Source organism: Borostomias antarcticus (genome assembly GCF_949987555.1).
Source record: "Borostomias antarcticus genome assembly, chromosome: 18".
In the NCBI taxonomy this organism is placed as follows: domain Eukaryota; kingdom Metazoa; phylum Chordata; class Actinopteri; order Stomiiformes; family Stomiidae; genus Borostomias; species Borostomias antarcticus.
This window is the reverse complement of record NC_140251.1, coordinates 12,233,858-12,353,857: the sequence shown is the minus strand read 5'-3', so window position 1 is coordinate 12,353,857 and position 120,000 is coordinate 12,233,858. Positions and strand designations below refer to the sequence as shown.

Here is a 120,000-nt window from a genome sequence, read left to right as displayed (position 1 = left end):
CAACCAATAGCAATGGTTTCTTCTGTGTGTTTCTTGGCTCATATAAAAGACTAACACATTTACCGGCCATTGGAGTATGGATGCAGCAAGATGTCATTATCTGTATCTGTCAAGGTTATTATAGTTAACGAAAACTAACTAAAAAACGAAAACTATGTGTGAAAAAAAAATTTTTACACATAGTTTTTTAGTCTTTTTCATTTCATACATAAGCATAGTATTTTGGGTGGATATGAAATCTATCCTCCATTATTTCTTTAGCTGTGCCCCTGCGCAGAAGTAATCTGACGTTCGCCAGATGGTGAAACAGCACAGAGTGAAACAACATGAGCTCACGAGATCAGGATGGTCTCACCAGGCTAGCGCAAACTAAACTAAAACTAAGCATTTAAAAAAATAATAATAATAAACTAAACAAAAATCTGCTTTAAAAACTAATTAAAACTAAACTGAAATTGAACACAAAAAGTTAAAACGATATAAAAATAAAAACTAATGAAAAAAGCAAAACTATTATAACCCTGGTATCTGTTCAACCAACAAAATTATCTGTCTGTATTCGGATAGAAACTGGAAATGGCCGTGGTTTATACAGGACGTTGTGTAACATTTTCTAACCTAATATTCATTGGCAATGCAATTTTTGAGCCTTCAAATATTGGCATATAATTAGTTCGGAAATATATTCGTTCTGAAAAAAGGACTGCCATTAGGGTGTCATAATTTTAGCCACAAAGTTAAACTTTTCTTATGTAACATATGGCTTTAGCCATGTTTTTTTGCAATGGACATAAAGTCTGCCAGTGAAACGCGCTTTCAAATCCATACCTATCAAAACGGAATGACCAGTTAGCTGAATTAAGAAACTTGCTGCCTGACCTGTCAATTTTATCTGACAACGGGTGAGAGAAAACTTTTCCTTACTGCCTCGCTGTAGCCATGGCCATCTTATCAGACTAGCGCAGCGTCTCCTGTGATTCACTCACCAACATAACATTATGCTAATGTGGATGATACACGTGTGTGTGTGTGTGTGTGTGTGTGTGTGTGTGTGTGTGTGTGTGTGTGTGTGTGTGTGTGTGTGTGTGAGAGAGAGAGAGAGAGAGAGAAACAGGCAGAGATTTTATGTCTGACTGATTAAATGAGGTTGTTACCAGTGTCACAGCATGGCACATCTGTATCCACCAGCACGCACAGTCAAATCGCGGGTTCTATTCTCACACAACTACCTGTCATCGTCGTCATCATCATCATCATCATCAACAACAACAACAACAACATCATCATCATCACTAACATCATCATCAACACAGACAACAATAAGGCACCTTTATTAGTATTAATAGTGTGACTTCACATCCTGGGCTCATCCTACTTCAGACAGATACAACATGTACAATATCAGTCAGAATGTGTGAGTCGAATGTGACCATGTCACTCGCTCAATCCCAACCCTGCTGTCCTATAAGAGGAGGATATGGGTGAGGGGATGGGAGGAGCATGGAGCAGTAGACCAACCAGGTCCCTCAGCACATCAACCTGAACAGCACGGACCTGTCCTCATAGTGATGCTACATTGAAAGCTGGGAGAGCTGAGTGACACTGTGATCAGGCAAGATGGAGAACACACACACACACACACACACACACACACACACACATAGACACTCACCCTGCCCAGGATGACGTTGATCTCCACGGTCAGCAGCAGGCCGTAGAGGAGGGCCAGCAGACCGGTGATACCATAGCGCAGCTGCCGGAGGCCGATGCCGTGCTCCATGTACTTGGCGAACTTGACTGTCTTCATCAGGAAGGCCAGCACCCAGTAGATGAGCAGGACTGGGGGTCAGCAGGGGGTCAGCAGGGGGTCAGCAGGGGGTCAGGGAGAGATAGAGGGGGAACAGCATGTAGAAAGAAATAACTGGAACACCATTTTCAGCCTGACTGGGCCTGTATTCGAACGGTCCAACCCTTTGTTGTAGTGAATTGGGATCTGTGCACTTGTAATGCACCAGTCTAAAATGAGAATACAATTTCTATGAGTGGGGAGCTGTTGTTGTCATTACTGCATTTCATATAGGGTACCAGAACAATATCCATGTTACATCACAGGTACTTGTTCTGCCAGTGCTGGGTTTCTTACTACCTATCCTGTTCACGACAGCAGTGGAATATTCCTCGGCCTTCGAGGGAACCGGAAGAGCGAATGCACCAGGGATGCTGTCGGAAACCAGAAAGATTCCTAGTGACGGGGTGTCTACTGCCTGGGAGCTTTCTGACATTTGGTGTCTTTTTCCAGTTCCCCTGCGAAGGGTCCAGATGTTCATGAACAAAGTGCTCTGCACACACACATTCATTTCTCCACTTCCTCCGCCCCCTGCTGCATCGCCTCTTCTCTCTTCACCTCTCTTTCTCCCTCCCTCCCTCCCTCGCCTCCCTCCTCCTCCTCCTCCTCCACCTCATCCTCCTCCCCACTGTTCCCCCTGATTTCCCACAGCTTCTTCAGTGACGCTTGTCCAAGGGCAATTCACATAGAAACAATAGAGAGAGAACCAGCCAATAGAGAGAGAACAGCGCTCATGCCGGGATCTATAACATTGTGTTGCCTCTGGGTATGAAATGCACTATACTGTACAAATAAAGCTTTGATTGATTGATTGATTGATTGATATAACAGTCATCATATCAAACCAGCCCCATATTAGATAAACGGTTGTGATTCTGTTTCTAGCGTTTCTCTTCTTTCAAACTTTCTGTTATTTGTCAACTGCTGAAACATTTTCCCCCTGGGGTGATCAATAAACAATTCAATTATCTTATCTAATCGTATCTTATCTAATCTTATCTTATCTTATCTTATCTTATCTTATCTTATCTTATCTTATCTTATCTGATCTCCCGTGATCAGGATGGCGATGCCAGGCTAGAGAAATGCAGGCAGGTAGTAACCATCTCCACTGTCACACACACAATATGGCAATTAAATTATCTCCTTACATACATACGATAATCATTATGTGCTTTTCTACTGTCCATTTTATCTTGGTTTTCTGCTTTAACAAGGTCAATAAGCCACCAACCAGTCTGCACTAGATCTAGAGTCCTATTCCCTTTGCATTCACTCTTCACTCTGTGTACATCCGCCTCTTCCAGGCGAGCTGCAGTGGAATAGACCTCTGACACCCAAACAACGACCTCAGGGGCCGGCCCCCAGAGACAGACCGACCGCACAACCTCTCTGACTGTGACGTGATGAAGGGAAGGAGGAAACCAATGACATGGCAGGATGTTGATGATGACGCACGAGAGGAGAACAGTCTGGAGGGAACACAGCGGGGGGGCCGGGGGGTAGGGGTCATTATGGGTAAAGTGCACTGTTATTAACTGTTATTTATCATGTATTTATTAACCGTATGATGGGGAGGAATACAAGCCGGATCTACTTTTGATCTGATATTATTATGTAGATTGTCTCCGTTTTTCAAAATCTCCCCGACTTATTTGCCTCAAACACAAACAGAATATTCTATTACAGTACATTGATGCCTGCCTCCCAAGGATTCTAAGCCATTATGAAAGTTAGTTTGATTTCATTAGCCAAACAGGATATTATTTTGTACCCTGTCAGGCTAATGTCATCAAACTTAATAAACAGATCTCATTTCAACATAATAAGGCAAAAATCCGTCTAAACTGTACCACTGTGGTTTAAAAACCTTTGAATGGTCTGTCGTACTGATCGGTCTTTGAGAGGACACAAGGACAGCGAGGCCTCTGTGAATCATACTGAATACATTCCATTCATTTTCTATACGACCCCAGCCTTGACATTCCCCGTCTTCCATCATGGTTGACTACCAAATAAACTAGCTTGTTGAATCTTACAGACTGGACAGGTCTTGAGCCCTATAGCATTACAGTAGTTTGGGCCTGGCAGTAGCCTGTGGAGGTTGTAGAGGAGGGTCAGGCCTACCTAGCAGTAGCCTGTGGACGTTGTACAGGAGGGTCAGGCCTACCTAGCAGTAGCCTGTGGAGGTTGCACAGGAGGGTCAGGCCTACCTAGCAGTAGCCTGTGGACGTTGTACAGGAGGGTCAGGCCTACCTAGCAGTAGCCTGTGGAGGTTGCACAGGAGGGTCAGGCCTACCTAGCAGTAGCCTGTGGAGGTTGTACAGGAGGGTCAGGCCTACCTAGCAGTAGCCTGTGGAGGTTATACAGGAGGGTCAGGCCTACCTAGCAGTAGCTTGGGGAAGTTGGAGGTCTCGATGTTGTGGTAGTAGATGATGGAGGTGATCCCAGCCATGAAGGCCAGGCCGGCAGGCATGTACAGGTGCAGGTGGAGAGACAGGCTGAACCTGGGTTGGAGGAGAGAGGAGGTTAACACACTGACACACACTCACACACACATACACACACACACACATGTGCACACACACATACATACACACACACACACACACACACACACACACACACACATGTGCGCACACACATACATACACACACACACATACATACACACACATGTGCGCACACACGCGAACACATGCGCACACACACACACACGCACACACACACACACCTACTGCAGCTACTGTAAACACACAACCAGCTACCCATTCCGGTATGCAGTTCTGTATAAAGTCTTGCAAACTATAGGCTAACAAGCCTGCATACTGTACAAATCAGTGAACAGCCATTTCATATGAACACACAATGCATTTAATGCTACAACAAAAAGTAGTTCCAGATCCTTTGTCACGGTGAGTAACGTTGTGAAGAGCGTTTCATTCTGGAGAGCATATGGAAAGTTTTCTCTCATTCGCATCACTAAAATACTCACTCAGCCTTCCCAGCAGCTCTCAGCACACACACAGACCCGTGATCCTGGGAGAACACAGGGCCTAGTTACACCTGGGCTGGTCTGACTCACAGCATGTAGGTTTTTGAGATAAGCCTCTCGTTGGCGCCGCTCAATTCCAATTCCCTACCTCAGAATAATAACGTGCTGCAGTCAGACCTTCCTCCAGCGCTGGCACAGCGCTAACACAAAGTGTGGAGATAGGCCTGGCTACCCGAGACTACACAGGGGCAAACCACACCAGGGGAGGTCAAACACCATAGACAGAACGAGAAGAGAGAGAGAGAGAGAGAGAGAGAGAGAGAGAGAGAGAGAGAGAGAGAGAGATAGGGGACATGAGATGAGCTCCATCATGTGTAATGACTCTGACTGGCTTGCTCTCTGCAGTTAATCTTTTACACAGTGACTTGTTCACACACACACACACACACGCACACACACACACACACACACACACACACATTTCAATTTCTTTATTGGATTTTCAATCAAAGATACAAATCAATATCAAAATCCAACAGTAGCAAGAGTCACACAACGCAGTGCAAGATCACATTCACATAATGTAGTCCCAGCAGGGAGATCAAAGCTCTTTATGGATATAGGTAGCAGCGTCTTTTCCATATAAAACGACTGCAAATGATGGCAGACACAGAACAGTGCTTTTAAGTGTTTTGCAGATTTTTTTGCCAGTCCAGCAAGTTGGAGTCCTCGCACACACATTTTGCATTTGGAAATACATTGGAGTGAATGCAGCTGACAGCCAACTATGGCTCATTCACCTCCATGTATTTCCAAACGCGAAAACAACGGCAGTGAAAAACAAGTCTGGTAATGATGAGTTTATAACCCCGATAGTGTATTTAGCCTGTTATTTTGACTATTTCAGTTCTTGAAGTGGTGTTTTTACAGTGAACTTTTAACACTGAAGTCAACGGGCACTTCCACATCCGCACCCCAGACTGACCAATATGGCTGCCAGGTGAATAAGGCGAATTGGTTGATTGCGCTTCGGTGGCACATGACTCACCCATCGGAGACGATGCCCTCGGCGACCTCGCAGACGAGGACGAAGAGCAGGACGAAGGTGAGGAGCCAGCGCAGGTTGTGACCGGGGAAGTGTAGCCAGGTGCTGTGGTGGATGTGGACCTTGGAGCTCTGGCTACCCCAGCCTTGCACAGGAAACACAACGCAAGCAACAGGAAGTTAGACTTTGCGACTCAGCGACTCAGCGAAGAGGGCAGCGCTATATAACACTTAGCACGGGTTATGTGACTCCTGTCCTAGAGACAGATCTCTGGTCTGATCTGTAGTACCGGGAAAACACCGAGAGCAGAGATGAGGCTGTCCCTGGGTCAGTTTGGGGGACAGAGGAGCTGGTTTAGAGGCCATCGGACGGGAACGGCAGCCTGCCAGCATCTGTGAGCTGAGAGGTGATTGGCTGAGCGTTTCTAGTCCAGTGGGATCTGAAGCCAGACTGGTAGGGTGACTGAGTTTGCATGACCTGGTGCACCACCTGTGTTGGACCGGATACATTACAACTGCCGTAACGGGCACCGCTTAACCCCTTTGGTAAAAATGAATGGTAAACGGACTGCACTTTTTAATAGCGCTTTTATCCAAAGCGCTTTACAATGGCCTCTCGTTCACCCATTCAGACACACATTCACACACCAATGGCGGCAGCTACTATGCAAGGTGCCTGCCTGCTCATTGGGAGCAATTTGGGGACACATTCTGTACACAGCATCTGCTTCTCTGATCAGAGCGTAACTGAAGCTGTGTGAATGTCCTGATGCCTGCAGCTGACTGAGGAGGATGTCTGTCCAGGCTGAGCCAGGCAGGACAGGGTAACGTTAGACAGGATAGAGATGATGCCTGACTCTACTAGGACTCTACTAGGACTCTACTAGGACTCTACTAGGACTCTAATAGGACTCTACTAGGACTCTAATAGGACTCTACTAGGACTCTAATAGGACTCTAATAGGACTCTACTAGGACTCTAATAGGACTCTACTAGGACTCTACTAGGACTCTAATAGGACTCTACTAGGACTCTAATAGGACTCTACTAGGACTCTACTAGGACTCTAATAGGACTCTACTAGGACTCTACTAGGACTCTACTAGGACTCTAATAGGACTCTACTAGGACTCTACTAGGACTCTAATAGGACTCTACTAGGACTCTAATAGGACTCTACTAGGACTCTAATAAGACTCTAATAGGACTCTACTAGGATGGTACAGATCACATCAACACTTGCTGGTCTGGTGTGGTGGCAAGGCCTACTGTGAGAGACAGAGAGGCCGTCTGTGCTGTCTGGCAGCTGGAGGGACAGACTAGATGGGGTAAGTACTCCCAATCATGGAGGGAGGTCAGTCATGTGACAGCAGCACTGGGAGGATAAACTAGACCAAGATGATACAGTGGGAGAGATTGAGAGAATGCAGTGGAAAGGTCTGACCGAGAGAGAGAGAGAGAGAGAGAGAGAGGGGGGGGGATAGAGAGAGATGGGTAGAGAGAGAGGGATAGAGAGAGAGGGTGTGGGGGGATAGAGAGAGAGAGGCAGGGAGAGAAAGAGGGAGAGGGAGAGAGAGAGGGAGAGGGAGTCAAAGAGAAAAAGAGAAGTGGCAGTTAGAAGATTGAGCGCCCACTACGATCAATTCTCAATTTAACCCAAATAATGTGGCCTCTTGATTGAGGGTTCAGGGGGCGAGTGGTCGAGTTGAGATTCAGTGACAGAAACACATGACCCAGGGCAGGTCTGTCCCACACTGATGACACAGGGCAGGTCTGTCCCACACTGATGACACAGTGACACACAGTGATGATGAAGCTAAAGGTTGGGCTGTGCATCCAGGCAGGGAGCAGAGCTCCCTGTAACTTCAGCCTACTCTCTACATGTATGATGATAGCTCTGTAACTTCAGCCTACTCTCTACATGTACAGTGTGATGATGGATCTGGCCTCTGCTCAGCAAATTCCAACAGGAAGGTCACCATTTGTTGTCGAAAATAAAAATGCTTCCCACACCCAGAGGATTCTGGGAATCTGTCCTAGCATTGCTCGCCATACGAACTCTAAACCTCACCATATTTCTTAATGCGATATGTGCACAATGTTATTGGTTTGTCAATGAGGGATGCAAATATGTACTATATAACATACAGTATGAAGGGTATTCTATACTAAATGTATAAGATACACATTTGCATTTCAGGAAGAGTCTCAGTAATAACTCATGAAGACAGAAACTCCTCACCACCTGGACTGAGACCCTTCTCAAACCCACCACACTCAGTCACAAATATGTGCCGAAGGCAGTTTAAATATCAAAACCTGCCAAGGACAGTTAGAGGATACATTCTCCAGACTACCCCTCATAGAGTATTGTATCACAGACCCTCAAGGTGCAGTGCCGACATCAAACACTGTACAGTGTGTGTGTGTGTGTGTGTGTGTGTGTGTGTGTGCGTGCATTTGTGTGCGTGTGTGCTCTCCTTTGGTTCTCCACTCACCGATGAAGAGGATGGGGAAGGTGATGAAGAGTAGGAAGACGTGAGGCACCACATTGAGCGCGTCCAGGAAGCAGCCGTTGTTGAGAACGCCGCCGTCCACGTTGTACGCCGACGTGTTGTTCTCGTTCCCACAGAACGCCAAAGACATGGTGGAACCGGGACTCTGCGGAGAACCGCCGGGAGGATCAGGAGGAGAGGAAGACCAGAGGAAAAGAGAGAGAGAGAGAGAGAGAGAGAGAGAGAGACTCTCAGAGCATGTTGATTGCCTCCTTGGAGGGCTCTGAAGGCCACCAGCAGGTCCCAGTAAGTGACCGTCCTCCGTCCTCTTACATCCTGCCTCCCAGCACTCGAGTCCAGAGACAAAGAAGGGAGAGAGGGAGGGAGGGAGAGAGAGAGAGAGAGAGAGGGGGGGGGGGGGGTTGTAGAGGCAGTCACAGTCCAGCGAGGGGCAGGCAGCAGCTCCGGCTCCTCTCAGCTAGTCTAACCAGCTCTCCGGGCTGCGCTGGTGAGAAACGTTGTGTCCCCCTGCCGTCTCCCACAGACATCCTCCAGCCCAGCGCTCGCTCTCTAGTGAGCAGCTATGCGCCCTGCCGCTGAAGCACCCCCGCTCTCTCTCTCTCTCTCTCACACACGCACACACACACACACACACACACACACACACTGGCGCCTCACGGACACACGCGCACCCAGACCCAGGCTAGAGCAGAGGCATTCTGCGGCGCACCTGCTATTCATATCTCTGGTAACGGGATTTCAACATCGTCCTCGCAAGACGACAGCAGGGAGGCTGAATGTGAGGGTGTCTGTACAGCCAGGCGGACAGACAGAGAGACAAGCAGGCAGGCAGCAGCGGAGAGGAAGAGGTAGGAGAGGGGATAGAGGAGACTGAATGAGAGAGAGAGAGAGAGAGAGAGAGAGAGAGAGAGAGAGAACATGTGAGTGTATGAGTGTGAATGAAAGAGAGAATGTGTGTGGAGTGAACAGTGTTAATGTTACAGATTGGTATATACGGAGCATGCTGATTATTCTGAAGACAAAACACCACAGTTCCAGGGATTATAATCCCACCAATCCATTCATGTATTTGTCCAGTTTTCACATAATCCGCTGTATTATAAAAAGCTCAAAAAAGGGTGGAGAAACACAGAGGTGGCAGACTTAAGAGATGGAACACACACACATACACACATGAATTATGAATAAGAAAAAGGCACATTGTTGGTCTCAGGACAGTATTCCATAAACCTCAATGTCAGACAGCTTCTTCATAGGGACCTTTTATTCCTTGTCAGAATGGTTCTAATGGATATATTGTTGCCCAATTGGGGTACTAGGTCTACATGTATTTTAACATTCTTTCAAATAAAAGCAATTAATCAAGCAAGCAAGGACACATCCATGCCAGTTGTATGGAGGATGGCACGGCTTCTACAGTAAATTATAGTATAGTATCATATCTGCACTGCGTTCCTCTTAGCTCAGACTGACCCTCACGAATGACAACACAGGCTCAACAACTGGGCCCCAGCCATAGATCTCAGGTTACACATAACGAGCAGTCTAGAGAATAGTTTACATGCAGAAGTGTTTAAAGTACTGTTAATGGCGTATGGATCAGTGGGGTTGGATTTGCAACATGGCAGCCGTAATCCCGGCTAATGTTATGACTTTGACACCAGACTTTTGCTGGGTCAGAGAAGCTGGACCAGAGGGCTTGACTGTACCACTAACCAATCATCAGGGGGCTATTCCTGATGGAGAGAGAGAGGGGGGGGCATCCAGGGAATTCTTGTATAACCCTTATCTACCTCGATGAAGTATAGCTACTGTGATCTGGTCAAATGAGGGGTGAGTATGGAGCTCAGCTGTGGATCATACGTCTTTTACACTGAAAAGCCTTTCGAATATGAAGTTGATCTTACAGTAACTACCAAAAGCAGTTTTTAGGCTATCGGCAGTAATTATTAACCAAACCCGTTCGGATACATTGAAACACTTAGTTTCAGGACAGCAAATCATGCCGATCACAGACTCAATCACACTCAATACGTTTGATTGCACTCATACATTCACACATCAAACGCTTACCGGTTTATATCGGGAGATCATCTTTTTATTTTTACAGATAGCGCTTCCGCTGAAATCTTCTAAACAAACTTGACAGTTGTCAGCTATCCGTCGCAAAAGCCAAAATATATTTTCTGTAAGTGTGCGAGATATTTTGTTGTCAGACATTTAAGCACACTTGCTGTATTTCATACTCAGGTGCCTCCAACAAAATAATTTGAACTCACATCTGGTCAGATCACAAGTGTTGTTCCACCTAGTTTTGAAAACTGCGAGGTGGAAACAGACACTGTAACCGTTCCCACGGGTCCGGAGCGGCGGTATCGGTTCGGCACGACAGTGGAAATAAGATGTATATGTCGCCAGAAATAGCCTAATTGATGGTCTCAGTGACCATCTTGTAACCTGTTCCTTTACGGGAGCTGGCCAAGGTGCTGAAACCGCCGTGGATCAAGAAGGCAGCGATATCATCCAGGCCAGCAACCTTTGGCATGAGCCGGCAACTAGCACACAAAATCGGTCGATCCGTTAGCCTTAACCATGGATGTATTAATGGCCTAAACACACAATGCACTGTCGTCACATATGCCACGACATTTCAAGTGAACAGAATGTCAATGGCTGGGTATTTCTATTACATAATAGGCTATGGAGCGCAATAGCCTAGCCTACTACAGGCACACAAACATGAACTAGGCCTACTTAATTACAAAATTGATTTTACATAGCCTACAATTTCACAATAATGTATTTGCATTTTGCTATTTTTTTATTAAAAGTTGTATGCATTTTGCATTAAGGATTTCATACATTTTTGAACACAAGGCTATCGGGCATTATTCCAGTAGGCCTAATAAAGGCCTAACCCTAACCCTAATAGAGGCCTACATGGCGACCCACCTGTTGGGGAACTTGAAGGCGCTGTAACCCAGGACCGGTTACAGCGAATAAAGGGCAAAGAAAAGTGGCCGATGATGAACTTGGGATCCTAATCCATGGTCAAAGAGCGGAGGCACACAATCGCCCCCTACGGGAGTTAATAATTTCACATCAGTAGGCTGTCATTTCATTTATAGGCTATAAATAGCCTATTCCAACACGATTAAGCAAGTCCATGTAAATAATAGAATAAGATGAAAATGTACTGAGGCACGAGTGTGCTTTCTGTATACAGGCTACCAATAATATGCACAATCCTTTGTGAGTGTGAACAATCCGTTTTATTGATTCTATTTATGAGAGAGAGAGAGAGAGAGAGAGAGAGAGAGAGAGAGAGAGAGAGAGAGAGAGAGAGAGAGAGAAGAAAGAGAAAATTAGATTGCACAGGGGAGCAGTATTGATCCATCCTCCTGCAGGTCCACAGGGTAAGATGTTGCCGGTTGGTCTGGATAGAGGCTCACTACAGATCATGTGTGATATCTGGATAGAGGCTCACTACAGATCATGTCTGATATCTGGATAGAGGCTCACTACAGATCATGTGTGATATCTGGATAGAGGCTCACTACAGATCATGTGTGATATCTGGATAGAGGCTCACTACAGATCATGTGTGATATCTGGATAGAGGCTCACTACAGGGCTCAGTAGAGACTGACTAGAGATCAGATTTGGGGTGTCTCACCCAGACAAAGACGCTCCAGTATACAGCACCACTGAGGTGTGCTCTGATAAGGCTGTTAATTAGGCCTGAGAATCAGGAAACGTGGATCGATTGGAGACCTGCAGTCTCTGAGGTGCTCCAGGGTGAAGGATACCAGCACAGACTCATTAAAGCTCCTCTGGTACTAATCACACGTACAGGGATCCGACAAAGAACCGCAGGGATCAGATCGTTTCTCTCGTCAGTATTCAAGGTCGACATGCTTGTTTTTAACATCAATTTAAACAGAACATTAGATTGGGTTGTTGTCCATCGTGATTAGGAATAGCTAGAAGCTACAAGGAAAGAGAAGATGAGCCGGATGGATGATGATCTCCATGGTGCTGCTGGCGTGTTTGGGAGGCTGTAGATCCAGATGACTAGAAGAACGTCCTACAGGGACAGGGAAGGAAAGTTAGCAGGACACAATCTGTCACCTGTATTACTACGTACTCTATCTCAACTGAGTCTTACACACGAAAAGACTCAATGGAGTCTTACACACTAAAAGAAGGAAAACAATCGGGGGGGGAAATGGAATTGGAATGTCTCAATTCATCATGCACCTGCATGTTTGCCTCACTACAGTTGAAAATGGCAGGTTTGCAACTCTAACACACATGCAGATGTGTTGCCAGTGCCATTGTGAGATACAGACTGGCCAGTCAGGGTTTGAAGTGGGGCCCGTGACTCCCGATGTGCTGCTACTATAGCTGTACAGTTTTACTCCAACAAAACCGAAGCGATCCCCAGTGAGTATGGACTTGTATTTAATCAGGCGATGGCATTTGGAGTTTCAACATTAGTCTGGTGAATTATTTCTAGAGCAAACAGCCAATGATTGATTCAAACCCTGAAGACACTCCAAGCCAAGCGTTTAGGGAGAGCAGCAAAGGGGAGACATCATGTAGCTATCTCCTGGTCAGAACATGTAACAGTCCCTGAGAGCAACATCAATCAGAACAACTGCTGAAGGCTGGCAGATGGCGATCATGCTACAGCTGCCCATGACCTCCCAGCTGTCCAGGACCTCCATATATGCATCCATGTTTATATATACCGCCCAGGGACAGGCACTGTGTCAGCCCTCTCTCAGCGCTATGTTAGGCCACTACTGAAATAAGCAGTGCCATTAAGTGCCATTACTGAAATAAGCAGCAAGTCTTGACATGACATGAGATAGCCTGTTGCATAACGATGGATCGTTATAAGCAAATCCGAGCACATTGACCTTTGAAAAGAGAGCTATTTCATTTTGTCATTGATTTAGCTAACAGTTAAGGACTAAGATCAGGGGAGGGACTTGCTGTTTTGTTAGAGTGTCATTTCTGATTGACAGAGAGACTGTCACATGTGCTAGAGTAGAGTCAACACACCCTCATCAGGACAAAGAGAGTCACGCCAAACATGCCCTCAGACAGGGGTGAGGTGGAGGGAGGGGTGAGGTGGGGTTACCCTGGGTGTGACAGGGGTGAGGTGGAGGGAGGGGTGAGGTGGGGTTACCCTGGGTGTGACAGGGGTGAGGTGGAGGGAGGGGTGAGGTGGGGTTACCCTGGGTGTGACAGGGGTGAGGTGGAGGGAGGGGTGAGGTGGGGTTACCCTGGGTGTGACAGGGGTGAGGTGGAGGGAGGGGTGAGGTGGGGTTACCCTGGGTGTGACAGGGGTGAGGTGGAGGGGGAGAGGGCTAGATCTGGAGCAGGTAGCCGTGTCTGTACACTGACGCACTGCCTTCAAACACCTTTCTGTTCACAGTGGGACTGACTGATGCTGATTTAGGGCTGAACAGACACACACACAGACACACACACACACACACACACACACATTCAGATGATGCACTTACATCAATTCACATACACAGAAACACCCACAAAAACTGACAAGGCAAAGATAGCAAGACACACATGCCCTTTGTGCTTCATTTATAATCAAGTCCACTAATGACATCCTAAAATCCTAATGAACATACTGTATATTTCAAGACAACAATTTGCACAAAATGCTCTAAATGTGTTTTTTAGGTCATGCAACACCTTGTTAAAGACTCAATGCAAGATGGTGTTGGTTATATACAGTATGATGTTGTGTTTAGTATGCTGATGGACAGTGTGTACTTACACCTCATCCTCATATTCTTTTGGAGGGGAGACTGCTATCACCAGGTCAATCCAGTCCTAAACATGAAAATGAGAACCATGTTTTATTGCAAACTAATAAATTGCACCATCTCATCTGATACAATTTACAGCATAATTTAAAACAGATGGAGAGGGTCTATTGATCATGTGTCCACTTAGTCTGATTTTTATGGCCACATCGGTATTGATCAAGTTGGATTGGAAAGCTATTGATATACAATATAAGTATACGGAAGGTATGGCATGGCTTAAATAACATACTTTATTGCTGTAGTCTATCATTCATCATTGGGCCTCATTCACGAACAAAGTTAAGAATTTCTTAGGAATCATTTCTTCGTAAACTCCACTTACACCGTTTCCAAGAAGATTCTGGCATTCACCCTTGTTCTCACGTGTGGGAACTAACAGAATCTACGAACACGGATGAGCAGTCTCAAGTATAGGCTACAGACTATTCGTGAAAGACATGTTCATTTAAAATTATTTCATGATTGCGTTTACTTCAAATCTACAGTTGTATAACATTATAGGATTGCAATACTATAATATTTGTATCATTTTTAATATCTTATAATAATGGTTTTCATTATTTTCCAAAGCGAGAGTGCTGTCTTTCCAATAATATCCCCAATGCACAGGGTCCAACTGTGTGCCCTTCTGTGTTCACTGAACGAGTAGGCTAATATCATCCCATGCATTTTACTGATCAGCTGACATTGCTAAATATGACAGGTGGAGTCCGGTCTTTAGATTTTCATTTGGGTATGCCACGTTGACAGCTGTGTATTTTATAGCCTACATTTTTGTAGACTGTAGGCTATTGTATATTGTATTCTATCACTTTGACATTTTGCACTGATCTGTCTCGCTATGTTTATGCACCAAGACAAATTCCTCATAGTAGGAAGCCTACTTGGCTAAATTTAAATTTGATTTTGATTGCCCACGGTGGATTCGACCTGAGTCCTCTGACTTGCCAACGCACCTGACATCTGCGCACGACCCTGTAGTTGCATGTCCTTATATGAGGCTAGCGGGGAGTTGACCTATGCTAATTCGGGCGCACAGCCATGCCTATTCAATTTGCGAAACCATGGGATTCATCATTATAAGAAGGCAGGTGCGAACTCATCCAGCAGTTTACGAACATGTCGTGAATTAGATGGGAGCTTCTTAGGAAGAAATTTAAGAACAACTTAGGAAGATATTGGTGAATGAGACCCAATATCGTCATCTTCTGTTTTGGAGCTAGAGAATAATGAATTCCTGCTAATGTACTGAACACTATACATGATCTTAAGCCTGGGTGTTTCTGCTTTAGCACTTGTGTCTGTGGCTTTGCGAGACACAACTAACATACAATAAATAGTCAACAAGGCATACGGTACTACATGAACTGGGATTATTTTGTCACAGTCATAATCATACTAGAGAGTAGTCTTAACCAAAGAATTAGAATAAGAACATGTAAGAAGTTGTTAAAGAAAACATAAATATATATATTTGAAAAAAAGAAGAAAAAAAGAATAAATAAATAAATAAATAAAGTAAAAAAAATAATATATATATATATATATATATATATATATATATATATATATATATATATATATATATATATATATATATATATATATATATCTAAAGTGATCTAAGTGAATGTAAGTCTGTGGTCGTACCCCCCCACTGTTCCAGGCCCTGGCCAGAGAGTTCTGTCCTTCTGTCAGAGAGACGTCAGCCAGGATCTTCCCATTCACCGCCATCACCTCGTCCCCTGCCACTATCCCACCTGAGGGCGTACATACAGTACACACACACACGCACACACGCACGCGCACACACACACACACACACACACACACACACACACACACACACACACACACATGCGAGCGCACAGTTAAATCCTTTCTTTTTTTGCAGTGGCTTTTAATATGATCTCATTAATTATGAATGTATGCTTTATAAACAGAGCCTTCTCTATTGTCGGGCACTGGACCGTGCTACAACCCCCCAGAGGATGTGGACTAGATCTGCTAATCGAATACCAGCCATACAGGTGGGAGATTAAATTATGTTCTGTTGTAGTCACAAATACTGATTAGATTAAATGATGTTCTGTTGTAGTCACAAATACTGTAAAACACAGCCCATTAGTTTTGTATTGCCTGACAGAAGAGGTTGGTGGGAGAGGAAGGTAATGTTTTGATTAATAGACAAAAGGCAAAAGAGCTGTGCGCACATCCAGGTGTTGGATCTCAGAGTACAGTACATACAGGTGAGTATGGAGAGAGGAAAGATCTGCACACTGATATCTCCCGGTTCACTTTATTGTTTCAAAACGTTGAGTTGTTTCAATAAAGTGAACCTGGAGATATTAGTGTGCCAATGTTTTGATTAATTCCATAACGTAAAACCAATCCAAGTAAAACAAAAGCTCTGCATTGAGCCAACAGCATTGAGCCAACAGTCAGAAGTAATGATGGTGTGTTTCTAAAGTTAATGAGGACTTATTTGACACTTCAATAGACCAACCATGTTTGTCTGCAGAGCCGCCCTCATAGATGGCAGATATGACGAGTTTCCCTAGGGGAGAATCCACCCCTCCCTCCACAGCCAGGTCCAGATTCCCCACCTGATATAGACAAAGACTCCATACTGTCATGTCAACACTTTCAATCATACTTCATACTAAAACCAGGAAACATTGTGAATGGAAAATCACCTTTTTGATTTTCAGCAGCCTGACATCTCTGCCAGCGATCTGCTCTGGGGAGAACTGGGAACCACAGACAGCAGAGGGATGAGGACGAAACACTCGCCAGGGTTTAGGATTTGAATCCTCGCCATGATGTTGGGTTTTCAGGGAAAGGCACTACTGAAAGTAGCTCCTAATATTGTAAGTTTTCAGATGAAGTATATAACAAGGTGAAGTCTGAGTATCGGTCAAAGAAGGATTCCCTCCCCTATACAGAATGGAATGGTATCTAATCCTAAAGGTCATTTATGACATGAGTCACAATAGGAACAAGGTGACATTTACAAAACGTTTTCTAGCCAGGCTTAGATACGGTTGAACGATTCTCAAATGAGCCTGTCACACAAGGATCATTACTTTATTCCTGTATCAAATATCCAATTAACCTTTGCAAAGACCGGGGCTCTGTGTAAAATGTTTGTATTTATAATATCACACAGCTATTGGTCCACCTAGTAAATCTACTGGGTATAGGGATGTGCATACAGTACCATGGAGTAGGGATCAAAGTCTTCCACGTATTTCCGAAATTCCTGGAAGACAAACAACACACAGCTCATTAAAGTAGCTCATGACATCAACTGTCTGCATTGACAAACAGAGCCAAGGACGTGTGAAGCGGATTGGATACGGAATTCCTATTGGACAGTATAAAATAGATTGTGATACCCATCATGTCTTACACAACCACCTGACAGGAAGACCTTTCTGGGGCTTCTCTATGGTGTGATGCGTCTGACTGAACTGGGCTGCTCTAATGATTGATCATTAAGCGTCTGAGTGAAGGTGGCATGTCATATGGACTTGGCAGGATATGAGGTGATGAATGTTGAATTGCTAGGTTTCCTTTGACAACCACTTCTACCTCTTTTATAGGATACACCGATACAATTCTCAGAATATAAAAAAGAAAATGATTGTATGTTATATAAACCACGATTTAAAAAAAAAAAATATTGCAACTGTAAAAACACAGTTATCGAAGAACATGGCAAGCATAATCCAAAATGACGGTTCAACAGTACACATTAGTTCTACCGTACCGGCCGGTTGATCAAACGCTACGTCTGACCTTCAAAGTATGTGTGACCTTCATGTAGCCTTCAGCTACATCTCCTCATTCTCCTCACAGAGGTCACAGGGAATAACAAGACGACTCCTATAGTACACAGCTGTGTGTCCTTCCCTCACAGTAACAGCATGTCTGAATCACTGAGACACAGACAATAGTCAGGTAATCCAACTGCATCTTCCATTCTGGAGACAATCGCCTGAGAGAGACGGAATGAGCCTTGATTGATTCATGTGTCTGAAGGAGACATTCTGAGTGAAGGCCTCTTCATCAAACTAGCCCATCCTCCCATGGCTGTTAACATCAAGCAGATGTTCTGGAAGGTCTCATCAGAAAACAACAGGCTTGCTGAATATTAATTCAGTCTGAATTACACTAAGTATGTTGCGATGGAAGCAGAGTAATGAAGAATAGCGATTTCATTATTTTAAAAACAATAAGCAAATATTGTTGCACCATCTCATGCAATAAGTCCCATTCCTGAAAGAGGTTTCTAGCCCATGTTCTTGATCATGTTCCAACTCTGCATGGCATGGTTCTGATCAGATCAACTCTGCATGGCATGGTTCTGTTCAGATCAACTCTGCATGGCATGGTTCTGATCAGATCAACTCTGCATGGCATGGTTCTGAACAGATCAACTCTGCATGGCATGGTTCTGATCAGATCAACTCTGCATGGCATGGTTCTGATCAGATCAACTCTGCATGGCATGGTTCTGATCAGATCAACTCTGCATGGCATGGTTCTGAACAGATCAACTCTGCATGGCATGGTTCTGATCAGATCAACTCTGCATGGCATGGTTCTGAACAGATCAACTCTGCATGGCATGGTTCTGATCAGATCAACTCTGCATGGCATGGTTCTGATCAGATCAACTCTGCATGGCATGGTTCTGATCAGATCAACTCTGCATGGCATGGTTCTGATCAGATCAACTCTGCATGGCATGGTTCTGAGCAGATCAACTCTTATAAAAAGAAGGCATTCAACACACACACACACACGCACGCACACAGACACACACACACACACACACACACACACACACACACACACACACACACAATCACACACACACACACACACACGCACACAATCACACACACACAATCACACACACACACACACACACACACATTCAGCTAGAGAGACTCAACACATTCACAGTTGTGTAACTGTTGCTATTCAGAACCAAGCTGGCATGCGTACTTAACACCTGTCTACAAACCAAGACATAACGCATGGAACACAGCTGGCAGTTTGTGAAACACATAAGAGCATGCAGTCACTCTTGTAAAAACACTCCCATAGTCGTCACTACTGTTACTACTGTAACAGTAACAATGTATTCTCTCAAAGGACAACCCACTCAACAAGCTGAGAGAGAGGAGTGGCAGGATTTAAACACAGGAAGAGGAAACAGTGGGTCAGGGGACAGTCCGGGGAGAAGGGGCTGATGGGTATGGGTTACTTGTCTCTTGCTGGCTTTCAAGGAGGTGTTATGATAGGGCACCATCCGTTTCAGCATCTCTGGGGGCTGCAACACAGGAGCAGGTGGCAGCCATTAGTGATAAGAACCACACAGAACACCTCTCAAGGTCTGGAGGAGCATTACGTTGGACTCATCTCACCACAACGACTAATATCAGTTCAACATGTCAGCACAATAACACTAAAACCCTCTATAGGAAGGCTATATCTAAGAGTTATGAAATAACATAGGCTACCGCACACTTGCCTTGCACAATAAAACATTTCTATATCTGCAGACCCGATGAGGCTACAAGAACGAACGGTTGCAGTAACACAGATATTTGAATGTGCAAGCCAAGACACTGCAGCAGCCTTTTCATTTAAACACTTGCATTTCTTTCCTAGGCAGGTGTGCAGTGGACTGTTCATTCAGTTATATCTCACAGTTGACAACTTTTCTCATTTCATTAGTGTGCATGTATGACAACAGAAAAAGACAGCCTAAACGACACATCTAATAGTGACAGTGTCTCTGTCTGTCTGAGCTTAAGATTAATGGTCCCTTTGGATTTAAAAGAAGTGACTTTTGGTTGTATTTACAGCCCTGTTTCCTCTGTGAATGCTATTTCTGTGGTTGGTACAAAGGTGGATGGCCTGAGGGGACTCACCCTTGACAACATACGTGGGTTTCTGTGCTTCTGTAGAGTATATAAACTAATACTGTGTGAAATCAGAGGCCAGCTAAAGTTCACCACCCCATGGTCTCAGTTATAAGATGTGAGGTGATTGTGTGTGTGTGTGTGTGCTTGTATGTGATGTGTGTGTGTGTATGTTTATGTGTAAGTTTGTGTGTGTGTGTGTGTGTGTATGTTTATGTGTAAGTTTGTGTGTGTGTGTGTGTGTGTGTATGTTTATTTGTAAGTGTGTGTGTGTGTGTGTGTGTGTGTGTGGGTGTGTGTCTTACCAGGCCCTCGGTGCGCTGTAGAGCGGGTCTGGTCTGGGTTTGGGGCAGCCTGACAGGTTTAGACATGACCGGAGCCGTCTGACGCCTCTGGTTGGGCGGGCTGGGCGCTATCTGCTGTTTGGAGCAGCCAGCGTCCCATATGACAACAAACAATGGCTACAGTGAGTAATTATGGGTTTCCACAATACACATCCCATATCAGGATTCAGGGTTACAACAGAGCTTTGAGCTTTGGCTCACTAGCATCAGAGCTCTCCTAGTTCCACAACTAAAACCACACATTTATTTTGTGGACAGATTTGCTCAGCACAGAAATACCTCTGCCAGTATAAAGAAAGAGTAATTAATAAAAGTTTGCCACCCCTACATCCTCAGATGGAAGGTTGTTAGGGAAAGACTTACCAAGCGATTGCTTGTAGTCGATAAATACCTCAGCCAGTATAAAGAAAGAGTCGATAATAAAAGTTTGCCACCCCGACACCCTCAAATGGAAAGTTTTGAGGGAAAGACTTACCAACGGACTGCTTGTAGTCGTAGTCGATATACGGCTGGCGTGTGACGTGTTTCTCATAACCTGAACCACAATGAAACCCATTCATCTACTCTGGCCCCTAGGGACTACAGAAATACCTACAGCACCGGAATATCAATACAACACACACACACACACAAACACTTTGCGGAGACATCAAACAAAACACTCGAGGGAGTTGTATCAAATTCAATGCACTGGCATACACACACACACACACACACACACTATTGCGGAGCAAAGAGACACACTTGAATAGGAGATGTCACCTCTGAGTCACATGCTCTCTCAGCTACTGAAGGACGACAGACTACCCCATGCAATTACTACACTCAGCATTAAATACCATTCAAATACCATCGCACATTAGAAATCAGTCACTGCCACAGTGGGTGAGAGAGAAAGAGAGAGAAAGAGAGAGAGAGAGAGAGAGAGAGAGAGAGAGAGAGGGGAGGAAATAACAAATACTCTCCTCTTCATAAGTGCATTTTGCTCTTCTGACACATTTATCCAGAATGTTCCCAGATGAATGAAACAACCCATGCGGCCTTCAGTCCAGACACACCATGCAGAACGAGGACAGAGAAACACTAGCTAGACCTGTTCAAGTCACTTTTAAAATGCATCCGTCCCTACTGCCTCTCCCATCCTCTCCCGGAGTGACCCACAGATTGGCTGGATAAGTAATGGGCAGTCCTTGCCCTCTTAGTGCTTGTCATCGGTCATGCTAGTCCAGATGGAAGCCATTACTCCAAGGACGGAGATAAGGAGGGGCAGTCGAGGAAGTATCTTAAAGAGTTTTCACATTAAATCAACACATCACCGGATAAAGGGGTCATGGCCAACCTTAGGGCTGGAGGGGTAGGAGAGCTCACTGGGGTTCGCTGAGTAGAAGCCCCCCCTGGGCAGGTACCCGCCCGCCTCCCACTCGCTCCTGTGCCCCGGAGGACTGCTGGGGGGGTGGGGGTGGGGGTGGGGGTGGTACCCCCCACGGGGGCCCATCCTCTCCTCGTGGTGCTGGGGGGGTGGGGGGGGCGGGGGAGGGGGAGGAGGCGGGGGAGGGAGGGGGGGCCTGGGGACAGGCTGAGGGGACGACGGGGGCCTGTTATAAGACTGGGAGGGCGGGGGGTAGTGGGAGGGAGGTGGGGGAGGAGGAGGAGGTGCGGGAGGCTGGGGCTGTCGTCCCCCGGAGGCCAACGTGGACCTGGCGGAGGGAGGCATCCTAGCGGCGGGAGGGGGAGACGGGGGGCGGCGCTGGGCGGAGGGTCTGGGCGAGGGGGGGGGGAAGTTTGGGATGGTGGGGTGGAGTTTGGGGGAGGGTGGGGGGAGAGGCAGGGGAGGTGGAGGCTGGTGGTGGGCGGGCTGGTTGGGGGCCAGCCTCTTAAGCGGACCCCTCAGGCTGTGGTCCACATCGTCCAGGTTGATGTCGTCCAGGTCGGTGGTGGCCAGCTGGAGGCCTCCAGGGAAGCGTCTCACCGCGGGCCCAGAGGCAGGAGACCGAGGTGGGGACAACTGGAGGACAACCTCAGCCTCTCAGGACATCACATCCAACAACCTTACGATCTAAAGCAGTTACCCTACACACTTATGATCTTTGTCTTTCCCAGAAGGTACTGTAGCTGCAGAGGGCAAGTTTCATTTTCCTACCGTTATCTACCAATACCACACAAACACATAGAGGGTGATATAACTACCACAATGTGATAAGATATAGTAACCTTACATGCTGATAGGCTGTCCTATAACATGACGGAGGCGCTTGTCGCGGTACCTCTGGGGAGTCAGTCTCCACGCAGGAGATCTGCTCCAGTCGAGTCTGACAGAGACGCTCCACCCAGTGCTGCACCTTTTCCGACTCCTCCAGATCCTCCCGCTCTGTCTCCGACACCTGGGTGGCGGGCGGGGCCCCACGGGGTCAGGAGTCAAAGGTCAAAGGCGCACTTACAGCCAGGCTACACTCGCCTGGGCCTGGGTCACTCGCTCGCTCACAGAATCCCACAACCAGGCTGAGTCGTAGCCCAATAGCAAGACTCTATGAGCCAAGAGGGCCTTTTAATCACCCAATATGACAGTAATCTTCAACACCTCCTGTTGCTCCACACACAAAGAGAACCTCCAGCCCAGCGGTCCTCCGTACCTCCTGGACGAGCCTGCTGATCTTCAGCTGCTTCTCTCGCTCGTACATCTCCTCCTTCTCCTTGGCCAGCTTCAGCTCAAACTCCATCTCCTTCTTGTTCTTCCTCTGCTCCTGCAGGGTGTCCGTGTTGGACGTCTTCTTCTTTTTCTTCTTCTTCTTCTCCTCTTTCTGGAACGCCATCATGCGTGTCGTGATAGAGTGCAGGGGACACACACCGCACACCATGCAAGAATCCCCCGAGCAATAAACCACACAACACACTGGTTTTCTTTAAGACTATCTACTATCTTCTTCCTTTAAAACTATCTATCTTTAAACTATCTACATCACAAGGAAAACGACACAGTTCCAACCAACCTTGTGGTGACTACAACAGAAATGCCACACAGCGGTGTTGACAGAACCAGTAAGGAGGTAGAGTCAATGATATTGGGGGCCCAGCTTGGATCCAGTTCTTTTTATGGCCCGCTCACATCACAGAATTCAGAACAGGAACTCGGGCGAGAATACCTTGTGCTTGAGTGTTGGTAGTTTTCCTTCATACCGATAAAACCATCCGAAGGCTTAGGAGAGACACACACACCGGGAGGATCACGCAGGGGCAAGGCTTACATTACTTCACACCACCATGTACTGTAGATGGACATAAGATCATGCTTAAGAGATCAGAACGCACTGCACTTCACTCGACCGAGAAAAAGGAAAGTGTAAAAGTCAAAAGGTCAGCTTGCAAGTACGTGCTACTGTCGAGTGCAGAGGCATCCAGCTCAAGAGATGAAGAAAAGATTGGGCCAGTTCAGTTTCAATTCAGGAAGTGAGATCGAACTGTCCCCAGCCCAAACCGCTGCTGGGTATCAAAGGACTGGGAGAACGTGGTTGTCAGAGGAACTCTAGGATATTGTGCGCTGTATCTGTTAATGTTCTCCTTCGAGACCCTGTAGATACTCTGTGGGGCTCAGTAACTTACTTCACTCCCCCGCTCCTCCTCCTCCTCCTCCTCCTCCTCCACCTCCTCCTCCTGAAGGGAGCTGGCCCCATTGGCTGGCAGGAGAGGGAGAAAGCGATGCACGGCACACAGCAGGGAGGGAGCGAGAAAGAGAGAGGGAGAGAGAGAAAGGGAGAGACCATAACGAGACGAGAACATGCAGAAAGGAGATGAAGATAAGAACAGGATGAAACACACTGAAAACAGAGGCTGAAAACATGAACACTGAGCCAGCGTGCTGCTATGACCTCAGATCCATGGGATCCTCCACTAGCAACGATCCCTTTGCTCTGGCAAACAGATCTGTTACAATACTAATAGGAATAGAATGAGAACGACTAGAACAAATGTCTGTTCTACTCATTCTATGGTATCAGTGGTTGTCATGCAGAGATCTATGCACACGAAGATGTAGAAGATGTCCATTTCCTGCTTCAATTCAAGTTATTGCTGTTCCCTTTGCTTACCGGAGTTCTTGGACTTGGGGGGAGGTGTGTTGATGTCGGGCGGGGCAGGAGAGGAGCTCTTGGGGCTCTTTCTGGGGCTTTTGGGGCTCTTGGGCTGGTCTCTGGTGCCCCAGTCTTCCTCCCACTCCCTGTGGTGTTTCCGTTCTGCAGCCTCGATCCTATACACACACACACACACACACACACACACACACGCACACACACACGCACACACACACGCACAGACAGGCACACACACACACACACGCACACACACACACACACACACACACACACACACACACACACGCACACACACACACACACACACACACACGCACACACAGGCACACACACAAAGCAACAAGTCGAGTCAAAGCTACTAACCAGTCATAAATATACTACAATTTGCTCTGTGTGTGTGCGTGCGTGAGTGTGTGTGTGTGTGACGGAGGGTGATTAACATGCAAAGCAAGATGAAAACACACTTGTCCATCTCCTTCCTGTAGCGTTCGTCCTCATCTGCTGTTTTCTGGGAAATCTCCATCTTCCTCCTGGTCAAAACAGAAACACACACACCTCATCACCAGAAATAAAGATACGCTCCATCATACAAACACATACTGTATATACTTTGTACAGTATCCACAGTATGTACAGAATTTGTATTCTTGCCATGCAGTTTTTCATTTTTGTACTAGGAATTTGCTTTTGGTCGTAATGCATTCTGTAACACGACAATCACAACTCTGCGTGACTTAATATGTAGGACTTAATTCCAATTTTGTGTGGATGAAGACACATTGTACAGTACTGGTAGTCCAGGTCCCTGGACTAGTACGTATAGGGTTGATTTGGAATGGATCCCTGGATGGTGCTAGTCCACTACAGGGTTGATTAAGAAGGATGTTGCAAGTTCACTATAGGGTTGATTTAGAAGGATGTTGCAAGTTCACTATAGGGTTGATTTAGAAGGATGTTGCAAGTTCACTATAGGGTTGATTTAGAAGGATGTTGCAAGTTCACTATAGGGTTGATTTAGAAGGACGGTGCTAGTCCACTTTAGGGTTGATTTAGAAGGATGTTGCAAGTCCACTATAGGGATGATTTAGAACAGGTGGAAGGATGGTCCTAGTCCACTATAGGGATGATTTAGGACAGGTGGAAGGATGGTCCTAGTCCACGATAGGGATGATTTAGAACAGGTGGAAGGATGGTCCTAGTCCACTCACTGAGTCTCCTTCTCCTTCTGCTCCTTCAGGATCTTGTTGGTCTCCAGGGCCAACCTCTTCTGGTGCATCAGCTCCTGTCTGTCCAACTCCCTACGAGACTCCACCGCAAGACGCTCCTCGTCTGTCATGAACAACTCACTGCCCTGGGAGAGAAAGAGGACACACACTCATACAAACACACACACACACACACACACAGACATATAGACACAGACACAGACACAGACACAGAGAGAGAGAGAGAGAGAGAGAGAGAGACAGACAGACAGACAGACAGACAGACAGACAGACAGACAGACAGACAGACATACACACAGACATACACACACACAGACACACAGACATATAGACACAGACACAGACACAGAGAGAGAGAGAGAGACAGACAGACAGACAGACATACACACAGACATACACACAGACAGACACACAGACAGACAGACAGGCAGACAGACAGACAGACACACAGACAGACAGACACACAGACACACAGACAGGCAGTCAGACTACAGTGTGTGAACAATCTATGGGACAAAACCAGGCCTCAAACGATAGTCCCACTGTACCTGTTCAAATGTGTCTCTGTTAAGGCCAGACAATAATATAACAATCTGTTATAAACCAACTGGCAAGCAATTTAATGAATGCCAATGAATAGGAACATCTAAATAAACAATGGAGAAAACAATAACAACCACATTGTTCACTTCTTCAATTTATTCCGCGCCTCTCCAGCTCAGGGGAATGAGAAAGGCGGTTGTTATCAGATTTTATGTGTTCATTTCCTCCTCTTCCTCACAGAGCTGTGCATGCTTCTGCTGGCCGCCACCCAGGGGGACGCGGTAGAGAAGATTAGATGTCTGGTCCCTCAGACCAGCCCCATCAGCCTGGCCTGATGACTAACAGCCCGGTTAATAACCTTCCTGAACATGGATCTCAGCTCCTCGGATTGACAGAAGTGGTCTGGGTGGCTGAGGCCTCTCAAAGAGGGTGAGACACACACTCTGACGCAGTCTGCATTGTGAATGGCTGTAATGTCTTCGACCATGTATACTCTCTACACCCTTTTGCATTTAGCATTTGAATGTTTATAACCTATTTTTGTCTTTGTATTGAATGTCCTGTCTGTCTCTAAGTTTGTGTTGTACTGCCACCGTTTGTCTAACCAGGTCTCTCTTGAGAATGAGACCCTGTGTCTCAATGAGATTTACAAGCAAAGCAAACTAGCAAACTAAGGGACCTCAATTATAGATTCACAAGCAACCAATTATAGATTCATAAGCAACCAATTATAGATTCATAAGCAACCTCAATTATTACCCCACTTCTCATGAAGGGCCCCCAGAAGAAATATTACTCAGGGCCGCAGTACAGCTTAGGGCCGGCCCTGCTTACAGAGAAACACAGAGACTGTTATGGCCTGGATGATCTGATCTCTACGTGTGATCATGACCATGCAAAAGTCATGATAAGGATGGATCCAGAACATCCTCGTCTTGGGGATCCAGGACCAGGATGATGAAGAACAGTCATAGCCATAGACAGATTATGAAATGATGGGACCCTGGTCCCAGACACGTAAAGGGGCCCCCCACCCGTTTCGTTTATCAAATTATTTAATTTGGCCAATGAGACGGCACTTAATTAACAGATGATTTGAGAAAACTCAAAATAAAAGCAGCTTTATTCAGCTCGATTTTGACTCGAGGGACCTCAACTCTGTGGGGAGGACTTACTTTTTGGATTTCTCCCTAAAAGAGTTGAAGGGCCCATATTGCATGGAGTACTCAGCCCCTCTAAAGTACTATAAACACTCACTTAAAACCTACAGGTATCATGACGGTTTCTTTCTTGTGACGTCTTTAAAGTGAATGTTTAGGCTGTTGCTTCAGTTTTTCAGCAGGATTTTTAAGGCTCTTTTATTGAATGAATGACTAAGCCTTTTGACTATGCGACAAGAAATGCAAAGGGCCCCCTGAGCTCTTGGGCCCCTGGGCCTGGGCCCGGTAGGCCCGTTCAGTAATATGTCTTTGGTCATAGGAGTAGGCTGGCTAGCGCCCAGGTGTGCGAGCTGTAGCAGTCTTGAGGTTGACAGGGTTTGACAGAGTGAGTGCACTTACAGCTCCGGTGAGAACAGTGATAGTCAGACTCCTGCTGCTCTTCAGAACCCTGACAGCCTGCAGGGGACAAGAAGACATTCCTCAGCACAACTATTCAACATGCAATATCTGTCCTCCGGGACTAGAGGTGTTCTGTCTAAGTTCTGGATGCAGTTCTGGTGGTAGATTGTGGGGCTTTGTAGGGTTTGTAAGCCTCACCTCTTTGTGTTCCAGGTTTGTGAAATCCACCCCATTCACCTCCACAATCTGGTCTCCAACCTACAAAGCAACAAGGCATACTGAAGTTACTTTTTGATTCATTTATTTTGATTCATTTATTTTGAAACATAAACACACACACACAAACTCACAAACAAACAAGCAAGCACACTCTCACACACACACAAACTCTCCCTCACACATACACACACACACACCTCGTGGCATACAAGGCAATAGCCTAGGGCGCCGAGGCACTAGGGGCACACAAATCTCCGCTAGCGCCCCCAACCCCCCCGCTCAACAAATCTTCCGACAATCGGAATTGTCCGCTAGCACCGTCGTTATTTTGCCTAGGGCGGTCAATCGCCTTCCACCGGGCCTGAGACACACACACACACACACAGCGGGAGCCTCACCTCCAGTCCTACTTCAGCAGAGAGGGAGCCAGGCTTCACGTTGCTGACGTAGATGCCAGGCTTCTGGGTGGGTCCGCTGGAGATGCTGATGCCCATGCCCTTGGTGCCCACCAGGCTCAGGAACACCTTCTTCTCTTTGATCTCCTTCCCTCCCATGGAGGCCAGGCCGGCCACACTGGTCTTCTTCTCCTGAGGGAGACAGAAAAGGAGAGGGATGGTTGAAGAGAGGTAGACAAGGAGGGAAGGAGAGAGAGACAGAGACAAGTTTTGTACACTGCGGTACGTCCTGTGCTTAAAAAACCACCTTGAGCTAAAAAAACAACCTTGAAGGATGTGAAAGCCCCCTCACCCCAGACTCAGACACAAACTGGTCTACAAACTGCCACTTCAGGGATTCCTCTGAAGAACTGGTGAACAGAAGACCAGAGAATACACGTTAGCTACAACATGACTGCTGTTAAATATTCACTAAGACAGAAGTTGTTCAATTAAATCTTCTCTCAATGAAGAGAGAAACCAAGGTGTGTCTCAACCTCTTGACGGGTATCATCCCCACATCTGTAAAAGAAAAACAGGAAAGACACGTCGATATTTGTGGTTTTTATGCCATTCTTGACCAAATCTAGTTCCTCTTCGTCGGTTTCAACATGACAGCACACAGATAAGGAGGTTAAGATTGGTGGCTGAGCTTCTTTGTGACCTACGTCTGACTTTGAGCGACACGGTCTTCTTGGTCTTGATGAGGCTGATGACCTCCTCGTGGATGCAGGAGGAGATGGAGTAACCGTTGATGCGGACGATCTCATCTCCAACCTGAAGGTAAGAAGAACGGTCAGCCCATTGGGGCACGACCGCGGGGTGGCCAACAACACAATACAGTGATGAAACAGATGGACTGCAATCACTATGTAGAACTATGTAGTTCATGATAACCAAACAAGACAAGCTGTGCTTTTAATTTCTTAGATCTATGATGATCTCATTTTTTGGATGTTGACTTTCTCATGGCATCTCACTGAGAGCATGGAACACATGCTCCATCTAGTGGATCCTAAAGGTACTACATCTACTGATGGATTGACTAAGCCCTAAACTGTCCCTAGAGGACCTCAGTGAAGAACATAGGTTCATCTCCATTAATAAAAGTTTGACATACATTACACACACTTACACATAGCTACACTACACATTGTGTTACACTCACACACATGCACACCTTATACTCACACACACACACACACACACACACACACACACATACACAGATGCATGCACACATGCACACACACACGCACACACGCATGCACATAAATTAACAAACACACTAAATATACTAATTCTTATACCACACACTCACCTGCAGGCCCACATTCCCAGCCTGTCCATCCTTGACAATCTGGGATATGAAGAGGCCAGAGCCGAACTCCAGCCCCCCTCTCACGCTCAGACCAAGCCCCTCGGGGTGAGTACGGTCCAGACGTACCTCCTTCAGCTTCCTGCATTCCAGGACAGGTTGAGGAGAGGAGAGGAGAGGAAAGGAGAGGAGAGGAGAGGAGAGGAGAGGAGAGGAGAGGAGAGGAGAGGAGAGGAGAGGAGAGGAGAGGAGAGGAGAGGAGAGGAGAGGAGAGGAGAGAGGAGAGGAGAGGAGAGGAGAGGAGAGGAGAGGAGAGGAGAGTGGTGGAGGATGAGGGGAAGGAAGGAGAGGGTGTGGATGGATGGATGGATGGATGGATGGATGGATGGATGGATGGATGGATGGATGGATGGATGGATGGATGGATGGATGGATAGGTGGATGGATGGATGGATGGATGGATGGATGGATGGATGGATGGATGGATGGATGGATGGATGATGGATGGATGGATGGATGGATGGATGGATGGATGGATGGATGGATGGATGGATGGATGGATGGATGGATGGATGGATGGATGGATGGATGGATGGATAGGTGGATGGATGGATGGATGGATGGATGGATGGATGGATGGATGGATGGATGGATGGATGGATGGATGGACGGACGGATGGATGGATTAATGGATGGATGGATGGATGGATGGATGGATGGATGGATGGATGGATGGATGGATGGATGGATGGATGTTTTGGGGAAAGTCAGACAGGAAGGTGAGGTGTGAGGGGAAAGAGGGAGGACATCAGAAAAGGATGGAGGAGAAACAAAACAGGACACAGATCAGAGCCTCTGGATCATCTCCCCACGCTGTGACCACCCTGGATAGCGCTGTCCCAGAGCTCTGGGCCCCAGCAGGGCCGGGGCGGGTCAACAGGCTCACTCACCGGGACCTCTTGGGGGTGAGCAGGTCGTACTCCACCTGGTGCTTGAGGGGGATGAGTGGCCGGATGGCGTCAAACAGGGGCAGGCGATTGGGCTCGTTGATCACCAGCTTCAGGTCCCCAACCAGCACCGGCAGCTCCATAGACCTGGGAGATGGGGGAGATGGGGGTGATAGGGGTGATGGGGGTGATGGGGGAGATGGGGGTGATGGGGGTGATGGGGGGGTGACGGGGGAGACGGGGGAGATGGGGGTGATGGGGGAGATGGGGGTGATGGGGGAGATGGGGGTGATGGGGGAGATGGGGGTGATGGGGGAGATGGGGGTGATGGGGGTGATGGGGGAGATGGGGGTGATGGGGGTGATGGGGGAGATGGGGGTGATGGGGGAGATGGGGGTGATGGGGGTGATGGGGGAGAGGGGGTGATGGGGGTGATGGGGGAGATGGGGGTGACGGGGGAGACGGGGGTGACGGGGGTGACGGGGGTGATGGGGGAGATGGGGGAGATGGGGGTGATGGGGGAGATGGGGGTGATGGGGGAGATGGGGGAGATGGGGGTGATGGGGGTGATGGGGGAGATGGGGGTGACGGGGGAGACGGGGGTGATGGGGGTGACGGGGGAGATGGGGTGATTTTTTTTACAGACTTCATCATGGGAATAAAAAACAACAACAAGGTGGCGTGGAATCTATACGGTAGCGCGCCAAGTGTATCACCCATAACACTGGTCAATCCAAGGACGTGCAACCAGCCTGGCCATAACAAAGGCGACACGTACAGCTAATAAACCCGTCCACCTGACCTGCCGCGTCAATTATTAACGAGGGCTATTTCCCTCCTGACTCCGGTATGGAAAGCAAAAGGCCTTGGGAGAATAGGCGGCCAGGCTTGGTGGAGCACGGCGGAAAACTGATCAGAGCTCTGACCAATGGGGTCGCAGAGCTCTGACTTCGCACAAAGATCACCTGGAAACCTGCACCTCCAGGCGCCATTCACCCCCCCCCTCAGCCGGCTTTAGCATCACAAGCCTGACTGAAACCAAATCTGTCTCTCATCACATCGGCCTTGAAACGGGTGTATGAACATCCTCTATACAGTATGAAACACACATCTAGGCTTACAGTACACAGTTTAGAGAATTCTAAAGTAGCCTTTTCTTGCATTTCTCCCAGTCTCACAGCAAGTAAGCACCCAAAGACATTTTTTGCACGTTGTACTGCAATCTCAATTCTAGACATTTAGCTAATGTTATTCCTCAAAATCACAAGAAAATGTTATAAACACAAAAAAACAGCAACAATGTGAATAGCATAGAAATTACAAGAAGTGAGAGTGAGGGGAAGGGAGAGTCATGACAACGCTGACCAAGACTGATAGGGTACTCACTGGTGGTACATCCGCAGAACGTCGTAAAGGTAGTCCTTCTCTGCCTCATTGTCAATCAGCTGCTCCACCTAAGCAGAACACAGAGACGTCGTTCCTCTCAAACTCTGGGATGAAACTGCAGGCAGAGCCAGCAAAGAAAACACCACTGGTGTGTGTGTGTGTGTGTGTGTGTGTGTGTGTGTGTGTGTGTGTGTGTGTGTGTGTGCGTGCGTGCGTGTGTGTGTGTGTGTGAGCGGTCATACAAACCTGATGGCGGCTTAACTGCTGCAGAAAGGTTTTGAGGAAGCGCTTTGGCCAGTCACAGATGTAGCACATACCCTTCATTCAGATAAAGCACCCCTGACTGTCTGTGCATGTGTGTGTGTGTGTGTGTGTGTGTGTGTGTGTGTGTGTGTGTGTGTGTGTGTGTGTGTGTGTGTGTGTGTGTGTTAGCGCCAATAGCAAAGATCTTCCATCTAGCCCTGTATCTCTAAAGTACCGCTGCTCTTGATAGAGGATGCTGAAGGTAGCAGGCTGGCTAGTGCTTGACAGCCTCCCACTCTCATCCTCCCAGACTCAGCAGGGGGAGGGGGGAGGGGGGAAGGGGGTGGGAGGGGTCAGGTAGGAGGTGGGAGGGGTCCGGTAGGAGGTGGGAGGGGTCAGGTAGGAGGTAGGAGGTGTAGGACATGAGGAAGAGGGAAGGTTGGTAGTGAGGTCAGCAGTATCATCTTACAGTGTCACCCTGTGTGACAAGCAGCCCCCACCATACAAACAGGCTTGGATTGTAACACACACAGGCACAAATAGCACTCATGTTCACACACACACACACACACACACTTTCAAAGTCATATAAACAAAACACAAATCTCCAAGTCATTTGCATTGTTTCATTTCATAATGTCAAATATCCAATATGACATCCAACGCCAATGAAGCTTGTGGAAGACTGAATGGTTGCTAGGTGGGCTGTGATGTGGAGTTGCCAGGTATATGATATGAACCAATACACTTTATGGTGCCATAAAGTCACTCTAGGCTGGTAAGACAGAGTAACCTACAGGCGCTGGCAGTGACTCAAAGCAGACTTTAGCACCATAAATGATAAGGTGGATAGTCGATCAAGAGACACTAAAGTCACCAAACCACTGAACTGGAAAATGAATGAACATATTCCTAAATTATTTTACAAAAACCAAACACACCATAAAAATATTTTTTTCTGAGCTACACAAACACCCCCCAGAAACAATGTGGTGTTGTTCTGTGTAGCTCTGGCCTGGATTAGCCTCTAATTGCAGTACTGTAGTAAAATGTCCCATTCTTTCCGCTCTGCTGCTCTGACACTGTCTTATTATCTAATGGGGCGCTAGCTGCCCTTTGTAAAAGGCTGCTGCATGGCTGACCTACAGATGGCTTCATGGGAGCTTCAGTCTAGGGCTGTAAACACCCAGAGAGTATCATGTTCTCTTCCTGTCTTATCTCTTTCTCACAGAATTACCTTTTACCTACAGCAACCGATTATTAGCCTAAGGTAGAGAATAGTGGACAACTGTTTTAGTCAAGTTCAGTAGTGTAGCTATAATTTGAATGTATCGACTATTGTCTGTTGATGTTAACATCAAAACCACTTGAACCACCCGAGTCATGGCCTGGGTTTTCCATCATATGCCTATATGGATATGTACAACACTATAAATAGCCTACCGCACATAAAGATCATGTGTTACCTTGGTCCAATTAAGATTAATTATGGGCTATTCATTATGGAAAAGTGTGTGGGATATCCTGCTGAATATGTCACACAACCTCAAATTAGAAGGGACAAAGTAGCCTACCCAGTAAGAATCACTTATGAAAAAAACAGTTATAACACAGGATGACTATAGACTATTTAACACAAATAAACCACAAAAAGTCCCAAACAAACTATTTGTTTACTAGACTCTTCCTTGACTTGTACAACGGCCTCCAGAGATGGAATGATATCAAATAGACATCCAGGCTTCTACCGTTCTACAATAACACGAAAGCAGATAGACACTTTATTTTGACAAACAAATAATAACAGAATAGTATTCCGAAAACGTTACCTTGTGCCTAAACTCTCGTGCTACTTTTCGTTCCATTTCGACAGGAATAATCCAGAGTGTCCCCAACCGGTGTGTGATCCTCCTGTCGTCTGTTTATGGGACCGCGGAGCACTCGGTGTATTTCCCTCACAGGACACTAGGTGGCGGTGCAGTGCATAAATATATTTTCTGCAGTTGTTTGTTCAACACTTCCGGGATCCCAGGCTGTTGTCAACTATACAAACTTAAACGTTTCAAGAAACAGTGAAGGTAACTTTTCGACTGAGTAATGAGAAATGACTTGATTTACATGTCTAATAGTAATTAGCTGCGTATTAGTTAATGGTTACGTTATTGTAATCCCTATGCACCTCTTGACTCTACAAAGCAAAGAGCGTAACTTGCTGCTGCACACACACCAACCACATTATTCCTCGGCTAATGGTAGCTAGCTAGCTACAGCGCTGCAGGTATCAACTATCAGCCTTCCTACATGTTCTTGCAAGAAATGTCTGTTTATCAACAAGGAAAGTTACTAGGGAGTTGCTTAAACAGTGTGAGTGTTGGAGTAACGTTATTCAAAAGTCCCGCTTCCCCTGCCGCCCAATCGCTGCTGTGCCAGAATAGAAAAGAAAGGAATAGAAATAGAAAGAATAGAAAGGCTCGTTCCCTGGAGAGAGCCATGCGAGGCCAGCCACCTGTTAACCACTCTGATGGGACAGAAAGGCTCGTTCCCTGGAGAGGGCCATGCGTCCTGGAGAGGGCCATGCGTCCTGGAGAGAGCCATGCGTCCTGGAGAGAGCCATGCGTCCTGGAGAGGGCCATGCGTCCTGGAGAGGGCCATGCGTCCTGGAGAGGGCCATGCGTCCTGGAGAGGGCCATGCGAGGCCAGCCACCTGTTAACCACTCTGATGGGACAGAAAGGCTCGTTCCCTGGAGAGAGCCATGCGAGGCCAGCCACCTGTTACCCACTCTGATGCGGGCAACTTGAAACCTCACTAGCTACCACGATGACATGCCCATAACTGCAATCTGCTGTTTGCTCCCGCTCCTCTATAATGAACCAACAATAGTGCACTACAGCAACATAGGCCACATCAATAGAGAGATTGTCTCAATACATTGCATTACACATGTAGTTAATCAATATGTTATCTCTGTTGCAGGGCAACACTGGGATGGAGTCCCCTCCATCAAGAGATTATGTGTCAGACAGGTAAGGTTATGCCCTCCAACCTGAATTTGATGCTGTGCTTCTACTAATCTACTCTATTTCTAAAGTGCATGGGGCCACGTGGCGAGCTCTCTATTCCTGTGCCCAAATAGTGTCAGCTCTAGAGTCTGTTTGAACTTTACAGCGTTATTGTGTGTAATTCTCCCTTGTCTAACAGGTGTCACCCCACTGATCTTTTAGATGTCTTTTTCGGACGTCCAAAGACATCCAATTAGGAGTCAGAATGAAAGTTTTTGTAGATGTTCAGATATTGAACCCGTTCTGCATGTCAACAGACGTCTTAGAGGGGTCCAAGCCAGGCGTTTGAATATTGAGGGGTCCAGCAGACGTACAAATGGGGTTCTGGACCGACGGACGTTATTAAGACATGATCTGAACGTCTCCCTGACGTTGTGTGTTTGCTGGGACTGTATTGCTCGTCAATATTGCTTCCATCCTCATTTGTCACACACTGGGTTCAATCTTGGGTCCTCTCCTCTGACAAACACCACGTGACCGCCTCTTACAAACACGGCTTTAGCGACCTACACCACTGAAAATCTAGCAAGCCATAGTATGTGTGGGTGGTGTTGATACTGAGGAGTGAGTTTAACCAGTTCAACTCCTGCTCTTGTTCTAATTTGACTCTTAAGAAATAATGCCTTAATTTCTGTCAGTCTAGCTTCCAAATGTCCTAGTTTCTAATCCAGGGTGGATTGCTTAGTCCAAGATGAAATCGCCAATTTAAGGACAAAATTAGTGACCTACATGTATGCCCTTGGAAATGGAGAGTGTTCCGCCTTTGTGCAGTTACATTAAGCGGTGTCATTCCAGCAACAGGCAAGGAACGGGAGAGGAAGGGGGGTGAAGGGGGGCACCCCCCCCTCTTGGTGGGGAATTTTTTGTTAAATCAGTTGTGCAATAATCCATTTTGGTGAGTTGCTTCTATACAATTCACTTATATGACATTTAGATAACATGAACAGTAGGCTATGTAACAGAATAGTATATTAACCATTCTACTGCTGTAGGTGCAACTAAACTTAGTTTATCAGAGCCAGTTATCCTTAGGTAAGGTCTTGATGATTAACTATATTCTTTTTCTTGCCATTGAGTCAATTTTCCTTAGGTAGGCTATGGTTTTAATGCATGTGTTCAGAATAATGTAGTATCATAAACACGTTCACAAAACATATAGGTGAATGCTGAACTGTTACAGCCTAATCACTAAGTCATTGAAAGACCTCACACCTGTGTCCCTGTATGTCTCTGCTGCCCTTCCTGCTGTCTGTAGCCTATGTCCATTTTCCTACCATATTTGAGTTGGTCACCTAGTAAAAGTGAGACAATTGACAATATTAAAACACAACATCACACAAGTAGCCTAGCCTGTTACTGGCCCCAGCTTGTTAGCTTCACAATCGTGGGTCAGTTCACTACTTTAACATAATAGAACGTGTTTGTGGTGACACAACATGATTTGTTCATGAATATGTTACATTTGAATCAACAGTATTATGGCGTCTATACAGTTTGTTTGCGACTGGTTCCCCTGTCACTCTGAGGCCCCTGCGATCGGTCGACACGGTCACAGCTCTTCTCTGTCCTGGCCCCGCAGTGGTGGAACGAACTGCCCACTGAGGTCAGGACAGCAGAGTCGCTGCCTATCTTTCGCCGCAAGCTCAAAAGTCACCTCTTTAAGAAGTATTACCAGGATCCTCCCTCTTAAGCACCTATTGTATTTTTGTGCGTGGCTGTAAGCCAGCGCACCTAGTATAGCATTTGTCCGGTTATCCCTCCCTCCCTTCCTCCCTCTGTCACTCCGGACAATTTTGGCCTGCATTTCTCTGTTGGCACCACAAGAGGCAGTAGTCCCAGCACACCAAAATCAAGAAGGACACCAAAATCAACCCGCAAATCTCCACTGCACAAGTAGTGGTGAGAGCATTGGACTCCCACCCGGAGTGGTGTGGATGACTTTATGGGACTATACCCCAAACCTCCACATGTTCATCCTTTCACTCCAATCTTTTTATCCCTTACCTTTGTCCAGAAACAGAAGTTGAACCAATTGCAGCAAAATAGCTAATGTTAGAGGAATCATCAGTGTAACTTCTTTAGCCACTGACCGCTACCATTAATGTTATGGAAGCTGCTGCTAGTTGTTGTGAGCTCATGAGCTAACTGGCTATCCCGCTCTTATTGTGCTGGATTAGCATTGGAAGCATTGGAACTGATGTGTCCAGGTGACAAGACTTATCTTAATTTATCAGACATTATTTCTTGCCATTTCAATTCACAGCTATTTCAGTGGCATAACTAGCTTCCGTCCTACCAGTCCTGAACAGAAACAAGCCAGCCACGCACCTAAGCCAGGCTGGACCTGGCCTGGTTAATTTGCTACTCTTGCACTTTGCCTTGAGTGCTAGATGATTTTAGAATCACTTTTTTAGAAAGGAGATACACTTGTGAGTTCTGGTGAGTAGCAGTACACTGACGTCCTACGTTAAATGCAATTATTGTAAGTCGCTTTGGTTAAAAGCATCTGCTAAATAACTGTAATGTTTAATCCACCTTAATGAGAATGACAAGGTTTTAACACTAGCGTCTGTGGCTTGAGGAACTGCAGACTACTGTTTCCGGGTCATCTGGGGTTCAACCACAGCGCCAGTCTGCGCAGTGGCGTGGCCTCCTAAGTGAGGAGGAGACGGGAGGATTTAAAGTTATCTTTGTGGAGCGGATAAAATCACATAAAAAGACAAAACGTATTTCCGATTTTATTTCATTTCATTTTTTATTTATTTCCATAGGGCCAGATACACATACATACAAGTTAGAACAAGAATGTTAAAAGAAGTGATGTCATATACCACAGCATTTATAGCCCAGCGCTAGTTTGCATTGAATTGAATTGATTTAAAATGACAATTCTAGAAGTCAAGGTATGGTGCTTGCCATTCCAAAACGACACCCATGGTTACGTTCAATTGCAAGGACCTTACGATCAGTCATCATCATCATCATCATGATTTCACTTCACCTGCCAGTAGACTGTGACCTGTCAAGAGTTTGATGAGTAGTCCCGTGTCTCCCTTTGTTCCCAGAGCCCCCGGCCGTACCCCGGGGCCTGAGGCTGACTCTCCCCTGCCTCCCATCACTGAGCGCCTGGCCTACCTGCGGCCCTCCAGGGAGCTGCTGGAGTTCTACAGGCAGAAGATCGCGCAGTTCGACGGGGAACATGAAGACCTGCTACAGATGCTGGAGAAGTACAGAACCACCACTGAGGACCAGGTGTGTGTGTGTGTGTCAGTGTCAGAAGTATATAACCAAGTTGCGTGTGTGTGTGTGTGTTAATCCCCCCGTCTCTCCCTTCCCTCCAAGCACAAGCTCCAGTGGGAGGTGCGTCAGCGCGAGGGGGAGATCGCGGAGCTGCAGACGGCTCTGAGCGACATGCAGGTGTACCTGTTCCAGGAGAGAGAGCAAGCACTGCGTCTCTACGCTGAGAACGACAGGCTCAAGATCAGGTGGGTCCTCCTTCCAGCCTCAGTGAACCGCCAGTGATTTCAATGGAGATGAGTCTGTCAGAAGAATATAATACCAACCTAGACGCCCTCGCCCATACAGTATACTGTAGTCATACTAGTGCTGCACATTCTGTCTTATACTTTCATCCATTTTTCATTACAATGTGTGCCTTTTTTCTTGTTCCACACTTCAGAATGTTAAAAGACAAAACAAAGAAACAGAAAGGACTAGGCCATTAACAGAAGCCCTAGCCCATTAACAGAAGCCCTAGCCCATTAACAGAAGCCCTAGCCCATTAACAGAAGCCCTATCCCATTAACAGAAGCCCTAGCCCATTAACAGAAGCCCTAGCCCATTAACAGAAGCCCTAGCCCATTAACAGAAGCCCTAGCCCATTAACAGAAGCCCTATGTGTTTCATCCATGGTCTCAATGTTACAGAGAGCTGGAGGACAGGAAGAAGATCCAGCACCTACTGGCCCTGGTGGGTCCAGACACAGGGGAGATCACCTATTTCCACCGTGACCCTCCACACAAGGTCAGGGGTCAGATTTGGGGTTTTGTAATGGTCTTGTTATTGTGATGATGATGCATGTATTTATCTTAAATCTTAAGGTTATAAAGCTCCAGGACTGATGGCTGCTTTGATGACTCACAAGTGTCAGTTTGCTGTGTTTCAGGTTACCATTGCACAGAAAAAGCTTGAGCCCAGGATTCAGGATCCTCGTAAAACAGCATCTAGAACTGGCTCCACCAAAGGTGTGAAGCAAATACTGCCATATCTTCCTTGCAAATACCCTGTATTGTCTTGCATTGACACAAGATGCTAAGACTTTCACGATTTTCCCATCCACCTAAGCCCAAAGGTGGATCTCTTAAGTTCATTTATAAAATAGGATTACCAGGGGCTCTTACCACTGAACGGAGTAGTAAAAAGTGGACTGATCTGAGTGGGGGGTGAAATATTTCCCTGACTGTGTGTCTGGACAGAGGGCATCCGGAGGTCCAGACCAGAGGAGGGGGTCAACGGAGAGGGTCCAGAGCAGTACAGGAAGGATAATCAGACATTATTACTACAGGTAGTGACACACACACACAAACACACACACACATACAAAGACGCTCGCACTCACCTACTTTCTAGATGGTCTATCAGATCTTAGCAGCCAGTCTGATGTCATGTACCTACCCATCCAGGTGGAGGCGCTGCAGGCTCAGATGGAGGAGCAGACACGGCTGGCCAAGGAGCAGGTGGAGTCTCTCCTGGAGGACCGCAGGATCCACGTAGAGGAGGGACAGGTGCAGCACCAGAGAGACCAGGACCGCATCACTGCTCTCACTGAAAAGTAGGCCTGCTACTATTACACTTCACGCACAGCACCGCTTTCAATGCTCTACTTCATCTCGCCTGTATCTTCATCTTGAATAAGGACTTCAGCCCTTCTGTCTAGTACAGCATCAGATCAATCATAATGTCTTACTCAGTATACCGACCACTTCTCTATCCCTCTGTCTCTCTCCTCAGACTGGAACGCACTCAGAACCTGCTGCACGCGAGCACCAGGGACTTCCTGCAGCTGAAGTTTGAGACGCGGGCCCACCAGAAGGGCTGGATGGTAGAGAAGGACCGCCTGCTGAGGGAGCTGGACGTGAGCCAGGAGAGGCTGAGGGAGGCCAGGGCTGGCAGGGACCACCTGGGGCCCAGCCCGGGGCCCGGCGGCATGGCCCTGCTCCTGGCCCAGCCCCTACCAGACACCCAGCAGGTCCACAGAGAGGAGCTCAGGGTAGGGCCCTTAGTTGACCATTTTCTGGTCATTCACTAATGTTATGATGCATTCATTCATCCATTCATTCTAGTAACTACATGATATTTAATGTGTTGGTATATCACAACACTGAATTCGAGATGACTTGGAAGTAGTATCTTTACACTTAACCATCCTCTTGTCCACACAACACTACTTGTACTAGTTGCGGGTCTGTTACATCAGGATTGAGAGCTGAAGGATATGGCTGAAGGGTGTTATGAAGGGTTTGTGTGCCGTGTCATGTCTTGCTTCCCCAGGCGGTGCAGGAGGAACTGAAGCAGGCCCACCGCCTGGCTGAGATGTACAGAGAGCAGTGCGTTACCCTGGAGACGGACCTGGCCCAGATCAGAGAGGAGGGGGACGTTGGCAGGGAGATCTTCCAGGTGTGTGTGTGTGTGTGTGTGTGCGTGCGTGCGTGCGTGCGTGCGTGCGTGCGTGCGAGATGTTAGGTGTTGGCAAACTTTTCTGAGCGATGCTGTTTATTGTGTGTGCAGGATCGCTCAGGCAAGATGGCGAAGCGTCTTCAGATGATGACTCAGCGATACGAGGCGCTGGAGAAGAGGAGGGCCATGGAGGTGGAGGGCTTCAAGACCGACATCAAACACCTCCGGCAGAAACTCAAAGACGTGGAGAAGCAGCTCTTCAAGGTGAGAATGGGGTTGTGGTTGCTGCAGTAAGCAGACCTGAATCAAAAAGTATTTAAAATACTGGAACCCGTCTGGAGTGCCCTTCTATTGGTTCACCTGTGTGCTCAAATGTGTTTCCCCTCACCTGGGTGTCTCAGGTGACACTGAACGTGGGCCCCAACCAGGACCTGGCTATCCTGCATGAGGTGCGTCAGACAAACGTTCGTACCAAGAAGGTCCAGGGGGAGCTGAAGAGCCTGAAGGCCAAGATCTACAGTCTGGAGAATGATCTGAGATACAGCTGAGACCCAGCCCGGGTTCGACCACTGAGCTCTCTGAAAGGATGATACTGTATGGAAGGCATTCTCTCTTTTAGGTCTAGAGCAAACGTTGGAAGGATTGTTTATTTTCACTGATCTGCGTCTTTGAAATGGTGTGCGGATCTGATTATATCACAAATCCGGATAATGTAGAATCTGTCTTTGGTGTGTGTGGGGGGTGGCTTTTTATGGTTGACGTTTTGGTTGGCGTACGGAAATGCAACATGAATAATGTACATATGATCTGTGTTTAATTGTTTATTCCAGACACATACTCATTTTCTATTACTGATTTATTTGTGTGATTCTATGGAATTAAATGTGATTACGGTAAGTTATACTTTTTGAATAAAGCTGTAAATTATCTTATCTTATTATCTTTTCTAATTGTTATTTTAAACATTTTGACAATGAGATCGTATGGCTACTTAACTTGTAGGCTACGGACTGCTGGTTAGTAACGTTACATTTCTCAAGAAATCTTCAAAAGAACGCATGCGCGATAGCCTAGCAGTACAGTGAAGTCAGCGCCAATAAGAATTTGATGATTTTCAAAATAAAGGTTCCGCAGATAATCTATTGAGGAAGTAATATATTGTTTTTGGTTTTAAAGATTTGCATACATGACGTTAGGGTTCTGTCCAAAGGTGATGCAGATCATCTTAAAGGTGCTATAACATTTTTGTACAAATCATTTAATTTGATAATACATCCACATTGCCTTTAGAAAGGTGTGGGAGAAAAGTAATGCTTTCCCCCCAAAAAAAACATTGATTGAGAATTAATCATTTTAAAAATGACGGGTCCGAAATGAATCGTGTGTTCATGTAAATTCTGACGAGCCTGATTTCTTGCTCACGTTGTTATGGTCCGGAAATCTTCAGCCTGAATCTCCCCAATCAGCGTTATTGGCTCTGAAGAATTTCAGCTACGCTGGGCGGGCTTTTATGACAGTAAGGAGTAGAAGTCTTTGAGCTGATGAGAGCTTTTCAGATCAGATTTTTTACAGATGGTTCATCCAATTTGAAAGTGTCTGCCCTTTTCCAAACTGTTTCCAGCGTCTGGCAGCGTCAGGTTATGTAAATTCGCCCCAATAGAAAAAGTACTAAATAAATAAATCGGGACCTTTATTTTGAGAGTTTCAGGGCCAATATGGGCGCGTGTTGTCGCTGGCTTCACGATAGTCCTGCCCGGCAAGCGAGTTAATATCACATGACAATAATGTCATTATTCGGCTTCTATGCTAGATAGTTAACGTTAGCTAAGTTATCAAACCTGTTGTGATCATTCTACTGCCTGCGATTGTTTTATGTTAGGCTTAGGCTACCGCTGGAGGATAACATGGCAGAGTTTTTGCAAAGATTCAATGTTTTGAAACGTGGTTGGCAACTCCTGAAATCAGGGAAACAACTTTCGTTTCCAATATCACGGAATTACAGTAATGTAAGTAACTATATGTAGATAGTTAACGTTAGCTAGCTAATGTTAACGTTGTATGTACGTATTTTATGATGTTATTTATCTGCATTTATAAGTATTTTCATTAATAAGTGAGCTACCCAGTTCTAATTGACAGTTTTCATGATGCCTTCCATACGTGCAATCGGTGTTGGCAATCAAGTGTGGTCCACTATGTCAAAGTTCGCAGTATGTTAGTACACATGAATAAGATAGCCACTTTGTGGCTTCGGCCAATGGCTGTGCCCTAAAAATATCCACGGTTGAAACGAGTAAGAACCGGTCCTGTTATGCTGGATGGTCACTGATAAAGCATGAGCATAGAGCACCTAAGTAGCCAATGAAAACACACAGGTACACTCCCCTTTGTCCTTCCTCAACTTTAGCTGTATGGCCTGTTTGTACCAGCACTGCCCTTGTCCCAGGTGTCCTCTCCAGCAACACTGCACGTCTGTAACTGTCCACTATAAGGACTACAGCAGCTACAACACTCACCCATGGAAATGACCACTGTGAGGACTAGCTTCAACACTCACCCAAAATCAAGTCAGTCTTCTGTTGCTCTGGGAAAGTAAGGCAGATCGTAATTAGGTCTGGGTTAAAAATAAAAATAAATCGATTAATGAATCCCAAAATCGATCTTTTATTTAATGAATAAATAAAGGAATGAAAAGTTCATTCATTCATTCAATGATTCATTCATTAATTTTGGGAAATCAGTATCGATACCCTGCCCTAGTATTGATGTGTTGCATAACTTGGCAGTCATGTAATTAAGGTTACAGCAATAAAAAGAAGAAGTTTTTAGTAACTAACCAAATCGATATTGAATCGTGATAATCGATTCTGAACCTTGTGAATCGGGATGCCAGCCCTAATCTTAATACAGATCCCTTTTTCAGATGTGACAAGTGCGGCCAGGTTTGCAGATGCGACCCGCTTTCATAGTGAAGGCTTGCCTAACGTTACCCCACATTTTGCTAGGTTAAGCTAGGCCATCTTATTATCAAGTAGACCTCAAAGCATCTTCCACCTGTCCCCCCCCACCCCCCCAGGGCCACAACTCCTTCGGGCTTCTGTTTGACATTGACGGGGTACTAGTGAGGGGCAGGAATCTCATCCCTGCAGCCAAACAATGCTTCAGGAACCTGGTGGATCGGAAGGGCAAGTACAAGGTCCCGGTGGTGTTTGTGACCAACGCAGGGAACTGTATGAGGCAGGACAAGGCTGAGCAGCTGTCACACCTGCTGGAAGTGGAGGTGAGCTAAGCCACAATGACAGACTGGTCATGTTCCAGGCAGATTTAAGATAATGTGGCCTAGGTCAGTGTGCCAATGTTACTGTTCTGGATTGGTGGTTGTAACGTTACCGTTGGCCTGAAAGAAATGTCACAGAGCGTCAGTATAGTATGCATATTCCCTCACAGGGTTGTTCTGTTTGCCTCCCTCCTCAGGTGTCACCTGACCAGGTGATGCTGTCTCACAGTCCGCTGCGGATGTTCAGCCAGTTCCACCACATGTGTGTGCTTGTGTCGGGACAGGGCCCGATCGTGGAGGTGGCTCACAAGTATCCCCACTAACCTAAAAAGAAAACAGTGATGATATCTTTAATCACAGCGATCAGAAACATGTCTGTATTTTACTTCCAGACTGTGTGTCTCATGTGTTTGACCTTTGACCTTAACCAAACTCCAGTCTGGGGTTCCAGAACGTTGTGACCATTGACATGCTGAGGGAGGCCTATCCTCTTCTGGATATGGTGGACCACAACAGAAGACCCAAAGACAACGTAAGTGGTCGGTGAGAGGTGAAAATATTTTTTTCCTAGTACATTTTATTGCCAACTTTTTGTACATGTAATTTGTGCAAGTAATAAAACTAAACGGAATACAATATTTCACAGGTTACATCAACGTGTAAAGGGCTTCCGCCTATAGAGGGTAAGGATTTAAACCTCTGTTTTAAATAATAACTTCCTCCACCTACTGGATTGTGCCTGGACATACAATAGAATCGGTGATTGACATTCTCTTCCATGGTTGTCACATCCTACAGCTGTAATTCTGTTTGGAGAGCCAGTCAGGTGGGAGACCAACCTCCAGTTGATCACGGATGTCCTCTTAACCAATGGGAAGCCAGGAAATGCTATGACATCAGTGAATTACCCTCACATCCCAGTGCTGGCCTGTAACATGGACCTCCTCTGGGTGGCAGAGGCCAAGAATCCCAGGTCTACACACACACACACACACACACAAACACAATCTTCTCTACTTTGTCTTTGTGTAGAACCTCACTCGGTTCTGCTTTCCCAGCCAGTCTACATGCTTCGTGAACTGAACATCATCACTTTCAATTTAGAGTAAGCTAGTCAGATCTATGTAGCCTCAGATATGCAGATCTCTTGCCATGGCAGATCTCACCTCATTTCATTGTGAGATATGAGGATAAGGAGTCTCTTGCACACCTGGATATAGTCTCAGAGAAAGGTGCGTAGGTGGAGTGTATAATGAATGAAACAGAAGCGTCCGCACACCGTATTCACTTGCTCAATGGAATCCGTTTTAATGTACACAACATTTCGATCAGTGACCTTCAGGTTTATGCTGACATCTATGTACAAAAGTAGGGTTACTAGTGACAAACCATCAAGCTCATGTTAGGTGCAATAGCCTAAACCTTGCAGATTGCAGTTAACCCCTCCTCCAGGTCATTTGAGCTCCTCCTACAAGTCATTGAGAAACAACATGATAGAAAAGACATAACAAATAGTAGGCTAATACAATCAGTATAGATATAGTTTAGATATAGTATAGATAAAGATATAGTTTAACCTCAAATAGAAAATACATCTGGAATATTTAGGTTACAAGTATCCTATCGACTAGATAACAATAGGCCAAACATGTCATTAAGCAAACATCTCATTGTACATACAAGTCAAAAAGTATACAAAATGGATTAGACAATATATAGCACAAGTCAATACTCGGCTTCATCCAAACTGCAAAGTGAAGACGGTGTGCAGCTGCTTCCGTTTCATTCATTGTGAGATATGAAACATTTCTGTTTTGGCAGGTTTGGCCACGGCATTTTTCTGTCATGCCTGGAGAGTCTGTATAAGAAGATCACAGGCTACGAGCTGAAGTACGAGTCGCTGATCGGAAAGCCCAGTGTGGTGACGTATAACTACGCCGAGCTGCTCGTCAGACAGCAGGCCGAGAGCCTGGGCTGGACTGAGCCTGTGGAGAGGCTCTACGCCATTGGGTGAGACAACATTGTCAGAACACTGTTCAACCCATAGAGAACGACTGAAGTATCTTTGGTTCGTCCCCGATGTGAAATGATCATCCACACCCTCCCCTTGGACTTGACTCAGACTCATCTTTAGTTTGAACGTTTGACATGTCTGGATCACATCTCTATACAACGTTTAGATACAGCTTGAGGATTTCTTATCATTTACAGCGCATTACATAACTGTATATCTCTCGTCATTATGTGGTCCTGTAGCCTTCTCTGATGCTCTGTCGTTGTGTTGGCCATAGGGTGATTTGATTGTGTTTTGGTGTGAGGTGACCACAAGTGTAAGCTCCTCCCTCCCCTCTCCCTCTGTCTCTGGGTCTACCACAGTGACAACCCCATGGCAGACATCTATGGAGCCAACCTCTACAACCGCTACCTCCAGGCTTCCCGCCGTGCCAGGGCCCAGATGCAGGCCCAGGAGGGCGGGGGAGGAGCAGAGCCCCAGAGGGAGACCCTGGAGGACAGCCTCAAGATGACCTCGGAGGAGCTGGGCGGGGTCTCTGGTATGTCTGAGATGGAGAGGAGCCTGCCCGAGGGCTGCATCTCTATCCTGGTGTGTACGGGGGTGTACAGCCGGGACCATGAGGAGCTGCCGCCAGACGTGGTCACACAGCAGAGGATCTTCCACGGACACAGGGACTTCCGCTTTGACCCCAGCCTGATCCAGCCTTCCTTCGTAGTGCAGGACGTGAGGGAGGCGGTGGAGCTGGTGTTTCGGCAGGAGGGCTGGCCACTGGAGTAGGGGAGCGGCCTCTCTGACCCATCCACAGTCTCTGTCCTGGCCAGTCCCCTTTCCAGTCTCACAGAACTGCTACAATGACCATGCATATTGCCAGGGACTTCTTATGAATCTGATAGGACTGGACACATAAGGCATACGACAATGTGTTTTGCTTATCAAAGAGAAAGGTTGAACAGTTACTGTACCATACCACTAACATCTATGCAGTTTTTACAGATCTATATGATTGGAATTGTATGTTTTACAGCAGTGTAATGATGGTGAAAGTACGACATCTAGGTCAACACTGGACATGCACAAGATTTTGAGGTTTTACAGTCAGCTGTCCATTATTAGGACCTCCAATAGGTGCTCTCTGGGTGGAAGTTGGGCTCTAAAAATGTAGTCCTCTAAACATCAAACACCCGAAATGCATTTGATGACAGGCCTCCCTAATTGTGTGAAAGGCTCAGGTCAACGTCCTCAACCCGTTCACTCTGGCTTACTGTACATGTATGGTTCTCTCATCACCACTCTGTGTTAGACTACAAAACAAAGAACAACTCAACAGAACTTCAATGCACTTTTAACACTGCCACTGAGATTGCTGTTGCTTTTATGTAGCTGTTGAAGTGTCTGTTTTTAAAGAAGAGCAATTTTGTTTTTAGCTGCCATTTTGTCTGCTTTATTCAGATTCTTAGTCCAATATGAGCCAGAGTGAGCTGGTGCATTAAATACACTGGTATTGTTGGTTGGGCTAGTGACTTGCTTATAGTTTTCAATACTGCATTCCCCTTGTGATTTCAGTAAAGTATTGAAAAGTCATGTCAATGACCACCTAAAGGGAAGGAATGGCTTGGTCTTCATATCTAATACAAAATATCCTATTCTCCATACTAGTGCAAAGTGCCTGTTCAAAGTGCACTTGCCAAGACATAGTTGCATCCCCCCATGTATGTATGTGCTTGAAAGAATCTTGACAGCAATGATCCCCTGTTGCATTCAAAGTGAAGTAGCTAGCTAGCTAACTTGAATGCCACTGTCCACAACATATAGCTATTGAACATGTGCCCGTGCCGTTGGGAACTGATTCCTAACTGCACAGAAGACATCGTAACTATAAACGCAGCCCTGTCTGATGTCTGAACCTAATAAGTAATAAAGAATGGCAAGCGTCACCACATTATAACACGATAAGGCACTCGTCACCTATTTACTGAAATATCAAAAATGTCCCCTATGGAAAGCGTTGTTTTCACAGTGTTGTAGCCAAGACGAAGGCATCTGCTGGTCGTGTGTCTGCCTGTGTTAACATGAGAACTGATCCTGCACATGCCTGTTAAATACTTTGTCATTCCATTCTACATACAGTATGCATGGCGGTGTAGTCTATACATACAGTATGCATGACGGTGTAGTCTATACATACAGTAGGGAACTAAATATGTTTCTACACAGTGAAACGCATAGTAGTATCATAGTGCTTGGCTATTTGGAGCAGGTATCATTCTATCAACTTTTTTTAGAAGCCACCCGGAGCTGTAGCCTACAGTATAAACCAGGTAGATAGTGATGGGTGAAAATGAACGAAATAATCTTTTTGAACGACTCTTTTTGTGTGTCCTATACGCCAGTGCCCAACCCTCCAGTCTGCCTGGCTGGCAACTCTGAACGAGATCAAAACAAACCATTCTCTCGAACTGGGAGTGAACAAGAAGCTCTTGAATCTGGCTCGAGTCCAGACAGCCTAGCAGCCGGCCTCCTCCTGAACAAGACCAAATAAACCGGTCTCTCAAGTTCAGACAGCTGCTGTCCATCCAGTCAAATCACATCTGTTCAAGATTCAAGATCTGTTTATTAGCCATGTATACTGTATGGTTCACACATACTAGGAATTTGACCAGGGTTAAGGCATACGCTGTTGTCGATGACATAGGACAGGGTGCAGGACAGGACAGTGCAAAACAAAACAAACAAAAATGCAAATAGAAAAAAAACTGCAACAAAATACAGTGTATTGTACAAATTACAATATAGTGTAAAAAAAAAAAAAAACAAGGGTAGGCACAAATGCAATATACGTACTATACAGAATGGAGTGTATGTACAGTGTGTGTGCAGATTGTGTGATAGATGAACAATGTTTTATGTATACAGTGTGCAATGGGTGTGCTGTTGAGATACAGTATGTGGAACAATCCGAGGTTGTGTGCAGGTGGTGCAGGGGGGTATAGAGTCAGGCGGGGGGGGCATCGTGGGGGAACACAAGCCTTGTTAATGAGTCTGATGGCCGTGGGAAAGAAACTTTTTTTGTGTCGTGTGGACCCGGTCCTCATGGACTGTAGTCTCCTGCCAGAGGGGAGTGGGTCAAAGGGGGGGGGGGGGGGTCGGCCATGAACTTATTGGCCCGTTTTAGGGTCCTGGAGGCGTGTAGGTCCTATAGGGATGGCAGTCTACAGCCGATCACCCTCTCAGCAGAACAGATGAGTCTACCCTTGTCTTTGTCTGTTGCAGCAGAGAACCCGATGGTGATGGAGGAGGTGAGGATGGTGATGATTGCGTTTTGGCATGAGGTGAAAACACAATGATGGAGGTGTAAAAGAGGATGATGGAGGTGTAAAAGAGAACCATCATTGCCTTTGGCAGGTTGAATTTCTACAGCTGCCTCAGGAGGTACATCCTCTGTTGTGATTCTTTGGTGAGGGAGCTGATGTTCAGCTCCCACTTGAGGTCCCGGGAGATGGTGGTGCCCAGGAAGCAGAAGGAGTCAACAGAGGTCACTGGGGGGTCATTCAGTGTGATGGGGGAAGTGGGGCTGGATTCTTTCTTAAGTCTACAATCATCTCCACTGTCTTGAGAGCTTTGAACTTCACCACCGAGGAGATTCTCAGGGTAGGGAACACATCCAGCAGAAGGCCTATAACGCTGCTAAGAGGCACAGAGATCATTGGGATGTTTCTGTTCTACATTTTGGAAACGGGTGCATGAGGAAAGGGGTTTGATCACTGGAAATGTTTGATCTGGTGACCATCTGCAATTAGGGTCACATTTAAGCCGCAGGTGAAAACATTAATTTATTCTCGTCTGTTCCCCCCTAGGCACAGTGAGCCAACGCTCACACAGACATCGAGACGGGGAACATGCAGACAGTGGTTCAGGATGACAACATCACTCTGTGTCTGTGGACCAACCTCAACAAGAACCCAAGTCTGTCGCTTTTCAACATTCAAGATTCGTTTATTTGACATGTATATGCCAGTTTACACATACTAGGAATTTGACCTGGGTAATGGCTTAAGCTGATGAAGACAACGCAGGACAGGGTGCAGGACAGGACGGTGCAAAGAATACAATATAACCAATAAAAAGAAAGGCACAATGCAAATTACACAATAACAGAATAGTGTGATTAGTGTATGTGTGCAGAGTGTGGTGTGAAAGATGATGTGTCGTGGGAGGATATGAGCCGTTTAATGAGTCTGATGGCCGTGGGAAAGTTTTTGTGGCGCGTGGAACCGGTCCCTATGGACCGCCGTCTCCTGCCAGAGGGGAGTGGCTCAAAGAGACCAGGATGGAAGGGGTCAGCCACAATCTTTCTGGCCCATTATAGGGCCCTGGAGGCGTGCAGGTCCTTTAGGGATTGCATTTTACCGACTACCCTCTCAGCGGAGCAGATGATGCGCTGCAGTCTGGCCTTGTCTTTATCTGTTGCAGAGGAGAACCTGTTTCTACTCACGTCTCCTTTTTGAAACCATTGAAGATTACTGAGCAACCACCAGAGCCCTCTCTTTCTCTCTCTCTCTCTCTGTCTCTGTCTCTCCTCCATCTCTCTCTCTGTCTCTGTCTCTCCTCCAGGTTGAAGGGGTTCCAGTCTGAGGAGGTGGGCCTGGGCTCCGAGCTGCCCAAGCGGCTGGCCGTTAGCGACATCGCCGTGAGGATTCTGCACACCCACTACGACTACCTGTCTTGCCCCGCCCAGCTCGTCCACCTGAGAGGCCACGCCCCCAGCCACAGGAGCTCTACTGTAGCCTGTCCATACCGAAGAGATTACAATTGTGTGTGTGTGTGTGTGTGTGTGTGTGTGTGTGTGTGCACGCGCATCAGTGCAGTGAGAGTGCTGTCTGTGAGGGAGGAGAGGAGGAGTGTTCAGAAGCACCACGAGCAGAAGAGAGTCGGGTGGTGACTGATGAAGCGAGCCCCTTCAGATGAGCCACTACCTGTAGTTTGCTACTGTATATTCACTATTGCTACTGTATATTCACTATTGCTACTGTATATTCACTCTCAGGTGAAACACTCACAACACGGGCATTCTGTTTGTTTTTTTTTGCAATCTATAGGAGTGTAAACTGATGTTATTAAAAAATCCCCAAAATCCCAGTGGAGCCTGTGGTTGACGTCTGTGACGGGGCCACGTGGCGGACCTGCAGTAGCACACGCCCGTGGGCGGGGTCTTCTCCTGTGACGTGGTCCACCTCCCACCCCCCAGACCCAGCAGCTGAATGGCTGGGAGATCTGAGAGGTCAGGAGAGGAGAACACTAGACACTCCATCTTGAAATGTTAGATTCTCCTTCTCTTTTAAGAGATCACAGAGGGATACATACTTTCTCTGGAATGTACTATCATAGAATATGAAGACAGGGCGTGCTATAATATATTGTGATTATAGCACAGGTAAGGTTTGTTTTTGGGGCCAGTAGGATAGTAGCGGTAGACAGCTTATTAATGATGAGCGTCTCTATCTGGGTCCTGCTGAACACTCCCCCATTAACACCTTACCTACCAGGATCACCTTTGTGTCTCACACTATTACTGTACATCCAGTGCTAACAGTGTTGGTCCTGCCCCTGTGTGCTCCTCTGACTCTCAAGCACAGTCTCAGATGAACACTAGCCATCCTAGCACCACTCAGTCATGGCACTTCTTAACCTAACCTAACCCTAACCCTAACCCTAACCACATGAATTAAGGTCTGCTATAACTCTGTCTTCTTTTAAAAGTAGGCTAAAACATATAACCTCTAAGTTTGTTTTATAATTTTATTGTCTCTGTACTGTAATTATTTTATTATCACGTTTTATGTTATCTTACATGATTTTATATTTGTAATACATTCTTATTTTAATGTTCCATCATGTGTAATGGTCCTCAAAAAAAGCATCTTCCCTTCCTCGGACTGCCCCCCCTCCTTCCCCATCTCTGCTGACTCAAGCATGCCCCCATCAAGGCAGGGCAAGTTTATTTGTAGAGCACATTTCAGCAGCAAGGCAATTCAAAGTGCTTTACATGAAACATTAAAAGCATCACCAGGTCTCTAGTTTCGACCTGGTGATTTATAGCATTTTTGGTTGTGGAGATATTTGGGTATTTGGGACACAGCACACAGCGGGGATGCCTTTATATAGTGTTTTTGATCTGGGAGAAGTGTCCTAAGGATGATTGTACCAGACAGTCACATCTGTGTTTCAAGACTTTTTGTGGAAGGAAAATGTGTATGAAATGAATGACACATATTTTTATCAAATGTATTTTTTTTTTTTTTTACTGTGTAATGTCTATTAGGGACTGAAAGTTTGTAACAATGTCAAATTTGTCAAGGCTTCTGATTGAAAATCTTAAACAGTGGAATCGTCCAAATGTACTGTTTAGATAAACAACAACAATAAAAGAGTCTAATATGAAGAAAAAAGTCAATTTCCAGACCACGTTAAGATACTCATTTCATATCATTTTGATATGAGTCTGACTACTGGCAGCCATGGCAATGATGAAACATTTTACAAACTAACTCTGATAGTCTCTTCCATCAGTGAAATCCTTCTACTACATATGTTTAGCCTCAACCCCAACACCACACATACAGTTCCCCTAGCACAGCCCTTCCCTTACGAACTCTACCGCTCTTCACCAACTGCCTTGTAAAAGGTTCCCTCCATCCCTCCTCCCTCCGTTTCGCCCTTCTGTTCTTTCAACAGTCACATGATTTCTTGTCTGATGAAACGGAGCCATGGATTGGATGAGAGTTGGTGCCAATCAAGAAGTGTGGCATGTCCTGGGAGTGTTCGTCTGTGACGGTCATGCCGTTGCGTGCCAGAAGCTCCCGGGCCATGAGGCTGAACGCCGCCTCCACGTTCTGGGCCTGTTTGGCCGAGGTCTCCAGGGCGGCCAGCGCTCCCCTCTCCTCCGCCATGGTGCACGCGTCCTCAAACAGCACCTGTCTCTGGGAGTCCAAGTCCGACTTATTTCCTTCAGGAGGAGAGAGAGTGAAAAGAGGAAACTGGTAATCATCTGTGTTGTGTTTATTACTGGCAGAACAAAGATCATTTTGAGGAATGGGCTTTTCACCTCACATGAGAGTAGTCAACAAATAGCCTAGATCCTGCTTATTGCTATTATTCCATCATCAGCAATATGTGGCTCTTATAAGGACAGTGGGACTGCTTCTCTCCAACCTACCAATGAGGATAAGCACTATGCTGGCTGCCCCATACTGCTGCACTTCCTGGATCCAGTGTGTCACCGACTCAAAGGTTGTACGGCGTGTGATGTCATAGGCCACCATGGCTCCATGGGCACTGCGGTAGTAGCTCTGGGTGATGGTACGAAATCTCTCTTGTCCTGCAGTGTCCCACACCTGCATCTGCACACACACACACACACAGGTTCACACACACTCACACATAGACATGCATGCACAAACACACAGACAGGCTCATACAGTGCATACACACATGCGCACACGAGAATACATTAGATGTTATTCAGATATCTCAGTAAGTTTACCTCTTTGAAGGAGCAGGCAAGTACAGTGTGTATTCCCCTTAAGAAAAAGCAAACATAGCCTACATATGTTCACTGACATGTGACACAGCCAGAGGGCACCTCTCCAAAAGTCCCGAGACACACACCTCTTTTTTAAGACTTTTATATGTTGAAAGAGGGCAGTTAGAGGACTTACACTTAAAGTAGAGATCACAAATTAGATTCAGTCTAATATTGTATCATTAAAGATACCATGGAAGTTGACATACTACTGTATGTCCTGGCATAATTCTCGAAAGACCACTCTTCAAATGGCAATTTTTCAACAGCCCAGCCTCCATTCAACTAATCACGTCTCCCCTATAACTTCCTTGGGTTGTTCCAAACTGCATTCTGAAAATACTTGGTGGGGCAAATGGAATTAAGAAGCTGTCAATGAGCGATGGGGAATGAGGGATGATCACATACCTTGACCTTCTTCCCATCGATGTCCATGGTGCGAACGGTAAAGTCCACCCCGATGGTGTTCTGCTGCTTCTCTGAGAAGACCCCAGACTTGAAGCTCTGCACCACGCAGGTCTTCCCCACGTCCGAGTCACCCACCAGGATGATCTTGAAGAGGTAGTCGAAGGAGTCCTCCTGCTCCGTTCCTGAGGACTGCATGGTGAGAGCCCACAGGGAGGGACCAGACTGAACCAGTGCTAGCCCCTGTGCCCTACCGCAGGGCTAGAACTGGATCTTTTTTTGTCTTAGCTGTGTCAATAACTATTGTGACTATTGACAGTGGTAGTCACTGTCTTGTCAGAAACCCGGGGACATCAAACTGTGATAGCAGAACAATTTGTCCAAAATAACGCCAGCATAGAAGTCTCACTGTTGAGTTTGTTATCCCTACACAAACATGTTTCTCTCAACAAAGAACAGGAGCATTGCATCCTGCCAGCAGGTGCTCAGTGGATGCCAGTGACTCGATAAAGAGAGAAAAGGTGTTCTTTGTTGTGTGGATAATGGTGAATGAAATAATCTTAAAATTCCCTTCTTGGTGCCAAGGGTGTATCAGGTGTGTGTTCTCCTGAGGACCAACTGCTCCTCCACAGTTGTCGCTGAGCTTCATGACGTTCATCCCTCCAGATTCCCCAGTTATGGAATAATTTCACTCCATGAGGACCCTCTAACCCATAACACATTCTGTTACAGATTTAAGTCCAGATCACAGTTTTCTTCCTGCACTAGATCACTATAAATTTTGTTTTACTTATCCAACAGTCGTTTCTTTTTCCTGATGGTACAGATACTATTCCCATTCCATAGCTACAGACTTCTACCGGAGCAAGTCTAAATATGTCCTTTAACCTGTTACACTCCCTGTGCTGTTTCAGTCAACCTTTCCCCACTTTCATTTGCTGTTGTACAAGACTCCCCCTACCAGTCTAGGTAGGTGCGATTTCCAGCTGCCAGCCCACTTGCACCACTGCATTTTGGGAGGTGTAGTTTCTTGGCTAGGTCCGGTGTCTCTGGCATGAACAAGAAGGGGGAGGGATCAATCACTGATATGCTTGCTCCCCTGGCTCTGACCAAGGAGACTTGAAGGCCAGAAACCTCAAACAAACAAACACAAAGCCTTTTTGTTCTGTACATTTGTAAGTATAGAGTAGCCTACATCTTTAAGAAACAGACTAATTTACATTACAGTCATTTTGACTAAAGAAATCATCGCACCGATTGGCAGGATGAATTCTTGCCATCTTGCTTACACCTGTTTCCTCTCAAATCTACATTGCTGTACTAGGAAGCATGGCATTGTTTCTGGACAGAGTAATGTTTCAATAAGGATGTCTTCCTTGTTGTTTCCAAGGCTTGCTGGGTACACATCCCAGGGTAAACACAAAGCACCACTCCTTGCATACTTAAGCTGCTTGTGATGAAATGTAAACAGAACACTTTTGTCTTGACAAGTGTCCTTTGGACCCAAGAGAGCTGCCATAAAGACTATAAGCATACAAACAGAGCCTTGGGCTGAGCCTCTTCCATGACTACTGGCCCGCCTCACACAGCAGCTGCCAGCCCACATTCCAGAGCAGTCAATACCACACCCGATAAGGACTAAATATACACCCGATAAAGACTAAATATAACATATGAAAGGAACAAACAATGAACAAGACACCCCTCAATAAAACATAGTTATTCTTTAAGCAATTAGTTAATGATGATTAAGTGAATTCATACAGTAATAAAAATGTTTTACCTCAGGCTTCATACATTGACCTCTCAGAGATGTTAAGTGGAGAAATTGGGTCGTTCTGTTGTCAGAGACCCTCTCCGTGTCTCCCCCTCTCTTTCTCCCCCTCTCTTTCTCTCTCTCCACCCACACACTCGTTTGTCGTCATCTCAGCCCACAGAGACACAAGGCACAGCTGGACACAGAACAATGTGTGAGTGTGAGGGGCGAACCAGGCTTGGCCTCTTGGCCTCACAGCCACCATCTTCTCCAGTGTGTGTGTGTGTTAAGCCACATGCTGGTTCCCCATAAAAGGCAATAGCTAAGGGGCTAAAGGAATGTTTTCTTTCTCAGTGACAGGCTCTAATATGCTGTTACTTACTTAGTCATACTGGTACCCAACACTGCTAGGATGATTAAGTCCATTCAAATCCTTTCTAATGGTTAGTGTTTAAACATGACAGTAAAGCTACTTTGATTACTGTACATGTCCATGAAAATGAAATTATTTAAAAATAAAACATAAACTATGATAAACAAGCACCAATAATTGTTTTAATGACATCTTGAAATGTATAGGTGATGATGAAATCTAGATTATTTACATTACAAAATCATTATATACAAATGGAAATTTCAAAGTTAAAATCGAACTACAGCACCTGCTACTACTTATGTCTAAAACAAGGTACCAGCAACACATAGACTGAATGTCTTTCGGATCAGAAAAGATCAATAAACTGGAACGCAGTTGGGTGCAGCGTTATTCTCAGTACCAGGGTCAGACAGTCCCACCCTGTCCCTCTGCAGGTGTGCTCAGCTCGGTGTGTCTCGCGGTCTGAAGGGGATGCTGGGACTGTGCTGGTATTTGGACTGACTTTGCACTTTCCTGCGGGATGTCTTCTTCCTCGGTGGCTTGTCTGGTGGTGGGACGTGGATGGGCTTCCATGGAATAGGGTTGTAGAAGCTGGGAGATGGGTAGGAGGCGCTGCCACCTAGAGGAGCAACACCACACAATCATGTGTAAATACAAACAGGGACATTCTTGTAGGTGAAATGTTAAGTTACAGTTGAATCTGTCTGAGGAATGCCCATCTTCCCATAATGACAAACACAATGATGATGATGATGATGATGATTGTTAAGCGTACCTCTGGAGTAGCCTGCTGTGCTGGGACTGGGGGGGTTCTTGTCCTGAGCACTGGCCAGCCACTCCTTAAACTTCTCTTCTGCCCTCCGTCTTCTTTCCTTTTCCTGAGCCTCTCTCCTGTCCCCCTCCTCCTGCAACAACACAGGCTGTGTTCCCAATCGCATACTTCTACTTTTTACAACCAGTACGTACTACAGCTGCCAGCGTTGTGTAGCCAGCGTTCACTGATATACAATAAACATATCATGATATTGTTTTCACCTTGACGATACGTATTGTGACGTTTCTGTATCGCAATATATTGTTACACCCCTAATAAATATACATACATACATACATACATACATACATACATACATACATACATACATACATACATACATACATACATACATACATACATACCTGCATTCGATCCCTTTTGTACACATACCTAGAAAAAATTACTATTTGTATGGTTTTGCGCGCAGCCAATCACCTCAATTGAATGACGTGTCATTGGCTACAGCCCTACAGACTGTGGTGGTGAAGACGAGCACAGTGGATGTGACAGAGCTGGCTGTTCAGCATGCCCAGATGCCACCAAAACATTATACTACGCTATACTACACGCCTGTGGCGTTTGATAAAAATGAAGGCATGCTAATGGCCGGGTTTCCCGAAACCTTCTTAGCGCTACGAAGCTCTTTGAGTCTTCTTAAGGCTCCCAAAAACAAGCAAACGGGGAGCCTTAAGAAGACTCAAAGAGCTTCTTAGCGCTAAGAAGGTTTTCGGGAAACGCGGCCAATGTCAGTTCCATTGTAGCCTGGATCTGACCTACATTCTGGTATTGAATGAAGTACCCTATTGGTATTGCGGTATCACTTTAAGGGTACTAGTATTGGTACTGGTATCATAATTTTTTAAACGATATACAGCCATATTTCTAAACACGCGTCTAAGACCTTAACCAGTGCATAAGTAAAAGTGCCAAAACGAATAAATAGAAATAGCTGAATACAAATGCTAAAAAAAAGTGTAAGAACGGTATAAAAGCTTGTGTGTGAGTACTGCGTCATTCTACCTTTTCTCTTTTCTCTCTCTCCGTTTTCTCCTGGTTCTTCCTCCGCAACCAGTCTCTGTACTTCTCCTCTGCTTTCTGTTCAACCTCCCTCTGCTTCTGCTGCTGCTGCTGTGTCTCCTCCTCCTCTCTGCTCTGCCTGTGCTGTTTCTCCTGCTTCTCCTGGGGATGAGGAACACACACTTGGCATTTGGCAATAAATATTTACAGGCAAATATACACCCCATTCATTTTAGAAGCAGAAATGGATGTGCAGCACGGGGATGCTGGGAACCATGATGAGGTGAAGTGGCTAGCCAGGCGGCAAAAAAGTTCCTTCAACTTTAAGCTAATGAAGGCGAATATGGGGCCAAGTGTATTGACCAAATGGGAGAAGGCAGATTGGCAATAGAAGTTTGTCATCCACTCTGCACACTGTGCATTCCCCTGCTCATGTCTCTATCATATGATACAACAGCCACAAGCGAGCAAGTTTGACCAATCAAGCAAAGATGTTCAGTCAAATAGTAGGGCTCTACCTGCTGTCTCTTCATCACAGTCAGATAGTAACGTTAGGGTTCTACCTGTTCTCTCCATCACAGTCAGATAGTAAGGTTAGGGTTCTACCTGTTCTCTCCATCACAGTCAGATAGTAAGGTTAGGGTTCTACCTGTTCTCTCCATCACAGTCAGATAGTAAGGTTAGGGTTCTACCTGTTCTCTCCATCACAGTCAGATAGTAAGGTTAGGGTTCTACCTGTTCTCTCCATCACAGTCAGATAGTAAGGTTAGGGTTCTACCTGTTCTCTCCATCACAGTCAGATAGTAAGGTTAGGGTTCTACCTGTTCTCTCCATCACAGTCAGATAGTAAGGTTAGGGTTCTACCTGTTGTCTCTTCATCTTCAGCCACTCCTGGATCTTCTCCTCCACAACCATCTTCTTCCTCTGCTGCTCTCTCTCATGCTCTTCCTGCTTCTCCTTCTCTAAGCGCTCCTAGATCAGTGCACAACACTGTCAGTCACACGCAGTTGTTTGTGGGAACATGATTAGCAACTATGATTAGGGTTGTCAATTAAAATTAATGTGGTAATTTAATTAATGCTAATCTCGCTAATTGTCTTGTCTTTTTTTCCCCTTTTTTTAATAGCTTTTATTAATTGATTTTGCCCAGCGGACCCCGTAGACTACAGAGAGCTGGCAGAACAGAATGAGTAGGCTATTGGCGCGTTCCAGGCAACCCGTAACTCGTGTTTTTCCTACCTCCTACACGTGAAAATGCTCTGGAATGGCAGTTAAACCCGTAACTTCCCACCCGTGAACTCGTACAGATCGATGTACTCCCAGTTGCGCTCTCTGACGTCACACAGCCCTCTAAGCAAGATGGCAGCCCCTATGGGTATGGCGACAAAGATAACTTTAGAGCAACGTAAAGTAAATTTGTACGTTGTAATCAAAATAATACAAACGATTATGTCAATAAATAAAATGTAACGTACAATTTCTTAGCATAGCGAAATTAGGCATACAATGTTTAGCTTGTGAGCTCTGACAATGTGCCAAATCTCCAGCTTTTACCATATCGGCTTGTTTACATTTATCCAGAATGCCACACATTCAGACAGTTTGCCTGGAACGCTATGAAGTTGTGAGTCGTGACTTGAAGTCGGAACTTACGAGCTCAAAATCCTATCTGGAACGCGGCATAAGTCTCCCTCAGACAAATTGACAAACTTGGTCGCAAAATGAACTGCTATGACTGCAGGTCATAGGTCATTTGCTATGGTAGAATGACGTCCTCCAATGCAGTTACAAGCCGGCATCAAGAGGCACAATAGTCTTGAAAATCCAGACGTATTGGCAAATATGTTGCTCAGATTGATTGATAGCCTACACTTAAGATATTGCCAATAATAATTTAATAAAACAATATGGACTACTAAAGCCAACTTTTGTAATGTCTATTCAATGCTTTACTCGTCTGCCACAATAATATAATGTCTTTTAATTTAAATATCTTCCTTTGGGGGCTTTTCCCAGCAAAAAATGACATATGCCATTAATTGTGATTAATTAGATCATGTAATTAATTAGAATATTTTTTATCGATTGGCAGCCCTAATTATGATTAAAGGCAATGAAAATATGACCAAAATCAAATGCATATGTAAAAGAAAAAATTAGAATAGAAAGAAAAAATTTAAATAATCTAAACAGTAAAGAACTGGTTGACATTAATAAAAGAATGCCAGGGCTTACCTCTTCCACCTTTTTCTCAGTTTTGAGCCGCTCATCTTTGGCTTTGCACACCAGCCACCTCTCCCAGGCACTGAGAGATGCTGCTGGCTCCTCCGCTTCAGTCCGCGTCCTCTCTGGTGCCTTCTGAGGCAGCTCCACTCTGAAACACACACACAAATTACAACACTAGGATTTACAATCCAACAACGTTTATTTCCAATTACCTTGACTATTTCAAATGGTATTTCCTTTTGTTGATGTGTTGCCAATGCCATTGGTGATGTTTCCATTGAAATAATCTAGCATTGTTGCCCTTTATGAAGACATGCTGTAGTTTATTGATGAGAGTTCACTAACTGTCCAGCAGATGGAGATGATCGCACCTTATATAATGTCTGTTGTCTCCGAATGAACTTCAAACCCAGAGACTAATCCTAATCTACTCAGACCTACTCAGACTATTATAAGAGCCTTGACCAGGACAGACAGCCTCTTCAATGCAGATGGGGATCCTCTATTGAACACAGTTAATAGTCCACTAGACGTCTTCATCTATGTATGAGAACAATTTTGTTTGTAATCAGTTCCTAACCATTTTAGGCAATCATATTTAGAAAACCAACACTGCCTTGGAGCCGCACAATTAGAACTCTCCTGTGCTGGTCGGAACACCAGCCATACCTGGTTAGTGAGAGGGGTCTGGCATCCTCGCTCAGCCATACCTGGCATCCTCGCTCAGCCATACCTGGTTGGTGAGGGGGGTCTGGCATCCTCGCTCAGCCATACCTGGCATCCACGCTCAGCCATACCTGGTTGGTGAGAGGGGTCTGGCATCCTCGCTCTGTGCAGCTGAAGTGTCTCTCTGGTGGCCATGGTGACCTGCTGTAGCATCCATCTCCCCCTCATCACTGTCAAAGCTGTCATGGTATATGGGCGAGAGGAGGGAGTAGGTGGAGTCGTCAGGCGAGTCATAGTCCACTCCAGGTGTGTGCAGCTCCCTGCCGTTGCTATATTTCACTGGGGTCGAGCTGAAACTCTTCGAGGCGGGGAATGTGGACATTTCACCTGAAAGAGCTGCACGAACAGTTGTGATTTAGGATTGAGTGATGAATGGGCAGCAGCTCATGACAACAACAAGCAATTGAACGGCTTCAGATTGACAGACAAAGGGAGCGCCGCCTTTAATCCCAGACCAATCAAGCTAAAGTTAACTACTGTAGTTTCTATTAACGTTAGCTGGTGATGTACTAAATGTAGCGCACCAGCCCACTACTGCAAACTACACTACTGCAATCCACTAACCACTGAAGTGCACGGATGAGGACTAGCTAGTTCTTGCCAGGTAGCTCTTATGTAGCCTAAATTAACAGTTAGGTCGTGCTAACGCCGTTAGTCGAGCTAGTCGTGACACAGATTTAGCAATCTTACCTAATTTAACCTACGTTTGATAGCGCTTCTCCTCGCTACCGACCCAGGAATGCTCTGTTTTGATATCACAACGTTAGTAACACATTCAGCTTGAGCATATTACCAGTGCCACTGGAAACTTTCCCAGGATACACTGCGCTATCTCTCTTGGCCAATCACAACCACTGAACACGACGCAGCTAGCGGACTCTACGGTAACCATAGTGACTGTTGCAGCTCACTTTAAAGAACGAGCGTGCTTTGCTATTATGTTAACAATGAGAACAAAAAGAGAATAACGACTTAAATGTAACCCGGGAGAACAGTGTCTGGCCCTGGCCACGAGTGCTCATCTGTTTACATTCCCAAGTTTAATGCCGCTATGTCGCCCTCCACTGGAATAAAAGTGAACAACATCACAGTACTGTAACTATCGTTAGGGATGCCAGGTTGGTTCAGAAACCCCCAAACCCCAAATAGTTAAGTCTCCATGGAGACTTGAGGTGAAGGACATTAAACATGTGTCATATATATATGGCAATTTACACAAAAGACTCCACAAGGACCTATATCAATAAAGCAGACCCGTATTTAGACATTTTTATAGGGGGTGTCTTAAACTTTAGGGTGGCAACCTTGCACGTGGACGGCTCGGATTTGACGTCACGAAGCGCGACCCGGCAGTCCAACGTTCTCGGTACGAAGTTTTATGAAATTTATAGTTTGAATGACTATCTGCATCCATCCGATATCTCTATCATCCTGATCGGCACACCGGTAAAGCATTTTCATTTAGTATCTGTATACAACAACGATCCCAATCATAGTTATATCCCCATGCATTTTGCTCAATATGTCTTAATGCTGAAGGCGGCCGGATGCAGACCTTTGTATGAATGAGACCTCACCTGGAAAGCTAACTAGCATTAGCATGGAAAGCTAGCTAGCATTAGCATTCACGCACAATTGTAGCATTCGCTAGCAAGATATCTCCGATTTCCCTCATGTGTAACGGTGAACATTGTACATGTAGATGTGTTTGGAAACGCGTAGCTAACCGCCCTGGGTCTCATCTAGGTGACAAACTACTTGTGCTCACTTAAATAGCCGTGCTAGCTAATATGTTAGCATCAGCCGTATGCTACTGGCAGACTACACATCCATTCGGCTCGTGTGTGCAGTAGCTACTCGCTAGCCCATGATGAGCTAAATCGCTAGCCAACCTTGCTAGATCTGTGATTGTCAACATTCATCTGTCTCCGGCGCTGGCACAGCATCAACTAAATCCATAGTGTGGAGATAGGTCTGGCTATGCGAGACCAACATTCAACTAACCACGCAATAGTTTCCTAGTCACTCAGACACTAGCTTTACTAGGAAAGCTCTGCTGTATCTTGGTTAGCTATCACATTGAATAAAGGTAGAAGTAAATAAATAAACAGACTAATTTCTCCCTAGTCCCACTCCCCAGTACTAGAATCTGAGCTAGACTGTGCTTTTTGGATATCTGCCCCCTCAGGTGCCTCTGTGTGGCTCTGACCTGCACCTGAAGGTCCTGGAGACAGTCCGCAGCCATGTTTCTCTACAACCTTACCTTGCAGCGAGCCACTGGCATCACACACGCCATCCATGGCAACTTCTCAGGTAAGTGACCAACCGTTCTCTCTCACTCGTTTCTCTACTACTACTCTAGATGAGGTGCTGTTGACGATTCTCTTTTCTTCCCTGGCTGAATAACAATGGAGAGAGCTGCAACACTTCTGATCATCTCGGCATAGACTAACCATGCATGCTCAGCCACAGACACACAGTAGTACTACTTGTGAAACTAAAGCTCAGACCCAAATCTGAACAATTTTATACAATGCGATGCACTGTATTTTTGTTTCATGACAGGAACCAAGATCCAGGAGATTGTTGTGTCTCGGGGGAAGACTCTGGAGCTGTTGCGTCCTGATGCCAACACAGGGAAGGTTCACACACTGCTCACCATGGAGGTGTTCGGCATCATCCGCTCTCTCATGGCCTTCAGGCTCACTGGAGGAACAAAAGGTGAGTGTGCATGCGTGCGTGTGTGTGTATGTGTGTGAGTCGAGAGAGAGACTCATGGTTGAGTAGGCCTAGTATGCACATGATGCAATTATCATGATAGGTATATGACTTTGGAATACATATATACACACTTAACACTCGGTAAAGGGCTTAGACATGGAGCGATTGAGTACCTGATGCTGTTGAAATGATGAGTTTTCCATGTCTCTTCTCTGACAACATTGATGGAGAGAGCTATAACACCTCTGATCTCAGCATAGACTCAGTTTGAACTTTGCATTTTCCCTGGCAAAATGACTTCTGAAGAGATGTGTGCCTGCATATTTGCACCTATTGTGGATTTGCCTCCGTGTGCGCGTGTGTGTGTATGTGTGTGAGTCGAGAGAGAGACTCATGGTTGAGTAGGCCTAGTATGCACATGATGCAATTATGTTTTCTGTGTCACTCTGTGAGAGAGAGAGATCTTAGCTCTGACCCTCTCCTCCTACTACTTCTCTCCCTCCAGACTACATCGTGGTGGGCAGTGACTCGGGACGTATCGTGATCCTGGAGTACCACGCCTCCAAGAACATGTTTGAGAAGATCCACCAGGAGACCTTCGGCAAGAGTGGCTGCAGACGCATTGTACCGGGACAGTTCCTCGCTGTCGACCCCAAGGGCAGGGCCGTCATGATAGGTATATGACTTTGGAATACATATATACACACTAACACTCGGTAAAGGGCTTAGACATGGAGCGATTGAGTACCTGATGCTGTTGAAATGATGAGTTTTCCATGTCTCTTCTCTGACAACATTGATGGAGAGAGCTATAACACCTCTGATCTCAGCATAGACTCAGTTTGAACTTTGCATTTTCCCTGGCAAAATTACTTCTGAAGAGATGTGTGCCTGCATATTTGCACCTATTGTGGATTTGCCTCCGTGTGCGCGCATGTGTGTGTGGCATGCGTGCACACCTCTTTCCTTGTGTGCATACATATGCGTGTGTGTATTATGGCGCCTGTTTGCTGATCACTAGGATTGTGTGGCGCTACCCCCAGGTGCGATAGAGAAGCAGAAGCTGGTGTACATCCTGAACAGAGACGCAGCTGCCCGTCTGACCATCTCCTCACCCCTGGAGGCTCACAAGGCCAACACCCTGGTCTACCACCTGGTCGGGGTGGACGTCGGCTTTGAGAACCCCATGTTCGCCTGCCTGGAGATGGACTATGAGGTGAAAGCTGAGGGCCGTGGTCTGGGCAGTACAGGTGTGCGGGAGCAAAGGGTTTTACAACTCCTCTAGGTAACGGTCCCTGGTGGGAGCAGGTAGATATAGAAAAGATCTTTGTTCGAGCATTGCACTTGAATGCCATGTTCTTGGGTGTTTTTTTTTTAGACTAGACTCTATATATAGACTCTAGTCTTCATCAAACCTTAATTTACTCTTGGGTTTTCTGTCCGAAGTGCTGTTGAAGTGATGCGTTCCTCATGTCTCTTCTCTGAGTGAATATCAATGGAGATAATTTCTAACACCTCTGATCTCAGCAATCTTAGCTGTATATTTATGGAGTCTAAATCACACAATTAGGACAGATTTGGAGCTCAATGGAATACACTGGGTTGGACAGTCCTGCTATAAGCTTCCTTAACTCTTTATAGAGGATAAAAACTTCCAACTGCCAACTTCTGTTAGTCCTTTGACCTAGGAACTCCAATAGCTTTTTTAGACTCCTATTAATAGTCTAAAGGTTCAAATGTTACTTGGGTGGAAAGCAAGAGTCAGTAGAGGGGGATGTTTGGTAAGTCATGACCATATTTGGTCTGCTGTGTGTTCAGCCACTCAGGGGTGGCTGAAGTGTCCAGGCCAAGCTCTGTCATCGGCTCACTCAGAGATGGGTCTGATGATGTAGTGGGTTTTTCCACTTCTAGGCCAGTTGGCGGAGAAGTCAAGATCATCAGCTCATACAAGCACACGCACACACAAACACACACAGCTGTCTTTATTTGGTCTACACATATCTTCAAGCTAACTGTTTCCTGATGGGAAAATTTCTTGTCAGTGTCAATGTGAGATCCTCCACAAAGGCTCGTAAAGAACACACACTCACACCATCTTAAACCTTTGACCCCTGCCCCCCCCCCCCCCCCCAACAGGAAGCTGACAACGACCCTACGGGCGAGGCGGCCGCCAACACCCAGCAGACCCTGACCTTCTACGAGCTGGACCTAGGCCTCAACCACGTGGTCCGCAAGTACAGCGAGGCCCTGGAGGAGCACGGCAACTTCCTCATCACAGGTGAGACCTGTGACACCCCTCCACTCAACACCACTCTCGCACGCACACACTCGCCTGGAATAACCACGCTCCTGGTGGAGGTTATACATGCTAGTCTGGAGTACCGTACGCACACTTAGAAAATATTTTACACAACTGGAGAAGACAGTTGTGAATACACAGACACACACCTTCTAGATTGTAATGGGTTTCAGGGGTTTTCCTGGCTCAGAATGGGTCTTTGGGAGGTGATGTGCACAATTTTGAGGGGGAACCTCCACTTTATGCAGAGTAACCTACCAGCATATACAGGTATAGGCCGATATTCTTTGCTGTCGTTCTGACTGAGCTCACTCTTCGCAATCGCGAGAAAACACCACGCTCAACGTGACACAAAACGGACATGAAGCCAACATTTTTTAAGATACTGATAACCTGTCTATTAACACAATTACTATTGGTCCAAACCACAGACATTGCAAGAAAGAGAGGGGTATGCTGCACTTGAAACAAGCTATTAATCACATTTGGAGTTTTAGCTCTGGCTAAAACATCTTTTGGGGGGAGCCAAAAAGTCCTGGCTTGGTTTTCTTAGGATTACTCTTGACGTGTTTATAACAGTACATGAGTAGGGCTTGGGCATTGGAGGTCATTCTATTGGAGTTATTGATTGTGAAAGCCAAATCAAATGCACCTCTCTCCTCTCCAGTTCCTGGAGGGTCTGACGGGCCCAGTGGGGTTCTGATCTGCTCTGAGAACTACATCACCTACAAGAACTTTGGAGACCAGCCAGATATCCGCTGCCCTATCCCCAGACGCAGGGTAAGAACATCCATTCCAAACAGCCTACCTTCCCGTATTAAAATTGAGTGTCTGTGTGTCTGTTTGTCGTGTGTCTGTGTTCTTTACCACTGATAACAGAAGGAATGTCACAGTCTCAGTAGCTCTTATGGTGAATTTATTAGGGCACGTTTTGGCCAGTGGCCTTCGCCAGGTTGCACCATCAAACTTTAATTTACTCGTGGGTTTTCTGTCCGAAGTGCTGTTGAAGTGATGAGTTCCTCATGTCTCTTCTCTGAGTGAATATCAATGGAGATAATTTCTAACACCTCTGATCTCAGCAATCTTAGCTGTATATTTATGGAGTCTAAATCACACAATTGGCACAGATTTGGAGCTCAATGGAATACACTGGGTTGGACAGTCCTGCTATAAGCTTCCCTAACTCTTTATAGAGTTATAGAGTGCCCTATCCCCAGACGCAGGGTAAGAACATCCATTCCAAACAGCCTACCTTCCCGTATTAAAATTGAGTGTCTGTTTGTCGTGTGTCTGTGTTCTTTACCACTGATAACAGAAGGAATGTCACAGTCTCAGTAGCTCTTATGGTGAGGGCACGAAAAAAAAAATACTGACAAGAGAAGGGATGTCCACACATTGTCTTAGTAGGTCCCACGGTGAATTTATTAGGGCACGTTTTGGCCAGTGGCCTTCGTCAGGTTGCACCTGACAAAGGTCACTGGCCGTTGTGCCCTAATAAATTCACCGTGGGACCTACTAAGACAATGTGTGGACATCCCTTCTCTTGTCAGTATTTTTTTTTTGTCAAGCAAAAAAACACCAGAATGACCTGATACTCTGTTCTATCCACCAGAATGACCTGATACTCTGTTCTATACACCAGAATGACCTGATACTCTGTTCTATCCACCAGAATGACCTGATACTCTGTTCTACTATCCACCAGAATGACCTGATACTCTGTTCTATACACCAGAATGACCTGTTACTCTGTTCTATACACCAGAATGACCTGATACTCTGTTCTATACACCAGAATGACCTGATACTCTGTTCTACTATCCACCAGAATGACCTGATACTCTGTTCTACTATCCACCACAATGACCTGATACTCTGTTCTACTATCCACCAGAATGACCTGATACTCTGTTCTATACACCAGAATGACCTGATACTCTGTTCTACTATACACCAGAATGACCTGATACTCTGTTCTACTATCCACCAGAATGACCTGATACTCTGTTCTACTATCCACCACAATGACCTGATACTCTGTTCTACTATCCACCAGAATGACCTGATACTCTGTTCTACTATCCACCAGAATGAATGACCTAATACTCTGCTCTACTATACACCAGAATGACCTGGACGACCCGGAGCGAGGGATGATCTTTGTGTGCTCGGCCACTCACAAGACCAAGTCCATGTTCTTCTTCCTGGCCCAGACCGAGCAAGGAGACATCTTCAAGGTCACCTTGGAGACAGATGAGGAGATGGTGAGGAAGGAAGGAAGGAAGGGAGGGAGCGGGTGGGGGGGGATCTCAGCTGACTGGAGGAGGAGGATGGTGGGGGGGGGGGGGGGGGTTGGTAGCAGCATAGACGCGTCTGGAGGAGTCATGTATATATTTTTCTCATCCAAACTCGTGTCTCCTAGGTGACGGAGATCAGGATGAAGTATTTTGACACCATCCCCGTGGCGACAGCCATGTGCGTGTTGAAGACTGGCTTTTTGTTTGTCTCCTCAGAGTTTGGAAACCAGTAAGACACACTCTCTCTCTCTCTCTCTCTCAAACACACACACACACACGTGCAAAAGACCATTGTCTCTTATTGTATTTGTTTTTTTTCCTCATCCTACTCTCTCCTGTCTCCGCAGTTACCTGTACCAGATTGCCCACCTGGGCGACGATGACGAAGAACCAGAGTTCTCGTCTGCGATGCCACTGGAGGAGGGCGACACCTTCTTCTTCCAGCCTCGCCCCCTCAAGAACCTGGTGTTGGTGGACGAGCAGGAGAACCTGTCTCCTATCATGACCTGCCAGGTGTGTGTGTGTGTTGAGGGAGGGAGGTGGGACCAGGAACCGTTTCAAAACAGATTTTCTGCTGCTGACAGGATGAGTTTCTCATGTCTCTTCTCTGACTGAACATCAATGGAGAGAGCTACAACACCTCTGATCTCAGCATAGACACACACATACACACACACACACCATTGCTTGCAGCACTGAGAATGTGCCAATGATGTAACATTACGTTCCATCTTCCTGAGCATTCCAACATGCCTGGCTCCTCCTCCCGCTCACCCTCCCTTCTCCTGCTGTGTGTGACAGATCGCTGACCTGGCCAATGAAGACACTCCCCAGCTGTACGTGGCCTGTGGGCGGGGCCCCAAGTCCACCCTCAGGGTGCTCCGACACGGACTGGAGGTAAACTGTGACACACACACACACACCGCATTTTATTGGTTTATTTGTTTGACTTCATTCAGTGCCCTTAGGGAAATTAGTCTTGTCTGAAAAATGACAAGCATAGCATACTCAGTCCTACTCCTTCCAGTCATACTCAGTCCTACTCCTTCCAGTCATACTCAGTCCTACTCCTTCCAGTCATACTCAGTCCTACTCATTCCAGTCACAGTCCACCTCAGTCTCCACTTGCTCATGCCCCCCACCTGGGTTAGCAGCTGTAGGCTGGAGAACTGCACAGTTTCCGGTCTCTTCTCTCTGACGTGCGTTTGAATCACTCTACATGTCACTGTACAAAACCACGTGTGACTTTCAGTCTCCTTAGCGTGAGACAAAAGGGTTTTGGAAAGCACCTAAAAGCAACAGTGCACACAGGTTGTTGTTTGTGTGCGTGCGTATGTGTGAACAGTGTCTTTGTCTTCCCTCAGGTGTCAGAGATGGCTGTGTCTGAGCTGCCTGGCAACCCCAATGCAGTTTGGACCGTACGCAGACACATCGAAGGTAACAAACACACACTCTGCATACCTTCAGATAAAATGGACACACACTGCCCCATCTGCGCACTCTTGTGCACTACACCTTGCTGCTAGATCTCCAGAACTATGCTGCAGTCCTAACATGTTAGTTTCAGCATTCCTGAATTGAACCCCCCATATCCACTCAGGTGTCAAATGCCCATTTTATTTCTCTCTGGGTATGAGTACTTCAGATTCAGAGTAGTACTGTTTATTTCGGTCCCCTCTGCCCGCGATTTCTCAGAAGTCATGTGATGTCCCGTCATAGTTCAGTGGCTCTGTTCCACTGCAGCGGGTATTGGCAAACTCTGGGATACTTTCTCTGACTGTTAGCTTTTACCTTGGAACACAGCACTTGCCAATGTAAAAAAAAAACGGCATAGGAAAAATATAGCCCATCATGTTCACATGAAATGGCTCGTTGTGCTAAAATAAATAAAGAACAAGAAAAAGGACATCAAAGATGCATGGTAGCACTCACCAATAAAAATCCACATGCTCTGAGGAAGGCCTCTGGCCGAATCATTAGCATGTCTCATTGACGCCAAAAATAAACCGGTGAAATAGAGGATCTGTCCATGTATCTTTTATTGGTGCATCTTTGATGTCCTTTTTGATGTTCAAATTTGTATTTTAGCACCACAACCAATCGTTTTTTTGAGGAAGGCACATCCATTTCTATTGCAAAATAAAGAACAAGCTCTGTGCTTGCAAAAACATCAGGATGGCCAAGAAGTGTAAGGCCCTGCGTTCAGGTCAGACTGCCCTGGAGATTCCACTGAGCACTTGTAAAGGAAAAATCTTACTTGGTTTAGTTTAGATTTCAAGGAACACGCTGAGTGGTCGGTCAAGCTGGTTTCAAACAAAGACAATAGTTTATTCTATGTTACGACTTGCAATTCGGACTCGAGCACAGGAAGTGAATCCGGGCTCGAGTGAGTCATTTGGGGACGAGGTCGATGGGTTATAACGTGAAAAAGGAAGTGACATAGTTTCAGGATGAAGAGGACAGGGAAGTGATGTCACACAGGAATAATTTGTAGTTTTAACAGACTGATCTATAAGAACGAACTACAAAGTTAGAACAACAGTCAAAGTAGGAAAACAAAACACTTTGGTGAGACTTGAATTTCATGAACACACTACACTGTACATGGTACTACTAGTACAGAAATAAACGTCCTTGAAACAGACCACTTCTCTCATTCCCCTGTCCAGCCATCTCTTTGTCAATATTTGACATCCCTTAATATCAACACCTGTTTTGTAGACTAGTTCCACGTCTTCACGTCTGCTGTCTGACCCCCTAGATGGGACTGAGTTGGGACCTCCCTGTAACCCAGTCTGTTTCCTGTGTGTTTTGTCAGACGAGTTTGACGCTTACATCATCGTGTCGTTCGTCAACGCCACTCTGGTTCTGTCCATCGGGGAGACCGTAGAGGAAGTGACGGACTCTGGCTTCCTGGGGACCACGCCCACCCTCTCCTGCTCTCTGCTGGGGGAAGACGCCCTGGTGCAGGTCGGTCCCACTCGCCCATAACCTCACCCCTCTCTCTCCCCTCTCTGTTCCCTCATCCTTCCTCATCCGTCACCGTCACTCAGACCCCCTCATCCTTCCTTGCTCATGGCTGGGGGTGTCATCTCTCCTACCCCATCAGCTTTCTCCATCCCTTTAACCTCTCCTCTCTCTCTCTCTCCCCTCTCTCTCTCTCTCTCCCTTTCCAGGTGTACCCTGACGGTATCCGCCACATCCGAGCAGACAAGCGTGTGAACGAGTGGAAGACACCGGGGAAGAAAACCATCGTCCGCTGTGCTGTCAACCAGAGGCAGGTGGTCATCGCCCTAACTGGGGGCGAGCTGGTCTACTTTGAGATGGACCCGGTTAGTACTACCCGGCAGCATCGTCTAAATTACTGAAGTCATTACTGTCAGTGTGGTGTCATACTTTTGTTCTGTAACTGTGTTTGTGGGTACTCTCTTGTCACACTCACACTGCCACCATCCTAGACTACTGCCTTGGGGTGGGGGGGTCTCAGTCAAGGTTTTAATACTTTTGCTTTTTTTCATATTTTTTATTTTTATATCATTTTAACTTTTTGTTTTCTATTTCAGTTTAGTTTTAATTGATTTTTAAAGCGGGTTTGCTAGTTTATTTTTAAAGTAGTTAACACTTAGATTTAGTTTAGTTTTTTATTCGTTTCAGCATTAGTTTTTTCTTCTTCCGCGCTAGCGTTGTGAGACCATCCTGATCTCGCGAGCTCACGTTGCTCCACTCCGTGTGAAACAAACCATCTGGCGCACGTCCTGTTAGCTAAAATGGAGGATAGATTTCATATCCACCCAAAATATTTTAGTAATAATTTTAGTTAGTTTTGTAAACACACTATACAGTTTGTTAGTTATCTTTTTTTGTTTATTTTAGTAAACCAAAAGTTTTCATTTTTTCGTTAGTTTTCGTTAACTATAATAACCTTGGTCTCAGTGTGTGCGGGTGCAGGAGCAAGGATGGGATCAGCTGTACGCAGGAAGGCCCTGGCTGTAGTTCATATCCAGGCGTCATCATCAGGTTGTCCACAGACAGGTCTCCTATCTTCGTCTCCAGTTATCCCGGTCCTCCATACACCTGGCGATCTCATTGGTGGTCTCCAGTTCCGGATCCATCTTAATTATGTCCACAAATGTTTTGGTAGGACATCCTCGGGACATGTGTCCATGCCATGGAGATGGCTCCCATAACACCAGCTTGCTGGCCAGAAGCTCACGGTGTCTGTAGCAGTGCCCAGCCAGCCTCATTCTCCTTGCTGCTATCTTCCCTCTCACCCTTGACCTCTCTCCGTACAGATCTTCAATACTGACGTGCGCGTTGTCACTTATGTCCAGTGCTGCACACAGCATTCTGGTGAAGCATCCGTCCAGCGACCTCTGCAGGGAGGGGCTCAGGGTCCAGTGACCTCTGCAGGGAGGGGCTCAGGGTCCAGTGACCTCTGCAGGGAGTGGCTCAGGGTCCAGTGACCTCTGCAGGGAGTGGCTCAGGGACCAGCGACCTCTGCAGGGAGGGGCTCAGGGTCCAGCGACCTCTGCAGGGAGGGGCTCAGGGTCCAGTGACCTCTGCAGGGAGTGGCTCAGGGTCCAGCGACCTCTGCAGGGAGTGGCTCAGGGTCCAGCGACCTCTGCAGGGAGGGGCTCAGGGTCCAGTGACCTCTGCAGGGAGTGGCTCAGGGTCCAGTGACCTCTGCAGGGAGTGGCTCAGGGTCCAGCGACCTCTGCAGGGAGGGGCTCAGGGTCCAGCGACCTCTGCAGGGAGTGGCTCAGGGTCTAGTGACCTCTGCAGGGAGTGGCTCAGGGTCCAGCACTCACAGCCATACAGGAGAACAGCCTTTGTGGCATCAAAGAAGTGGAGCTTGGTTTCACGGGGGAGGTTGGATTTCCACACGTTGCTCATGCCGTTTAGAGCTCTCCACATGAGCGCCTTCCTCACTTTGAGGTCCTACTCCATTGAGTTGACACAAGAGCCCAGTTATTTGAAGTCCTCAAACTCCTTCAGAGCAGTACCTTCAGCTGTCACTAGAGGCTAATATTATAGGTGATTTCTTGGTGTTATAGGTGATTTCTTGGTGTTATAGGTGATTTCTTGGCGTTCAGTCCAAGACCCACCTTGGCACATTCCTTTTCCACTCTGGTCAGGAGCTCTTGTGCTTGGCTCACATGGCACACATACAGTGTTAATTTCGTTGACAAAAAGTATTCATCAACCTTTATTTAGTTATCGTCATGAGACTAACCTTTATTTAGTTATCGTCATGAGACTAACTAAATAAAAATGAATTTATTATGACAAAAACTATGACGAAATCTATTGACATTTTCGTCAAGAGATCCAATAAGAATGCTGAGATTTATGTGAAAGTTGCGGCTCAAGCTGAAGAAACATGGAACACAGGCAAAGAGGGGATCGAAACGTAATTCAGTAGCTTTGTCCATCAGTCCAATAGATCTTTCCTCCAGGAGTGTGAGTTTGGAAATTCTAGAGAAATGTTTAAATAATGCATTACACTTTATCTAAACCTATTTGATGTTAGTTGTGTTTAGCATTGCTCCAGCCTGGTTGGGGTCTGGGAGATGGGTGACAACGAGGCTAGAGCAATGCTTGTGTCCAAGCCAACAGATTGTGATAGATTTCACCGTACCGCAGACTGAGACCGGTAAGATTACACACCGAGCTTCCTGCTAGTTTGTCTTGCGTTTTTCAACACGTATTAACGTGTCCTGGCTACTTCCATCGTAAAGAAATTTGAGTCGGACGAAAATCTCTATCCAGCTCAATATTTGAGCGATCAATGAAATTATGGTCTCTATGTTTCAGATTGATGTTAGACATATCAGAAATGGGGTTAAATGTCCAGAATGGCCCACTACCCCTTTAATGACATTTTGACACTTTAGAGCACAAAAAGCTCCCTTAATTTAATATTTTGCAACACAAATATTTCTGGGTCAAAAGAAGGGTAAGAGTTGAGTGATTTAATATCACCTTTATACATGTTCATATTTTTATTCATAGCCTCGGGACACCCAATTTACACGTCACGTCTGTGACCCTTACCCTACAGTGCTTCTACGCGTGATTCATCCTCATCTATTTATGTACTGTATTATTGTGGAATGTGAATGTGTTGCTTTTTATGTTTTGTTATTGTACCCCGTCATGAGATCAAAGCCAAATTTCCAACCTTTTTTGGACAATAAAGTTTTATCTTTATATTTTATGTAATATCAAGTGTTTGTTATGGCTACTAGTGTTGTTCTCCACGGTAATCTCTCCTGATCAGAACTTTGTGTTTGTTATCTCTCCAGTCAGGACAGTTGAATGAGTACACTGAGAGGAAGGAGATGTCAGCTGACGTGGTGTGTATGAGTCTGGCCAACGTCCCTCCTGGGGAGCAGCGCTCGCGATTCCTCGCCGTCGGATTGGTCGACAACACCGTCCGCATCATCTCCCTTGACCCCTTGGTACGAACACACCCACACAAAAATAGAAAGGTTTAGTTGTTCTGCCGTTGATGAGTTTCTCATGTCTCTTCTCTGATTGAAATCGGGGGAGAGAAATACAACACCTCTGATCGCGGCATAGACACACACACACACACACACACACATACACATACACACTGCTCTCTTTCACATACCATCCATTGTGTTGAGAAGATGCCTGGTGGTTTCTACCAGGTCTGTTTTTCATTACTGTGTGTTCTTGGAGCATGTCAGATTTGATTCTAGTCCGTGTGTGTGCGTGTGCGTGCGTGTGTGTGTGTGCGCGTGTGTGTATTGAATTACTCTTAAGTATAGATAGTAAATCATCCTCTGTGCATTTGTGAGTGTGTGTGTGTGGTGTTTCTCCTGACTGTGTGTGTGTGTGTGTGTGTGTGTCTCCTACAGGACTGTCTGCAGCCCCTCAGTATGCAGGCCCTGCCTGCCCAGCCTGAGTCTCTGTGTATCGTAGAGATGGGCGGAGTGGAAAAGCAGGATGAGCTGGGAGAGAAGGGGACCATCGGCTTCCTCTACCTCAACATAGGACTGCAGGTCAACAAACACACACACACACACACACTGCCTACAGTCAATGTGTATAAAAGTAATTTTTGTTCTGTGTATCAGGAAGTATCAGACCGAAGATTTTCTGACTAGACTGAAGAGTCACTTTTCATATCGATTGTATCGAATGTAACCCCAGACATGGTCGGAAACCAAATCATGAGAAACATTGACGCAGGGATCCGACAGGCAGTCTGTTCCGCTAGCTGAGCTGTATTGACTGCTGTCCTGACTTGTCCCATGTCCCCCCTGTCCCCTCAGAACGGCGTACTGCTGAGGACCGTCCTGGACCCGGTCACGGGAGACCTGTCCGACACTCGCACCCGCTACCTGGGGTCGCGACCCGTCAAGCTCTTCCGAGTCAGGATGCAGGGACAGGAAGCTGTAAGTGGCTCTGCGCAGATCACACGCTTCCCTAGCAGAGGACGGGTTTCGTCACTAGAGCTACCCTCGTTGTACCCGCGGAGATCCGAGGGGATTTGATAGGTGGGAAACATAGTGGGTGATGATGACGAGCCCTCTGATTGGCTGTTTGGGATTACTTCCTTCTTACTTAACACCAGGAGTGCGGAGACTGTAGTGTCTGTGTGATGTAATGACCCCTGTGTGACCCCGTGTAGGTTTTGGCCATGTCCAGCCGCTCCTGGCTCAGCTACTCCTACCAGTCCCGTTTCCACCTCACGCCGCTGTCCTACGAGACCCTGGAGTACGCGTCCGGCTTCGCCTCGGAGCAGTGCCCTGAGGGCATCGTGGCCATCTCCACCAACACACTGCGGTATGGACACGCGCACACGCGCACACACACACACACAGACTTTGAGCCCACACTGTTGAAGTGATGAGTTTCTCATGTCTCTTCTCTGACTGATTATCAATGGAGAGAACTACAACACCTCTGATCTCAGTGTGGACATACTGTCATGCGTACGCATCCCGTCATACGCACGCATGCGAACACACACACACACAACTTTTACCAAGAAAAAAATTCTAATAATTTACCTCTCCATCCATCTCCTCATTCTGCATGGCTCCTCCCTCTCCATAGGATCCTGGCGTTGGAGAAGCTAGGCGCCGTCTTCAACCAGGTGGCGTTCCCCCTCCAGTATACGCCCCGGAAGTTTGTCATCCACCCGGAGTCCAACAATCTGATCCTGATCGAGACGGACCACAACGCCTACACTGAGGCCACCAAGGCCCAGCGCAAGCAGCAGATGGCTGAGGTAGGGCCTCCAGAACACCAGGGGGTGCTGTGTTATTATAGCATGTAGGCCATTAGATCACTAGGGGGGGCGCTTTCAGGTAGAGGTAAGGGGACCGGGGTATGGATGCTATTGAGGTGATGAGTTTCTCATGTCTCTTCTCTGAATCAGTATTAATGGAGAGAACTACAAAACCTCTGATCTCAGCACACACACACAAACAACCAGCTAGTACATGTAAGTATGATGTACAACTTCCAGCTATCACCAACTCCGTGTGTGTGTGTGTGTGTGTGTGTGTGTGCGTGTGCGTGCGTGCGTCTCGCTCGCTTACTCCCTGCAGGAGATGGTGGAGGCTGCAGGGGAGGACGAGAGGGAGTTGGCGGCAGAGATGGCCGCCGCCTTCCTGAACGAGAACCTACCAGAGGCCATTTTTGCAGCGCCGAAGGCGGGATCGGGCCAGTGGGCGTCGCTGGTGAGGCTGATCAACCCCATCCAGGGCACCACTCTCGACCTGGTCCAGCTGGAGCAGAACGAAGCTGCCTTCAGGTAGGGGTGGGGGATGACACGCCGTTGAAGTGACGAGTTTCTCGTGTCTCTTCTCTGACTAGATAACAATGGGGAGAGCTGCAACACCTCTGATCATCTCAGTGAAGGCCTACACTCAGGGACTAAAGATCAGCAGGTTCTGCTGTTCTCCTGTACTCACGTACTGATCTCTTTCTCCCACTCTCTCCTCTCTTTACCCTCTCTCTCTCTCCCCTCCTCATGCTCTAACCCTACCCCCCACTCTCCCTCTTTCTTTCCCTCCAATTTCTCTCATCCAACACTCTCCTCCTCTCACTTGCCTACTATCTTTCCCTCCACTCTCTCCCTCCACACTCTCTCCTCCTCTTCTCTCTCTCTCCTCCCCCCCTCTCCTCTCCCCCCTTCCCCGCTGCAGTGTGACGGTGTGTCGGTTTGCCAGCGGAGGTGAGGATTGGTACGTCCTGGTCGGCGTGGCCAAAGACATGATCCTCAACCCCCGCTCTGTGGGAGGCGGCTTCATCTACACCTATCGGCTGGCTGGGGACGGGGAAAAGCTGGAATTCTTACACAAGGTGAGGGTGATTGACAGGGGAAATGACTAATCAGGCCTGGTGGTTTTGGTTGACCGCGGCTGAGTTCACAGGAATTTCCCCACTGGCTATTTTAGAAGTCTTCATCACTGGCCTGGGAGAGTACTGTCACACGGGCGCGCACACACACACACACACACTCCCTCACTCACTCACTCAACCAACCACAAACTCAATCATGTCAGTGAGGCTGTTGAAGTGATGAACTTCTCATGTCTCTTCCCCAGTGGTGTAGTGGAGGGTATACAGAGTATGCCCATTTCTTTATCCATGGACCCACAGTACACCCACTTCTTAAACACCACTAATGTAAAACTGTAACATTTCTGCTACAGTATACCCACTTCTTACCACTACATCCCTGCTCTTGTCTGATTGAATATCAAATTCAGTGGAGAAAACTTGTAACAGCACGCACGCGCACGCACGCACACACACACACACACACACACACACACACACAGCGGTGTCAATAGGGACAACTAATCTGACTAGGGTTTTTCCTCAGTGGGTTTCATTTGGTTTCTGAGGTTCTCATTGGTTTAAACGAATGAGCCGCTGGTGGACTCACAGTGGAAACTGTCTACCCCTCCCTCCCTCTGAATACAAGAGAAGGACAGTTGTACCCTTCTGGAAAAAAAGGTCAGAGCCTCCATAGAGTGTGAGGTCTGACAACACTTTGTAGGCTGAAAGGTCGATGTTGCTAGTGATATGCTTACCATTTTTGAAACGACATGAGTCAAATGGCACCATTTTTACTGGGCTAGCTATAAAAATGCATGTGAAATTTGTGTTTGTAGTAGCTAAATCTTTACTTTTTTTCAGCAGATATCTTCGTTAGAACAAGATTGAGCTAGCCGGGCAGTTTTGTGTTTATATGTGTGGTATTTATTTATTCAGAAATACCACGAAATCCCACAATCTATAGGGCTAGGCTAGGTCAAGCCATGAAAAAGACGGAGGCCATTCCACTCGACCTCAGAACCAACGTGGTTCAGACTGGATGCGAAAGTGCTACGAAGCGCAGCCAGTTTCCTTTTCCTGCCCATGTTAACCAATTTGACATTTCACTCACGGCCAGCACCTACAGTACAGCGATAGTTTCGGCGACTGGTCTATTTTTTCCACAAGTGAATATGTGTGAATTAAGTGCAGAGGAGCAGAATCGCTTGGTAACCGGTGCAGAGAAATGCACTTTGCGGAGCTTCAGCATCCAGTCTGCACCAGACGGTAGTCTTTAGTAGGATCAAAAACCTCATCTTGAACCCTTCAACTTGTTAATCTTTTTTATGAAACACTGATTTATGAACACTTGACTTATTATAGGAGCTTAGGAATGACTAGTTGTTTTAATTGGCCAAATCTGTCTGACTGTGATATTTTTATTGGCTGTGACTGATCGACTGTGATGTTTTGATTGGTAGACTCCCGTAGAGGATGTCCCATTGGCCATTGCCCCGTTCCAGGGGCGGGTACTGGTGGGCGTGGGTAAGCTGCTGCGTATCTATGACCTGGGCAAGAGGAAGCTGCTCCGCAAGTGTGAGAACAAGGTAAGAGGAAATGGTGGGGGTGGGAGTCAGGAGTAAACACAGCGACTTGTAAAATACTGTTGTTGTTCAGCAACATCAGTTGCAAGCTCAATATCAAGGATTAATAATTGAAGGTTTATAATATTCCCCCCTGCACGTCTGTGTTTGATCACGCTTGATAAATTATTATATTGAACTGATCATTAAGTTGTATTATTATTGTACAAAATAATCCTATTTGCTAAGAAATCGTAAAAAACGGCTTTGACCATCGCTAAGTAAGGTTCATTTATATAACACCGTTCACAGACAGGGGTCACAAAGTGCTTCACAAAACATCAATAAATAAAAGCAATGGCAAAAAGAACAAAACACGAAAAAACAGGACCGAGAAACACATAAAAACACAGGAGGCTAGACGAAGGCTAGTCTGAACAGATGAGTCTTTAGCTGACTTTTAAAAGAGTCAACAAAGGCCACAGAACGCAGGTCCAAGGAAGCGCTTTCCACAGCCTAGGAGCCACTACTTTGAAGTAGGGCTGCACGATTATGACAAAAGATAACAATTGAGATTATTTGCTTCAAAATGGCAATTGCGATTAATATTTAATATGTAATATTAATATATAATAACCAAGATGCTCCCAGATCACAGACGTTGATCCCTTTCTTGCTACTAACTCACTGACCTTGTTTTCGCTCATTTTTTCACTACTCACGGCTGCAGGTACTCTTGTGACACTTGTCTTGACCTACTGCTATCTGTCTTCTCAGTGAAATTGCTACGCACAGCGCGCTCAGCGGGAACGCATGTGATTGGTCAGACAGCATAGGCGCCTGTGATTCGTCCATGTAGTCCTAGCACACTCAATTCAAAGCAAAATTATTAATCACATTAATTGCGGCCTTTTGTGATTAGTTAATTGCGGAGGTCATAATCGCGATTTCGATTAATTCACGATTAATTGTGCAGCCCTACTTTGAAGGCTCAGTCACCTGTAGTCTTTAGCCTTGGAAGGAATTTCATTACTTTTGGCGCAAATGTCCACTTGGACTCAAGGATGAACTGATTTTAATTTGATGGTCTAAGGCCAAGGTCAATGTGACCGTACAAAACATGTTTTTGGCTGTAACAAGAATTCCTACGCAGGTTTGATGACAAAATTCCACACGTCTAATAAGATAAAATGAAGTGATTCATCGTTTTTATATCCAAAAGTTCAAAGGTCAACTTGCGCTCCTGTTGAAACAGTGATGGTAGACTGTTGTGTGAACGTTGATGTTCGCGGAGGTTAGAGTTCAGAATTTCAGAGCTGCTCGGTGTACAGCAACTGAAATGGTTCAGAGTTAAAAAGTTGCAAATGTCTCGTTCAAAACCTCTGCTCTCGCCAGAGGTGGATCATTTGAAGAGTTTGTGGAAATTCCTAAGATCCTGGTGTGGACCTCAGAGATCTTGGCTAGCAGTTCAGCAATTCCACGGATGTAAGTAACTCTCAACCACTTTGAGTAGCCACTGAGGGGTGAACGGAGTGAGCCTTTTTGGATGCGTGTCAGAGTTCACAAACAAACCATTGTCCATGTGTTATCTTTGGACGCGGTGATCCATTTATTTACCGCAACAATATTTACATTATGCTCACCTTAGCAAAAGGTATGTATCAGTTTTGTCCATAATTAGGATGGTACAGTACGTACCATTCATCAAAAAGCCTATAAACACGCCAGTCCCGCTATATCACGCTACATCACGTTCTCACGGTCAGGGGCGTCATGCAACCCCAAAAAACGAGGGGGCACGAGATAGCGAGGTGTTATTAGCGTGCGCGAAATTAGTGTTTTTTTGTGCATTTTTGCAGTTGAAAATCAGGACACGGCACACTACCAGTTGCCACTCAAGCGGTGTGAAATTAAACTTACACACTTTGCATTGGTCCGAATGATATAGCCTACTGTATACTGAAGTATGAAGTATATTGGATCTGATATACCTAATATTTGGAGGACCTGTTCATCAGTTAAGGACAACCTTAATCTAAATGTATGCAAGCAGACCATGAAAACGTGTTTATCTGAGACGAGGGGGGGCTTCCAGGTCCAGTGTTAATTTGGAAGAAACCAAATCCACCGGGAAAGAGGGTGTTTGGCTTTTTGAAAGTGGTTATGGTGGCTTTTCGAGGTGGTCTATGACATAATTAAAATAATACATTCAGCTCAGTAGAGAAAATAATCATAGCTCCGCATTATAAAATGTAATGGTAAACAAACAATAACAGAAATGTAAAAAAAAAATAATAATAATAACACCCCCAAATCTGAGGGGGCACGTGCCCCCTCAAGTTCTATAGGCATGACGCCTCTGCTCATGGTCACGGTCAAAAAATGTATGGCCTCCTCCATTCACACACACCTGTGGCTCATTACCCTGGAGCCAACTATATGCCCCAATGCTCCACCTTGGGCTCAATAGGTGAACTGCATGTACACATCCTATTTTAAGAACAATCAAAAAATTACATTATGGCTCTAACACACCGGCCCCTAATTGTTAATGGCAGGAGGGCATAAACAATTCAATAACCATTTACATAATGGAGCCAATAAATTTATTGAAAAAATAAAATTAAAAAAATCCCTTGTGGGTCACATAACTGCCTGTCCAATAACAACTTATGTTGCATCTCCTTGAAGAAGACAAAGTTTGGTCACTGCCCTATCCAGTGTGCTGGTCTTGGTCTGCACCCGAGCCAAACACACCAATCCTTTCCTATCCGGATAGGTCTCTAGAACTCTTCAGAGTAACCAGGAACCACATGGAGCTGTAGGATCTGCAACAAGTACAATGTCTCAAGAAACAACTCTCTCTTTACTCCACCTTTGACGCTCCTGTAGCAAAGGTAAGTACTCTCTTAGCCAACATTTCCAAAAAAGATGTCAGAGATGTACTGCACCTGTTTCCACCTCCTTGATATAGAGGTGCGCTCCCATACACCCCCATGATGAGAAGCTGTTTGTGGGTTGAAGCTCCACTTTATTCCTTCCTGCAGAAGGGCTCCTTGTATTTTGTTGTGATTCAAAGCAGCAAGGGCTTCCCTCAGCTCCCTTTCAGCACCAATGGAGTTAGTTCCATTGTCAGACTGCAAATGAGAAACTAATCTGCGCAGAAGAAGAAGAGCAGCAGTGAGTTCTAACCGAGGAATTGTCACTTGCTTTAGTGGGGTTACCCTGGCTTTGCCTTGCAAGAAAGAAACATGGATCCTGTTGCTATTGTTCCATACCCTAAGATATGTCAATGTGCCATATCCATTTTCACTGGAAATGTGAGTGGTGCAAGAAATCCTAAAGGATCATAAACTGAGCAGCCTACAGATGGAATCCCACGTCTAGTATGGGGCTATTTCTTAAGCGCCGTCTTGAACATAAGTGTCGGTCTTGACACACCAACAAAGGCCAAGGGCTTTCTCCATTGGCAGTTCTCTGTCCAAATCCAGCTCATTCAGATTCTTTGATCCGTGCTCTTTTACTGTTACTTATCCACTTTTTCAAATGGAAGCTTCCCTTATGACAAACTGCTGTCAAATTCTTGACCATGTCGACAGCTTTCTCCTCAGACGACAAACTTTAAGACAGTTGTCCATGTAAAAGTTTCTATTGACTGTGTCAATTACTGGGAAACTGTCCTGGTTATCTTCTGCAGTCTTCCGGAGGGCAAAACAAGCACAACTGGGTGAAGATACTGCCCCAAACAGTTGTGTGGTCATCCTATATTCCACAGGTTCTTGCTTTACATCACAATCAGGCCACCACACGAACCGAAGAAAATCCCTGTCTTCCTGTGCCACCTTGACTTGATGGAACATGGATTGAATATCAGCCATCACTACCACAGGCTCTTGTCTAAATCTTGTGAGGACTCCTAACAAAGAACTGGTGAGGTAAGGGCCTTGTAAAAGTTTAGAGATTTCCCTCTAAATTCAGCTCCACAGTTAAATACAACACGAAGAGTTCCTTTCTTAGGATGGTACACTCCATGGTGTGGAATGTACCATACCTTCCCATCAGTTCGTTCCACTTGATGTTCAGGTACTTGTTCAACATGCCCCTTACTGATGACATCACTGAGAAAGTTGGTCTATTCCTGGTGAAACTTCTCATTTCTCACAAACCTCCTTTTCAATCCAATAATGCGCTGCCGGGCAACACACCGATTGTTTGGCAGAGACACCTCCTTTCTTAAAGGGAAGATTCAAACTATAATGTCCATTTTGAAGCTTGACTGAATCTTTCATGATTTCCATTAACTTCATATCTTCTCTTGACATCTCTTCTTTGTCTTATGTTTTTTCATTAAAATAATGGTTGTATTGATTGTTCAGTAATTCCCCCAGAGTTTCTATGAATATCCTGTTAACAGTTGGAGTGGGGTTACCATTCTCACCACTTGTTACTGCATCCATGAAGGGGCCCATTAATAACCCACCCAATAGGGTGCTAATGGTGTAGGGTTAGTTTCCATGACTGTTGACCACTTCCCAGAAATTTGGAAGCGTTGGTACCTATCAACAACTCAACCTCCGCTTGAATGTGAGGAATACTAACACCATCCAGGTATGACAACTTAGTCAACTCCTCTTTTTTGATGTTTGTTTTCACAGACATCCTCTTCTGGGTGTAGACCTTTGGTAGCCCGTAGAACTGTTTTCCAGTGAGACCTGAAATTTCCAAACCTGACAACATGTAGCTGGGAACAGATGCTTTTGGGCCCATGGTCAGTAACATGATTTGGGTTTTTCTTCCATTCATATTCAGCTTCCTCATCAGGTTTAATGAACAAAAGGTGTCTGTGCTACCTGGATCTAAGAATGCATACGCTTGTATGACCTTGTCTCCCTTATTAGACTTCACCCGCACAGGTAGGATGGATAAAATCCTGTTGCTGTTCCCGGTCCCTGTCTGACCACATGTTTGCAAAGAGATGACAGCATTACCCGCTGAGGATTTATTTGGCTGTTTTGGGTCTGTGTTCACTGCTCTCTTCTTTTGGGGAATGTGAAGAATGCTAGGATGGGTTTGACTGCAAACCTTGCAAGTTAAGCACTTTTCACCATCCTTGCTCATATGCCCAGTGTGAAGGCAGCCAAAACAGATTCCTTTCTCTTTTATGAAGGACGTCTTGTCCCTGTGTGACTTCCCCTCCGATTGAGGACACTGCTCCAGTGTGTGACCTCGAGAGCAACACAGGCAAATGCTGGTGTTGTTGGCAGATGAACCAGAACTACTTGGCAGTTGAACCTGCTTGGGCTGTCTGGATTCTATCAATATAGGGGTTTCAACAGTGGCAACAGTAGTTGCAAAACTGTCTCCTTTGAATCTGGGTTAAGATTATAATTTCATCCTGTTCACAGGTTTGCATATTGTGCCCAGCTGTGCATTCTGAATGTCACCAAAGATGGGGTCAGACACTATTTTGACTTGCCTCTCGGTGAATGTGATCACATCTTGGAACTGCGCTCTGCTTTTGGATCTTTCAAGTATCTCACATGCAGAGCTTCTCCATTTTTCTCTTAGCTTATATGGTATCTTAAGAATCACTGTTATTTTGTTGGCATATCCAATTCTCTTAGGTAATGTATGTCCTCGATTGCATTACAACACTCGCGCAAAAATAATGCATAAGCTTGAAGAGATTTCACATCCTCAGGCTTCACTACTGGCCAGCTGATGACTTTCTCCATATACGCTACAGTGATCTTATGCTTGTTTCCAAAGTGTTCCAGTAATAGACCCTTAGCCATATCATAGCCTCTGTCTTCTTCCATGTGCTAACAGCTACACACTAGCTCTATTGGCTGACCCTTTGTGTACTTGTCTAGGAAGTACAAACATGTACTTGTCTAGGAAGTACAAACAATCTCCTCGGTCTCTCACACAGTGTTCGAAGGCTCTGAGAAATGTTCTTTACTGCAGAGGGTCTCTGTCAAAACACGGGATTTCCCTTGATGGTAGCAAGTGCGCGTTTTGTTGTTCCATTAACAAAGCTGTTATTTCATTTTGCTGTTGCATTAAGGTGCAGAGAACTGGCGATACATCATGACCTTGGGGAGATAGTTGACCTTGCTTGATATTTGTTAGCTGGACATGAGGGTCGAAGAAGGGTTTGCTCCATGGGTTTATATGCAGCCTTGTTCTGTTTAGTTGACTGCTACCTTGTGTTGCATTCCTATACTCAGGTTATTGTCTTTGTTGCATAGGTGGTTGCTGTACATGTGCTGGTTGTACAAGTGGCTGCTGGTTTAGTCCACAGGTGTTGGTCGGTATACTTGAGCAAGTGGGTTGAGAGTGGTAGAGGTTTCTTGTAACCTTTCTCCTTTTTCAAAGTATGACTCCATTCCATCTAATGGTGCGTTTGAAAAAGATTGGTGACTGGAGGCTGTTAATACTGCCAATTTAGCAGCAGCTGCCATCTCTGTATCAAGCTCCAGTCTTTCCTTTCTCCTTCTGAGCAGCTCAGCTTCCTCCTCCAGAGCGTGCTTCTCCTTTAAAGCTGCTGCGCGAGTTATGAGTGCAGCTCTCTCTGCCGCTGCCAGGATGCGTGCTGACGCAGTAGAGGATTTGCTGGATTTGCCGCTTTTTGAACTGGCGTGACTTTTCCGGATCTCTCAACAGAAACCTTTGTTTCAACATTGGAAATGCTGTCACTGGGTTTGACATTCTCATCCCCATCGTCATTTTTAACATTTTCATCAGGCTTTGAAATGTCTGCATTGGACAACTACTTATTCCACCTCATCATTAAAATAATTGACAGTCAACATTTTTGCTTTAAGCCAAATTTCATGTTTCTCCTTTTCTTCAGGAGGTGTACTTCGTTTGCCTCGTCACACATATTTGTGTACTTCCGAAACGTACACCGCACCTCGGTTTCATATTCTCTATCCTGTATAAGGTCCTGAATTGTCCTTTGTAGGTTTGACGCTTTGTTTAGTTTGGACTTCCTAGCCTTTTGCAGTTTGTCCAGTTTATCCAACAAGGCCTTTTGTGTTCATTTAATCTCACGTTTTTGGACAGAGGGATTTTCCATTTCATCCTTGTCCGCGTCAACATTGGGCTGCGTGTCAGGCACTGCGGGCTAACTACCAAAAGAACCTTGATTCTCTACCCCTATCAGAATCCATGATCATTCAAAACAATAGGCCTACCTTCATAGACATACCACCCCACAGCTCATAAAACAGTTCATAATACAAGTTGAAACCAACCAATGCATTGGATTTGCAGTCATGTGTGTACACAACTTTACAATGGCCATATACTGTTGGTAGCACAACACCTACCTCTTGTCCATTGCAGGTAGGCAGGCGGAATGTCTTGGTTGTAGTCCCTGTAGTGCTTGTATCTTGCAGACTAGCTTGTCCTTTGTCCAATTAATCAAATTTTAATCCAAACGAAACAAATCAAACCATGTCCATTGTAATCCAATTGAAATTAGGGACGGGAATTGGCAGGGACCTCCCGATTCGATTTTATCCCTATACTTAGGTGCCGATTCGATTTATATTGCGATTTTTGTGGCAATTGCGATTCTGTAATATTGCAATTCGATATGACGATTTATTGAAATTTGTTTTACCTGGCGAGTTCTGAAAGCCAAATTTCTTCCAGATGTGCGTTTTGAATTGTGGAGGTGCAGCATGAATCTTCTCATTGTCGTCCGACATGTTTGCTGCTTCTTCTGACTAGTGTTGTCACGATACCAAAATTATACATTCGATACGATACCTGCTAAAGGTATCTCGATATTGATACTGAAACGATACCATGGCAAAAACCTCAAACATCAGGAAAAGTAGGCTAATGGAATAATACAATGTCAGGTGTAGCCTACTGATCAGTGTTTGCTGTCTGCAGAGGCGGAGCAAGAATGTCCACTAAACTAAATAAATTACATATTTTATTTTATTCATTAAATGAAAACAATCTCTACTTTGTAAAATAATAAGCAATTATATATACAATTATAAAATTAAAGTGTCTGCTCTGCTCCACACGAACTAACGAAATAACACACATGACCGAAAATCTACCCTCCGCCAGCGGTCGCTGGGCGGAGCCAAAAAAAGCATTCCTCCCTAACTGACCCCATTGATTAGTCATTGGATAAGCCAGAGCAGGATGTCGCGGGCCTGCCAGATCTTTATCAGAAATCACCATTCCTGTCCGTGAGATGGTCTCACAATATGGTCTGTAGAATATTTGTCATGTCCATAATCTGCTACAAATGTCAATATAGTGCTGACTTCCATTTCACCAATAAATACATTTCATACCTTTTACGGACCGTTCAGAATTTATGGGGGTCAACGGAGGACTTTAGAGTGCTCGGAAATAAAAATGCAGCAACCTACCTCTGACAGAAATGTATTTTGGAAATGAAGAGCAGATGTGCTTCCTCTGATGGCTAATTAGCTCAGCTATAATGAAGCAGAAAAGAACACCAATAATGTGGAAAAAGCGGCACTCCAAAAGAAAATTCACGATGCAAGACAACTAAATTGTCAATTTTTATTGGTGGGCTTACTCGTTTTAGCAAACTGTCTTCATCAGAGCATACATGTATGGTGGTAACAGCCTCTTTTTATACTGCTGATAATCATCTCCACCTGTGTAGGGGGAGGTACTTGCATAGGGCAACACATCAAAATACTCAGATATTTCATAGAAAATAATACATATTCTTGTGACATAATATACTCTGCTTGTTTATTGTTTTTCACTGGCGTTGTTTTCGTGTTTGGAAATACATGGAGGTGAATGACCCATAGTTAGCCGTCAGCTGCATTCACTCGATGACGATGTATTTCCAAACGCGAAAACAACAGCAGTGAAAAACAATCGGAGTCTGGTAATGATGAGTTTGTAACCCCGATAGTGTATTCAGCCTGTTATTTTGACTATTTTGGTTCTTGAAGTGGTGTTTTTACAGCGAACTTTTAACATTGAAGGCAACGGGCACTTCCGCATCCGCACCCCTCATTACGTCAAACTGACCAATATGGCAGCTGAGGTGAATAAGGCGAATATCCTTATTCACCAAGACGTGCCTTCCGCAGAGGACGTGAAACCTCCCTTTGAAAATTCAAACAATAAAAAGTTACTTAAGGCTGTGGTATATTTGCTGTTTAGCAACGCATAGGCGTAGTTTTTGCAGCACGTTAATTATTGCGTTAATTACTGCGTACCTGCACATTCAACCGCAGCCGACGCTCCAAATGAACGCAGGAGACGCGTGGTACTGTACGTTAAAAGCAAGTTTATCACCGGCTTTAATCTTGTGGTACAGCTATTTTGTTACTCTAAGGAGCACTGAGGATACTTATAGATGTGTCAAGTGGTTCCGTTTCGGATAAAGCAATTAATATGCATGTGACAGTCATCTTAAAGGACAATGCTCGTTTTTGACAACCTGGACCTTATTTACGACATATTATAAGACGTTTGACTCACCGAGATCACTTTGGTGTAGTTCGGAGGCCTGTAGAAGAAATGTAAAATCCAGCGCGAGCCAGTATATCCATGTAATGGCGGTGATCGGGGCAACGGGAATGCAGCTTCTAAAAATCTATTTTCTGCCGCGAAACGGTTGTTTTCATCAATCTGTCTGGATGAATCGTTAGTTGTGCTTACATAGAGCATAACTGTTGTGGTTTTCACATGCCATGATCTTTAGAAACGTCTTTCGAAACGAAATAGCTTCCTCATTTGCTCCAGCACGCTGTGCGCATGCGTGCTGGAGCAAGTCAGGAAGCTATTTCGTGTCTAACGACGTTTCTAAAGATCATATTACAGAGGCATGGGAAATACCACAACAGGCCTATGCTCTCTATGTAAGCACAACTAGCGATTCATCCAGACGGATTGATGAAAACAACCTTTTCGCGGCAGAAAATAGATTTTTAGAAGTTGCATTCTCGTTGCCCCGATCACCGCCATTACATGGATATACTGGCTCGCGCTGGATTTTACATTTCTTCTACAGGCTTCCGAACTACACCAAAGTGATCTCGGTGAGTCAAACGTCTTATAATATGTCGTAAATAAGGTCCAGGTTGTCAAAAACGAGCATTGTCCTTTAAGATGTTAAGTTACACAACTGCGTTGCAGCGGGTTGATGGATAAGTAATTATCTTGAGGGTATACTGTAGATTGATGAAGATCGATGGTTTCTAAAGGAGGAGACCAGGTGGAAGTGGCTTCCTCATCGTGTGCGTGTTCCTCTAAGCAGCATTTTGAACTCGTCCTGTCCCTTGTGTCCTGTGCAGCACGTGCCAAACCTGGTGACGGGCATCCACACCATCGGCCAGCGTGTCATTGTGACGGACGTCCAGGAAAGTCTCTTCTGGATCCGCTACAAACGCAATGAGAACCAGCTGATCATCTTCGCCGACGACACGCACCCTCGCTGGGTCACTACCGCCTGCCTGCTGGACTACGACACCATGGCCTCTGCCGACAAGTTTGGCAACATCAGCATTGTACGTGTGTTTGATGTATAGGTTAATATCCACCTCAACATCAGCATTGTACGTGTGTTTGATGTATAGATTAATATCCACCTCAACATCAGCATTGTACGTGTGTTTGATGTATAGATTAATATCCACCTCAACATCAGCATGGTACGTGTGTTTGATGTATAGGTCAATATCCACCTCAACATCAGCATTGTACGTGTGTTTGGTGTATAGGTTAATATCCACCTCAACATCAGCATTGTACGTGTGTTTGGTGTATAGGTTAATATCCACCTCAACACTGTCTTTATTTGGGAAGCTGACCCCCCTCTCCCTCCCACCAGGTGCGCCTGCCCCCCAACACCAGTGACGATGTGGACGAGGACCCCACCGGGAACAAGGCATTGTGGGATAGGGGTCTGCTGAACGGAGCCTCCCAGAAGGTACTGGTTCTATTCAAAGCCATTCTCTACTCCTCTTTCTTGCTTTCACTCTCTCCCCCCCCCCCCGCTCTCTCTCTCACACCCTCTCACACAGTCTTCTCCCATGAAAACACCTTAGACCAGAGAGAGACAGAAGCTTCTCCAGTGGTCTGTGGTAGTGTCGGCCTCTTGGTAGTGGTAGTGTCGGCCTCTTGAGTATTGTGTGTGTTGTGTGTGGTGCACTGTTAGTACATGCCACTGTCTGTCAGTATGTGTATGTGTGTCTGTCGGTGTGTATATGTATTTGTGGCGTGGTGGTCTTTTCTCATGGACCCAGGCTGGCTGCCAGTCTAAGCCTCCCCAGGCAAGCAAGCTCTGGCACCGGCCTCCTGTTTACGGCTCCATGGTTAACGGGCTTCTAGACGTTTAGGTTTACACGACAATGGAAAGTCCCGCATGTGGACTTTCCTCCCTCTGCCTAATTGCCTTTGTGTAAAAAGGGTACATGTAAGCAGTTTTTGTGCGTGCCTGTGTGTTAAAAGAGAATTTTCGGATGTATTTTTGGGTGGTGTGCCGTGCGTGGCTGTCTGTGTTTTTCCTCTCAAGTCCACCTTGCCTCTTTTTGACCCTCTCTCCTGTCGTCCTCCTCTCAGGCGGAGGTGATAATGAACTACCACATAGGAGAGACGGTCCTGTCCCTGCAAAAAACCACCCTGATCCCAGGGGGCTCCGAGTCCCTCGTCTACACCACACTGTCAGGAGGCATCGGCATCCTGGTGCCCTTCACCTCCCACGAGGTACACACACACACACACATGCACATAGACACACATGCACACACTAGGCATGGGCCGGTATGATTTTGACGGTATGATAACCTTAGGCAAAAATACCACAGTTTCACAGCATCACTGCTTCACCTCTTAACATGTTCTGCCATTGAACAAAATGTGGTATTTTATGTTTTAACTAACATATAGAACATTTGTGAGGGCCCAACACCGCACGTGTGACGTATTGTGATATAATGTAGGTTGTCAGGCTATGGAGGCTAACAGTAGGTATGTTAGGTATACTTAACAGTATGGGGATGGGCATTATGCTGTCACTACTAATGTTGCCATTTGATATTCAGTACAGCTTACACTACGGTTAATGGTTTGATGTGCTACTAGTATGTAATCATCAATGCAAAAGAAATAAAATATAAATGATGATTTATATGAACAAACTGGGGCTTCTCTCACGACGCAAGACAATGGGGGGGTTGAGGTTCACCTCCATATGATACACAGGTGACGGGTTGAACCCTGGGTATATTCAACTAGACACAAAATGCTGCACCACGTTTTTTTGGGGGGCGGTAAGTTACTGGGAACTCGAAGTTCCGTTATGGAATGCATACTGTCGGCACATACCGTCAGAACAGAACATGAGTGGTTTTGGAACCATGACATTTTCAAACCAAGCTATACTGTAACATGCCTACACACAGTATCATATTCATGAACGGTCTTGGCAGTGAATATAGCTGCATTGACCAGAGCTGCAGACGGGTGTTATTAACCTTGTGTGTTCTACTGTTCCCAGGACCATGACTTCTTCCAGCACCTGGAGATGCACATGCGCTCTGAGTTCCCCCCGCTGTGCGGCCGAGACCACCTCAGCTTCCGCTCCTACTACTTCCCCGTCAAGGTGTGTACTACTACTACTGAGTACTGACCAATAGAAATGTGCTCTTAAATTGGATCTGTTCCGTGCTGTGGCTTCTCATGACCTGCCGCCATTGGAAGGAGGTCATCATCATACGAGAAAGGAAGGAGTCTCTGTATGTCTGTATTTCGATTGTTTTTTTTACACTTGACTGATTTTTGATGTGTGACCAAAAGGGACTCAGTCCAACTCTCTCTCTCTCTCCTCTGTGTGTAGAATGTGATCGATGGAGACCTGTGTGAGCAGTTTAACTCTATGGATCCACACAAGCAGAAGAGTGTGGCTGAGGAACTGGACAGAACCCCCCCGGAGGTCTCTAAGAAGCTGGAGGACATCCGAACTCGCTACGCCTTCTAGGCCTCTGCCAGACATACATAAACATGCTCATGTGTCACACACACGTACACACACACACTAATTTTCTGTGGAAACATTCATACCTCCCTCTGGTTAGCATGAGGTGGTGGTGAGAGGAGAGCTGTCGACCTCAAAAGTTCTGACTCTGATGTGACTTCCTGTCTCTGACTTCCTATCTCATCACCATCTGTGGGCTTTTAGAGAGGTTGTGGCCCTCTCTTTAAAACGTCTCCACTACGAGGACATGCAGTACTTGTCACGTATGCACTCACATGCATAGAAAGAATCTGAGGTGAGATGTAGAGGGGAGTTACAGAACGGGTTTTAAAACGTGTAAGAGCAGGTCCTAGCCAAGCTGCAGGCTGACTCAACTCGGCTCACATTGTGTAATTTGTTGTAATTGATCTCTTTATTGAAATGTTTGTTTTTTCTTCAGTATTTGTAACGCAGTGTCACTTAGTGTCACAAAATAGACACTGTTTTCTCTTATCATTTGGTTGGTAATGATTTTGTGGCCCCCAGCACCTGTTACTGACAGGCTTTGAGTAAATTTGATAGTGTCCATTTGTGTCAGGAAACAGACAGACAGTGCTAAGTCTATGGTGTGTACTGTGGGGTGTAGCCTACCAGCCGAGGGTGGAGTGTAGTAGGCCTTGTGGCTCTGTTCTGTACTCAAAATACAAATACATAACCCCCCCCCTCATACACACACAGGGACAGACCAATAGAATTCCACATGTCATTGGAAAAGAGGGGTGGGCTGTTTTGTAAATAAAGTTCTTGTTTTTTACCTTGTACTGCTTTGTGTCTGTGTAACTGTTTCACTGATGTGGGAGGGGCAATGGAGCGGTCAGCGGTAGCAGTGTCTGTCCCCTCAGGCTAACTGATGTCAAGTGAGGTTACAGCAGCGTGTCTGTGTGAATATGCCCAGCTGTAAAAGTAGAATGCAAATACGAATCCTTAGCTTTATAATACATATGTTGGGGAGCTGAGGAGTTAATCTGACTGGGGCCCCGTTAGGAAAAAACAAGTAGATCCTTCTGTCCTTGATGGCCATTGTTAATGTAAGCTGACCTAGTTAGGGAAAGCAGTGCATTGTTTCAACAATACTTTCATTAATAACGTAGGGGAGAGATGACAGGTGTGTTCGAACAGGGCCCTGGCCCTCATGCAACTTCCAGAGAAGGAAGGACAATAGCTGCTGAGGCTCGGCACATCCGAAATGCCTGTTTACGCGTGACAAAATACTGCATTCCTCACTGACTGCAGGAGGGCCTTTGGTAAGCTGGCATGTTGTGCTGCGTCAATATCTTACCTCATTATTTCCTCGTCCATTTCTCCGGTTACCCAGTTCTTTCTCCCGAAGTGTGCACGCCTCCCAGTGAACTTTGACAGGCGTTTATTCTCCTAGAAATCTGATAGTTTCCTTATGCTACAATAGGTATTTTGAATGGAACAACCCTTTAACCATTTCAATTAGATAAGCCATTCTGTCCTTCAGTGGCCAGGGGTCAGCTTCCCCTATGTGTGCCTGTGTGTGAGGGGCTGCCCATGGTCTTCCAGGATGTCCAGTGAGATTTGCTGTGTGTTTGCTGCTTCCCCCTGGATGTGACTAGAATATCAGTGAATGTCGTGGCGAGTGGTTGATTGGGATTCAACAGAATTTGTGTGCGTGTTCCTGAGACACCTCAGTCCTGTTCCAGGTTTTGTTACCAGGTCAGATAAACTGAATGTTTGGCCTGAGTGTGTCCCACGGTGCACATGTAACCCATCTATTTTGGCATGCTCAGGGTGGGATTAGAACCCGGATCACCCGCTTGGGAGGGGGACCCGCTGACGGTGGCGCCAATAGGGACGTTCCTCTTGGAGGGACTGTCAGCGCTCCTTTAGCCTTGCATCACCAGGCTCTCTTCGGGGGGGGGAGCCTGGTTTCTATTTGCTTGGTTTCCGGTCTACAGCCCGCTGGTATCCTGTCACACAATGCCGTACCGAGCAGCCTAGTCTCACCAGTCGCTACAAATTAGAATAAAACATGGACGTACCAAACAAAGTAGCCTATTCCAGGAGAAGTTCTTGGCGCATCGCATCATAAGTTTATGGGTAGCCGTGTTTTTCGACAAAATAGGCCCCAGGTTAGCGCTCCTTTGAGGAGTGAATTTCCTCAACTCCACGTTTCGCTCGGTTACACTCACCCCTCCAAACTCACTCCACACCACTGGACATCCGGGTCACGACACCATTGTAACCCATCTGTTTCGGCATGTCCAGGGTGGGATTAGAATCCTGGTCTCCCACTTGGAAGGCGGACACACTGACAGTTGCACCAATAGGGACGTCCCTCTTGGAGGGACTGTCGGCGCTCCTTTGAGGAGTGAGTTTCCCCAGCACCTCCACGTTTCCCTCAGTTACTCACACTCCGTTACTGTGCTGCCAAACCACTTCCAGCTTGTTTCTATTGGAATTTATATTTAATTAGGGCGCAAAGGCATGCATCCATATGAAATTACTTTGAAAGTGATGTATAACTGTATTTGACACACAGTGGAACATGCATATATGTGCCAAAATAGGAGCAGAAAAAAAATGGTTGTATTATGGTGGATGAGAGCCTATTGTTGGAGAGTAGGTAGGCATGGGGGTCGGCCAGGACAGAGAGAGGTGTTTGTTACAGAGAGGACTCTTGCGGTCGAGGTTGTTTGTGCATATTTGTGTGTTCCATGCACCACACCAGCGGTTGGTGGTTTTGGCTGTGGATGGGAAGGGATACTCAGTTTCACTGGTTTGGAATTAGGCCGTTGTGACCACAGTTTGAGTCAAGGTGTAAACAGTTGCCTTGGCAACATGCCCTCTCTCAACTGGGGGTGACACATCACTGATGGTCGCTGTCTCTCACAGGAAGTGAGCAGGAAGGCCTTGACCAATAGACAGAGGTTGTGGTGGGGCTAGGAAGTGACATTGCAGATATGCCTGACATCGATGGTATCAAACCTTCCAAAGTAGCCTATCACGGGGGTCTTTTGGACTGTACTGACTTCTCAAAACAACACAAATCTTTAAAGTATTATTGTGGTCATTTTCAGTGTTTTGATAAAGAAACCATGAAAATGTTCCAATGTTGTAGAGGTCAATCATGGAAAGGATTACTCTAATGGGCTACACCCACTCTCTCTCTCCACCCCAGCAAACACGCAACGTCAGGGAGACGTTCATATCATGTCTTAATAACGTCCGTCGGTCCAGAACCCCATTTGTACGTCTGCTGGACCCCCTCAATATTCACACGTCTGGCTTGGACCCCTCTAAGACGTCTGTGGACGTGCAGAACGGGTTCAATATCTGAACGTCTAAAAAAACTTTAATTCTGGCTCCTAATTGGATGTCTTTGGACGTCCGAAAAAGACGAAAAATACATCTAAAAGACGTCTTTTAGACATGTCTTTGCTCAGTGGGACACCTCACTCTCCCTCCGTCAGGCCTGCCTCCTGTCTCCACCTGGCCGCGGGCAGGTTCTGCCTCCATCACTGCTGCCCCTCTGGGATTTCCCCGCTCTGACGTCTCCCCGTCTGGACGGACAGATGGTCTATGACCACGGTTTTGGGTTTGGTTTTAGGAATCCCCCCTCCAAAAATTCCACAGAATGAAATTTGGGCAAACTCAGACACCTTTGATGGGTGAGGGGTAATTAATTAAACTATAGACATTGGACGGGTAGGCCTAATTGTGATCGATTATCAATAGCCTGTCTGCCGTCTTATCACGTGATCGAGGGAGACGGGTCACATAACCGCTCTCAGTGACTGTCACTGTTTCTAATGCAGCCAGGATTCCTGTCCACCTCACTCTTGCGGTTTGAAGTCCGAAGAGATCCACGTGGGCGTTTGTGGCGGGACAGTCCGGTACCGACCCAGCCTGTAATGAGAGTAAACCGGCTAGACTGATGACCTAGACGGATTTTGCGCCCCGCGCGGCAGCAGACTAGGATAGCGCATGGATACATGGATGTGGTAGGCTACCATGTTTGCTTTGCATTGCACTCCCAGTCCCGTGGTCTGGTGATTTGGTAGATATTTGGCCTCCTACGCCATTAACATTTACGAGATATAGGGCTAGGATATTTTGCCTAATGGCATTGGCATATAGCATAATCAACGTTTTACACACGGGCAGTTTATATGGCGCCACGGACACATTCAGCAGTTTTACACCGGGCAGTGGTCGATCTGGTGTGTCGGCTACACTTTAAATGGACTCAACATCGATTTAGCTACAATTGAGGGCGGGTATATTAGGGGAAAGTGAAAGTCAAAATCAGTGACATCACAGCCTACAGTAGCACATAGATCAGATCTGTCGCATTCGAGATTAGGTGCAGGACTAGGAAAGGGTTGGATAGCTTCCTGCACAGAGACAACACGCACACAGCCTAGATACATTCTTGAATTTCCGAAGTTGCAGTAGCCTACTTGCAGTGTGAATGACACGGAGTTTGACACTGATAGTTTTGGTGTTGCTCGGGGAGAATATTCAACTTGAAGACAATGTCGTCTGGGATAGATAGTTCCTGAGCGGATCCGCTGTCAGGTCTTCGGGGGTGTGCGTGTGCGTCAAGGCCATGTGTTCTGTGCCGCTGCGCTGAGACCTACAGGACAGACCTCGCGTCGGCTACGGACTTGCCGACTCTCGATGGAGCTACAGGTGTGTGATTCCACAAATCAAGTCAGAATATGGAAGATTCTCAGTTCCTAAACTTACGCGCACAGTGTTATTAGGCCTATCATTACCCCCCAGTCCGATGACGTTTTTATGTGTTTAACCGCGCGCGTGGTAGCCTATAGACAAAGTAAGTGGTTCGTAGTTGAAGTAGGCTACCACTTGTCAAGTATGCACTCATTGCACTGTAGCCTAGACAATTTTGCTGCTAAATTCAGTAGACTATTTACGTTTATGTTTTATTTTTATTTTTATTTTTTTACTTTGGTTATGTAAAGCGACTTTTGGTAGCCTACTCAGAAAGTACTATAGCCTACTAATTTGATATATTATTATTATTATTATTATTATTATTATTACAGGGTGTAAGCTACATATCTCTACTCATTTTTAGTGTAATAGCACGTATTGAGTTAAATTTAAAACTTAATATGTAAAGCATGTACTTATTTTTTCTACAGCAATCCTGTTCAAGAACATAGAAGATAATCAGAAGTGTATAAAGTGAGAAGGAGACTAAAAATAAGATTCATATCAGGTGAGCGACCAAGGGAATGTCGGGGTGAATTAGGGGGGGTCACTGTGTCAAACTGAAGCCTGACTGTCTATTCAGACTGAAAATGTATTAATGCATCAGTGCTGGAATATGTCCGTCAAATTAACCATCTCTGATCGTGACATGTATGCTACTGTTTCCTCTCTCTGATGGGGATTCATAGTGCGCATAGGCTACTTCATGTAGTATTATTATTAGCATGGTGTTAAATGTCAGAGGGATTCAGAACCATAGGCCCCTCAGCAGCCATGGAACAGCACCGCTGTTTTCCAGCTGATAAGATGAGCTGCACCAGCCAGCCAGAGAGAGACGCACCACAGACACATTGATGTGGTTGTATGAGTGCGGCACTCTGGTCCGTGTCTTTCTGTACCATGCGACTTCCAGGGGACCTTGATGTTGCTTGTAGATGAGCATAATACATGTATCCCAGTGTAATGGCTTATAGCCTATGGTTAATAAATAAACAGAATGAGATTCCTGGCAGTGGAGGAATGAGGAAATAGAACATGGAGAGAAGTCCGAGCTGATAACTATTTTTGATAGATTGAGCATTTGGAGGTGTGTGTCCCTACGGCCTGAATGTCACTATGTGGACATCTCTGTCTGTCTGTCTGTCTGTCTGTCTGTCTGTCTGTCTGTCTGTCTGTCTGTCTGTCTGTCTGTCTGCTGCCTGCACATTTGATATATAGATAGATAGATAGTTAGAAGATAGATAGATAGATAGATAGATAGATAGATAGATAGATAGATAGATAGATAGATAGATAGATAGATAGATAGATAGATAGATGGATCGATGGATCGATGGATGGACAGAGACAGACAGACAGACACTTTATTTATCCCTGGGGGTAAATTGTTGAAAACCTTTCTGTCTGTGTTCACCTCTATCTGTCTGCATCTCTATATCAGTCTCTGTCATGCCAACCATTTCTTTGTCTGTCTCTGTTTGACATCAGAGAAAGAGTAGAGGTGTGTGACAATCCATCCTGCTCTGCTGTCAGCTGACCAGCGAAGGACCCAAACACCGAGGCCAGAGCTGAGCATCATGGTCGGGCCTTCACCTTGCGTCTGCCTCCTGGGGGGGCTGTTGGGTAAGAGAAGACCTCAGCGCCTTTGATCTTGTGGCCTTCATCATGGGGGGGGCCTCATGACGGGGTACAGAGGGGAGTGAGAATGTCACAATGACCCTGAAGAACCCTCTTGGAAGCCCTACATCAAGAATCCTAGCAGAAGGTTCTCTCCTGCTGGTCGGGAAAGAGAGCCTGTTCCTACTGTAACCGACCCCGGGTTGTGGGTCATGGTGAAGGACGGTCGTTATGACCTGTGTCTCCCTGCCCCCCCTTGCACTGCTCCTGCTCCCGGGCTCATGAATTGTCTGTGCTGGTTGTGGTGCAACAGGCTAGAGGAGATAACATGGCAGTAAACAGTGGGTCCTTGTGGAGAGGAGACACAGCTGTGTGAGGCGAGCAGGAGAGTGATGGGAACATGTCTGCCTGCTCTGAGCCATGGAGGTCTGGAGAATGGACGGATGACAGGATGACAGCAGAAAGTGGTGCAGAGAGACAAGGGAATGTCAGCTGGTGTTGATTTGGACATGGAGGCTGTTTCGCTGTCTCTGGAGTCTGGAGAGGAATAAGAATGCATTAGCAAGTGTGTAATTTCCCCTCTGACTCTGAAATTTGAGAGAGCAGTGAGATAAGTGGTCCCCGATAACTATAGAGGACTTAGTAAGCCTGAGGGTTTGCAGCTTATAGAGCCGCTGGAACTACAGAATGACTAAGTGGTTGATCATTATAAGACTGATCAACTCGTATCAGATGGAGAGAGAGATGATAGAGATATGTTGGATATCTAAGAGAGAAAAAGTGTTTTTGCCTTTGTCTAGTTTCTATTGAAAAGTAAGAGAAGAAAAGTGTGTGTGTGTGTGTGTGTGTGTGTGAGAGTTGAGGACAGACGGGTGATGAAAGTACCAAGACCAAGAAAGAGAAAGACAGAAAGAGACACAGAAATTTGTCACGGTACAGTAGTAAAAGCCATAACATTTTAGTGAGTGGAACAGCTCCAGAGGGGTAGATACAGTATCTGAGGTGAGCCCCTCCGCCCCCCCCCCCCCCCCCCCCCGCCCCTCCCCATGTGGTGCACAACATTCCGGTGTCTCTCTGAAGTGTGCTGTGAGGACAGGAGGACATTGTTGACTATAGAGCTCTGTGGGGCCGAGGCAAAGACCACAGCATCCAACCACCCGGCCCTCAACTACAAACACACAGTCAGACTGAGAGACAGGCAGGCAGACATACTGTACAGATCTGCAGGCATACAGACAGATACATGGACAGACAGCCTGTCGGTCAGACAGACAGCACACAGACAGCTGTGGGCAGCGCATCACCTGTCCCCCTGCCTCCAGGCTGTGGACAGTAGTTGAAGCTTGCCTATAGATAGAAATACCCGTTTGTCAAAATAGACACTCCTGTCTGGATCTGAGCCTTGACCACAGGACCCAAACTCTACGATCCTGTTTTACACAACATAACTGCTAACAAATGTTCCTCTGACCGCCCCTGCCTAGTGCTGACTGAAGCATGGCGTGGCTCCTGGCCTGCTAGACCACATGCCGATTACTCCGATGGAGTCCTGCAGGCTGGTGCTGAAATGAGACGGAGATTATCATAGTGCGGAGATTAATGTGTGTGTTATAATCTGGATGAGCCTGGCCTGGTAGATGAGGAGTATGCTCAGAGAGAAGAGATTGTTGGAAACAGCAGGCCAAGCACACACATACATGCACCGTGTTCTGCATTGTGGTAGATGTCTCATAAGCCTTATCATACCATATTGATTTTGTTAGGTAATCATGTCAACCAGTCATGTATGAATGACCTGCGTCCGGGTCATCACATGTGTGTGTCAATAAACTGGCAGATTCAATGTTCAAGAAGAAGACCGGTTGTGTTTCTCTCATGTGATCTTGGGGAAATAGAAAGTGAAATCCATGTTGTGTTTTTTGCCCGATGTGTGATGACCGGAGACAGGTAGCAGTTTGGTCCCTGAAGCGTTCAGCCACAGAATGAGCTCAGGCTTGAATTCTTCTTTAAAAAGGGTGTTTTTGGTTTTGCCCAATTTATCCTCAAAGCATGGGGGAGAGTTTGTGTAGTGTCTGCTGATGGTGCATATAATTGTTAAATGCATTCAAAATGTTTAATGTTAAACTATTTTGGTTTGCTTGTACAGACATGTCTCGTAAGCCCATATGGGCACCAATTGGTGTGTGACAAATACAACTAATCAATCAATCAATCAATCAATCAGTCAATCAATCAATCAATCAATCAATCAATCAATCAATCAATCAATCAATCAATCATTTAACTATGCTAATGCCTCTAAGACATCTACACTTGAGGTCATACATTATCACATGACCAGTACTGTATATATATGGTCCCAACAGTGACAGTAGCCATTGATAACCAGCTGTGTTGCACCCCCTGTAGGGTGTGTGTGGTTACTGCCAGTCCTGATGGCCACCACGTCGCCAACCTTGTGCACCCCCCTCAAAACCCTCAATGCCAACCTCACAGACCGACGGCGCTTCATGGTAGGAGACAGAGTGAGACAGTCAAAACATTTAAAACTTTATTTATGCAGCACATTTTATACATTTGATACAGAAAGCTCTTCTTTCCCTTTTCAACAGAAGCATAACTTCCCAATCAACTACACTATTCGTGTTCACTATGAGCAGGTGTTCAAACTCCGAAATATCTCCAGACTGGTGAGTGTTCACATGTTGCTTACATCTTTGTCATTTCTCTAGAGCCCCTTACTATCTGGCCTCATGAGACCATTAGCGCACATCAGGTTACTTACTATCAGGACATTCTAGTTAATTGAGTGAAATCATAGAGATGTTTATGGGAAATTACATAGCGCCTTTCTACCTTAACGGACAAAACGCTTTACAATGGCCTCTCATTCACTCATTAAGACACACATTCACACACCAATGGCGGTAGTTGCCATGCAAGGTGCTAACCTGCTCATTGGGAGCAATTTGGGGTTCAGTGTCTTGCCCAAGGACACGAGGAGCCGGGAATAGAACTGCCGACCCTGGGGTCATTGGACGACCCGCTCTACCTCCTGAGTCCTAGCCGCCCTTATCACACTCACATGTGGAGAATAATATATGCGTTGAACAATCGTTGTGCCTGAGTGCTAGTTTTGATCTGTTCACTGTTCTGAAAACGACTCCTGTTTCCTTTATAATTAAAAAAAATAGATGTTTTGACATTATATTCATCCCACTATCGCTCCTCTCATCCCCTTTCCTTTCCTCTCCATCTCCTCTCTGCTCCTCTTCTCCTGGGTCAGAGGTCAAAGGTGGAGGCGTTGGAGGAGGCAGACCTACAGGAGGTGTGGCTGGTGGTGAACCTGGAAGTGCTGAAGGATATTTTGGATGTGCTTCCCAAGCGTCACCCATCGTACCACTACACGTTCGAACTGCAGGAGCTCTTCAAGAAGGTGGCGCAGTTGTTCCCGTCCCCTGAAGAGGTGAGACAACACCGGACGTTCCCTGGCCGGGCCTTACCAGCACCTCCTCACCCTCTACGTCTCTCCTTCATTAAGCTCCATTCTGATATCTCCAAACCACAAGAACTCTGTCTGCTACCTGTGTGAAATCATCTCTCTTACTCCTTCTCTGCCATAATCACCGTCTTCTCTCTTTCTCACGCTATGCTCTCAACCAATGCTGTGTGTGTTCTCTCTTGGGAGTCTTGGGATTGCCCATGACTCATAAGAGTGTGTTTGGCAGCAGAACTCCAGCCAAATCATGATAAATCTGCTGCCAATGTCTTAAGTGTGCTTGATTAAGAGCTCAGCAGACAGGCATGGCAGGCAGAGCTGGAATTGAAGGGACTCTCCCACTGATCTTATCACATTGAGCAGGGTTGTAGCACCGGCTTTAGTTTCGCTATGTCCCGCTCACTTTTGGAGATTAAAGAGATCAAAGAGAAACTCCAACTGACTCAGAATCAGTTATTAGCCAGGTAGGTTTTACACATACTAGGAATTTGCTTTGGTCAATGATGCATAATACTGATGGAGACACCAGTAGACAGGGTGCAAGGACAAGATGGGACATTGCAAAGACAGGACAGTGCAAATAAGCAGTGAAAATACAAATACAAAATACAATATAGAAAATGGAGTGCGATGAGTGTATATCAGTGGAGGCTCGTCCATTGAGGCAGGGGAGGACAGTCCTCCTCAGTTTTTAGAGAGAAGAGAGAGGGATTAAAATATAAATATATGAATTTATTTATTCATAATTAATATTTACTCAGTTTTGTTCATAAAGCAGGTTTTCACTATGGATACAAACCCATTATTGAAATTCTAAAGCTTCAACAGTGACATCTATAACATGCAGCTGGAGGACCCATAGATATCTATGGAAGGGAGGCTAGCCTCCCTTAGGGCGGGTTCTTTTCTCTTAAATCAATGTAATGCCTTTTTTCTTGCTAATTTGTGATTGGCCAAAACGCTGAAAAATTACCGCAAGGGAGGACAGTACTCCGGCCCTGTCTGAACAGGATTCAGATATTGACATTTTGTTAGTCCAATCACATTCCAGATTCCAGATTTACCACAGTGAAGGCCGATTGAGTCGGCGTTGATGTCTGTGTTTCTCTTCCCTGTGCCATTGGAGACTTTTTGTGCGTTCGTAGCTCCATAATATAATACATCCGAAAGTATTATGGGACATATTATACATCAAACTGTTCGTCTATTTGTCTTGATTCTAGCCATCTAAATATCTAAGATGACATAAATACTTTTTGAGCTAGAGCCGTCTGAACAGTTCCACTGGCTGGCTATAGCCGGTAACGTTAACTACAAGATGCAAGTCAGGCTACGGCATAGGCAGGCGCGCAGATTGGCTAGAGGCGCAAACTGTCGGCAACTCGTCCAAAACATTTCTAGAGACTGGGTCGCAACACCGGATCGGAGAAATCCACAGCCTGGCTCCTGCTTGCGTGAGAATTGATCGCTTTGCGGTGCTTATTCCTCATCCAGTGATGGATGGGTGGATGGAAAACCTTCAACTGAATGTTCATATTGTTCTGATAATTGTAGGCTGTAGCAACATAAGAGTGGCAGCTTTGACAGCAACCCAAATGAGCTAATCCGATTAGCTCATTTTGGTTGCTGTAAAAAGCTGCCACTCTTATGCTGCTATAGCCTACAATTATCAGAACAATTAGTAATCCCATAGTTGTACAATTGCTAGTTAGCCATGAGCGAACTGTTGGATACTGCATTTGCTGTGCAACGTATTCCATTGTCCAGTTGTCAAATCTATTTGCCAACAAACTGTTTGAAAGCCAGCACACCTGTGTCCCCTAATCAAAAACATTTTTCATATATCACCTAACCTCTCCAGCACCTCTCCAATATCAATTCTTTTCTCTCTTTAGAGAAGAGTACAATCCATTACAACAACTATTGCTTAGGCCTACAATGTTTTATTGTTGTTTGGTAATATTTTATCATGAATATGATAAATAAATGCTGCATGTAGTTAAAGAAAGTGTTATTCAGTTTTTCATATGCTAAAATTGACTGTAAATCCACTTTAAAGCTGATATTTCAAATAATAACTGACTGAGGGAAAGTGCCCCCCGGCGCCCATGGGCGGTTCGCCTCTCTTCCTCCTGTCCTCCTCAGTTTTTTGAGTCACCAGCCGCCACTGGTGTATATACAGTATGTGTATGTACAGAGTGTAATGGGTGTGCAATGTTTTTATGTATACAATGTATGTGTGCCATTGTGATATGTGTGTGCAGTGCGAGCCAATGTACAGTCAGCAGCCATGTGCAAGTAGGGCAAAGGGGACAGAGTAAGAGGGAACAGAGTCAGAGGAGGGAGAGGAGGCAGAGTCAGAGGAGGGAGAGTCAGAGGAGGAGAGTCAGAGGAGGCAGAGTCAGAGGAGGTAGAGTCAGAGGAGGGAGAGTCAGAGGAGGGAGAGTCAGAGGAGGGAGAGGAGGGAGAGTCAGAGGAGGGAGAGTCAGAGGAGGGAGAGTCAGAGGAGGAGAGTCAGAGGAGGGAGAGTCAGAGGAGGGAGAGAGGAGGGAGAGTCAGAGGAGGGAGAGTCAGAGGAGGAGAGTCAGAGGAGGGAGAGTCAGAGGAGGGAGAGGAGGGAGAGTCAGAGGAGGGAGAGCCAGAGGAGGAGAGTCAGAGGAGTGAGTCAGAGGGGAGAGAGTCAGAGGAGGGAGAGTCAGAGGGGGGAGAGTCAGAGGAGGGAGAGTCAGAGGAGGCAGAGTCAGAGGAGGGAGAGTCAGAGGAGGAGAGTCAGAGGAGGGAGAGTCAGAGGAGGGAGAGTCAGAGGAGGGAGAGTCAGAGGAGGGAGAGTCAGAGGAGGCAGAGTCAGAGGAGGCAGAGTCAGAGGAGGGAGAGTCAGAGGAGGGAGAGTCAGAGGAGGAGAGTCAGAGGAGGGAGAGTCAGAGGAGGGAGAGTCAGAGGAGGGAGAGTCAGAGGAGGGAGAGTCAGAGGAGGAGAGTCAGAGGAGGGAGAGTCAGAGGGGGGGGAGTCAGAGGAGGGAGAGTCAGAGGAGGAGAGTCAGAGGAGGAGAGTCAGAGGAGGCAGAGTCAGAGGAGGGAGAGTCAGAGGAGGGAGAGTCAGAGGGGGGAGAGTCAGAGGAGGGAGAGTCAGAGGAGGGAGAGTCAGAGGAGGCAGAGTCAGAGGAGGAGAGTCAGAGGAGGAGAGTCAGAGGAGGCAGAGTCAGAGGAGGGAGAGTCAGAGGAGGGAGAGTCAGAGGAGGCAGAGTCAGAGGAGGGAGAGGAGGGAGAGTCAAAGGAGGCAGAGTCAGAGGAGGGAGAGGAGGGAGAGTCAGAGGAGGGAGAGTCAGGAGGGAGAGTCAGAGGAGGGAGAGTCAGAGGAGGAGAGTCAGAGGAGGGAGAGTCAGAGGAGGAGAGTCAGAGGAGGGAGAGTCAGGAGGGAGAGTCAGAGGGGGGAGAGTCAGAGGAGGGAGAGTCAGGAGGGAGAGTCAGAGGAGGGAGAGTCAGAGGAGGAGAGTCAGAGGAGGGAGAGTCAGAGGAGGGAGAGTCAGAGGGGGGAGAGGAGGCAGAGTCAGAGGAGGGAGAGTCAGAGGGGGGAGAGGAGGCAGAGTCAGAGGAGGAGAGTCAGAGGAGGGAGAGTCAGAGGAGGGAGAGGAGGGAGAGTCAGAGGAGGAGAGTCAAAGGAGGCAGAGTCAGAGGAGGGAGAGTCAGAGGAGGGAGAGTCAGAGGAGGAGAGTCAGAGGAGGGAGAGTCAAAGGAGGCAGAGTCAGAGGAGGGAGAGTCAGAGGAGGAGAGTCAGAGGAGGGAGAGTCAGAGGAGGGAGAGGAGGGAGAGTCAGAGGAGGGAGAGTCAGAGGAGGGAGAGGAGGGAGAGTCAGAGGAGGGAGAGTCAGAGGAGGGAGAGGAGGGAGAGTCAGAGGAGGGAGAGTCAGAGGAGGAGAGTCAGAGGAGGAGAGTCAGAGGAGGGAGAGTCAGAGGAGGGAGAGTCAGAGGAGGGAGAGGAGAGAGAGTCAGAGGAGGGAGAGTCAGAGGGGGGAGAGTCAGAGGGGGGAGAGTCAGAGGAGGGAGAGTCAGAGGAGGGAGAGGAGGGAGAGTCAGAGGAGGGAGAGTCAGAGGAGGAGAGTCAGAGGGGGGAGAGTCAGAGGAGGGAGAGTCAGAGGAGGGAGAGGAGGGAGAGTCAGAGGAGGGAGAGGAGGGAGAGTCAGAGGAGGCAGAGTCAGAGGAGGAGAGTCAGAGGAGGGAGAGTCAGAGGGGGGAGAGTCAGAGGAGGGAGAGGAGGCAGAGTCAGAGGAGGAGAGTCAGAGGAGGGAGAGTCAGAGGGGGGAGAGGAGGGAGAGTCAGAGGAGGGAGAGGAGGGAGAGTCAGAGGAGGGAGAGTCAGAGGAGGAGAGTCAGAGGAGGGAGAGTCAGAGGGGGGAGAGTCAGAGGAGGGAGAGTCAGAGGAGGGAGAGGAGGGAGAGTCAGAGGAGGGAGAGGAGGGAGAGTCAGAGGAGGGAGAGGAGGGAGAGTCAGAGGAGGGAGAGTCAGAGGAGGAGAGTCAGAGGAGGGAGAGTCAGAGGGGGGAGAGTCAGAGGAGGGAGAGTCAGAGGAGGGAGAGGAGGGAGAGTCAGAGGAGGGAGAGGAGGGAGAGTCAGAGGAGGGAGAGGAGGGAGAGTCAGAGGAGGGAGAGTCAGAGGAGGAGAGTCAGAGGAGGGAGAGTCAGAGGGGGGAGAGTCAGAGGAGGGAGAGTCAGAGGAGGGAGAGGAGGGAGAGTCAGAGGAGGGAGAGGAGGGAGAGTCAGAGGAGGGAGAGGAGGGAGAGGAGGGAGAGTCAGAGGGGGGAGAGTCAGAGGAGGGAGAGTCAGAGGGGGGAGAGTCAGAGGAGGGAGAGTCAGAGGAGGGAGAGGAGGGAGAGTCAGAGGAGGGAGAGGAGGGAGAGTCAGAGGAGGGAGAGGAGGGAGAGGAGGGAGAGTCAGAGGGGGGAGAGTCAGAGGAGGGAGAGTCAGAGGGGGGAGAGTCAGAGGAGGGAGAGTCAGAGGGGGGAGAGTCAGAGGAGGGAGAGTCAGAGGGTGACATGAGCTTTATTGATGAGGCTGGCAGAAGTGGGGAAGAAGCTGTTTTTGTGGCGTGAGGTCTGATGGAACGCAGCTTCCTGCCGGAGGGGAGTGGTTCAAAGAGATTGTGACCGGGGTGGGAGGGGTCGGCTTCAGGGCCCTGGAGGCGTGCAGGTCCTGGAGGGAAGGCAGGTTGCAGCCGATCACCCTCTCAGCGGAGTGGATGATATGCTGCAGTCTGGCCTTGTCTTTGGCTGTAGCATGTTTGCTGTGTTCTATAATATTCGACCCGCTAGACGTGCAATGAATCCTATTAAAACGCATGGAAATGCAGGGAATTAGCTATATTGTACTGTACCCCCCTGCCAGAAGAAGTGTTCCCCCCACATTACCTACTCCACTGCCATTGAGTAAGCTAAACCTAGTCCTGTGTGTGCTTGTGTGTGTGTGTGTGTGTGTGTGTGTGTGTGTGTGTGTGTCAGAGGGAGCTACCAGAGCGTATCCCTCAGATACTGGAGAGGGTGAAGGACCGTGACTATCCAGGCTGGACGTTCGCCACGCCCAAGTCTCTGCTGGACAACTTCTACCACACCATGCACTGCCTGTTCTCAGACTGCTTCCCTGGCCAGGATTCTGGGCACAACAACTGTGAGTACTGTATACACTTCTATCCTTACACTTTATAATGTGCCTCTACTGGAAATAACTTCATTACTGTGCATTTCAACACTCCGTCCCTTTCTAGTATGTACTTACTTTCTAGTATGTACTTACACTTGTATGCTTATCATCGTGCACTGCTACACTCTCAAGCTCAGAGTGAATCTAATTCTTCACTACCTCTCTAGTATGCTATGTTCTTGTCAGCAGAGGTGGAAAGTAACTGATCACATTTACTCTAGGACATCCATCCTCAAAGTCTGGTCCCGATCCGGACCAAACCACAACTGTCTCTAGACTCTCTAGAAAATTCTCCGCTGCAAGCAGCACTTTGAATGTCCTCCGCTTTGAGGGGTTGGCACTCGAAGTATTGCCAGATTTGGAAGTTTTCCGCACATGTGGGCTACCTTGGACCATATTGGGCGGTTGGGAAATTGTCAATCGGTCTGGCAATACTGGGGTCATGTGAGTTGACAGTGCAGATGAGTTTACAGTGCAGCTAACGTTAGTTTCGACAGGAAGAGGAGAGGATACAGGAAGTGAGGAGATAAGACAGGATATGAGGAGACAGGAGGTGGGGAGATAAGACAAGAGGTGAGTAGAGGAGACAGGAGGAGAGGAAGGAGGCGAGAGGAGACAGGAGAGGATAGGAGAGGAGACAGGAGGACAGGAAGGAGACAAGATGAGAGGAGACAGGAGGAGAGGAAGGAGACAAGACGAGAGGAGACAGGATAGGAGAGGAGACAGGACTTGAAATGGTTTGATTTGCCTTTGTGATTTGTATTATAATTGTTTTCTTAAAAGACAGACCTTTGGATTATTGGGGAAAAATTGTGGACGTTTAGGATTTGTATTTGAGTGCTCCTGCTCTAGGATCTCTGGATTGTGTGACCTCTTCCTCGTTCCCGTACTAGAATGTTCTTTCTCTCCCCTGAATCCGAAAACCTTGAGCATTGTTTTGTAAACAACAATTTTACAAACCCCATTGTTTTGTACACAACTATTTTACAAACCCCATTGTTTTGTAAACAACTACAGTATTTTACAAAACCAAAACTAGACTAAAGAAGGGATAAACAAGAAATATATTATAGTTACTTTGGTAGCCTCCAGTTTGGATCTTGTTGGCTGGTTCTTGAGCTTACCTTGAGAAACCTGAGTCTGCTGCTTGAGCTGTCCCGTAACCTGAGTCTGCTTCGTTCTTAATGTCACTTAAGTCAAGGGGATGATTTAACGTTTTTTCTTGGACGAGAAACCCACTCGACTGGTTTAGTTGTCTGTATAGTGGTGCACTGAGCTGTTTTAGCCTCTCAGGTGCTGAACAAAATGGATGATGTGAAAGCAGGAAAGCAGTGTAGTGTTTGACCTTTAACCCGGGTGACCCTGTAGTGTCCTGCAGCCCCACAAAAGGGGACTTGACAGAGAGGCCTGTCTGTCTGCTAGTCAGTCAGCTGTTGGCCTGTCAACAGGTCCTTCACACCTCTTCTTCCTCACATGGTCCTAGTTAATCTACTCCTCTTCCAGCTGCAGCTGACAATGACATACGGACACTCTGATAGTTGATAGTTAGCCACCCAGACAGTAGCCTATCTGGTTTCATCAACAGCGAGTTACAGTATAAATCTATCTACTGACCTCTGACTGAGTGACGGTCTCCTCGGTCTCTTTTTGACCCAAGCCATTTTCAGAATCAGAATTAGAATTTGTTTTATTGCCACTATAGTTTTTCAACATACTAGGAATTTACTTTTGAGCATGATGCATAACACAAAGACAACATTGGACAAGGTGTAGGGACAAGACAGGACAGTGCAAAGACATGACCTACTATCGCCAAGCTTTATAGCTCAGTAAAGGTTCTGATCTGCTGTATGATACAGCTTTAATCTACACTGCCATTCCCTCTGGCCAACTGATGAAAGAAATAGATGATCAGTCCTGATAGGTCAGCTGTGGTGTCAGCAGATCCGGCCTACCTGACCCATGCCAGATACAGAGACTGTAACCTACAGAGCCAGGCTACATCTGTTTCATATCTATTCTATAGTAGGCCCAGACTAGGCATCTCCATATGGACAACAAGCGGTATTGAGGAAAATAATATACATTACAGCTCTCATGTGCTAGAGAGTAGTGAGCTGACCTGAACAACAGAGGCCAAATACTGACAAACTGAACTATACTATCTATCTACTACTAATTCAACCTTCCCTGGTCCTCTTCATCAAAGGGTTCAGTGACTACACAGGGGTCACTGAACATGTATATAACATGTATTACACTTTCATGTATTACACTTTCTTTTTTTTCTTTTTTTTTTGTGAATTAGTTGTTGAGTTAGTGGATGGATGGATGGATGGATGGATGGACAGACATATGAATGAATGGCTAGTGCAATTTATCCTTATCTGTAGCTGCTAACAATCTCTGTCTCTGTTTCAGATTGTGCCGTCTCTCACTGGAGGAGGGGCAAGAAGAGGCTCATACATCCCCAGACCTGAGGGGGGAGGGGGGGCGCTGTTCCTGCACCACGCCAATGGGGGCCTCACCTCCAGTTGACCTACATGTTGTAACCCCCCCGCCCCCCACCCATGCTGGCCTGTCTGTTTGCACCAAAGTCATGGAAACACTGCATCTAAATGTGCTTATGTAAACACGGACACAACAGTTCCTGCCTTGCTTGTGGACTTCAGTCGCCAGCGTTGCCTGAGCGTCGCTACGTTACCACTCGGCCGTCGCCACCATCATTACCCCTGTTCTTCGTCTGGATCTCTCTCACGTCCACAGAGGCATCTCTTCTCAAATGTGTATTTATATGTTTACACTTGGAGTATTTTAAACAGGAAACATGAAATCATAATGCCTTTATGTTTATTGGTTATATATTGTAGGTGGTTATCTGTAAAACAGCCAACTAAATACCATTATGCAATTTCTGTATTTTTATTTTATTTTCTCTCTAAAGGTTTGCCATCAGGGAACATCTCTGCTCATATATTAATTGTCGGTCATATTCTAAACTACAGTATATCTGTAAATGTAGTATTTCTATGTATGTATTTCTAGTAATGTCATGAATGTGTTGGTGAAGCAGCAATGTGGATGTATGTGTCTGCTGTTTGTTTTTGTGTTTATTTTAGATTAAATGCAGATGATGAGCTGACTTGCTGGATTAGTCAGTTTATGAATACCAAACAGATTATTTTTTACTCATGACAGAAGCCTGCACTATGATGCTGAAAACAGCGGCAGGATAGGAGAAAGCTAGAAGTTGTGCTAATTTCTTCCCAAGTTGTAGATACTGTGCCATATGCATTAGGCTATGTATGATTGTGGTCTAATGACCTAAATGAAATATGTTTTTGTACAAGAGATTATTTATTTAAAATGTGTTATGCTTAAACTATGTGACAGCCTTCCAGAAAAATAAATGCCACTGTATCAGCTTAATGTGTTCACTGTCATGCTTGCAGTTTGTTTGAAATGACATTGACTGGGCTACGTCCTAATATGATGCTTTGACTATGATAAAACCATGTCATTTCAGCAATATAGAGTAGTATTTGAGTGTTTACATACGTATGTATTATTGCCCAGTGCCACTGATCTAAAAATGCACATAATGTGAAAGGAGCTGGTGTTTTGTGCCTCATGTCAAGCAATATCAATTTTCAAAACAAAAAAACTATTATTTAAAAAAAAAATATTTTTATAGGTTATTAAAGTGCAGATTGTAAGCTTTCAAATAGTGTTTCATAAATGGAAATCGGACAATAACTGAAGAAGACATGCTTTTTGAATGTTGGTATATCTAAAATCAGCTAACTGAGAAATACCCTTAAAAGATTTGGAGCTTTTCACAGCTCAGGTTTTCGTGACTCTGCATCTGCGGCCCCTTCATCGCCAGGGGGCGTGTCTCTGTACAACTTGTCCCTTGTGACGTGCCGTAGTTCATAATGTTTTCCTACTAACCTGTCATCCGACATAGCTAGAATAGCTCTCTGCTATATTTTGTTTACCCAAGTCCGGCACCCACACCGAAGCAGGGTTAAAACTTCAAACTATGTCGTCCAACAGCGGGATTCAGATCCCCAGCCGCCTTCCACTCTTGTTGACCCACGAAGGCGTCCTTTTACCAGGTTCCACGATGCGGATCAGCGTCGACACCCCGAGGAACATGCAGCTCGTCAAGAGCAGGCTACTGAAGGGTACCTCGTTAAAGAGCACTATCATTGGGGTGATCCCCAACACAAGAGACCCCGAACACGACTCCGAGAACCTCCCCTCGCTACACAGGTATGTTGTCAGTTTGCATGCTATTGAAATTCCCAACTGTCTTGGCCCAGGTCATGTTGTGATGTAACGTGTGTTTTCTTGCCAACAGTTTATAGCAGCTAGCTAACGTCTAGCCATAACTGCACAGGTCATGTTTAGCAAGCTACATTCAAATTGTAGCTGAATTCAAAATGTTTTTGCTTATAGTCATACTTCTTGCCTGGGTCCAGACGTTCCGCCCACTCCAAAGTTGACTTATGGGGCGTTCGTTTATAACTGGGAGGTGCAAATTGCGACTTGCTACTAGGAATGATTAAATAAAACACCTCATGAACTCGCACTTCCTCGTCGCAAATTCGGATATGTTTCTCACCCCCCAGTTGCTCGAATGCACTAGATATAACTAGGTAACTGATATAATGGTATATAGATATAACTAGGTAACTGTGATATAATGGTATATAGATATAACTAGGTAACTGATATAATGGTATATAGCTGGAATGCACACAGGTCGGAGGTAGGTATTTTGCCACTTGCGACTTGCCACCTCCGACCACAAACGAATGCACCATTATTCTTGAAGTTCTGTGTCACGTGATGACAATTCTGTCTCATCAGGCAAACTCCCTGAGTAATATGGATGTGCATTCCAAAATGCTCATGACTTGTAATCTAATACAAAGATGAAACTTTGCCACCCTCTGTCAATCATTTTAAGAAAAATAGGAGGTCCTCTCACTCTCAGACCGACTCTGCCAGGCAGGGAGCCAAGCAAGCAGGCGTTGAGATGGACTTTAACCTTGTAGCTAATATCCACACAGAGTACAACCAGTCAACAGTCCACCCTGGTTACTAGAAGTTATGTAGCTATATCTTCCCTCCGTGCTTCAAGACAATAACAGTTAATGGTCTGAGAGTTATCCTGTGTCATTATGAGCCTCTCTTGGTCACTAGCTGTTTCCTCGATGTGTTTTCTCATTTCCAAGATATCCTGTCAGCGTCCTCCCTCTTAGTCCAGACCCCTGACCTTCCTCTCCTCTCCCTACCCAGTATCGGTGTGGCGGGCCTGGCGGTGCAGGTGGTGGGCAGCAACTGGCCCAAGCCCCACTACACCCTCCTCATCACGGGCGTGTGTCGCTTCCGCCTGGTGGGGGTGCTGAAGGAGCGGCCCTTCCCCGTGGCCGAGGTGGAGCAGCTGGAGCAGCTGGAGGAGTACACCACCGCTGGGGGGGGCGGCGGGGACCGGGAGGGCGGGGGGGAGCTGGCGGAGCTGTCCAACGTGTTCTACCAGGCTGCTCTCCAGGTGGGTGTGGACTGCTGAAAAACTCGCCACACTGTTGGCAGCCTATTTTTTTATTCTAACATTTAAAAATATATGTTTTGAGCCCTCACGTCAGGTTAGTTCATTTGCATTGCAAAAGGGTAACGTTAGTAGGGTACATCAGTGTACTGTACTACTATGCCAGAACGTACAAGTGCATCTCCTTTCAAATCAAGTGACTAAGAGCATAATCTAGTGCGGAAGACAAAGTGCACGAGTATCTTCTCACTTGATGCAGCTTGCCTGTTTGTCTGCCTGTTTACTCAAATGAAATGCACCAAATGTACTTGAAACAAAACGCCTGTACAATATCTGTCTTGCGTCTATCAGAATCAAAGCTATTTTCTTCTGACACAGTAACGTAGCTCATTATGGCATGTACTCTAACCTTTGTCCCCTGTGTGTGTGTGTGTGTGTGTGTGTGTGTGTGTGTGTGTGTGTGTGTTGTGTGTGTGTGTGTGTGTGTGTGTGTGTTTGTGTGTGTGTGTGTGTGTGTGTGTTTGTGTGCGCAGCCATACCGCTGTATGTTAGTTGAGCATGGCCAGCTTTACTGTCTGTCTTTATAGAGTGACCATGACTCCTGGTCATATCTACTCAGTCTGTGTGTGCAGGACTTCGCTCCACCACCTCAGATGTTGTTTTGCCCACTTTCACTTTATTTAATGTTTTTTTTCCCAGCTCTGTACAATTTGTAGGTTATACTGTATATGAGCCTTACACTATCCTCCCAGTGTCTGTGTTCATCTGTCAACTTTGCGCTTGTGTGTGTGTGTGTGTGTGTGTGTGTGTGTGTGTGTGTGTTTGGGTTGTTTCATCCCAGCTCGTAAGGACCAGCAGCAATAAGAGAGATACAGCCCAAGGCAAAAGTTAAAACAATTATTATTGTTGAATATGGGTGAATGAATTAAATTGTAACTCAATATGGGGGAATGAATTAAATTGTATCTCAATATGGGTGAATGAATGAAAAGTAACCAAAGCCAAGTAGGGGGATGTCTAATGAGGTCAGTAGTGCAGTGAGTGGATGCATGGATAGTGTGCTGTGTGGGTGTCGTATGAGGCTAAAATACATAATAATAACTCAGGCAAATGCAGCAAAAGACATGCGTGTGGGGGAAGAGAGAGCAGCCACTGGACTATGGGCTTCTTAAGCGTCTAGGTACACCTGGAAGAGAGAGCAGCCACTGGACTATGGGCTTCTTAAGCGTCTAGGTACACCTGGGACGCCATCAGCTCTGATGACCCTCTGGGCTCTTGCATGGAAAATCACAAAGACTTGGCAGACAGAGAGAGTGTCCAGTGTGTCATGTCCATGTCCATGTCCTTTGTTTCAGCTGGTGGGGATGTTGGACATGTCTGTCCCCGTGGTGGCTAAACTGAGACGACTCCTGGACAGTCTCCCCAGAGAGACCCTGCCTGACATCCTGGCCTCCATGATACGAACCTCCAACACAGAGAAACTACAGGTACGTGTGTGTGTGTGTGGGTGTGAGAGAGAGAAAGAGTGCCAGAGTGTGTGTGTGTGTGTGTGTGTGTGTGTGTGTGTGTGTGTGTGTGTGTGTGTGTGTGAGAGAGAGAGAGAATGTGTGTGTGTGTGTGTGTGTGTGTGTAAGAGAGAGAGAGAGAGATTGTCTGGATTGCTCCAACTGTGTGTGTGTATGTAGGTCCTGGACGCTGTGGATCTGGAGGAGCGCTTTAAGAAGGCCCTGCCCATGCTGACCAGGCAGATTGAAGGTCTGAAGCTGCTTCAGAAGACCAGGAAACCACGACCGGACGACGACAAGAGGGTACGACCTCTCCTGACCTCTCTCTGGCCCCTCTGGACACCCGGGGGGCCCTGTTTGATTTCCTCTTTCCCCTCCCCTCTCATCTAACATGATTGGATAGGTGAAAGCAGGTGCTCCCCTACGCAACTGATACCAATCCCGGCGTGTCAGATCAGTGCGTTCACAAGGAAGGGAGGAAAGAAGGATGTACCTTTTAGAGAATTCAAACAGGGCCTCATCAGTTATGCATTTCTCCCGTCCCCCACCACCCCACCCCACCCCGTCCCCTTTCCCCCACCCTGTCTCTCTCTGCCCCAGGTGCTGGCCGTGCGTAAGGGTCGAGGGTTTCCAGGCCGTCACTTCTCTCTGGAGGAGGAAGGTGAGGATGACGATGCTGATGACACGGCTTCCCTGGATAGGAAGGTGAAAGGAGCCAACATGCCAGAGGCCGCCCTCCGAGTCTGCCTCAAGGAACTCAAGAGGTGTGTGTATGTGTGTATGTGTGTGTGTGTGTGTGTGTGCGCGCACATGCATTTGTGTGTTTATTATTTATCCCTGGTGGCAGACTTGTTGGCTGATTTGTGCTAATCTGCACCAAAACACCATGTGTGCCTCGCTCCCCAGGCTGAAGAAGATGCCGCAGTCCATGCCAGAGTACGCCCTCTCACGCAACTACCTGGACCTGATGGTCGAGCTGCCCTGGAACAAACAAACCACAGGTCGCAACATCACCACACCATGTATAGACATCTATAACACCACACAGTCCTGTATAGACATCTATAACACCACACAGTCCTCTACAGACATCTATAACACCACACAGTCCTACTGTATATAGACATCTATAACACCACACAGTCCTGTACAGACATCTATAACACCACACAGTCCTGTACAGACATCTATAACACCACACAGTCCTGTACAGACATCTATAACACCACACAGTCCTGCTGTATATAGACATCTATAACACCACACAGTCCTGTATAGACATCTATAACACCACACAGTCCTGCTGTATATAGACATCTATAACACCACACAGTCCTGTATAGACAACTACAACACTACACAGTCCTGTACAGACATCTATAACACCACACAGTCCTGCTGTATATAGACATCTATAACACCACACAGTCCTGTATAGACATCTATAACACCACACAGTCCTACTGTATATAGACATCTATAACACCACACAGTCCTACTGTGTATAGACATCTACAACACCACACAGTCCTGTATAGACATCTATAACACCACACAGTCCTACTGTATATAGACATCTATAACACCACACAGTCCTGTACAGACATCTATAACACCACACAGTCCTACTGTATATAGACATCTATAACACCACACACTCCTACTGTATATAGACATCTATAACACCACACAGTCCTGTATAGACATCTATAACACCACACACTCCTACTGTATATAGACATCTATAACACCACACAGTCCTGTACAGACATCTATAACACCACACAGTCCTGTATAGACATCTATAACACCACACAGTCCTACTGTATATAGACATCTCTAACACCACACATTCCTGTATAGACATCTATAACACCACACAGTCCTGTATAGACATATATAACACCACACAGTCCTGTACAGACATCTATAACACCACACAGTCCTGTATAGACATATATAACACCACACAGTCCTACTGTATATAGACATCTATAACACCACACAGTCCTACTGTATATAGACATCTCTAACACCACACATTCCTGTATAGACATCTATAACACCACACAGTCCTGTATAGACATCTCTAACACCACACATTCCTGTATAGACATCTATAACACCACACAGTCCTGTATAGACATATATAACACCACACAGTCCTACTGTATATAGACATCTATAACACCACACAGTCCTGTATAGACATCTATAACACCACACAGTCCTGTATAGACATCTATAACACCACACAGTCCTGTATAGACATCTATAACACCACACAGTCCTACTGTATATAGACATCTATAACACCACACAGTCCTGTATAGACATCTATAACACCACACAGTCCTACTGTATATAGACATCTATAACACCACACAGTCCTGTATAGACATGTATGTCTGTGTATTGCTCGATTAGGCACTCGATGTGTTTAACACCTAAAAATATTCGGATTGCGATACATTTCACAGGAGAGCATAAAAACTGCAGCTAGTTCAATACTGGAACGATCAGTGAAATGATGGTCTCTATGTTTCAGGTTCATGGTAGACAGTCCACAAGACCACACACATAGGGCTAAATGTCCAAAATAGCACACTACCCCTTTAGACTTCATAGCGGTGATCAATATACCACAGCTACAGTATGAACCAATGAGATTGCTTGATTTGAGCTACCCGTTTTATAAACAATAATACTAGCCAGGGAGCACAACAGGACTTAATTGATCTCCAGAGGGAAATATGTACGTGCCAATATGCACCTACCCCCCCATTCAGACACAGCAGATCAGAAGCAGGCAGGGGAAGGCCTGGGAGGTGGGGGGGACAAAAGACAAAAACAGCTGTACACTAGCAGCATGAGGCCGAAGCAACAGCAGGTCAAACAGTGGGGGACTGTAAAACCGGCCCGCTTAAATGAAGTGCCATAACGAGGCAGAAGTGTATGTGATTGAAGCAACACAGATGATGTTTATCGCTCAAGTCAGTTTGCTGATCTAGCCTCGCTCAATTTATTATGATCTGATTAGTCTTTCATATCCAGACCTATCTCCACACTGGAGAAAGGTCTGGCTGCACTGACTACCATCTCGAGATAAGATGGAAATATACGCTTTATTTGTTTAAACCAATAGCAATCGTCTTGGGTCAAGCGGTTGCTAGGTTGTTGTTGTTTGATGTAGCCTGGATTGAATCTGATTGGGCCGGGGAAATCATTTGTTGCCACTGATTGAGCAGTAATAAACTAACGACAAGGTTTATCCCCAAAACCTACCGGATGAACCGACTCACGGTACATCCAGTGAGACAGACTATGATCTGATAAGACAAAACTGATCCTAGATCAGCACCTCTACTTTCAGGCTTCAATGTTTTCAGTCCAAAGTGTCTCTCTATGCTGAATGACACTATAGACTCTTGCCACCGGAGGGCGTTGTCTGACACACTTCTCCTTGGATCTCTGGTGTCTTCTGCCTCATGCAGCCAGTAGAGGGAGCAGTTCAATATACTCGTATAGCTGTTGAGGAGTGTTGGGGTGGCTGTGTGTGATTTACTATACTGTCAGCACATGGAGGGGTGTATAACTTTGTGGAGTGTATGTGTAACGGACAAGTCGGCGTGGGGATTGAACCACCGACTCACATTGGAATCCAAACATCTTCCTCTAGACCAAAGGGGGCATCAGGGGTCAATATTAAGGCTTTTCAGATGCAGTCAGGGCTAGCCTGACACTCGGACGGAATGCCTGTTTAGTTTCACTTCATTTTCCGAGATGGGCGTTGCCGAAGGAGTCCTCAACGATCAGTTCATCCCCTAACCAATCACGTCGCACAGTTTCATTCAAAGGACGCATTCAAAGGACACCGATTGGCCTGGTTGGAATTCCAACCAAAAGATCACTCTGGATAAGAGCTTTTCCAGACCCTGAATCGCATTTCGAAAATTCAGATTCATGGGCTGGAGCCAGGCTTGGGCTACCTAGCGCTTGGGATGGGAGTGACTCTGTGACATATGCATAAGCAGTATTTAATGTAGGCTCCTCTCCCCTCTTCACCTCCCCTCTCCTCCCGTCCTGATACCCCCCCCCCCCCCTTTCCCCCACCGTCCCCCTCCTCCTCCAGACCGCCTGGACATCCGAGACGCCCGCGTCCTACTGGACAACGACCACTACGCCATGGAGAAGCTGAAACGACGAGTCCTGGAGTACCTGGCCGTGCGGCAGCTGAAGAGCGCCCTCAAGGGGCCGATCCTGTGCTTTGTGGGGCCGCCGGGCGTGGGCAAGACCAGCGTGGGCCGCTCCATCGCCCGGACCCTGGGGAGGGAGTTCCACCGCATCTCCCTGGGGGGCGTCTGTGACCAGTCAGACATCCGCGGCCACAGGTAGGGGCACACAGCGACTCTAAAACACACAGAAACATTAAGTTACTAGACAGTCCTGGCGCTTCCAAACAGCTGTGATTGTGGAGAGCACCGGTAGATGGGTCAGATCAGACAGGTGTAGGTGGGTCAAGTACATGAAGAACAGGTCTGTCTGTTTGACACACAGACACACACACACACACACACACACACACACTCCGCCGACGAGATCTAGGAGTGAGACCATGATGTCACTATTTTGATATTCCTTTCACCTGCCTTCACTATGGAGATCAATAGGGATGACATCATGACCTACACACACACACACACCTAAACACACACACACACACACACACACACACACACACACACACAC

General features: G+C 46.2%; 9 protein-coding genes across 14 annotated transcripts in view; 5 read left to right on the top strand and 4 right to left on the bottom strand.

Annotated features, from left to right (window-relative positions):
- Positions 1–10,496, bottom strand: part of abcc8 (ATP-binding cassette, sub-family C (CFTR/MRP), member 8) — a gene marked incomplete at both ends in the record, with an annotated part of 57,654 nt that extends 47,158 nt beyond the window's left edge. Inside the window, 5 exons of the mRNA XM_084452771.1 lie at positions 1,661–1,839; positions 4,232–4,353; positions 5,890–6,031; positions 8,385–8,547; positions 10,476–10,496. Of these exons, the coding sequence (XP_084308897.1) occupies positions 1,661–1,839; positions 4,232–4,353; positions 5,890–6,031; positions 8,385–8,547; positions 10,476–10,496 (627 nt within the window). The remainder of the gene's footprint in view (positions 1–1,660; positions 1,840–4,231; positions 4,354–5,889; positions 6,032–8,384; positions 8,548–10,475) is intronic.
- A 3,284-nt stretch (positions 10,497–13,780) lies between these two features.
- On the bottom strand, positions 13,781–34,374 carry ush1c (Usher syndrome 1C; the record flags this gene model as incomplete). The annotated part of the gene is made up of 27 exons (XM_084452770.1): positions 13,781–13,874; positions 14,215–14,270; positions 15,917–16,026; positions 16,773–16,872; positions 16,963–17,016; positions 17,487–17,528; positions 19,545–19,610; positions 20,511–20,624; positions 21,025–21,084; positions 21,889–22,059; positions 22,309–22,554; positions 22,814–22,930; positions 23,180–23,347; positions 23,690–23,742; positions 24,632–24,789; positions 25,099–25,164; positions 25,843–25,985; positions 27,963–28,019; positions 28,161–28,220; positions 28,580–28,768; positions 28,929–28,986; positions 29,113–29,137; positions 29,284–29,392; positions 29,937–30,075; positions 30,884–31,027; positions 32,267–32,334; positions 34,339–34,374. The coding sequence occupies 27 exons, from the start codon at positions 34,372–34,374 to the stop codon at positions 13,781–13,783; spliced, it is 2,703 nt and encodes a 900-aa protein (XP_084308896.1).
- Positions 34,375–35,487: 1,113 nt separating this feature from the next.
- Positions 35,488–41,864, top strand: ccdc77 (coiled-coil domain containing 77). 2 transcript variants are annotated; one of them, XM_084452966.1, is made up of 11 exons: positions 35,488–35,533; positions 38,635–38,821; positions 38,912–39,054; positions 39,496–39,592; positions 39,735–39,813; positions 40,045–40,133; positions 40,252–40,400; positions 40,580–40,838; positions 41,120–41,245; positions 41,357–41,509; positions 41,674–41,864. In XM_084452966.1, exons 1-11 carry the CDS (start codon positions 35,496–35,498, stop codon positions 41,791–41,793), a joined length of 1,440 nt encoding a protein of 479 aa, XP_084309092.1. In that variant the 5' UTR covers positions 35,488–35,495; the 3' UTR covers positions 41,794–41,864. The 2 variants fall into 2 exon arrangements, with proteins under 2 accessions (XP_084309092.1, XP_084309091.1); XM_084452965.1 differs by having other exon boundaries at positions 41,647–41,864.
- A 1,151-nt stretch (positions 41,865–43,015) lies between these two features.
- On the top strand, positions 43,016–48,334 carry hdhd5 (haloacid dehalogenase like hydrolase domain containing 5). Of its 2 annotated transcripts, none has more exons than XM_084452970.1 (8): positions 43,016–43,251; positions 44,322–44,525; positions 44,720–44,832; positions 44,961–45,054; positions 45,169–45,205; positions 45,321–45,495; positions 46,344–46,532; positions 46,899–48,334. In XM_084452970.1, exons 1-8 carry the CDS (start codon positions 43,150–43,152, stop codon positions 47,311–47,313), a joined length of 1,329 nt encoding a protein of 442 aa, XP_084309096.1. In that variant the 5' UTR covers positions 43,016–43,149; the 3' UTR covers positions 47,314–48,334. The 2 variants fall into 2 exon arrangements, with proteins under 2 accessions (XP_084309096.1, XP_084309097.1); XM_084452971.1 differs by lacking the exon at positions 43,016–43,251 and adding an exon at positions 43,546–43,812.
- A 4,837-nt stretch (positions 48,335–53,171) lies between these two features.
- rab19 (RAB19, member RAS oncogene family) lies at positions 53,172–54,728 on the bottom strand. The gene is made up of 3 exons (XM_084452981.1): positions 54,524–54,728; positions 53,750–53,933; positions 53,172–53,539 (listed from the first exon to the last, which is right to left on the bottom strand). Exons 1-3 carry the CDS (start codon positions 54,716–54,718, stop codon positions 53,262–53,264), a joined length of 657 nt encoding a protein of 218 aa, XP_084309107.1. The 5' UTR covers positions 54,719–54,728; the 3' UTR covers positions 53,172–53,261.
- A 2,210-nt stretch (positions 54,729–56,938) lies between these two features.
- Positions 56,939–62,194, bottom strand: ccdc34 (coiled-coil domain containing 34). 2 transcript variants are annotated; one of them, XM_084452976.1, is made up of 7 exons: positions 62,143–62,194; positions 61,510–61,774; positions 60,722–60,860; positions 59,351–59,458; positions 58,490–58,648; positions 57,428–57,557; positions 56,939–57,271 (listed from the first exon to the last, which is right to left on the bottom strand). In XM_084452976.1, the coding sequence occupies exons 2-7, from the start codon at positions 61,758–61,760 to the stop codon at positions 57,093–57,095; spliced, it is 966 nt and encodes a 321-aa protein (XP_084309102.1). In that variant the 5' UTR covers positions 61,761–61,774; positions 62,143–62,194; the 3' UTR covers positions 56,939–57,092. The 2 variants fall into 2 exon arrangements, with proteins under 2 accessions (XP_084309102.1, XP_084309101.1); XM_084452975.1 differs by having other exon boundaries at positions 62,129–62,191.
- Positions 62,195–62,768: 574 nt separating this feature from the next.
- Positions 62,769–93,444, top strand: sf3b3 (splicing factor 3b, subunit 3). Of its 2 annotated transcripts, none has more exons than XM_084452952.1 (27): positions 62,769–62,884; positions 63,627–63,751; positions 64,004–64,159; positions 64,665–64,835; positions 65,203–65,375; positions 66,296–66,437; positions 67,126–67,238; positions 68,585–68,722; positions 68,881–68,984; positions 69,103–69,268; positions 69,557–69,652; positions 70,120–70,192; positions 71,574–71,725; positions 71,932–72,087; positions 75,061–75,216; positions 75,643–75,786; positions 76,060–76,182; positions 76,419–76,573; positions 76,847–77,021; positions 77,344–77,549; positions 77,944–78,100; positions 79,543–79,668; positions 89,964–90,176; positions 90,500–90,598; positions 91,231–91,374; positions 92,168–92,272; positions 92,507–93,444. In XM_084452952.1, exons 2-27 carry the CDS (start codon positions 63,682–63,684, stop codon positions 92,645–92,647), a joined length of 3,654 nt encoding a protein of 1,217 aa, XP_084309078.1. In that variant the 5' UTR covers positions 62,769–62,884; positions 63,627–63,681; the 3' UTR covers positions 92,648–93,444. The 2 variants fall into 2 exon arrangements, with proteins under 2 accessions (XP_084309078.1, XP_084309079.1); XM_084452953.1 differs by having other exon boundaries at positions 62,774–62,804.
- Positions 93,445–98,933: 5,489 nt separating this feature from the next.
- il34 (interleukin 34) lies at positions 98,934–110,727 on the top strand (the record flags this gene model as incomplete). Its single annotated transcript, XM_084452769.1, has 7 exons — positions 98,934–99,010; positions 101,414–101,517; positions 101,617–101,694; positions 102,291–102,470; positions 108,018–108,156; positions 109,558–109,610; positions 110,611–110,727. Exons 1-7 carry the CDS (start codon positions 98,965–98,967, stop codon positions 110,725–110,727), a joined length of 717 nt encoding a protein of 238 aa, XP_084308895.1. The 5' UTR covers positions 98,934–98,964.
- A 1,415-nt stretch (positions 110,728–112,142) lies between these two features.
- Positions 112,143–120,000, top strand: part of lonp2 (lon peptidase 2, peroxisomal) — a 15,020-nt gene continuing 7,162 nt past the window's right edge. The window contains exons 1-7 of one of the 2 annotated variants that reach the window (XM_084452958.1): positions 112,143–112,464; positions 113,497–113,749; positions 115,102–115,233; positions 115,432–115,554; positions 115,852–116,015; positions 116,158–116,252; positions 119,384–119,642. In XM_084452958.1, the coding sequence (XP_084309084.1) occupies positions 112,232–112,464; positions 113,497–113,749; positions 115,102–115,233; positions 115,432–115,554; positions 115,852–116,015; positions 116,158–116,252; positions 119,384–119,642 (1,259 nt within the window). In that variant the 5' untranslated portion in view covers positions 112,143–112,231. Of the gene's footprint in view, positions 112,465–113,496; positions 113,750–114,800; positions 114,980–115,101; positions 115,234–115,431; positions 115,555–115,851; positions 116,016–116,157; positions 116,253–119,383; positions 119,643–120,000 lie in introns of those variants that run through there. The other variant, XM_084452959.1, reaches the window with a different exon arrangement.

Bases quoted from the DNA above. Each gene is read 5' to 3' on its own strand.
- rab19 (XM_084452981.1), bottom strand. From the start codon at position 54,718: ATGCAGTCCTCAGGAACGGAGCAGGAGGACTCCTTCGACTACCTCTTC. The intron at 53,934-54,523 runs GTATGTGATCAT...GTGTGTGTGCAG, and splicing joins TCGATGGGAAGAAGGTCAAG to ATGCAGGTGTGGGACACTGC. The intron at 53,540-53,749 runs GTAGGTTGGAGA...CTCCTCCTGAAG, and splicing joins CATAGTGCTTATCCTCATTG to GAAATAAGTCGGACTTGGAC.
- sf3b3 (XM_084452952.1), top strand. From the start codon at position 63,682: ATGTTTCTCTACAACCTTACCTTGCAGCGAGCCACTGGCATCACACAC. The intron at 70,193-71,573 runs GTAACAAACACA...GTGTTTTGTCAG, and splicing joins CGTACGCAGACACATCGAAG to ACGAGTTTGACGCTTACATC. The intron at 71,726-71,931 runs GTCGGTCCCACT...CTCCCTTTCCAG, and splicing joins GGGAAGACGCCCTGGTGCAG to GTGTACCCTGACGGTATCCG.
- ccdc77 (XM_084452965.1), top strand. From the start codon at position 35,496: ATGGAGTCCCCTCCATCAAGAGATTATGTGTCAGACAG. The intron at 40,839-41,119 runs GTAGGGCCCTTA...TTGCTTCCCCAG, and splicing joins TCCACAGAGAGGAGCTCAGG to GCGGTGCAGGAGGAACTGAA. The intron at 41,246-41,356 runs GTGTGTGTGTGT...TTGTGTGTGCAG, and splicing joins TTGGCAGGGAGATCTTCCAG to GATCGCTCAGGCAAGATGGC.
- hdhd5 (XM_084452970.1), top strand. From the start codon at position 43,150: ATGGCAGAGTTTTTGCAAAGATTCAATGTTTTGAAACGTGGTTGGCAA. The intron at 45,496-46,343 runs GTCTACACACAC...CTGTTTTGGCAG, and splicing joins GCAGAGGCCAAGAATCCCAG to GTTTGGCCACGGCATTTTTC. The intron at 46,533-46,898 runs GTGAGACAACAT...GGTCTACCACAG, and splicing joins GAGAGGCTCTACGCCATTGG to TGACAACCCCATGGCAGACA.
- ccdc34 (XM_084452976.1), bottom strand. From the start codon at position 61,760: ATGTCCACATTCCCCGCCTCGAAGAGTTTCAGCTCGACCCCAGTGAAA. The intron at 60,861-61,509 runs GTATGGCTGAGC...TGTGTGTTTCAG, and splicing joins AGACCCCTCTCACCAACCAG to AGTGGAGCTGCCTCAGAAGG. The intron at 57,558-58,489 runs GTAGAATGACGC...GTGTTGTTGCAG, and splicing joins AGAGAGAGAAAAGAGAAAAG to GAGGAGGGGGACAGGAGAGA.